This window comes from Nothobranchius furzeri, chromosome 11 (genome assembly GCF_043380555.1).
Source record: "Nothobranchius furzeri strain GRZ-AD chromosome 11, NfurGRZ-RIMD1, whole genome shotgun sequence".
Taxonomy (NCBI): domain Eukaryota; kingdom Metazoa; phylum Chordata; class Actinopteri; order Cyprinodontiformes; family Nothobranchiidae; genus Nothobranchius; species Nothobranchius furzeri.
This window is the reverse complement of record NC_091751.1, coordinates 22,908,562-23,052,740: the sequence shown is the minus strand read 5'-3', so window position 1 is coordinate 23,052,740 and position 144,179 is coordinate 22,908,562. Positions and strand designations below refer to the sequence as shown.

Sequence of the window (144,179 nt, the reverse complement as noted above, 5' to 3'; positions counted from 1 at the left end):
GAGTTAGTAGAGCTGGTATGCCTGGTTCTGCAGCCTTAAGGTGCTTTTCCAGGAACTCTACTCAGGGCAACTCGGACCGATGCAGTTCAGCCCGACCACGGTTTCCAAGGGCACGCTTTGGTATTTTCTCCCCTATTTTTAGTCCCTGCTCCATTGAGGTACCTGGCAAGGCTGAGGTGGGCCGGTATCGTGATTCTGGCCGCTGATTGGCTAGGGGCTTCATGGAGCTGGCGTGGGAACAAACCTGCTTTCAGATGGGCTGACTCAAGCCACGCTGTACAGAGCTGTTTTAGGCTGAGTAGTGCTCCTGGAAACCACCTTCAGTGTCTACATGAGTGATTCATCACTAAACTGAACTGAACAGCAGCAGCAGCTCCTAGATGTTAGTACTGGGTATGGAATGGAATATGATTTAAAATTTAACTCGAGCAAAAGTGTTGTTCTAATCTACAGAACCACCCAGGATAAAAGGCTTAATTTTCCTGTGTTTAAGTTGTCCAGCAACAGTCTGGCAGTCTGTGAGAAGATGAAATATGTTGGACACTTTATCACAGCCGATATGAGCGGCGATGATGATATTTACAGGCAGCGCTGCAAGCTATATGTGCAAGCAGACACCATTGCACGGACATCCAGCTGTTGTTCCACACCTGTTAAAGTGGCATTATTTAAAGCATACTGCACATCTGTGGTCATTCTATAACAAGTCTAGCTTGCACATGTTACAAGTGGCATACCATGATGCAATGCAATTCAATTCAAAAATACTTAAATAATCCCAGAGGGAAATTGATTGCTGTAGTAGCTCAGAATAATAATAATAATCAAGTCATCAAAGAGTTGTTGTATATTACAATGGCTGTTGGCAGGAAGGATCTCCAGTAGCGGTCAGTGTTGCAGCGAAACTGAAGAAGCCTCTGACTGATGACACTCTTCCATTGTTGGACAGTCTTGTGAAGAGAATGCTCAGGGTTGTCCATCATTTTCCATAATGCAACGAGAATCCTCCTCAAAATTCCCAGGGGAGGCAGTGCTAGTCAAACGTGTGTTTCTGTGAGCGTGTGCACATTTAAGGCACTTGTAAGAAATTTAATGTTCAAGTTTATGAGACGGCTGCAAGAGTCTTCCAATAGTATTATAGCTGCACTCTCAAATCCCACTGTGAGCTGCTCTCATTGTATGTCTAGGCTGAGAATGCACTGGTTAAAATGTTTGGGTGGATTTATCTCAACTAGTTAGTTTTGTTGTCCCTTACCTCCACTGCAGTTATATCCTGTGATTTTAACAGGCTTTTATTGGTATTAATGTTAATTGGTATCCTTTCTTTTCTTGTGTTTTTCTTGTATCTTTTTCTTTTATCTGTACGTTTCTTTTAAAATGGACTTTAAGTCTGGCAATAAACATGTTATAAATCAGCTGCGTTCATGATTTAAAACATGCAGGAAATGTGCTGGAAGCAGACTGCAGCTCCAGGTATGTCAGCTCAATATTTGTTTGAGTCCCAACAGAGCCAACTGCCAGTCTGGAGTTGAAAGTGGAACATTCTGGCCAAAGGGGTGCGATGTGTGCTGGGTGGCTGTTCATTAACCCTCTAAAACAGGAGTATTCGATTCCGGTCCTGGAGGGCCGGTATCCAGCAAGTTTTAGTGGTTTCTCTGCTCCAATATGCTTGATTCAGTGGTTCAAGCACCTGTGCAGCAGTCCAGGCTCTAGAGAAGCTTAACTCCGTAAATTTCCAGGGCAATGGGGTTTTGTCCCTCGGGCGGGACGCTGGAATGCTAAGGAGTTAATCACCTGCTGGTTGAAATCAGGTGCGTCGAAACGGAGTTAAAACTAAAACGTGCTTGATACCGGCCCTCCAGGCTGGGAACTTCATACCACTGCTGTTAACGGTCACTTTAGCACACACTGGCTCAAGAAAATGTTTTAAATATGAAAAAATTTCATATCATGGCTTTAAAATGTGTGCAGGACTCCGACATAGGGTTCAGATGTTTTGCTGCAACTGTAAACACAATTTTCTGTAATTATTGAATATGAAGTTGATTAAAATACAGCTAAACACGACGTACTAGCGGCATGAGCTGCCCCAGGCGAATGACACGCCTTTGTTTGACCCTTAACCAATCACAGTGAGCAATATATTAGTGCCCCGCTTGTTTTCACTTGTGTGTGAACAAACATGGCTTCGCCGCGGCTGAGCGACAACGAGGTTTTCGTTCCGAAGAGGAACGCAGGGTTTCCTTAGCGCGCGACGCTAACTACTTAGTGACGTGACATGTCTCGGAGAAAGCGTAAAAACACGTTGGACGCTTCTTCTGAAGCAGGAAAATAACACTTCTTAAGCAGAGCACGACGCCGCCTCGGCTCGTCCACCCTCTGCCGAGCCGGTGTCGGTAACGGACTGAGCTCGGTCACTGGGTCGTTTGAGCTGCCCCGTGACTGCCTGATGGAAAACCGTTGGTTACGTATTGTAACCCCAGATTCTATGAGTCTAGTCGCAGCCCTTAAGCTAGCTGCTATTGGAAGGATGATCTCCGCATCAGCCAATCATGAAGAGCTTAAATGTACGCCCACCAATAGTGGGCCCCCTCGTGGTATATAACCGCAGTGACCCCACTGCTCACCTCCAATGGCTCTTATTCCCATCAAAACCAGTGGGGCCAGTGGCTTAAGGGCTGCGACTAGACTCATAGAATCTGGGGTTACAATACGTAACCAACGTTCTATTATCGTCTAGTCTTAGCCCTTAAGCTAGCTGCTATTGGAATAAAGCGCAGCTGGATGGGTTTACGCCCCACTGGTTAACACAGCCAACGGACACACCCAATCAAATCTCCTCTAGTGGGGGACGTTCAGCCTCAGACCAGGCTTAAAGACTGAGGCAGGCACGATAAGAGAGGGGCCCCCACCAAAAAACATCATCCACAAGAGGATGAAATCCATCTCAGCAAGGCCAATGAGGTGCCATAAGCATTCATTTAGCCTGCTGGGGTCCAAGCACTGAACGAGTGATGGATCCTGAAGACACATCTCGTAAATAATAACGAGTAAAGGAACAGGGTGAAGCCCATGAAGCAGCCTGACAAATGACTTCCATTGACACACCACTGAGGAGCGCCATCGAAGAGGAAATCCCTCTGGCTGAGTGAGCCCTGAGTGCCTCAGGGGGATGCTGCCCTGATGATGTGTAAGCGAGGGAAATGGCGTCACACAGCCAGCGTGAAAGGCGCTGGGCCGACAGCGCCTGACCAAGGGAAGACTCCCTGTAGTGCACAAACAGGTTTTGTGAGCGACGAATCCCTGAAGTGCGTGACACATATCGTGCAAGCGCGCGCACCGGGCAGAGAAGGTGAGAAGCCGCCTCCTCCTCAGAATTATGGGGAGGAGGAAAAAGTCCAGCCAATGAAATTGACCTGGATTTGAAGGAAGCATTAATGCTTTTGGGCACAAAGGCTGGGTTGGGGCATAAAACAGCAGACCCGCCATCCTCCCGGATCCTGAGGCATGCGGGAGCCACTGAGAGGGCGGTTAGGTCACTCACTCTCTTAACTGATGCTAGCGCCAGCAGCAATGCAGTTTTAAGCGACAGGAACTTGAGTGAGACTTGGTCCAAGGGTTCAAATGGAGCTTCAGATAAGCCACGCAGAACCACCGTTAGATCCCATTGGGGAAAAAGCGGGCGGGACACAGGTCTGTTCCTCCTGACACCTTTTAGAAAACGTTTTGTGAGGGGATGATTGAAAACAGATCTATCTCCAAAACCCTGATGACATGATGAGATAGCTGCAGCATATGTCTTAACAGTGCTGAATGCGAGGCCCCTGTCCATCAGTATCTGCAGAAACGATAGGACATCCGCCAGCTGGCAGGAGAGCGCTTGAACATTCCGTTCTGCGCACCAGTTCTGGAAAGCTGCCCATTAAAGCCCCATTCCCACCTGTACCGGGTCGGCCCGGGCCGGGTAGCGTAGGTTGTTTACATATCTGGGTGGCCTGGAATTTTCCCGGGCCAACCAAGGCTCATTCTCGGCCCTCTTCCCGAGGGGTAATGCTTCAGGCCGACCAGGGCCAACACGCCCACTGCTGACAGCAAATTCACACCTTCCATTAGAGCAAGCCTCTGATTGGTGGGTAGAATCAGCCTATTCACACCTTCCATTAGAGCAAGCCTCTGATTGGTGGGTAGAATCAGCCCACATGGGCTTAAGGCACGGATGTGTGGAATCAACCGGGCCAGGCTGGGGCCGACTGGGGCTACCCGGCCCGGGCCGACCCGGTACAGGTGGGAATGGGGCTTTAGCAGCGTAAGACGCAATGGTAGAGGGCGCCCGCGCACTCTGAATCGTGGCGACCACATCATGCGGCAGCCCAGAAGCCTCTAAGCGTGACCGCTCAGCGGCCAGACCCACAGCCGTTGGCCTATTTGAGGATGTTTGATTATCCCATCCGCCTGGAGAAGGGCGTCCGCCCTCCGCGGGAGCCTCCACGGGGAGCCGGACACTAGCGCTTGCAGGTCCGGAAACCATGACGCGGACACGCGTCTGGGAGCCACCAGAATCACCGAGAGCTGTTCCGACCGAATTCGGTCCAGGAGACGGGGAATCAGAGGGACTGGTGGAAACGCATAAAGGAGCGTTCGAGGCCAGGGCTGGTGTGAGAAGGCGTCCGCCCCGAGCGGGGGTCCGTCCCGGGGACTCAGGGAAAACCACAGGCGACACTGAGCATTTTCGCGAGCCGCGAACAGATCCACAGACGGTTCCCCGAACCTGATCCAGATCTGTGATATCAGTGCAGGATGTAGACGCCAGTCGGAGTCGCGGGGTCCCCCTCTCGACAGGATGTCTGCCGCTACATTCACTACCCCCGGAATGTAGATGGCTCTGATGGACAGCAGGTGGACATGTGTCCAACACAGTAAATCTGTGGCGACACGCAACAGTGGGAGGGATCGAACTCCCCCTTGGCGATTTATGTAGGCTGCCGCTACCCGGTTGTCTGTGTGAACTTCGACATGACGGCCTTCTAGAAGGGCAGCGAAGTGTCTGATCACATTCCTCACTGTCATAAGCTCCAACACATTTATGTGCTCGTGCGTGTGGGAGGGCCAGCGATCTGCCACCGTATGGGACAAGCACGTGCCCCCCCACCCCGACAGTGACGCATCCGTAAACACAGATACGTGTGACGCAGGATGTCCGATGGGAACCCCGCGTGAGAGGATGCAGGGGTTCCCCCAGTGAGCGAGGTCCCCGCCCACTGAAGGGGGAATCCTCAACATACGTCTCTTCTGACGTATCGGGTGTACCCGGAGGCGGACGAACCAGCGTTGCAAGCGCCTCGTGCGCAGCAAACCTAGCGGCACCACTGAATGGGCTGCGGACATCATGCCCAGGAGTTTCATGACTAACCGGGCTCTCACGATCTTGTGGGGTTGAACACGGGAGATCACCGTGGAGAGATCTGCCGCTCTTGCAGGCGACAAACGTGCTCTCATTAGGGAGGCGTCCAACTCCACCCCGAGATACACAATCGACTGGGATGGAAGGATGGAGCTCTTTTCCCAGTTTATAGAAAACCCTAGGGTTGACAGATGCCCTGTCAACCTCCTGGTTTGCTGTGATGCCTCGTCCTTGGACCGAGCGCACAGGAGAAGATCGTCCAGGTAAAATAAGACCCTCATTCCCTCCGTGCGCAGTGGCTGCAACGCGGTCTCCAGACATTTGGAGAATGTGCGCGGGGCTAGCGAGTAGCCGAAAGGGAGGCGATTGAACTGATATTGAACTCCCTTGAACGAAAAACGCAGAAACTTCCGGTGGTTTGGAACTACTGGTATGTGGAAGTATGCGTCTTTCAGGTCGATTGACGTGAACCAATCCCCGGGGCGCACATATTCCAGGACTTGTCTCATCGTTAACATGCGGAAATGCATTACTGCTATGGAGCAGTTGAACAGGGACAGGTCGAGAATCGGCCTCATTCCTCCCGACTTCTTCGGTACTACGAAGTAGCGGGAGTAGAAACCCGAGAGTTCTTGTCCGCGAGGGACTCGGGAAATAGCGTCTTTGGACAGAAGTTCCCACAGCTCCAGCTCTAGCGCCTGAGACTGCACTTGCGATGTGAACGTCGTCTCCACGATCCCGTTGAAGGGAGGTGGAGTGGCCTGAAAATGAAGTGTGTGACCGCAATGAATGGTGTCCGAAATCCATTTGCTCATGATGCAAAGGCGGCGCCACTCGTGCGCGCGTTCCGACAGTGGACGCGTGTGCGCGGTCACGTGAACAACGTCTGAGGGTTGTGCATGCGCCCTTACCGCCGTCGCCCGTACCAGAGAACTGGGGGCGACCCATGGAGGGCTGCGCTCGAAAGGGCGAGAGTGAAACAGCTGGAACAGGCTAGTCCACACCGCGGAGCGTGGAGTCCGAGAGTGAAGGACGAGTGGGAGCCGGGCCTGTGCACGGGGGCGACAGAGTGCTAGCGGATGGAGCCGCACACTGTGCCGCCGCGCGTGGTCGAGACAGCGACATGACATCCCGCCCCACCCAACGGCGTGGGGAGAGCGGGAAGAGTTGGGCCTGGCCAGATGCTGGGGCCGGAGCGCAAATGGAGCGCACCCTTACGGCTGGCCGTGTATTATGACTACCTGCAGGAACATGTGTGCGTGCAGCAGTGCTTGGTGTGGGGAACGTGTGTGAAAACTCGGCAGAGGATTCTGCGGAGGACTGTAGGATTGTGCTCTTTGAGTGACGTTTTTTGGGTTTTATTTCAAAACCAACAACATCAGAACAATCAGTAACACACACATTCCCCCCAAAGAGTCACTTCCGTGGCTGCTTTCGGCGAGGCTCCTGCACCTGGGACTGCCAAGACGGCGTCTGCTGGCCCCGCCGGAACCGTTGTCCGCCATCTCGCTGGTCCCGCTGATGTGGAGCCGAAGCGGGAGGCCGGCTCCGTGGAGCGGGAGGTGCAGCTGGACGTCTGAAGCTTTCGCGCCGTTCGTCCCATCCTCTGGCTGAACGGCCGGAGTGCGAGGCTGACCGAGGGTGGACCAGGTCTCGCACCGTAGCCGATAGTTCGGCCGTCTTCTGAGCCCTCTCAATGACGCCCCTAAGATGGGGACCAAACAGAACATCGGTGGTGATGGGGCCATCCAGCATCTTCCTTTGCAGATGTTCCGGAATGGAGGGCAGGGCCTTCAGCCAGATCGCTCGCTGGATGAGGGTCTGCCAGGCAGCGATGCGAGCAGAACCGGTGAGCACAGCAGCACACAGATTGAGGATAGCATCAGCAGTCTTAGTTATGACGGCTTTCGACTCCTCGGGAGCTTCCAGCTCCTCCATCATCTTGGAGACGCCGAAGGCAAGAAGGGCGATGTTATTCCCTGCAGCGCCGGTCTGAAAGGCACACTGATGTGCGCGGTCGGTGAGCCGCGTCAGCAGCTGGTCATGTTTTGAAGCGGGAACAGCTCGCGGGCCAGCGAGGTGGTTCTTGGCGCCGAACAGCGAGGCCAAATCCGGCTCTAGTGGAGGAACGGACGGCCAGCCTTGGTCGGAAAACCCCTCGACCTTGGTGATGGGCGCATACGTGGATACTGGCGCCTTGAGCTTGGCAGGCTCGGAGAAGGCGGCAGACCAGCAGCTCATAGCAGCGGGGAAGCGCGGCCAGACAGGGTCTGGACAGCGTGTCTGAGTTGCCCCGAAAATTCCCGCCAAATCATCCGCTTCAGGCAGGGCCGGTTCTGGCACAGCTAGCCCCTTGCGGGCTGCTGCCGCAGAAATGATGGCGGGCAGCTCCTGGAGCAGTGCTCTTACTGCTGGCAGGGAGGAGCGAGAAGCCACTGGGGCAGAAGGACCCGCTGAGCGAAGCTCGTCGAACTCCATTATGTCTAGGAGGGATGCCGCCTCATCGTAGTTTTCGCTGTCGATGACGTCATCCAGCCGGTTGAAGCCAGCCGGCTCCTGACCGGCGTCAAAGAAAACCAAAGCCTTGTCCAGCGGGTAGGAGTCAGCCACCGGAAATTCTTCGTCGGCGGCGGGAGTGAAGTACTCGACCCGGCGAATCTTCTCCGCCACGGGCAGAGCGGCACAGAACGGGCACGAGGCCTGCGGGGTCAAGGCCAGGCCAGCGTGGTGAGCCCCGAGACAGACATCACACTTAGCGTGCAGGTCGCCGCTGGAAATGGAGCCCGTCTGGCAGGTCGGGCAGGGACTGGCGTCGCTGGACATGGCTGGTAAGTCGTCTTCGGATAATTTTGCTCTTTTGGGATAATATTTGCTCTTTAATAAAGCTCTCAAGCTTGGCATGAAGAGAAAAAGGAGGTGAGCAGTGGGGTCACTGCGGTTATATACCACGAGGGGGCCCACTATTGGTGGGCGTACATTTAAGCTCTTCATGATTGGCTGATGCGGAGATCATCCTTCCAATAGCAGCTAGCTTAAGGGCTAAGACTAGACGAAATAGAACAGCGGGTTTCATCAGACTCGTAGTTTCTTGTTTTTGCTGGGACCCCCTGTATTTTACCGCTCCCTCCTGCAGGCTTCCCCTATTAACATTTAAAATGATTCTGTAAACTCCGTGTATCAATAGAAACAATCTCTGCCTCTGCCAGCTGCAGTAAATGTAGTTCTAATAAATCTCCAAATAATTCAACTGTGGATCTCCTGTGATCCGCATTAGTGATGTTTTCAGCACCAGAACAGTGAAGCAAAGAAAGATTCCTCAGTTTGTTATAATTTTATTTATTAGGTGCATCTAACCTGTTCTATTTTTCTCTGAAATGAGATCAAATCAGTGCTTCTATGGGTTGTCTCTACTCTGCACTGGAAATTTTTACTTTATTTAGAGACTTGTTGCAGAAAATATTCAGAATGTGCAGTTTTTTCCTACCACAAGCGATCTCTGGTCCAGCCGCACATCAGAGCCGTATTTGAGCTTAACTATCCACTACATGAGCAACTGGGAGCTACATAGTATTTTGAACAAGTTAATGTTTGCACAATACGTTTGCAATTGACATGTTTGCACTTTAAATATGTTTACGATTTTAATTTATGTTAAGTTACTTGAAAAACGAGAAAAACTGATTTTTGTAATTGTTTCTCTCAGGGCTTTTATCATCTCTGGTGTGAGTTTAAAATATAAGTGTGTTAGCACTGTGCTGATTATCCCTAATATGAATAAATGTTTATTTATTCAATGTTTCTCTTCTTTAATACGCAATTGAAGTTATGCTATTCATGGATAAAAAATCGTGATAAAATCGAAATCGTGATAAAATATTGGAAAAATCGTGATATTCTATTTTTGCCATATCGCCCAGCCCTACCTGTAAGACATCTTTTTAGTGACGTATGACAAACAGCTCTTCACTGTTTAGAGGAATTTAGATTTTTATGATGATTTATGACAAAATTCCTTAAAATGAATAACTGAACCTAGTTTATCTTTATGTAGATGGTAAAGTGTAGTGAAACAGCGTTAGACTCAGTCGGCATAAGCAGCAGGGCCCTGCAGGGAATCGAACCCCGTCTCATTACTGAGAGTTCCGTTACCAGAGCCTTTTGCTTTGGGCGACCGGGACGGTAAAGCAAAACCTGCATCAACACAGCATTTAATGTTGGAACATAAATTCTGTCTTGAAGCAGGAAAAAAGAAACCGTCCGACTAAAAAATAATTTCCAATTAAATTCATTTTAGTATTTTATAAACGTTTTACAGATTTAGAGCCTCCTTTGACTTTTATGCTTTTCGTTAACTTCTCGTTCTTTTACGATGTTTATCCGTTCTTTAGCTGCGGTCAAACGCATCGTAATTTTGTTCTGCGGTGAATCTTAAAGTTATGTTGAATGTAAATAATCTGAGCCTTTATTGCTTTAATTTAACAGCACAGTAACTTGTTAAAATATTCAAGTTAAATTTAATCATTTACATGTTTAGACTATATTTTTTTAGTCTTTAATATTTTAGTATTTATTGTTTAACTTTTGTAAAGAGCTATTTTTAAACGCGTGCACATTTAAACACTAAAACCTTTGTTTGCTCCGTCTGTGTCAGAGCTCTGCTGTTCAGCTCCTTCCTGGTTCCTGCAGGACCACAAAGCCCAGAGAAGCTCAGTCCAGCAGGACGTGAGGACACAAGCAGACACGGAGAGCTCCTCCTAAACCTGGAATCAAACACTTCTACACATTATTTAGAACAGTTTCTTGTGACAGAACAGTTAGTGAAACAGAAAGGACATGATGAAGATGATGTTATCGTCCTTGTCTTTCATACGGATCAAAGATCACCATCAGCTTATGCTCATGTCACCAAGTAAACGTCCCATTCCTCACTAAGACCTGCTCTATCTGCTCTACCAGATTATCAGAAGCATCACTGTAGTTGTAGTTTTGCCTCCATCTTCCTGCCCTCCTTGGTCTCTTGTTTATCTTCTACCACCTCTCACCATCCATCTCAGGTGGGATCTTGTTTGCTCCGATGGCCTCTTGTGTTCCAGGCTTACATCTTTTAGTGAACGTTAGAATATCATATACTGATATATATGTATGTATGTGTGTGTGTGTGTGTGACCCTAAACCAGACTGCCTGCTCCATCAGATGAAAGGAAATGCTCTCAGGACCCAAATAAAATAGAAGATTTAGCAACCAGACACAGAAGCTCAGGTGAAACCGTCCACATCAGCATCTCCAGTTCTACCAGCTCTAAAAACACACTTCTTAAATAATAAAACATTAAACTCAGCCAACGGATGAAGACGTCCTGGTGCCAGACGCTACCTAAGACATCACCAGTTCAGCTGACTTGATAAAACACTTGGTGACTAAAACAAACATCTGGTGACCTGGTAAAAAACAGTCCTGGTGCAACAAGCTACCTGAGACAAACGTTTCCAGTCGACCAGTTCAAGAAAGAAAGAAAGAAATGATCTTCAGTGATCCTCAATAGCCAACTCTGCCTCTACTGGAGGAGCCTGACCATGACCCACAAACACCACATCATCATCATCCCTACTCAGACCCTCTGGAAGAAATATATATCTCTAGTCCGAGTCGGAGTCGTCCCATCTTGGTCTCTTCGGTGGGATGTACGGGAAGCGCTCTCCAGTCCTCTTCTGGCTGGATCCAAGGACCGAGGTAGAAGGAGTGGGTTCTTCTACATCCTGGACCTCTTCAGCGCTCCCGTGGGCAGGCCTGGGATCTTCTGGAAGCTCTTCCGGCGGGGCCGGAGGAGCTACCGCCAGCCAGAAGTCTTCTAGTGGTGGAAGCTGCTGGTCTTCATCTCTATCCAGAACTGAGCTACCATAACCAGAGTCCTCACTAGAAGCCATAAAACCTTCTAAAGCTGACCACAGACCCTCAATAGCACGCTCTGCCTCCAACTCCTCATCCCTACTCAGACGCTCAATAGCACGCTCTAACTCCAACTCCTCATCCCTACTCAGACCCTCAATAGCACGCTCTGCCTCCAACTCCAACTCCCTACTCAGACGCTCAATAGTACGCTCTAACTCCAACTCCAAATCCCTACTCACACGCTCAATAGCACGCTCTAACTCCAACTCCTCATCCCTACTCAGACCCTCAATAGCACGCTCCAACTCCAACTCCTCATCCCTACTCAGACGCTCAATAGCACGCTCTAACTCCAACACAAAATCCCTACTCAGACCCTCAATAGCACACTCTGCCTCTACTGGAGGAGCCTGACCATGACCCACAAACACCACATCATCATCATCACTACTCAGACCCTCAAAAGTAAACTCTGCCTCTACTGGAGGAGCCTGACCATGACCCACAAACACCACATCATCATCATCACTACTCAGACCCTCAAAAGTAAACTCTGCCTCTACTGGAGGAGCCTGACCATGACCCACAAACACCACATCATCATCAGGAATGTGAAGGGCTGGGTACCTACCTTCATCTTCATCGAGAATCCGGATGACCTCAGGGGCCCCTGCAGTCACGGGACGCTCCACGATGAAGATGCCTGTGAGGACAAAACAAGACACATTAAATCCACTTGTGTCATAAAACAGTTATGAAAAAGCTACAATGACTTGTTTACAATACAAGAGATGTGTGTCTGCATCTGCATGTGTGCACAAGACACACTTTACTAATCTGGTTGTTTTTGGGGTTTAACAGGTTCAAACCGAGTTCTGCTTTTACTGAAAAAGTTTCCATTTTTAATTTATGTGATTGTTTATTATTTATGTTTATAGCTGATGCATTTCTAAAAAGATGTAATGTTTTACAGCTTGTAGACACAACACTGCTCAAATAAAGTTGTTTTAAAATGGGCTCTATAAAAATAAACAGAAGACTCATTAAACTGGTGAAAAGTGTTTAAAAAAGATTCAAACGGACAGAAATGCATTTATAAACCTGAGAACCAACTCAGAGAACACATCAAACTTTCTACTTGGATAAAACAGATGAAGTCCTTAAAGATCAAAGGTCTCTAGTTCACTCAGATTTATGGAAACAACTCATGTTCACCGATGCTAACAGGCTGAAGCTAAAGCTAGCTGTACCTTCTAGCATGTTCTACGTCATGACGTTTCATACCTGGTTCATGCGTTGCTATGGTCACGAAAACATGTTTTTGTTTGAATAATTCTTTTTTAGAATCCTACATGTCATTTTATTAGTTTTAAAATTTTCGATGTAAATTTGAACTAAACGGGTTTGCTGAAACCAAATTAGTGGTTTTCTTTTAACGCTTCTCTCTAGTCTGATATAGTCATCCCACCGACCTGCTGGGACCCTCAACATGCTGAGGCTGTGTGATGAGGTTGAGTCACAGGCCGGTGCTAATGTGAGAAACCTTTTGTCTCTATCCCGCTAAAAGAACCACATATTCAGCTTTTATTTGGCTTGCCCAGCTGACAAAAACCAACAGGCGCTCCTCGCGCTCACTCACCTCGCTGCTGTCCATCCTCTTTTATATCAATAATACAAAAGAAACCGACATGCCAGAACAAAACTAGTAAAAACATTTGATGTGTTCAGACTGTTCCAGGGGAATTTGAGCCTCAGTGTCCACAGAAAACATGTTTCACCTCCATAAAACACCAAATCTGTCTCGTCTTCTTCCGCCTATCCGTGTCCGGGTCGCGAGGGCAGCATCCCAACTAGGGAGCTCCACACCGTCCTCTCTCCGGCCACCTCCACCAGCTCCTCCGGCAGGACCCCAAGGCGTCCCTGGGCCAGTTCGGATATGTACTTTCTCCAACGTGTCCTGGGTCGTCCAGGGGGGCTCCTGCCAGCAGGACATGCCCAAAACACCTCACCAGGGAGGCGTCCAGGAGGCTTTCTAACAAGATGCCCAAACCACCTCAACTGACTCCTGATTAGGAGGAGCAGCGGCTCTATTCCGAGTCTCTACCGAATGTCCGAGCTCCGCACCCCATCCCTAAGGCTGACCCAGGCTAGCTTCATCAGGCTCCGACCTACAGCTCTTGCTGGGGAGGTTCGCAGCCGAGTGTGAGGAGGCTGGGATGAGGATCAGCACCTCCAAGTCTGAGACCATGGTTCTCGATCAGAAAAGAGCATTTGTCGACTCCAGGTCAGTGGAGAGGTCCTGCCTCAAGTGGAGTTCAAGTATCTCGGGGTCTTGTTCACGAGTAAAACACCAAATGTGATTTTAAACACACATTCGGTCTCTCAAATACACGAATTTAACATTATAATAATGTTTCAGTAGTTTGTCCTTTAGGAAACATGAATTAAGTCAGATGGAGAATTTAACTGATGTTAGCTTACCGTGCTCCTCCCGGAAAGACATCTCCTTGGTAGGTTGGTTCTCCTTGGTAGGTTGGTTCTCGGGTCTTCTTCAGCTAGCCACAAACTTCTTCAGCGATTTCTGCTCTGCAGAGGCTCTCCAAGCTCGTCCAAGGGCTACTATTGAAGCAAATCTCCAGAGGCTCTCTCGACCAAGTGCTGCTCTAGCGCAAGTTCGAAAGAAAGAATGACTTATAAAATTCCATGAGCTTTTATAGACGAGCAACGTTCTAATTCTATGACGTATACACGCACATGCGTGCAACAGATTCCTAACCCGTCTCTTTGCAGCAGGTGCACCCGAGAGGTCTCTCAGCCCTCTGCTGGACAGAAGCTATTACTGCAGCTGTTTTTGAACTGTCTCTTAGCTAATTATGTAATAGCAGTGAGGACTTTTAGTGCCGTTGTGCTTTTGTAATCTCCAGTTTGAATACATCAGATGTTTTGTATTCAAACAAAAACATGTTGTTTTCGTGACCATAGCAACGGAACCAGGTATGAAACGTCATGACGTAGAACATGCTAGAACGTACAGCTAGCTTTAGCTTCAGCCTGTTAGCATCGGTGAACATGAGTTGTTTCTATAAAGCTGAGTGAACTAGAGACCTTTGATCTTTAAGGACTTCATCTGTTTTATCCAAGTAGAAAGTTTGATGTGTTCTCTGAGTTGGTTCTCAGGTTTATAAATGCATTTCTGTTCGTTTGAATCTTTTTTAAACACTTCACCAGTTTAATGAGTCTTCTGTTTATTTTTATAGAGCCCATTTTAAAACAACTTTATTTGAGCAGTGTTGTGTCTACAAGCTGTAAAACATTACATCTTTTTAGAAATACATCAGCTATAAACATGAAACATAAATAATAAACAATCACATAAATTAAAAATGGAAACTTTTTCAGTAAAAGCAGAACTCGGTTTGAACCTGTTAAACCCCAAAAACAACCAGATTAGTAAAGTGTGTCTTGTGCACACATGCAGATGCAGACACACATCTCTTGTATTGTAAACAAGTCATTGTAGCTTTTTCATAACTGTTTTATGACACAAGTGGATTTAATGTGTCTTGTTTTGTCCTCACAGGCATCTTCATCGCGGAGCGTCCCGTGACTGCAGGGGCCCCTGAGGTCATCCGGATTCTCGATGAAGATGAAGGTAGGTACCCAGCCCTTCACATTCCTGATGATGATGTGGTGTTTGTGGGTCATGGTCAGGCTCCTCCAGTAGAGGCAGAGTTTACTTTTGAGGGTCTGTGGTCAGCTTTAGAAGGTTTTATGGCTTCTAGTGAGGACTCTGGTTATGGTAGCTCAGTTCTGGATAGCGATGAAGACCAGCAGCTTCCACCACTAGAAGACTTCTGGCTGGCGGTAGCTCCTCCGACCCCGCCGGAAGAGCTTCCAGAAGATCCCAGGCCTGCCCACGGGAGCGCTGAAGAGGTCCAGGAGGTAGAAGAACCCACTCCTTCTACCTCGGTCCTTGGATCCAGCCAGAAGAGGACTGGAGAGCGCTTCCCGTACATCCCACCGAAGAGACCAAGATGGGACGACTCCGACTCGGACTAGAGATATCTTTTTCTTCCAGTGCAGCGCCACTGAATATCATTTCTTTCTTTCTTTCTTGAACTGGTCGACTGGAAACGTTTGTCTCAGGTAGCTTGTTGCACCAGGACTGTTTTTTACCAGGTCACCAGATGTTTGTTTTAGTCACCAAGTGTTTTATCAAGTCAGCTGAACTGGTGATGTCTTACGTAGCATCTGGCACCAGGACGTCTTCATCCGTTGGCTGAGTTTAAGGTTTTATTATTTAAGAAGTGTGTTTTTAGAGCTGGTAGAACTGGAGATGCTGATGTGGACGTTTCACCTGAGCTTCTGTGTCTGGTTGCTAAATCTTCTATTTTATTTGGGTCCTGAGAGCATTTCCTTTCATCTGATGGAGCAGGCAGTCTGGTTTAGGGTCACACACACACACACACACACACACACACACACACACACACACACACACACACACACACACACACACACACACACACACACACACACACACACACACACACACACACACACACACATACATATATATTAGTATATGATATTCTAACGTTCACTAAAAGATGTAAGCCTGGAACACAAGAGGCCATCGGAGCAAACAAGATCCCACCTGAGATTGATGGTGAGAGGTGGTAGAAGATAAACAAGAGACCAAGGAGGGCAGGAAGATGGAGGCAAAACTACAACTACAGTGATGCTTCTGATAATCTGGTAGAGCAGATAGAGCAGGTCTTAGTGAGGAATGGGACGTTTACTTGGTGACATGAGCATAAGCTGATGGTGATCTTTGATCCGTATGAAAGACAAGGACGATAACATCATCTTCATCATGTCCTTTCTGTTTCACTAACTGTTCTGTCACAAGAAACTGTTCTAAATAATGTGTAGAAGCGTTTGATTCCAGGTTTAGGAGGAGCTCTCCGTGTCTGTTTGTGTCCTCACGTCCTGCTGGACTGAGCTTCTCTGGGCTTTGTGGTCCTGCAGGAACCAGGAAGGAGCTGAACAGCAGAGCTCTGACACAGACGGAGCAAACAAAGGTTTTAGTGTTTAAATGTGCACGCGTTTAAAAATAGCTCTTTACAAAAGTTAAACAATAAATACTAAAATATTAAAGGCTAATAAAATATAGTCTAACCATGTCAATGATTAAATTTAACTTGAATATTTTAACAAGTTACTGTGCTGTTAAACTAAAGCAATAAAGGCTCAGATTATTTACATTCAACATAACTTTAAGATTCACCGCAGAACAAAATTACGATGCGTTTGACCGCGGCTAAAGAACGGATAAACATCGTAAAAGAACGAGAAGTTAACGAAAAGCATAAAAGTCAAAGGAGGCTCTAAATCTGTAAAACGTTTATAAAATACTAAAATGAATTTAATTAGAAATAATTTTTTATTCTGACGGTTTCTTTTTTCCTGCTTCAAGACAGAATTTATGTTCCAACATTAAATGCTGTGTTGATGCAGGTTTTGCTTTACCGTCCCGGTCGCCCAAAGCAAAAGGCTCTGGTAACGGAACTCTCAGTAATGAGACGGGGTTCGATTCCCTGCAGGGCCCTGCTGCTTATGCCGACTGAGACTAACGCTGTTTCACTACACTTTACCATCTACATAAAGATAAACTAGGTTCAGTTATTCAGTTTAAGGAATTTTGTCATAAATCATCATAAAAATCTAAATTCCTCTAAACAGTGAAGAGCTGTTTGTCATACGTCACTAAAAAGATGTCTTACAGGGCAGCTCATGCCGCTAGTACGTCGTGTTTAGCTGTATTTTAATCAACTTCATATTCAATAATTACAGAAAATTGTGTTTACAGTTGCAGCAAAACGTCTGAACCCTATGTCGGAGTCCTACACACATTGTAACTAACGGTTTGACCTAAAATAAAAACCTAAATCTATCTGGAACCGCTACCGGTCCTTCTGCACTCTAGACGAGTCCCGTTAGCATGACTGCAGCAACACAGCTAACTGTGTTAGCAAGGGGAAAAGTAATTTGGAAAGCCACGACACACTCACACAGATAAGATCTAAAAGAAGATCCACATATTTCAACAACGGATCCTCCAGAGACCGGTAGAACCTCAGAACCATCCTGGATTACTACAAACACAAGCTAGCGAGCTACTGCAGCATCCCAGTCAGGAGGAATTATTCTGCTGATCTATCGATTAAATTTGTTCTGGAGTTATTTCAATATAAACACGCAGCGGTTCAACTGGCAGCACATTGTTTTATCTATAGATTAGTGAATTATATTGGGACGGTATGATGGGGCTAATGGTCAGCTAACAACTCGTCAGCTGAGGGCTACAAGCTTACAAATGAAATATTCATCTAAAGTAAACAAACTGAACTGATTTTGGTTCTGAAGATGTTCAGCATTCTCCCTGGAGTCCAGATCAGGCTCACGGGTCTTCTCGCCGTATCCCAGATCTGACCGATCTTGTCATGTTCAAGAAGCCAATGTGAAATGATTTGAGCTTTATGACATGGTGCATTATCCTGCTGTCATGGTCTGCGTCTGCGTCTTCCCTCATGTGTCTCCTGATGTTTCTCCATCCCTCTCTGGATTCTACGGACGCTTCAAACGATGGCTTGGGAGCAGTACTGTTGCAAAAGAATGAAATAAGTGGCAGCCGGGCGGTGGCATATGCATCCAGATCTGACTGAGAAACGCTACGCTCAAATAGAAAAAGCAACTTTAGGCTTGGTCTTTGGATGCAGGAAGTTCCATGGCTAGATGTTTGGTTTACCAACATTCATAGCAGAAACGGATCACAAACCTCTCATCACAAATAGGAAGTTGAATCTCAATGACATGTCACCAAGAATACAATGTATGATAGTGATGCTGCAGCGTTTGAACTGATATACATGCTAGGCAAGTTTGCCAGGCATGCCAGGCAAGTTTATTGTACTGGCTGATGCATTGTCTCATGCACCTGCACCAGGTGGTGACAGCAGTATCAGTATGGTGGTGGAGGAAGTCGAAACCAAGCCCCCACAATTCGGTTCTGAAAGTGAGGCCAATGCGGAAGTGAAATAAATTGCAGTTCCAGCCTCATCCACTAGGGGCTGGTGTCAGAAAATAGCAAATCCTCATTGACTCCCATGTTAAAAATACCATTTCACAGCAGAAACGAACATGTGTACAGCTTGGTTTTTGGTTTAAATGATCTAGTTTACACTCATGACAACTCTGAGGGGGGTGAATTTTATTTCACTCTTCTGTTTAAGTGTATTAAAAGCCTAAAATTCTGTACACTGTAAATCCTCTAATACAGGCCCGGGCCTGTATTTGACTCAAGCTCATCAAGCTCCAGGCCTTTATTGGAAGGAGGACCAGAATTAGAGGCAGGCCTCAATTTCTATTGGAGCAAAATGAACTAATGGTTCGCTGGAGTTTTTGACAATTAAAATTGCGCCCACATTTTCAAAGTTCAACACGTTTCTTTTAACAACGGTAGTTTCTGCTTCAGCCCTCTCCCCCCTCCCCCTGCGCAGCGGCCGCAAACTCACTGATGCGCCTGCAGCCTCTCAGAGTTCCTGCTGCTCTAAACATTAAAATAATGATTTCATTTTCTGTTCCTCACTTCTGATTACCTTCAATGGTGTCTGTTTGTTGCAGCCACCAGGTACAAAAACTAACTTGTTTTTATTTGACTATTTTTCTGTCCTGTATCTGTTTATTATCTTCCTGCATCTCCTCTCAATCCTAAAGAAAAACTGCTACCTGCCTTCATATATATTCACCTCATGAGTTACCTTTGAACTGCAGTTCTAAAAGATCTACCGACCGCAAAAACAGCGGAATGCGCGCTGCTCGCCGGCCGCACCGGTGCGTCACTGGAGGACGAGGTGATGCGCCCCGATCCGCAGCAGTGAAAAGCATCAGGCACAAATAAAAGACAGAAAACATAAAAGGAAATGAGCCGACATGAACGATCGCGTGTTAAATTAGTTTTTGAGGTGGCGACACCTGATTTGATAACGTTACTGTGGCCGTGCTCAGGACGCAGATGTCTGGAGCGCGTCAACAATCAGAGCTTTGCATGCGCAAGCTGGTTAAGGTTAGGATGGGGGTGAGGGGAAGGTTAAATTGCAAGAGGGTAAAGGTCACAATTTGGTTAAATGTCCGTTTTACGGCGGGTGTCAGTACCGACGCTCTGGCACAGCGCGTTGCCCCCCGACGCGCAGGAGCTCCTCACCTTCTGACAGCAGGCTGCTGTCTTTTCCAAGGACTGCATCTTGCCGGTCATTATCACGTGACAGCGACTAGTCGATGACAGGCATAACAAGTCACTATAGAGCGGTGAAGTCGACTAGTGACTAGTTCATACTGCTCCCCAGAGTGTTCTGCAGCATAATCAGCACGTTCTCTTTGAACTTGATATCAAATTTTCGCCTCCCCTTCGTCTCCGCACGGTTAAAGTTACCCTCGCGGTCTATCTCTGGCAAATCAAAAGTGAGACGGATGACACAACCCCCCCCCCCCGTGGTACTTGCTTGTTACCACATTTCACCTGGCCACAATAAAAAAACGGCCATTATTCACCTCCGCCGACTTCGACACCGGCCAAAATGTGATACCCGGCCGTCAATTGAATACAGGCCACTATTAGAGGATTTACAGTAATTAATGAGCATCAGACCCACGTGACCGCAGAGCTAGCTCCGGGGAAAGGCCTCAGTCTGAGCCTCGGCCTCGCCTGATAACTGTTCCGTCAGTTTCAGTCTCTCAACTTAGACCATTAGTTGTAGCGTTTGTGTGTTCTTTTTTGGATATTTTTGTGCAATTGTTGGACAAAATGACTTGCTGTGGTATTAATTGCAATAATAGAGCATCCAAGGAGTCTCCACTTAATTTTTTTCGGTAAGTAAAATTATATTCATGTATTTTAGGTCACTGCCGAGCTGAGCTTGGATTTTAACATGTACTGTTTAACCATGAAATTTAAATGTAATAGGGTGAAACCCAGTGCATTTAACATAATGCTGCACTTTAGAAAATGGGTTGAAATATAACATGTTGGTGGAGCTGGGTTCCGACTATCGGCTTGTGGAGCTCTCGGGAGACCGATGTTTTCCACCAGCTTCTCCCCTCCCCACAGCTCGGCGCATCTCTGTCTGATCGCGGCTTCTGTCTGCTGCGTGGGCTGCCGGCTTGTGGAGCTCTGGGATGGAAACCTTTCCACCCGGTTCTCCCCAGCGGCAGCTCTGCGCATCTCAGATCGCAGCGGCGCTTGTCTGCTGTGCGGCTGCCGGCTTGTGGAGCTCTCGGAGACCTCTGTGTTCCACCCGGTTTTACCCAGCGGTCAGCCCGGCGTATCTCTGACTCAGAAGCTCTGGTGTTGTGCACAGTTAACTCCGGTTGTAGCTAGGTTGCTACCTCCGTTAGCTTAGCTCCCACCTCTGCGTTAGCTTTGGGTTAGCTTCAGGTTAGCTTGTTGTAGCTAGTTCAACTGGGTGTCGTCAGTTGATCCCAGCCTAGGGTGACCAGATTTAAAAAACTGAAAACTGGGACACCAAAGTTTTACACAGAATTAAAGACTGACAAATCCTTGCTGGTGACTTATAACTGCTTTTTATTGTACAAAATGCAACAACATTTGAACATCCTATTAAAAATAAGGACATTCTTGTTTTTAGTGCAATGTTTTGTTATTTTCTTTTTCAAAATAATACTGTATTTGTGAAACACATTGGGCAATATTAAATGTAGCCCTTTTGTGAAAAGATAAACAAAGAATTTAACTGACCTTTATAACAGCTTTTGATTGTAGAATGTGCAAGAACAGAAACATTTGATCTACATTCAACATAAGGACAGTTTTTCTAATATTTTTAGTGCAATCGTTTTTCAAAACAATACAGTATTTTTTAAAACACATTTGTTTGGGCATTATTAAATGTAGCCCTTTTGTGAACAAAAAAGTATTTCACTGACTTCAAGTTTTTTAGAAACAAAAATATTGCACTAAATGAACAGCCCTATTATTCCCTTTATTGTCACAGTAACTCTTTAAGAGTATTTCATGTTTGAGTGAATCTTTTTAAGCAGACTGTGGTTGTCAACAAGTCTGGCATGAAACTCAGAGCAGTCATCAAAGTTCACCCGAGTAATGAGCAGTGCCTTCAGAGTTTCCAGTCCCAGACGATTTCTCTCATTGGTCCAAGTGTTGTTCATGAGAGAAAAAATGCGTTCCACAGATGCGTTTGTGCCAGGTAGGCACATGGCAAACTGGCAGATGACGGCTACATTTTTAAATGGGACATGCTGATGCTTAAAATGTGTAAAGATTTCAGCCCAGCGCTCATCTGCTGGTTTAATGTCTCGGTCCCACAGTCCAATCTTGTCAGATGTGTAAGTTTTGACAGAAGTAACTTCGCCAAAGAGCTCCGTTTCATTGATGTGAATGTTTGGCAGCTTTGAGGAGACACACCTCAGGGAGCGCTCAACCACATCCCAACCTGGTGGATCTTCGAGCAGGGTCCAAGAGAAGCACTTCATGTCAGTAAATGAGGAGCTCCACTCCTGCAGATATGAGATGCAACCTTCATAGAAGGTGTGGACGCTTTGCTTAAACACCTCCACTTGAGGGCGCTCTTGGGTAGCCAGAATGCTCTTCACCTGAAAAAAAAACACCAATAATAATTCAAGAAGCATTAATATAAGAGCCTTGTTTTTACATTACTTTTAATTTGAATATGTTTAAACTCACCTTTAATCCCATGAAGAGGGCGGCCTTCCTCTCCAAAAGTTTCTCCTGTAGATCACACAGGTGTGTGCAGCGTGGACAGCTGTGCTCTTCTCTTTCTCCATCTTTTTGATGGTGTCATTAAACAGTGACAGTTGGTTGTAATGTGTGTAAACCACAGCCAGGCCTCACACACTTGGTTTTCTAGGAACTTGATGATTTTTTTTTATTTTTTTTTTTACCGTGTCCTGTCTGGCTGTGAAGCAAGCAGAATTGATCTCTGAATGCTGGTGACAAGCCTTACAGATTTATTCTCAGGTGGAGCATCAAAGCGTTTGCTTTTAATGTCACGCCTGATACTTAAAACTTTTTTGTTATTGTTGTTGAATGCTTTGTAATTCCGACCAGACACGGAGTCAGAGGTGAAAGAGAAAGGAAGAGAAAAGGTGGAGAGAGGGGGGGGGGGGGGGGGGTCCACAAAAATAAACAATGAACAAGAGTCTGCTTCTAGACCTGCAGAAAAAGACAAAAAAAGGACACAAAAAAAGGACACAACAACAATACAACAAGATCTACCTATCACTGCGTCAACTTGATGAAAAAAAAACAAAAAAACAATATATATATATATATATATATATATATATATATATATATATATATATAATCAACATTGCTTTTGAAGAATCACGATAATAAATCTGTTGTGTGACGGGGTGAGTACTCCCTCTTCTCCACAACATCTTTGTAAGACTGTCATTCCAGGAGAGGGCACTCAGCAGCTGCGGGGCATTACCGATCAGCGGCAGCTGCAGATCCTCTAATCAACCGCAGCAGAGCTCTATTTAAGAGGAGAGGGAACCACTTCACATCGCTGGATGACTAACTACTCACGGTAGAATCTTGCCACTCAGTACTAGGTTTTACTTGGTCTCTGCTCAGACATTTGTGCTGTCACAGTTTTTGGATTTATCTGGTTTTATGTGCTTGGATTTTTTGGTGTTTGGACTCAAGTCTGTTTCATCTTCAGGATACTTGGAATCGCTGAACCACAGATGGATGTACCTACCTGGAAGTCACCATAACCCGCCTGGATTACACACTCAAGGTTCACCTCTCCTCCTTCTTCACTTGCCCTCTGCCGCCATCATCTGGCTCCCTCTCCTGGACGCACCCCGTCACACCGTCTGCCCTCCCTGCTGGCTTTTGGACTCTTGCCGACTACTTCACACTAGGATATCTCCAGGACACTTAGTTAGGGTTAATAAATCATTGTTTGAACTTTCTGCCTTTGTCCTGTGATGGTTCTTCATGTCGTGGGTTAAACACCTTCCCAGGAACATGACAAAATCACAGTGCATTAAGTGCCTCCCATAGTCTTAAGACCTGTGTTTAACGTGCTCAAGCCCATACTTTTGAGAGCACCATGTGAGCACCTGTGTGTTTACACGCGCTTGTTTATTTAAGGTTTCTCTATAGGAGCGTCCAACAGAGTGTGAGGGATCACAGATCCGCCCCCCAAAGATGCGCAGGAGACGGGGGGGGGGGGGGGAGCTCCAAGTCCCAGAGATCCAGGCGCTGCCCCAGAATGCAGGAACCCCAAGGAGACTGCAACCAGAAAGGCCCCCGCCCCCCTCGAGAGGCACAGAGGATCGCCCCGGGGGGCCACAACCAGCAGCCGGCAGAGTCCCTAGAGATATCAGCGGCAAGCCCACAGGCCCACCCGCAGCCTCCCACCCCCTAGCCGGCCGAGCCCGGGACCCAGCAACCTGGGACCCAGGGGCGACCACCCCCGCCGGGGACCCAGCAGAGCCCAGGGACCCAGACCCCACCAGGCAGCCACCGGGATCTATCAGGCAGATGCCAAAATCTTAAACCCCCAGACCCGGTTGCCACAAACACTCAGGCAGACCATGGCACAAGCCCTCACACCAGGTGTGGCAGGGGGAGGGGGGACAAAGATCTATATCATCAAGAGAAGTTCCAGGAGAGGGGAGGACCCAAAGTCCCCACCTGACATATACAGTCATACACAAACACAGTCACACACTCCCTCCCTCATGCTCACACATGCACATACAACCCAAGACTTCCAAAAATGCACGCCGGAAACTCATTCATGCTCCCCATACACACCCTATTAACTCTGGTCCCAGTACTGCTGCACATGGGGTACAACCATCACCGGTAACCAGAGTTTGACCCTTTCTGCTGGGGTGCTGATGAGCAGGCTCCCCCGCCTAACGCTGAGCACAGCAACCCACCACCCCAGACCCCAACCAGACGGCCAGATCTCCCTCCTAGCCTCCAGCCCCAGGAAGCCTAGCAACAACAGAGGTGGCTAAGACCCCTAGTCTCCCTCCGCCTGCTCCAATATAGTGTTGTGTGATCATGAGGTGTATTCCATGGCTGTGGTGAGTGGAAAGTGCGGGCATCATCCGGCATATGCCAGCTGATGCCACCGCACCACCCCACTTACACCCTCAGCCATCAGTGTCTAAGTGTGGTTTAAAATTGGAAGTGGGCACCGGCACTCGGGAGGAGGCTGAAATATCCCCCTGCCAAATGCCGTTGAATGTGCTCACTCCCAAGGCCCTAAGTGTGTGTTTGTGTGGAATGTCGTCAGTGGAAGTGTATAAGGTGCAAATAAAATTGGGGGGCAGGTTGCCACAGGAATGCGGAAAGGGGTCCATACCCGCACTCCCTGACTTGCCCACCCCCCAAGGTCCTATGTGTATGTTTGTGTGATGATGTGAGGGAGCAGGAGGAGAGAAATATGCGGGGATGGGGAGGAATGGCTGGTTGGGCTTAGCCCTCCAGCGAGCCAGCTCCCCTACTGGCCCCAATAGGCACCTCTGTTGTCAAACTGCCACCCAGGGCATGGAGACCCCAGCCCATCCTGCCAGGGCCCAAAACAGCAGCATTACAGAGCCTCACGAAGTCCGAGGGCACCAACCCAGCCCCATCCCAGCAGAATATCTATGCCCACCCCTGCATTTGCACAACTTCCAGAATATATCAGACATGGGACATCCAGGTAAGGTTGGGTCCTCCCCCTCCCCTGTGATGGAACGGCAGAGGAGCCAAGGTCTACCTGATGCCCCCGAACCCGGGCCAGGCACTGCTGCGTGTTCCTGCCTTCTACCTGGCAGCATACATGTCAGGACCCGACCCCCAAGGCCCCGCCCAGATCCCCACACGGGGCCGGCCACCCCCAAACCCCGAGCCCCCAGGTCCCCACCCAGACCTGCCTAGGGGCATTGCAGCCGCCAGGCAGTGATCCATGGCCGCCGCCAAGATCCCCAAGGGGCCCCACTCACAACCGCCAGTAGTCCACCCCCCGAGGCAACCCAAGCACCTCCAGAGGGGGGCAACGGCCCCCCAGTCCCAGACAACCCCAGTGAACCCACCTCCAGGGAACATCCGGATACTCCAAACTCAAACCCCACACCCCCCCACCCACACCATCCCGCAGGACAACATCAACGGCCCCCCACCCTCGCTATGTGATGGAACCGATCAAAGGAGCCCAGAGAGATTCATCTGAAGTGGAAGCAGAGGCTATATCAAGTGCAATATGATCTAACAAAAGATTTCTATACTGGTTAATGCAGAGAGTTTCTCTATTTTTCCAATTCAAGAGGATAGTTTTCTTAGCGATGCATATGGCAGTCAGAACCACGTGAACCAAAGATGTTGCAATCGGGACATCGTCCAGCTTTCCCAGTAAACAAAGAGAGGGAGAAGTTGGGATATGACATTTCAGACATTTTGACAGATCCTCACATACTCTACCCCAAAATTCCTGGACAGGTGGGCAGGACCACAGTGCATGAATGTAATTGTCAGAAATGTTGTTTGTGCAGTGTGTACAGGTGTCAGACGACACAAACCCCATCTTGAACATCCGATGACCTGTATAGTGTAGGAACTTGATGATTAAATTTGGTGCTTTTTCCTGAGACCTGAAGTAGGACTGAAGTGCTGGATAAAGCTTCAGAACCCTCAACTGCAGGTCCCAGTGAGAGCTAATGGGTTCTGCTGGTCCCAAGGAGAGTGGCATGTTCAACATCAACAAATGAACAGAAGTCTTTCAGCTCCTCAGTTCGGACAGTGTAGATGGGAAAATATCCAAAAACCTTGACAACAAAGTTCTCAATGTCACATTAGCTCAACTTTATGTCACATGTCTGTGTAACCTAATGCTCATTGGTTGATGACAATGCCGTTGACGCAAGACGGCTCTTAAGTCCTGCGTAAAGACGATTCACCAAGTCACTCGTTGTTCAGCATGCCTAAAAGATGGTAAAGACTAACAAAAGAGCTACTGGAACGACAGCTTTCTCAGGAAGGTGCCAGGAAATGAATATGCTGCGTTTTGCATCTTATGTAAGTGTGAATTCTCCGTTGCTCATGGTGGAAATGCGGACGTGCAGAACCATGTTAAAACTAGCAAACATAAGCGGTGGTAACAGGCGGGAAGTTCGGTTAGCATGTTTTTTAGTGCTACTGCTGCTGGAGACAAAGACCTTAAACGCGCTGCTCAGGAAGCAACATTTGCCTACCACCTTGTTAAGCACAATCACAACTTTCGTTCAATGGACTGGACTGCTGGACTACTTCGAAAATGTTATGACCAGCGTTTTACGAGTGCTCGGACCAAAGCTGAGGCAGTGGTGACAAGTGTAATTGCCCCGCATGCTATGGATTTGCTAAAAGAAGACACTACGGATACTACTCTGGTCTCTGTCGCAGTTGACACATCAAACCACAAGGCAGTGAAGCTTGTTCCTGTTGTTGTGCGCTACTTCAAAATAACCGAGGGGGTCAGAGTGAACATACTCGACTTTACATCACTACCAGGTGAGACCTCAACCCTGCTGTGTGATGAGGTTTACAGGTGCCTATCTGCATTCGGTTTGGTGGATAAAGTGGTCGGCTTTTGTGCAGACAACACCAATACAAATTTTGGAGGAAAAGCAAGACGAGGACAAAACAATGTTTTTCATAAACTTGATCAGGCCACCCCCAACAGTCTGGTTGGTGTAGGATGTGCAGCGCACATAGTGCACAATGCAGTTCAGTCTGCAGCAGGCTGCACCTGGCACCTTCCCGAGAAAGCTGTGTCGTTCCAGTCGCTCTTTTGTTATTCTTGACCATCTTTTAGGCATGCTGAACAACGAGTGACTTGGTGAATCGTCTTTACGCAGGACTTTGGAGCCGTCTTGCGTCAACGGCGTTGTCATCAACCAATGAGCATTAGGTTACACAGACATGTGACATAAAGTTGAGCTAATGTCACTATGACAACTTTCTGATTGACATACAAACAACCCAGTGACAATTAGTTCTGTGAACTATGAGCAATTAGTTCAAAATCGGGACTGTCCCGGGTAAACTGGGACACCTGGTCACCCTAGTTTAATCCCTGGGATTGTATCAGCAAGGGCAACAACCAGAGTTTCAGTTTAGTCTGCGTTTAGCTGCAGGGAATTGTCATTTAGCCATTTCTTTATCTCCACTAAACACTGGAGTAAATAATCTAACTTGTTCATATCAGACTGTTTAAAAGAGCAATACAGCTTTGGGAGATTTCCCTGCAGCAACTTTTACACAAATGAATTTCTACAAGGCTCGCCTTCTGCACCATATGGAGTTTACTCAGGCCCTGTAACAACAAGGACATCTCCAGCTGGGATGATGAAGATGTTGAGAGGAAGTCACTATGCCTCCTCAGCATTTACACAACAGCAGCTGGGTCTATTTATACACCACATTCTTGAATGTCTCAACGACACGATGAGCAACCGGGAGGAAATATTTTAGCAGGAGCGAAGGTCAAAAAGCAGCTTTATCAGAACCCACCTCTGTAATCATGCCGTGATGCAGTCGTCCACACACTTACAGCTGGCTGAAATTCAGCAGTGAATGTTGCAGAGGTGTGTATTTTTCATGCGTGTGTGTGTGTTTGGGTGCACTAGTCTGTTTCTAACTGTTGTAACCATACACGACAGTTAGAAACAGACTAGTACACCCAAAAGACAAGATACCAGCTGGACTTAAATGTGGAGTCGTTTACGAAATCCCATGAAAACTCTGCAATAAAACATACATAGGAGAAACCGGACGCCAACTCAACACACGAACAATCAAAGCTTTATTTATAAAGCGCCTTCCGCAACCCTGTCAGGAAGCCCAAGGCGCTGAACATGGTACAGTAGAAGTACAAATATAGTGAATAAATCAAAAATAAAAGCAATTCAGAAATAAAAGCAATTCAAATTACAAAATACAAATGACAAAAAAAGGTGAAACATTCGAGTACAGGACAGATGGGTAAAACAAGGGATAGAGTGAACCAGTGAAAACTGTGAAAGAAATTCAAACAATCAACACGAACAATAGAACATAGAAAGGAGTGTGAGAGAGAAACAAGTCGAAGACACACAAGAGCAGCAAAAGAAGAAGCAGAAAGTACAATGAAGAAGTCAGCTGTAACAGATCACTGCACAAGAGAAAACCATGTAATGGACTGGGACAACACAAGGATCATAAACACCGAACAACAGAAATACAAAAGATAGATAAAAGAAGCTATCGAGATATGGAGACGTGGATGTGGGACCATGAACAGAAACGATGGAGTTTACACATTGGACCGCGCATGGGACTGCATCATCGGAGAGGGGAGAGCGGGCAGCAGAGGGCGACAACGTCCTCTGCTGCCCGTGGATAAACGGAGTAGGAAGTGACGCCACCATCAGCGTCAGCTCTGAAGATTTTTTATTTATTTATTTTTTTAATTGAACAAAATCTAGTACAAACACCTCGTAGAGGTACAGAAACACTGCATGGTGGCGCAGTTGCCTCGCAGCACGAAGGTCGCAGGTTCGAAAACTCAGCTGTTGCCTGAATGCGTGGAGTTGCGTGTTCTCCCCATGCATGCGTGGGTTTCCTCCGGGTACTCCGGTTTCCCCCCACAGATCACAACATGCCCTATAGGTTATAAATTGTAAGTCGCTTTGGATAAAAGCGTCTGCCAAATAAATAAACATAAATAAACATAAACACTGTGCAAAGAACAGGATAACAGCAGAAGGGAACAGAATAAGGGGCATTCACAAACTTAAATAAAATGTAAGGCTAAAGGCAGATGAGATTCAATTCAAAATACAAGACACATAGACATGTTAGAACACATTTTTTGATCACGTTCAGATTTCAGAAGTCTCAATGAGGAGTAGTAAAGTTTAAATTTGTTCATAAAATGATCAAAACAAGGGGCAGCATTTCTCCGCTTACAACAATGGATATGGTATTTGGCAAGCAAGAAAACAATATTCCAAACGTCGGATACTTTTTTCCCCCAGATTGTTAAAGTAATATAAAACATGGGTAATGTTGAGATCGGGAATGTTAGCAATTTTAACAGACAACCAATCTATAATATCACTCCAAAATTGAAATGAAACGGGACACATAAAAAATAAATGATCTAATGATTCTTCAGGACAATCGCAAAAGACACAATGGGATAATTCAAACTTTAATCGTTTGTGCAGAAAAACAGCCACTGGGTAAATTTTGTGACAGATTTTAAAGTGCATCTCTTTGACTCTGGAAGAGAATGGCCATTTTAGAAATTTCGAATGCGCCTTCTCTACTGTCTCTGGGTCTACTACTGATGGCATTCTACTTAAGTAATCACCAAACAGCTTCGATTTAAAAGCAGTTGTAAGAACCAAATTACTGCAGTTTCTGTCAGTGAGTTTACAATCTCCTATTCTTAAGTTGGGAGGAGTTGGTCTGACGTTAGAGTATCTTAGTGTGTTTTGAATAAGAAAGGACAAGGCAGCCGGGATAGCTTTTCGTATTTTCAAGAATTCACCAAAGGGGCAATTAAAATTATACTTTTTGACAAATTCTTGGTAGTTTAGTAGAATACCATCATTGTCCATTAAGTCAGATACAAACAGAACACCTTTGTCATACCATTCAGCTTTGAAAAAAGACTTCTTATTAATAAGTATTGACCTGTAGTTCCATAACAAAGAATAATGTGGATTGAAATTGTGGGTGAAAACCATCGTCCACAAATGTAATACTTGTCCATGAAATCTGGATAGCTTAATAGGAATCTTGGATGAGTCTAAATCACACCTATGTAAAAGGTTTAAGCCACCAAGTTTGTCAAATAAAGCTCTAGGAACATGAAACTATATAGAGTTTGGATTTGTCAAAAAGGTTTTCAGCCACTTAACTCTAAGTGAACCTAATGAAACACCTGATGAAACAACTGGGACAACAGCATTTGAGGAGGTACTAGAACTGGAACTGAAATGACGGATTGGGGCTCCTCTCTGACCGCACACCTACATGACAACGTAACCTGCATCCACCTCGGCTGAAAACCCCCTGGACGCAACTACGACAGGACACAGCGACGAAGAGACGCTGGAAAAGGATACCTGCTTCAATCACCTGCACCCAATCTCCAACCTGGTTTCACGGCCAAAGGGTCAGAAGGACTTTTCGGGGACAAGATCAGCTCCCTGACAATTGGACAACCACCTCAACACGCCATGGAAGGACCCTGACGTCTTCCTATCGAGAAGTTGGACTGTGCGCTCCTACATCACGAACTCCATTATTGCCATCCGGACCTGGACTGCAAGGTCCTCATCAACGTGAGACTGAAACCATCCTGATCAACTGAAGAGGACTCTGACCTTCCAAACTATTCTCCAACCGAGACTCCCAGCCCACGGACAAGCCCTTGATGAAGAACGCTTGATTTGCCTCAGCTCTGCCATAGTTAGAGCTGCATAAGGGGTATGGAACTAGGATTGGGACAATATTCAGCGTTATTCAGTTACGCTGAATATTGTCCCAATCCTAGTTCCATACATAAATTAATATTACATGTTCATTTTCCCTCATCCACAGAAAGAGATGTCTGCAACTTGAAGGTTTAAATTATATTCACCTGATGTTTCAATAAACTCTACTGAAGATTTTTTTGTATATTATATGGTTTTGCTAACCCTTCCCAACCTCTTTATAGGGACTGCTATAAATTGTAGAACTGTTGCATTACAGTAAATTCACTTAAATATGTATGAAATAGCTTTTCTTAAGTTCATGTTGGTGTTGATTTAACTGATTCCCATTATCTCACTTATATCTCTGTGAACTGCTGTTTGATGTTATCGTGTTTTACTATTTTATTTGTTCTTTATTACTTTACCTTTTTGTTCTTCGTGTGTTAATTTCTTTTTGTTTGGTTATCCTTTTCGGGTAAACAGGAGGGATTATGTTATGGAAATTTTATATTTCATTACTTTAGTCCTATTAACAGATCTATTAATTGAATGTCCTGAAAACATTCACACACACACACACACACACACACACACACACACACACACACACACACACACACACACACACACACACACTCACTCTCTCTCACACATGATCCACTCCCATTCCATTCTTATCTCTTATGTATAAATAAACTCTGTGACCAGATGTTCGGAGCACTTGCCACTAAATCATGATGTGGTTGTATGTCTGCCTCATTGTTTCTTGTCCCTTTTCTCTTCGACTCCAGGAAATGGGCTTATTGATAAACATATTGATAAAATCTCTCTCTCTCTCTCTCTCTCTCTCTCTCTCTCTCTCTCTCTCTCTCTCTCTCTCTCTCTCTCTCTCTCTCTCTCGTTTAATTCTATGATGAGAAATCATGTTCGTATAATTGTGTTTTACAGGATTTGGTGTGAGTTTAGCTGTCAGTTGTTTTTTTTTTTTCAAAACAAACCAGCTGGTCTGCTGGCAGGTGCTCCTACAGTCTACCGTGGTCTTCAGACCTCTCCGCCTATTCTGTGGGTCGTTGTTGTTAAAATGCTCCTTTGTGCATGGCCTGTACCTAGATTTGGCCAGACATGTTCCTCTTTTCAGATATCTTTGAGCGTTGCTATACAACAGCCCTGAATGTGGCATCTCACTCTTGAAGACGTCCCAGTGAGCAAGCTCAAAACGATTCTCAAGTGCTGTGGAGGCCTCCTTAGTCCAGACCTGGCCCCATTCATCTGTCTACTGATCGGGCAGAGGAGCTCCTCCAGAGCTTTTTCAGAATACCTTGCCCAACACCACAGTTGAGGTGATTCACAATTAGATTAAGGTTATTTGTATTTAAATAAAAACATATTACTTTCTATATTAAATTATTTATGAATAAAACCCACAAATTATCCGTTTTTTGTAAAACCACTAGATGGCAGTGTTGACCATTTCAATGGATGCTTTGTGGCTGTGGAAACTAACTCCTCATCCCATGAACTCCATGTGGCATCTTGTCTGAGGAATATTTTAATTGGGTACCAAAAACAGAGATGATGTTTTTCATTAATTTTACTAAACCCATGTTTATAGTCTCAAGTTTGCTAAATAAGCTGCTACTTTTCTTATCCTTTCTGCCATAGGCGTCATTTTAACCGGGGACCCCGGGGACATGTGCCCGGCAAAATTTGTGATTGGCAGCTGTGTCCCCCCCACTTTCAAAAAAGCCTGCTGATGAGGATTTTTGTTTTACCAGCTCAGATCTTATACCAGGGGTCGGCAACCTTTTCCCATCAAAGAGCCATTATTACCCGTTTCCCACAGTAAAGAAAACACCGCAGTAGCCGCGGCGTTGTGGGCGGGGCCTACCCTCAGACAGCAGAGCGCTGCTCACAACCAGGTGACAGCAGCCGGTACCGGTCGCTCGCATGGGCGTCTTACCCGTGGGGGATTCAACACCCACACTTTTCCTTCTGTTTTGCTCACCTCCACACCAGTCTGGTTTCTTTACATCGCACTCACTCTGTTTGCCTCATCTCCTTCTTCACCTCCCGCTTCTGACAGCCGATGTCGGGTTTCCAGGAGAGCAGGAGAGGGAGGGACGGAAGAGCTCGACTGAATTCATAATTTTACATCTTGACATTAGATGTACAAAGTCTGAGTTTGATAACGTGAAGAACAACAATTTGCAGAGGTTTATAACTGGCGTGGCGCCAGGTTTTCATTTTTGGGTGGGCCACGGTAATTCTGGACGGACCTTAATAAGCAGTGACTTAAGTGAAGCAGGCAGGTCGCGCTAGAAAATTTCGTTTAAAAAGACGTCATAAATGTGTTCCCCCGTCATTTTAATTTCTAAAATATGAAGTAAAAACTCCCAATTTAATTTTCATTCATTTGTCATTAATATTTAGTCTACACCCGTGCGTTAAGTGGACCATCTTCCAGTAAAAGCAAAGCATCCAGCCCACCTCTCCAAATGCGTAAAATGTGCATCAGCCGCTAGGCGCGCCGCGCGCACCGTCAGCTACGTCAGCCCAGACAAGAGCAGAGCAAATAGAGAAAGAATAGAGGATAATTGTGTCTGGATGTGGATGGAGATTACATTTTACAGCAGCCTGATCATCATTTAAATACGTAAACCATCACCTGGCTTCTAGTCCACGCTATCAGCATTATTTTAATTGGTGTGTGTGTGTGTGTGTGTGTGTGTGTGTGTGTGTGTGTGTGTGTGTGTGTGTGTGTGTGTGTTTTCCACTTCAAACACTGGTCTAACCAATCAGACCTGCGTGTCCAGTAACATATTAATGTTACAATTAAACCTGATTAACCCCAGAGCCATGCGCACTGCACTGTACTCCTGACTGTAAATGAGGGGGAAACGATTTAATCGGATCCTTTTCTTTTCAACATGGTTTAATGTAAAGTTTCATTCAGTACAAACTTTAGTTACACCAATCTAACGAGACAGAGCCTGGATTTGTATTCTGAACAGTTTAAACATGTTTAAAACGGAGACGTGCGTGACGCGTCTAAAATTTGCACCTGCTCCGCTATTATGGAAATTAAACTAACAAGATGAATAACATGAAATTATTTTAGGCACAGACAACATCCCCCACACTTTTGAAAATCTTGCAACGCGCCTGGTCGCTCGTGTACGTCAAAGTTATCTTTCATAAGACGATAATCAATAAAACGATTTATATAAAGTGGATCCAGAAGTTGTAGCCCGTCTCTGCCTACAATGTTTAGATATTTTTCACCCTGTTGGTGGTTTTACTGAGCAGGTGCCACTTTTGTCACACGTTTCTTTTTAAAACATGTTTAGACTGTTCAGAATACAAATCCAGGCTCTGTCACGTTAGATTGGGGTAATTAAACTTTGTAGGTGGGGAAGGTCAGAAAGCAGCTCAGAAGCGCCTATATGATTACGCACAAGCGTGACGCGTCAACCCGGTCTCACAGTAAGACCGGGTTGGAACTGTTCAGGTTTACGCAGACAATCTTTACATTTAGAATTGGCATACAGATGTATAATTAATGCAGTAAAATATAAAGCATTTTATTTAAATATCCATTCATTATTTTACAAGCACAGAGAGCCGCATCAGATGGATGGAGGAGCCGCATGCGGCTCCAGAGCCGCGGGTTGCCGACCCCTGTGCTAGCCTACTTTATTGTCCCCAGCAATTTTTAAACCCCACTCAAGTGTATGGTTATTGTCCCCAGCAATTCTGAAAACAAACTGACGCCCTTGTTTGAATCGATCCGGTACTAATTCCCGGTACCTACGAATCGATACCGGTACTTAACGGTACCAATTTTCGATACTTTTGAGTGTTTATTATTAATTCTCTTTCATAATTAAATATATATTTTTCTCAACATATAACAATATTTGATAAATATCACGATAAATAACATTCAACTGTTTGTATTTTAACATCGTCCTTGTAGTTTTATAAGTTGATAATTAAACTGAAGCAAACATCTTTACTGTGAACTATTTTACTGTGTATCTTAATTCCTTTTGCCGTCATTTTTCATTTGATTTTTCCTACTGGGAAGTTAGAATTTCCGAGGAGAAAACGAATGCACCATCAGATGATAACAACGGTGGCAATGGAAGCTAACATATCAAGCTAACGTTATCTTAAACAGTTTATTTAACTGCTGGAGCAGATTAAAACGATGATGCCTCACACTTAGATCGTTGTCGCTGGTTTCATCTTCACCCAATCACCCGTCGCATTTAGTAAAGTGAAGCCAAACTTTAGAGCGCGTTCATGTTCTTCTAGTCGGAAATTCGGAGTTCTGAGGAGAAAGCGAACGCACCATTAGCGAAACGGAAGCTAACATATCAAGCTAACGTTATCTTAAACATTTTATTTGCCTACCGGAGCAGATTAAGATGAGGATGTCTCACTTAGATCGTTGTCTGTCGCTGGTTTCATCATCACCCAGTTACCCATCCCATTTAGTGAAGTGGACCCAAGCGTTAGCGTGAGTTCTTTCTACCATGCTGCTCTGTTTACAACACGCACGCAGGGACCGACGACATAACGCTCTTGCACATGCACAGCTGTCTTGACAAGTTCTCGTTATGAAGGACGGGTACTGAAACGAGGCACCGTTTGAAATGACGTGAATCGGTGCTCGGTCGGTACTATGGAATTCGATCGGTACCATTCGCCTGAGGTAAGTTCCCTTTTCATTCAGAGGCAGAATTTCAACAGCAGAGCTGTGAATTGTGATAAAAAGGTCTCTCAAAAATGACAGACCGTCAGATGTGTAGATCGTAAAACGGTCTAAAATCGTCATATCGCCCAGCCGTACTTCAGCTGCTTCTAAAGTGTTTAGCCAATCAACATCAACCAACTTATTTCATCAAATGAATAAAAAGTAATTAAACAATGGAATGCTAATGTAAAACAATCTGAGGTGGTTGAACCAAATGGAGGTAGTTGAAACAAAATGGCTGACTCCCTTTGTCTGAGGGAGCAAGGACCCAACCGGTTATGTGGGATGTGTGTGTTCTCCCAAACACTGAAAACCAAAATGTGTGTGTGTGTGTCCTCCCAAACACGGAAAACCAAAATGTGTTTGTGTGTCCCTAAACACGGAAAACCAAAATGTGTGTGTGTGTCCCTAAACACGGAAAACCAAAATGTGTGTGTGTGTGTGTGTGTGTGTGGGCAACTTTCACTTTAAACTTCCGAAGCACATTCAATCACAGTAAAACTTAACAGACTTCAAAACCGCTTCACAAAGATCAATAAACCAAACAAAAGATCAACCATAAATGAAATATCTGATAGTTTGTCAGCCTGGCCACAACATAAAACTTAAGATATTATAATGAAAGAAACAAACGGCTTACTCTTAAGATGACCCGATGGCGTTTTTGGTACGGAAGATAGATAAAGCCGTTGGTACTTTAAAGCAAATCGCGCGGTTTGATTGCTTATTCGGAACTTATTAGAGAGAAACGGAAGGAAGAGAAAGAGGAGAGAAACTCTTGTTTATCGAACCCGAAGCGTCCCCTGGAGTTCAAACGACCCAGATGGCGGTTCCGTTGCTTTTCAGCGACTCAGTGTTCCGTCCACTTCAGCAGCCAGGCCCGTGCACATGCCGTCCGGAGCGGCAACAAACGAGCGCTTCCTCACACTGTCATGTCCCTGGGAAGGTGTTTAACCCACGACATGAAGAATCATCACAAAACAACGGCAGAAAGTTCAAACAATGATTTATTAAACCTAACTAAAAGTGTCCTGGAGATATCCAAGTTCAATGAAGCCAGAAAGAGCCCAGAAGACAGTAGGGAGGGCAGATGGTGTGACGGGGTGCGTCCAGGAGAGGGAGCCAGACGATGGCGGCAGAGGATAGGAGAAACAGGAGGAGAGGCGAACCGTGAGAGTTGTTGTCCAGGCGGGTCATGGTGAGTTCCAGGTAGGTATATTCCATCAATGGTTCAGCGTTTCCAAGTATCCTGAAGAGGAATACAAACTTGAGTCCAAAATGGTCCAAACACAAGAATCCAAGAAAAAAATCCAAATACATCCAAATACTGCGACAGCAAAAATGTCTGAGCAGAGACCAAGCATAACCTAAGACTTGAGAGAGGCAAGATACTACCGTGAGTAGCTAATCATCCAGCCATGTGAAGTAGTTCCCTCTCCTCTTAAATAGAGCTCTGCTGCGGTTGATCTGAGGAGCAGCAGCTGCCGCTGATTGGTAATGCCCCGCAGCTGGTGAGTGCCCTCTCCTGGAATGAAGATCTCACAAAGATGTTGTAGAGAAGGAGGAGTACTCACCCCGACACACAACAATGCACCCCCCCCCCCCCCTCAACGGACGCCACCTGGCGTCCTAGCAACCGTCTCCTCGTAATCCCGAATGAGGGAATGATCCATTATGAAGGAGCGCGGGACCCATGAGCGCTCCTCTGGGCCGTACCCCTCCCAGTCGACCAGGTACTGGACCCCACGACCACGGGGTCTGGAGTCGAGGATCCTCCGGACTGAGTAGACCAGTCCCCCCTTGTAGAGCCGGGCCGGCGGCGGAGGCGCAGGAGCAGGACAAAGAGGACTGGAACCAACGGGTTTAACCAAGGAGATGTGAAAAACAGGGTGTACCTTCATGTTCCTGGGGAGGTCCAGCCGAACCGTGGTGGGAGTAGGCGTGTCCAGGACCCTGAAGGGGCCGATGAACCTCGGAGTGAGCTTCCTAGAGGAGGCCTTTAGCGGGATGTCCTGAGAAGACAGCCAAACGTCCTGACCAGGAGAGTACAGCGGGGCGGGGCGCCGGTGTCGGTCTGCCAGCTGCTTGTTCCTGGCGGCAGTGCGCTCCAAAGCCGCCCGGGTAGAGGCCATTGCCCGTCTGGCGCCCCTGAGAAATTGCGGGATGGAGACTGAAACTGAGGCTTGCTGTGGAAACAGTGAGGGTTGGTAACCCAGAGATGCCTCGAATGGTGACTGACAGTGGCGGCTGGCCAGTAGAGGGCGATAGGGTGCCGCCCTCCCAGTTTTCCCCAGTGTTTTTAATTTTTATTTAAAAAAAAAAAAAAAATAAAATTAACAATAATCACATATTCTAAGTTAATTGTGTGTTTTGTAACAATGACAAATCATATATATATATACATATATATATATATATATATATATATATATATACATATATATATATATATATATATATATATATATATATATATATATATATATATATATATATATATATTGGTCAGAAGCTCTCTGCCAAGCTGTGGAGCTGACAGAAAGGCTGTGGGCTGTTTCAATCGCCCAAACAGCACGAAAGCAGTCCGCCAATTGCTGACAAGAAAATCAAACGGTAGGAATGGGAATGTATCCAATCAGCGTCGATGTTGTTTCAGAAGCATGATGGGCGATAGAGCTACCGCCAAAGGCTTTCGTTGCTGTTCGGTAGAACTCGGAGAGTCTCGACTACTCCAGCACGTTTTTGGTCGTGACTGTCGTGGTCTTGACGCAGATGGACGCCAATAGTCAGACACACGTGGATTAATCCCTTTGTCCAATAATGTAAGACAGGAAATAAAAGAGCTGTGCTTAATTCAGGAAATTGTGAAGTTGTGCACAAAGCTCAGAAAGCACAAGTTTGTTTAAAAAAAAAAGCACAGCCCCACCAAAAATATTTTTCACCAGCCGCCACTGTTACTTACATACTAAAATGAAATAGGTGCAGTTACAGCAAACAGCCACCGGAGGGCAGCATTTTCCCTCCGTCTCTTTATTCCTTACTGCTGTTTGTGGCCAGCAGAGGGCGCAAAATTCCCATTCTTTTAAGGAAAAAAACTGGAAGAAATTAGTGTTTCTACTAAGGATGTCTTTTACCTTTACTAATACAGGTTCATCCCCTTCCTCCTCCTTCTCCTTCATAATATTATAATTCCCAAAATGTTTATTAAAAAGATTAAGATTTTTTTAAGCTCCTTTAAGACCAGGAGGCCAAAATGTTCTATTCTAATTGGCTAAAATTGAACATGTGTAGGCTTCCCGGTGGTGCAGTGGTTAGAGCTGTTGCCTTGCATCAAGAAGGTCCTGGGTTTGCTTCCCGGCTTGGGATCTTTCTGCATGGAGTTTGCATTTTCTCCCTGTGCATGCGTGGATTCTCTCCGACTTCCTAACCACCGTCCAAAAACATGACTGCTTTTGGTTGATTGGTCTGTCTAAATTGTCCTTAGGTGTGAGTGTGTGCATGGTTGTTTGTCCAGTGTGTCTCTGTGTTAACCTGCGATGGACTGGTCTGGCTCTCATCCATGCCTTTGTGTCATCACGCTTAGACTACTGTAACGCTCTTTTTACTGGTCTCAGCAAAACCTCACTCTCACGCCTTCAAGCCATCCAAAATGCAGCAGCCAGACTCCTAACCAAATCCAGCAGACGAGTCTGAAAGGACCTGTCCCCTTTGGTTTTCAGTCTGGTTCAAGGAACAGCCAGGAGGTTTTCAGATGTGGATCTAAGATTCCGAGAGGTGATGTGTGGGGATAAAAGCTCAGATAGGTAGCTTGGAGCCTGGTTGTTAAGAGCTCTATAGGTCAGCACTAAAACTTTAAACTGAATTCTATATTCTATCGGGAGCCAGTGGAGGGACTGTAAAACTGTAGTGATGTGAGCTTGTCTGCTGGATTTGGTTAGGAGTCTGGCTGCTGCATTTTGGATGGCTTGAAGGCGTGAGAGTGAGGTTTTGCTGAGACCAGTAAAAAGAGTGTTACAGTAGTCTAATGGGCCATTCCCATCTGTACCGGGCCGGGTAGCGTAGGTTGTTTACATATCTGGGTGGCCTGGTATTTTTCCGGGCCAACCAAGGCTCATTCTCAGCCCTCTTCTCGAGGGGGTCTGCTTCAGGCCGACCAGGGCCAACACACCCACTGCTGACAGCAAATTCACACCTTCCATTAGAGCAAGCCTCTGATTGGTGGGTAGAATCAGCCCACATGGGCTTAAGACAAGGATGTGTGGAATCAACCGGGCCAGGCTGGGGCCGACTGGGGCTACCCGGCCCGGGCCGACCCGGTACAGATGGGAATGGCCCAAAAGCGTGATGACACAAAGGCATGGATGAGAGCCAGTCCATCGCAGGTTAACACGGAGACACACAACCATGCACACACACACACACACACACACACACACACACACACACACACACACACACACACACACACACACACACACACACACACACACACACACACACACACACACACACACACACACACACACACACACACACACACACACACACACACACACACACACTCACACCTAAGGACAATTTAGACAGCCCAATCAACCAAAAGCAGTCATAGACTTGGCGATGAAGGCGAATAACACACAAACAAACCTAACCACTAACGCTGACAGGGAACACAGGCCGACGTTGTGTATTTCATGACAACCCATGAATCCAAAGGTTGGTTGGTGGAACCACGCCCACCTGTTTAAGTGTAACTCCGAGGTTAAAGGAGCAAAAAAGTAGTAATGATGTGAACGCTGACTTGACTTTATTGCAGAGTGTGTGTACACGGCAATTCAAGTGAAAGCAACTCACAGAGGAAGATAAAGCGGAGGAGTGAGTACCACTCCACTTCCTGTTCAAGTTCAAAGTGACCATGGAATTTCAGATTAAAAGTCCCCATTCTGATCCTGACTCTCAGCAGAAAGCAACATTTAAAAAATATTCCTGCATGAATTTATGCTTTGAGTTTAAACTTTGATTACACAGAAAAAAAATGTTTCTCTTTGCTTATAATACAAGTTTCTACAAAAATAATACACAACCTCATCACACGCACACCAGAGACCTACGGGGGTTCGTACCAGACAGCTGAGGAGGACATTTACACGTCTGATGCAGAATTTTCTGCTTGACCATTAACACAAATTATTACATTTTTAAAATCTTCAATACCTTGTTGTCTTCATTACATTCACAAAAAGTTCTTCTGAGAAAAAAAATTCTCTGTGTTTTCATCCATATTAGCATTAGAGACGTCAGTTAAGGTGCAAGATGTCAGAGCTTTGCAAATAAATACTGAGAAAAGGTTTTGCTGAGACAGCAATCTGCTCCTGCAGATGTGATCCTCGAGTCACCGGAGCAATGATCATATGGTGAAAAGGTACAGCACTGTTCCTTTAAAAAGAAAGGCACTCGTCATCACTGAAAACCTTTCACGTTCCTACAGAAACACTCTAAATGTGCAGCTTGTATTTTCACAAAACAATACTTCCTAAAAGTGTCAGCGTCTTTGCTACAGAGGAGATCACGAGTCTTCTGGAACGGATTACACACAAAGTCCAATTTCTTTTTCACTCGTTACAACAACAATTCACAGCTTCAATAAATCACTAAATACATCCCTTTGGAATCGTGTCAAGAATCTCTCTCAGGATTTCTGAAAGAGAATTTCAGATTCATCTACCTTCAAAAGATGTTTCAAACCTTTAACCTCACTGTTCTTTCGAGTGTTTTTAAGTGTCTGACACAAAACAAAGCAATAAAAACTCTGTCACGTCTTCAACATCTTCACTCAGAAACGGTCAGGGCTGGGACAAAACCTGAGGAAGCTTGAAGTGTGGCGAAGACAAAAGGAGGCGCCACACTGTTGCTTTTCCACAGCGATGGCGACAGGTGGGAGGCAGGTGATCATGTTTATGTGTCCGGAGAATCAGTGAGGCCTAAAGCAAGAGCTTCTTCTGGGGTCAGGCCGTTTTTCAGAGTCCGTCTCACTGTGAGAAGACAGGAGAGGATAAAGTCATGCACCCATCTGGAGTTTAAATGACTCTTATTGGAATTTTCTAGTTTAATCACATGACATCCTATAGATTAAAGTCCCGTTTACACAGAATACAGAACAGATGCGGTCTGGTTTTTATGTGGCTTCCACATGGACCAAAATCATTTCGTCCAATCAGAGCATTCGCACCGGCTCTAGATGCAAAGCTCCAGAAAGTTTCCACATGGAGACTGGGACTGGTGATAGAACGACAGCAATATGAAAAATTTTTTCCTTGATACAGATGTGAGAACGGGTCAACAGAGCTTTGATATAAAGAACAGAGCCACACAGCTCAGGAGCTAGACCGACGTGCCACTAACATGTTTATTTAGCCTCTTGCTGCAGGTAACAGGTTACATGGGTGGTAAAAAGTAAATTATTAAATAAATTATTTAAAATACCAAAATAACCTTCTGATATCTTCAAATCTCACATAAAAGTATCAGAACATTAAAAATAGTGATATATTTTATATTGTGAGATTGATGTCGACCGATATGAAAATTCCTTTAGTGGTAGAAATGATTTTCTATATTGTCCAGCCCAAGTGAAGACTGGTTATTCTGGATGCCACGTGTCGATTGTTATGAAGTTAAAGAAATTACCTGAGCAAAACAGGAAGTGGAACGTGTTTCTGTAAAGGTGCATACGGTGTGTTTCAAAATAAAACTAGTGTTGCATAATTGTTGCTGGCATTTGTTTTATTATTGACGACGCGGATGTCAGTTCCCAGCGTACGATCGTTCCTGTTATTTTTACAGGTATCATTTTAAACGTATTGTATCAAATTTGGTATCAGCTGGTGCTCTTGTAAGAGAAGATGCCCAGCACAGGAGCCGTATGGAAACCAGACCACCTCCAAACCCACTCTATGAACATGGGGTCAAATGTGGTGTTCATCAGGTCATACGGGATTTCCGGTTGGCCCTGGACCTCCTCCGCTCTCTGGGCTGAGCTCTGGTTCCTGGACCCTGAGTGGCCGACCTCACTATCCGCTCCATGATTTCATCTGCAGCATCATCTCCACAGGTCTGAGTGTCCTCCACAGCTGTAGTCGGCACCTGCATGGTCCGACCTGCAGAAACCAAAAATTAAAACTAGGAGGCTTTACAGATTTCATCATAAATCCACAGATTCTCCACTGAACTTTACTAACCTCCTCGCCCAGGTCGTGATCTGGTCCGAGTCCGGAGACCTGGCACCGTACCGGCCTCCTTGTCGCTGCAGCTCAGACCGGTCCTCAGTACAGCCTTCATCTGCTCATGCTCTGCAGCATCCTCAGCGTGACCCAGACCCTGGGGCGGCTCGCTGTCCTGGCTGCCACTAGGGGCGCTGTTGTTGCTGCAGCTTGAGCCGAAGTGGCCAGACTGCTGTGAAGCAACAGGTGAAGTTGATCAGGATTCGGTCGCTGGTCTGATTTTATTCTAATTAAAAGCATGGCAAAGATAAATGATCCTGTAGAGCTTTTAAAATCGTCTGTGTTGTGTTGCTTGTTTCACTCAGATGTTGGGTTAAAAGTGTAGTATCACACACACGCAGACAGGCAGGCAAACATCTTATACCTCACGCTCTTCGTCATCATCAGACTACATCAGACAGAAGGATTTCCATCACAGAACACACAAAGGAGAAGGAGGAAAAATGAAAAGCAGAGCTACATTTAGAAGAGAAGAAGAAGAGGAGGTGTTTGTGAGGAAATGTGGGTTTGAGGAGCTCACAGGAGAGTTCATGTCCATGATCATCTTTCCTCGAGTCTTGTTGCGTTCGCGGTGGTCGGCCCGTTTCTGCTTCTGTTGCAGCACTCGCTCCCGGGTGGTTCGGTACTCCAGAGCGAACTCGCTGAGGATTTTACTGAACCTGTTGACGCTGATCTCTCTCACGCTGTAGGCCGGATGGCCCAAGTACAACAGGAACGAATGAAACCTGGGGGAGGATTACAGGAGCTGATAGTCAAATATTTGTTTAAATAAACAGCATATTTGACCACAAATAATATTGAAGATAAATGTTTAGAATCAAATTTCAGCATGCAGAGTAAATCCAAACACTTTGGATTAATTAGGTTCAGAATCAAACCTATAAAGAAAAATAGAAATTCATATTTGTCACTAATAAAAAGGGATGGTTTGAAGCCAAATATTTAGATAACATGCATTCATTAACTGATCTGTTTCACAAACGACATTCCATACAAACACATTTACAGTAATGAGTGGCTGTAAATGCAAGCCAGATGCTATTTAAACTCATCATCAATGTAAATTAGACTGAAAGTATAGAATATTAGGAGTTACGTACCTGTTGATTAACCTGCGGTGAACAATCTTGAGGATGATGATTCTTTCTGCACAGTCTTTGAGGAAGTCAGACATCTTCTGCTTCAGCTGAGGCTTCATCTCATGCTTAGCGATCACCTTCAGGTGGTCCCATGAGGCTTTGCAGCGCCGCTCCATCTGGCACAAGGTCTCCTGCAGCTGATCAAAATCCACCTGATGGGAAATTGGCAAGAAAAACATGTTTACCAATTAAACCAACTAGAAATAGTCATTTTTTATGTTTTGAATAATAATTTCTAGTATATTTATGACAAAAAAATTGTAACTTTTGTGAGTAAAATGCATTGTTTTAATTCTCTTGAGACAGATCAAGCTGATATGGAAACCTCTGTGACTGACGTGGTCCAGAGGGGGTTTATTGGTCCTTTTCGCTTCATTTATGGACATTTTACAGCATATTGATGAGGAGGAGAGCAGCGTACTTTTGCAGAGCGTGTGATGGCTCCTATCTCAGAGTAGAGGTCGGTGCTCTCAGGGAAGTTTTCCACCACTGCAGAACAGGTGTGATGGAGCAGGGACTGCTTATGGACTGTGTCCTTCACTTCAGGAACCTTCTCCAAATATGTCAGCTCAAAGCCTTTGGCCTGAAAATGTTATCATATTTATTTAGTTGTGTGACCTCTACCTTTTACTCCAGCTCAGCGTGAGTAAACCTGTTCTAGTTGTAACTCACATTGGCGCCATTGAGGAAATTTCCAATGGAGAGCAGCGTAGAGAGGATGTATCTGAGAGTTTTGTTCTTAACCAGTTGCTCCATTCCTTCCTTCAGATCCTGCAGAGGCTCTGCCACTTCCTGGGAGGAGGACGTGAAGGAAAACACACAATGCATCATCACTCCATCACATTTCATTAGTCTGCAGGTATGCACGCCGTAGCGGGTACACCTCATCGCCACACACCATCTGCTCTTGTTTAAAGTTGCTTTTAGCTTTAAAATATGCTTCCAAATAGGAGAACTTTTTTTGTTAATAGTTTTAGTGGTTTCCTGTGGTTTCACTCTCCCTGGGCTGCCACCTTACCATGGTGGAGGGTTTTGAGTGTCTCAATTATCCTAGGAGCTAAGTTGTCTGAGGCTTGCTGCCTCTGGTAGGGTCACCCATGGCAAACAGGTCCTAGGTGAGGTATCAGCAGCCTGAAGACCTCTTATTGGTATGAGGATTGCTGTATAGTCACTGACACCAGTCAGTGACTTGATGCAATTTGCTGGGTTCCTTATATAGGAAACATTATTTCTGATTGGCTTAATGAACTGACCTGAATTGGAATTTTTATTATGTGAAGTGCCTTGAGACGACTCTTGTCGTGATTTGGCGCTATATAAATAAACTTGAATTGAATTATGATGAACTATATAAATGGAAACCGTGTTCCCTCGCCCGGACGTGGGTCACCGGGGTCCCCCTCTGGAGCCAGACCTGGAGGTGGGGAATGTTGGCGAGCGCCTGGTGGCCGGGCTTTCACCCATGCAGCCCGGCCGGGCACAGTCTGAAGAGGAAATGTGGGTCCCCCTTCCCATGGGCTCACCACTCGTGGGAGGGGCCAAAGGGGTCGGGTGCAGTGTGTGACGGGTGGTAGTCGAGGGCAGGGACCTTGGCGGTCTGATCCTCGGCTACAGAAGCTGGCTCTTGGCACATGGAATGTCACCTCTCTGCTGGAGAAGGAGACTGAGTTGGTGTGTGAGGTTGAGAGATTTCGACTAGATATAGTCGGACTCACCTCAACGCATGGCTCTGGCTCTGGAACCAGTTTCCTTGAGAGGGGTTGGACTTTCTACCACCCTGGAGTTAATCCAACTGAGAGGCACCGAGCAGGGGTGGGCATACTAGTTGCCCCCCATCTTAGTGCCTGTATGTTGGGGTTTACCCTGGTGAATGAGAGGGTAGCCTCCCTCCGCCTACGTGTGGGGGGACGGGTTCTGACTGTGGTCTGTGCTTATGCACCAAACTACAGTTCAGACTACCCACCCTTTTTGGAGACCTTGGAGGGGGTGCTGGAAAGCGCTCCTTCCAGTGACTCCCTCGTTCTGCTGGGGGACTTTAACGCTCACGTGGGCAACGACAGTGAGACCTGGAGAGGTGTGGTTGGGAGGAACAGCCCCCCGATCTGAATTTGAGTGGTGTTTTGTTACTGGACTTCTGTGCCAGTCATGGATTGTCCATAATGAACACCATGTTCAGACATAAAGGTGTCCATATGTTCTCTTGGCACCAGGATACCTTAGGCCGCAGCTCGATGATCGACTTTGTTGTTGTTTCATCTGACCTGCGGCCGTATGTCTTGGACACTCGGGTGAAGAGAGAGGCGGAGCTGTTAACTGACCACTACCTGGTGGTGAGTTGGCTCAGATGGTGGGGGAGGATGCCGGTCAGACCAGGCAGGCCCAAACGTATCGCGAGGGTCTGCTGGGAATGTCTGACAGAGTCTCCCGTCAGAAGGAGCTTCAATTCCCACCTCCGACAGAACTTCCAAAATGTTCTGGGGGAGGCAGGAGACATTGAGTCTGAATGGACCCTGTTCCGTGCCTCCATTGTTGAGGCGGCTGACCAGAGCTGTGGTCACAGGATCGTTGGTGCCTGTCATGGTGGCAACCCCCGAACCCGCTGGTGGACACCGGTGGTTAGGGATGCTGTCAAGTTGAAGAAAGAGTCCTATCAGGTCTTTTTGGCCTGTGGGACTCCAGAGGCAACTGACTGGCAGTCCAAGCGGAAAGCGGCTCGGGTGGTCGCCAAGGCAAAAACCCGGGCATGGGAGGAGTTCGGTGAGACCATGGAGCAAGACTTCGGTACGGCTTCGAGGAGATTCTGGTCCACCATCCGGCGCCTCAGGGGGGCAAAGCAGGGTGCTACCAACACTATCTATAGTGGGGACGGTGTGCTGCTGACCTCTACTCAGGACGTTGTTGATCGGTGGGCAGAATACTTCGAAGACCTCCTCAATCCCACCGAGACGTCTTCCAGTGAGGAAGCAGAGTCTGGGGACTTTGGGTTGGCCTCTCAAATCTCTGGTGCTGAGGTCTCTGAGGTGGTTTAAAAGTTCCTCTGTGGCAAGGCTCCAGGGGTGGATGAGATCTGCCCGGAGTTCCTTAAGGCTCTGGATGTTGTGGGGCTGTGTTGGCTGACGCGGCTCTGCAATATAGCGTGGACATTGGGGGCAGTCCAACTGGACTGGCAGACCAGGGTGGTGGTCCCCTTATTTAGAAAGGAGGACCGCAGGGTGTGTTCCAACTACAGGGGATCACACTCCTGAGCCTTCCTGGTAAGGTCTATTCAGGGGTTCTGGAGAGGAGGGTCTGTCGGATTGTTGAGCCTCAGATTCAGGAGGAGTAATGTGGTTTTCGTTCTGGCTGTGGAATACTGGACCAGCTCTATACCCTTAGGGGGATCCTGGAGGGTGCGTGGGAATTTGCCCAACCAGTCTACATGTGTTTTGTGGATTTGGAGAAGGCGTTTGACCGCATCCCTTGGGGGGGGCCTGTGGGGGTTACTCCAGGAGTATGAGGTACCAGGCCCTCTGATACGGGCTGTTAGGTCCCTGTATGACCGGTGTCAGAGCTTGATCCGCATTGCCCGCAGTCAGTTGGGCTCGTTCCCAGTGAGAGTTGGACTCCACCAAGGCTGCCCTTTGTCACCGATTCTGTTCATAAGCTTTATGGACAGGAATTCTAGGCGCAGCCAAGGTGTGGAGGGCATCCGTTTTGGTGGCCTGAGGATCAGGTCTCTGCTTTTTGCAGATGATGTGGTCCTGTTGGCTTCATCAGAACGTGATCTTCAGCTTTCGCTGGAGCGGTTCGCAGCTGAGTGTGAAGCAGCTGGGATGAGAATCAGCTCCTCTAAATCTGAGACCATGGTCTTGATTCAGAAAAGGGTAGAATGCCTTCTCCGGGTCAGGGATGAGGTCCTGCCCCAAGTGGAGGGGTTTAAGTGTCTCGGGGTCTTGTTCATGAGTGAGGGAAAACTGGAGCATGAGATCGATAGGCGGATTGGCGCTGCATCTGCAGTGATGCGGGCGTTGTACCAGTCTGTCGTGGTGAAGAGAGAGCTGAGTCAGAAGGTGAAGCTCTCAATTTACCGGTCGATCGTTCCTACCCTCACCTATGGTCATGAGCTTTGGGTAGTGACCGAAAGAACGAGATCGCGGATAGAAGCGGCCAAAATGAGTTTTCTCCGAAGAGTGGCTGGGTTCTCCCTTAGAGATAGGGTGAGAAGCTCGGTCATTCTGTAGGGGCTCAGAGCAGACCCGCTGCTCCTCCACATCGAGAGGAGCCAGTTAAGGTGGCTCGGGCATCTGGTCAGGATGCCTCCTGGACACCTCCCTGGTGAGGTTTTCTGGGCACGTCCAATCGGGAGGAGCCCTAAAGGTAGACCCAGGACACGGTGGAGGGACTATGTCTCTCACCTGGCCAGGGAACATCTTGGGATTCCCCCGGAGGAGCTGGCCCAAGTGGCTGGGAAGAGGGAAGTCTGGGCCACTCGCCTAAGGCTACTGCCCCCGCGACCCGACTCCGGATAAGCGGATGAAAAAGGATAGATGGATGGATGGTTTCCTGTGAGGTATGTTGCCCTGCAATAAAGCTTCACGAGCAAATTGTCACACAAGTTCAAATCAGGAGCACTGCTCTGGCGAACACACTGTCCTGGAGAGATAAAAGACAGTATTCTGCCGATTGTGAAGTTTACAGTACAATAAAAAGCATGTTTTTCATTCTCATAGCCCTCTGACTTTGAATGTTTTCTTCCTGGCTGCATTCATTGTTTGACAGGGTAATAATGGAGCTCCAGCAGTTATGTTCTGATGTAACTGATGTTTCATCAATTTTATTTGCACTTCCTGCCAGAAGTACCTCACACACACGCACGCGCACGCGCACGCACACACACACACACACACACACACACACACACACACACACACACACACACACACACACACACACACACACACACACACACACACACACACAAGACACAATATTTTACACTTTTATCCTGCTATAAAGGTTCAATAGAGAGTTGTTTATTTACAGTTGGGAACTGAATCTCTATTTAGCTTTGTTGGGGCTCACAATGAACCAGGAGCTCTGATAAATTGCCCACACACCTCCATAAATCAGACATGTGATAAAAAGATTGGTTTTCCTCGCCCTCTTGGCCAGAACATGAATAAGAAATTAGCTACATGCTGATTGGCTGGTTCGCCCTGATGACTTCATGATGCTGTCTGAAGCTATAAGCTGTGTGTGTGTGTGTGTGTGTGTGTGTGTGTGTGTGTCCAGTACATCCTGGAACAAGACTGTTGCTCATCAACTTTCTTCTTTGTTGTTTTCCTCTCATCCAACAAGTGCGTTAGCAGCTCCGGTTTGCGTTAACTGTATTTCTAGTGTTAGCATTAGCTCAGGCTAGCGTTGTTTTGTGGTTAGCATTACCACAACCACTTTCTACCATTTGTGGGAAACATGTTGAAACATGAAAAAGTATTTTAAAAAATATGTATTTAATCTATTGTTAAAAAATAAAATGCCTCACCTTTTCAAGATGACTAATTTACACAAAGAGCTGGTTCAATACGGCTCTGACTTCTTGTCATGCTACATTAGACCAGCCAACACACCTTTATTCAACAACAGCAAGGTAAATGTAGTTTTAAATTCTTCTTAAAAAGAGAAAACACCATGTGATGTATTTAAGTACTTCATTTTTGTTATTCACTGAAATAAACTCAAAGGTTGTTTTTTTTACACAAAAAAAGTACTTTCAGTTAAAGCTGACCTTCTCCGTTGCTTCATAGTCCATCTTGAAGGCCCAGAGCTGAAGTCTGGCAGAGAGCTCACTGATGGAGGACAGAGTAATAAGAAACTGTTCAGCAGAACCCAGCGGGACATCTGGGTTTACCATCTGGGCCTCCTGGATCTTCTGCTTCTCCTCCTCTGTCGGGATCATCGTCAGGAGTTTCTAAGAGCAGAGACAGAGGCGTGGCTGTTAGAACAGTGGACTGATTTGGGAATTTTTTTACTTTTCAGCTCTGTCAGAATCTTTCACCTCGATGCCTTCTTTGTTGAGTGCGTACTCATCAAAGTTAAGGATGGCCGTCTTGATGGTGCGAGGGGGAGGCAGGACTGTCAGGCCGATGTTGATGGCATTACTTCTCTTTGAATCCAAAACAATGATCTCCTGGCGTTTGCCATCTGCTGCTGTTTTCTGGGATTCAAAAAGATCATGATGGGTCAGCGCAGGACCAGCATGTCCCTCGTCCCAAATGTCTAAACCTCAAAAGACAATAATTGTTTTTTAAAAGGTTTCACAAGAACTAGAGTAATGAAAAGCTGTCTTTTGGTTGGAATCAAAACATGTAAACATGAAAAGATGAGCTTAAACTACAGTTCTGAAATTATAATGCATGAAAACTATTTGAAAGGATCTTTCGGATGTGATGTTAAATGTTTGACATTTTAAATCTCATAAAAACACTTTCTTATTTTTGCACAACAATCCGATGAATCTCTGACACATACAGAGACAGATACACAACATAACAAACACATCTTGCGTGTTTGTAGTTACACTCCTGTTAGTCTTGGCTAGTAGTCTTAAACTGGCACAACTAACATATATAACTGTTTTCATACTTCACTTTTATATTGACTTTTGCATAAATGTTAAAATGTTCTGAAGGGACCTCAAATGGATTTTGATATTTTACAAAGTTTTTGGTAGCAGAGCTTGCTTGGGATTGGCTACTGGCACATGTGAGAGCATTTTAACACAACGCGAGGAGAAGACCTTTGGAGGAAGGCCTGGAGTCAAGAAGGGCAATAAAGAAGTCAATTATCTCCACGAAAAACATCAAAGACTGAGGTTCTGCCTAAGATTCTGATCAGCCCCTTTTCTGATTTTTGGGCTTTCAGAAGAATTGTGAGCAGAAGAAAAGCTGAGGCTCCCATCTGTCTTGTGTACAGATAAAGCCTCTTGAGGCCATTCATATGTGGAGGTTGTTTCTCAGCAAGAAAGTGGACTCACTTAGAGTTTAGCCCCAGAACATGGAAATGAATAAAGAATGGTACCTAAACATCCTCCTAGAGGAACTCCTCTAACCAAGCGGCATAAAGCTAAAGTCATTTTGGGTCAATTACTAGAAAACTCCCCAGACTTTAATACTGTCGGAAACTTGGGAAAATATTGAAAAAGAAGCATCAAAACATTGATAGAGGTATTTACCTTTTTGTACTTGTACTTGTCTCATGTGTAGAAATGTTCCTAAATATAAGAACAGAGCTGACCATGCACACGAACAGGACCCCAGTGGTGGAATGAATACTGCAATACTGAATGTCTCAGTCATCCACAAATTAATGTAACCCATTAAGTAATCCTGTCTGTGGAGAAACAGCTTCATCACTGAACTGGTGTTAGAAGCTACAAAAGACCTATAACCGACGAGAATCTGACATTGTAACGTGGCTGATCTTGAGCATGCACTTTGGAGGGAACACGTCTTTCATGAGCGCACTGATCTGAATCCAGAGTGGTTCCTGAGCAGATACCACGTCCTGAAGGAGATGCTTCTGGAGCTACGCTGTGATTTGGAACCCTTTGTGGAGCGACAGACAAACATCACAAATCCGATTCATGTTCATGTTCAACTATTGAAAACTTCAGGGTTTCTTCACAAGAATCCCCTCCAGAACCTTCCCCAACTTTGCTCCCCAAACATTCCAATTCTGACGCTAACCCTAACCCCTGCACTCAGACAACAAACATTTCCAAACCTGGACAAAACTACAAAGTTATTTCGTATTCAGTTTTAAGTCTCACCGCATTTACCACCTCTGCAACTTTCTCCCAGGCAGCATTCTTTCTTTCACTGCTTAGAGAACTTTCGCTTTGACAGTCAGCGACTCAATCGCTGTCACTGGAGTTCTTTTGAGTGGAACACAGGAAGTTCCTTCATGAGCTCAGGATGTGCTGTGACCAAATGTGACAAGAGTTTGTTTCTGTATGTAAATAACTGAACGGACACAAGCACAAGTAAGCATGTGTAGGATTTATCAACAGTCGACTGCAGAGGAACATGCACCGCATGTTTCATGAATCAGGATTTGGGCCGTTCGAACAAACTTTCTAAATTCAGGTCATAGAATGGAAAATAGGACAGTTCCCTCGAATGTTTGAGAGATGAGGGCCCACAGTGTTTGTGTCATTCTCTGAACATTTAATGACAGGTGTACCTTTGTAACCGGTATTTCCTTTGACCTGGACTCAAACAGATGCTCTAGTTTCCCGGTGTCCAACTTTACAGGTTCCACTTTGGACCAGAGCGAGTCTCCGCTCCACTTGTAGTGCTGGTACTGAGAGTCTGTCGGGCGAACCTGGTGATAAACACATCCCGTCACATGGACACAAATGTTAGCTTCCAGTTGATTATTTAATATTATCTGATCAATGGAAAATTTTCATCTGGGTTTGTAAGATCCTCTAGGAAAGTAGACGTCGTGGTTAAGGTGAATGGAGTTGGAGATTCAGGATTATGATGAAAAGGGGAGAAAACTAAACTTTAATAAGACAAATATCATTTTTATCAACATGCACTTACAGAAACACATCTCTTCTGAATAAATGTAAATTGGTAAAGATGTGGTGACGTACCTCACTCCAGAACAGCCTGATTGTCTTCTTCTTTTTACTGAAAAGCGGCGGCTCTGGTGGCGGAGGCACAGGTGCCGGAGTGCTAAAGGACGGAGGCGGAGGAGGCCTCATGACGCCAATTACGGGAGGGGGAGGAGGGCAGCTACCTAGCATGGATGGGGGTGGAGGGAATCTTGGAATGAAGGGTGGAGGAGGCGGAGGCGGTGGGAGGTCACCACATACTCCCATCAAAACTGCATCCAGGAGGTCCTTATCGTCCTCCTCCGTCAGGTCGGTGAAGTTGATGTCCCTGATGCGCAGCTCTCGAGGGCTGGCCAGGAGCTGGTCCCAGATTGTGTCAGACTCCTTCTTGGGTGGGGGAGGAGGGGGCTCATTGGCAGGGATGTCCAGGTGAGGGTGAGGCAACCCCAGGTCCCTAACCAAGTCCCCAAACCGCTCAGCCAGAACACGTATGCTCCCCCGATGCTCCGACTTGTCATCCTTATTGTCGCTCGTGTTATCACTCTGCTCCCCATTAGCCTCCTGGTTTGTCTCTCTGTCTTCTCCCTCCCCCTTCTCTTTTCTCTTCTCTCCATCCTCCTCTTCTTCCTCTTCACTAGGCTTTGTGTTCTGAGAGTACAGCATGTCCAGCATGAACAGTTTGCTGTTGAGGAGCTTGCTGCAATTTTCACTCACTTCTGCTTCCTTTAAGCCTGAGAAGGTAGAGAAAGTGGGTTTACACACCTGAGTCTGGAGCTGGGTCAGAAAACGCGCGTGTGTGTGTGTGTGTGTGTGTGTGTGTGTGTGTGTGTGTGTCCAAATAAATTAAAACAACTAACAACATTAAAAACAACTTTTCTTTTTGTTTTGTTTTGTATTTTTATGAAGGGTGAGGCGTACCACATAACAAATACCTCATTAAATAATCCTTTAAATGTGTCGCTGCGGTTGTGTCATGACTACACAAATAAGTAAAGCTGTAATGGCAATGATGTAAGAGGTGAGTCTCTGCTTTGTTTTGGTAGATTTGGCGTCAACATCATCCTAGCGCGCAACGTTCTGAGTCTTAAAAACACATAAAATGCTGAAAAACGCTGGCAGCGAAGGGCTTCTCTGATCAGGAAATGACCGGCAGTGAATGAGTTAATTATGCACTCATTTATTTAGCAACAGAACACCACTGGTGTGTGAGGTTCTCCGCTTACTATTATCAGAGTAGGAGAAACAGCCGGCTGCTACCACTTCAACTTTAGGACAAACTACCAGAGTTCCAAAAAGAAAAACACCATTTGAAGCCACGGACAACAAAAGACATTTGGACCTAGAAAACTGTGACTGGTGATTAGCGCTAGCTCGTTGCCTCTGACAATGTGGGTTTCTGCTTCTGGCAGAAGTGTTTCAGGGAAGATAGGAAGATGGAAGATAACCGAGGGGAGGGGTGTTCTGTGACCGTGTTTGTAATTCAAAGCCAAACTCGTTCTGTAGATTCACTATAACAGCTTTAATTAAATTCTTAATTCATTAGACAGCAGTAGCTCGGGAGGTAGAGCGGGTTGTCCATTAATCGGAAGGTTGCAGGTTTGATCCCGGCTCCGGACAGAGAACTCTGCTCTCCCGCTCTCACGGAGGAGCGCTGCGGGACGGAGTGCGTGACACACACACACACACACACACACACACACACACACACACACACACACACACACACACACACACACACACACACACACACACACACACACACACACACACCAGACGGCCGAATCCGCCAGAATTAACTCTTTTTCTGGGGGAAACCCTGGAATGATACACTTTAGTGTAAAGTGCTTTGGAGTACTCTGACTCTGAAAGGTGCTATACGAGTACGAGTCATTTATCATTACATGAGCCACAAAGAACAAAAGACATTTATCAATTCACTATTAAATTATTTCATGTTCCTGTGCTGCACATCATGAATTTATTCTATCCATCACTCATCTATCAAAGTCAGGGGGTGGGGCTAAGGCCAATCGAGTACGGACGATTGCTCTGGTCTGAATGGGAAAAATGGAAGCTGACCAATCAGATATTAGGGCATATTGGCGGGTCCAAGTGGCAGTTTCAATGAATTCATGATGAGCTATAGCACCAGGGGACTAAGATACCAAAACACATATGCATTATTTTAACATGTGACTGACTCTGTTTCAAATCAACAGGTTTGATTTTATTTCTTTAATTATATACTTCTTGAATTAATGCCACAATTAATTCATTCAATATAAATATATTCATTGAATGGACATTATTCCAGTTTCATTTATTTAATGACACATTTAAATAACTATGTTATAAGGCATTCATTAATTGTTAATTAAATTGGAAAAGGGTAGAATGCCTTCTCCGGGTCAGGGATGAGGTCCTGCCCCAAGTGGAGGAGTTTAAGTATCTCGGGGTCTTGTTCACGAGTGAGGGAAAGCTGGAGCATGAGATCGATAGGCAGATTGATGCTGCATCTGCAGTGATGCGGGCTTTGTACCGATCTATCGTGGTGAAGAGAGAGCTGAGTCAGAAGATCAAGCTCTCGATTTACCGGTCGATCTACGTTCCTACCCTCACCTATGGTCATGAGCTTTGGGTAGTGACCAAAAGAACGAGACTGCGGATACAAGCAGCCGAAATGACTTTTCTCCGCAGAGTGGCTGGGCTCTCCCTTAGAGATAAGGCGACATGCTTGTTCATCCGGGAGGGGCTCAGAGTAAACCCGCTGCTCCTCCACGTCGAGAGGTGCCAGTTAAGGTGGGTTGGTTATTTGATTAAGATGCCTCCTGGACGCCTCCCTGGTGAGGTTTTTTGGACACGTCCATCTAGGAGGAGACCCAAGGGGATACCCAGGACACGCTGGAGGGACTATGTCTCTCGGCTGGCCAGCGTACTCCTTAGGATTCCCCCAGAAGAGTTGGCCCAAGTACCTGGGGAGAGGGAAGTCTGGGCGTCTCGGCTTAGGCTGCTGCCCCTGCAACCCGACTCCGGATAAGCGGTTGGAAATGGGTGGATGGATTATTTATTGTTATTTGTCACCGGTCAGCCTCCATAAGTCATGTGATAAAAACATGATGGTCAGTTCAGGTCTGTTTTAAAAGCATGCCAACTTCAATATTGTCATTCATAATGGGTAACAGGTAGAGTGATCATTTCCATGTGAATCTTTGGATTAGAATCCTGAAAATAAACTAAAACTTCCGTTCCGTAAATGATCCTCTAGTAAAAACTACCCACCATTCTCACTGCTGCCCCTCTCCTCTCGCTCCAGGGTGCTGCTAGCAGACGAGATGCTGGAGGCGGAGCAGTTGTCCTTCTCGTTCACCTCCTCATTCTGTCGCTCCTTGTCACTCAGGATACCAGTGTCGTTCTCTGCTCCCTCGTCTCTTTGCTTCTCAGGTTCCTGCTCAGGCTCCTCAACGTCCTTCTCCTTGTCTGATGCCTCCTCCTCCTCCTCCTGGACTTCCTCTTCCTTCTGTTCTTCCTCTTCCTCTGCAGTGGCTTCTGCCTCCTTCTCCTCTGTTACTACGCTAGCGCTGGAGTCATCAGCCTCTCCTGCCACATGAAAATGTTAGTTCATACCAAACATGTCTCGCTGTAGCTCCACTCAGTAAAAAAAATCATCACACAGATCCCTACGATGTGGTTCTCTGTATGCTAACTGTCAATCACTGATTGGGTCACACACAGGACAAACTCTGCATTCATGGGCAAAAAAGCAAAAACGCACAAGCAGGTTGTTGCTGGACCAGGATATGAGCAGGAAATGAAGAACTGAGTTCCTGTTTACATCAAATCACACCCGTGTGCACATTACACACACGTAAGTGAGCAGCACAGTCCGCGCAGTGATGCAGGCAGGGCTAGAAAAACACAACTCCTCCACCCGCCTGTGGGAGCTACAGTACCTGCACTCGGGGCTGGACTTCCACTCCACAACAAGGCTGTTTTCTTACACAAGACGTTTGGCATCGCTCCCAAAAAGGGTTCTTTCAGAAACGTGTTTGACCCTTTGCACCCCGTTGTGTGTGTGTGTGTGTGTGTGTGTGTGTGTGTTCATTTTAACCTCTCTGCTGACCTCTCCTTTTCCCCTACAGGTTGCAACAATCTGCCATTTTTCCTCCTCCGTTGCTCACAGATGCATGCTCATTTAAACCGAAAGCTGCAAAACAAAACTGTTTCAGGTTAAGAACGATTGCTAAAGGCCACGCGATTGGGAATTTAACAGACGACCCGCTGGTTTTCATTACGACTCCACAAGTTCAAAGTCATAAAAGCTCACAGAAAAACAAGAACAAAACTAAACTTGAAAGGTTTTGAATTTATCCTCACTTTAAATGCAACATCTTGTTTGTATTTTGTTTATCTTTAGAGTTTAGTACGAATTCTGCAAAAACAGTGCTTTGCTGGTCGGTCTAGCCACGCTCCATTGTAGCCTCAGCAGGTCCACCATTGGTTCAGCTAAATGTAGATTAAGGCCTAGTCCACACGTAGCCGGGTTTTTTAAAAACGAAGATCCGCCCCTCCAAAAACTTGCATCCACACCACCTCGTTTAAAAAAAACTCTGTCCACACGTACCCGGATAAATACGTTGTTAAGGACATGCCAGACCTGTAGGCGGCAGTACTTCCCCCGTTCTTAACCTCGTCCTTCGTCTGTGGTCTTCCGCAAGGAGCAGTAATTCCGCTTGCACAAACACATAAGCAGAAAGCGCTTGGACAATTGATAAAGCGAGCGCAGCTCTGAGGGCATCCATGCTGTCGGCTAGTGTAAACACAGGTCGCACACGTGATGTCAGCATTTTTTTGTTGCGGAAAGTGACGTTGCGGACCTTAAAACTCCGGTTTTGTCCGTCCACACGCAGACACCTAAAACGGAGAAAACGCAGATCTTCACTTTGGCCGGAGTTTTTAAAAAGATCCGTTTTCGTGTGAAAAAACTCCATTTTCGTGTGGATGACAGGCCAAAACGTAGAAAAATATCAACGTTTTGGCAGATCCCCAGCTACGTGTGGACAGAGCCTGAGCCAGTCACAGCGCTCTATGTTTGTAGAGCGACGTTGGGCAGGCTTAGAGCTGTGATGGAGAAAAACTACAAAGATGGCGTTGGCCCAGGAACAGCGCTCTTCTAAAGTGGCTTTAGCATCAACTTATGATGATTTACTACGTTCACACTGCAGGCTAAAGTGCGCCAAATCTGATTTTTTTTCCCCACATGCGATCCATATCTGGCATCAATCAGACATTGCATGCGCTTTCTAGAGCCAGAGAGCTGAAAGGGGGCGGAGCTAAAAGGATTTGAACCAACAACCGCATCAATGTGTTTGGTGCAGTCACGTGATGACACAAGCCAAGTACAATGCCATTATGACCATGTCTTTGGAAGTTAAGAAAAGTTTGAACCTATCTGGGGGGCACTGTGACCATTTACAACTAAATCCCATAGAGGTCATCTTTGGTCATCAAAGATGGTTTTCTGTTAATTTGATATCAATCAAACGTTGCATTGGTCATCTAGAGCCAAAAGGCTGTAAGTGCGTGGAGTTAAAGTGATTTGAACGAGTAAACACATACATGTGTTGATTGCAGTTGCGTGATGACTCTCACCATGTTTGATATAGTTTGGAGCATTTTTGTAGAAGTTACAAAGGTTTTATTGTATCTAGGGGGCGCTGTCCCAAATTTAGGAAAATATCCCAAGGAGCAGTTTGTAGGTTGACAACAATCATTTCCATGTAGTTTGGTGTGAATTGCATTATGCATGTGTTATTCAATTCAATTCAATTCAAGTTTATTTATAAAGCGCCAAATCACGACAAGAGTCGTCTCAAGGCACTTCACATAATAAACATTCCAATTCAGGTCAGTTCATTAAGCCAATCATAAATAATGTTTCCTATATAAGGAACCCAGTAAATTGCATCAAGTCACTGACTAGTGTCAGTGACTATACAGCAATCATCATACTCAGCAAGCATGCAGCGACAGTGGAGAGGAAAACTCCCTTTTAACAGGAAGAAACCTCCAGAGAATCCCGGCTCAGTATAAGCAGCCATCCTCCACGACTCACTGGTTATGTCAGTCTGAACAGCACAAATTCTATATTTTCACATATTTCTAATCCGAACCATGTCACGTTCATTTGTGGTACTGATTCCGATACATACCGTAAATCCTCTAATACAGGCCCGGGCCTGTATTAGAGGATTTACGGTATCTGGTGTTTTTGAAAGCGACTGCAGTCTGAACGGTCATGTAGGATCAAATCGGTTTCCTACGTCACTGAGTCAGCGGAGGTGTGCGTCATGTGTTGTTGTGAAGTGTCGGTCTGGACATCCTGTCAACTTTTGGAATGACAAGGAGAACATGAGAACGGGAGCGGGAGGTGCTGCTGGAGCGAAGCGTCTCCCCGGTCCCAGTCTCCGTGAGTAAGTGTGTGTGTGTGTGTGTGTGTGTGGTGGGGGCAGGCTTTCCGTGAATGAACTTAATAACAGAACATTTTCGGTGAATTATAATTTGAGAAGACCGCTGGAATAAGGAGTAAAACAGTTGGACCGTTTTGAAAACTGTTTCCAGCCCAAAAGGAGAGACTTTACAGTGTGAGCCTGATCCTGTGGATGAACTGTCAGTGAAGGCTTTCACATCACAACTCCGCTTCTCCTGGCTCTGACTCCAGTGTGTGACTTGTTGTCTTCTGCACATGCGGGTCGCTTCGGGGCCATGAAGCGTTCACACTGGAGAGAGTTTGATGTTGCATTTCAGTCGTGATTTGAACAGCCACATAAAAGAAATCAGATTTACTCAAAAAAATCGGAATTGAGCATCAAGGCCTGCAGCGTGAACGTAGCCTTAGTCAAGGGCAGATAGAATCCTCCATTTAGAAAAATGATTTATTTGTTTCTTCTTCTTCTTCTTTGATGGTGTCAGGCAGACTGCCTTGTTGACTGAATTCCATAGACATGAATATGTCACATTGTTCCTTGCTCTGATTGGTCCTAGTGCTGTCCAATTGCGTGCAGAGGCTGAAAGCCAATCGTAGACTCCGTCCCAGGATGGAGCTCTGTCTGGTCGTGGCAGGACTACACATTTAAATATCTAGGATGGTTTGCCAGGCGAGTCCTTTTTATGTGTAAAGGAGGACTTTGACAACGTGTCGATTTAGTATTTAACATCAGTGTGACACATGATGTCATCTGTGTTCATAAGAGTGTGGTGAAATGAAGAAGTTAACCAGGAATCAAGATCAAAAGGCCTCTTTGGCCTTCCTGTGTGTGCATGGTGGAGAGGTTGTGTTGAAGTGACCCTACCGTTTTCAGTGGTGGGTGGCTCTGCTTCAGCGTCAGCTTCTGCATCAGCTTCTGCATCCTCATGAGAAGCAAATGAAGACGGCGTGCTGCTGCGTGACGAAGAAGCCCAAGCCTCTGAGGGTTCAAAGGGAGGGCCGAGGTCCGGACGAGTCCTTGGCACCCGAACACGGTCCCGCTCGTATTCCTCTGCTGCCAGCCGCTCCACGTTCTTGTACCTGAAGAAGATCAAGAGAGGTGAGGGGTGGAAGAATCGTCTAATCAGAGACAATGCATCCTCTGTCTGTGCTTTCTCAGCGGTCATGTTGCCAAATTGCCCAAAACAAAAGCACCTGTTTCTAATCTGTGCCAAGAGCACTGAACTCATTTGGTCTCCCTTTAACCCCTTTTCTCCCATTCTAATCCCACCATGCTCCTTCAGCTGTCTGCAGGTCCACGGCTGCTTTCATCACTCACTTCTTGTGGGAAACAAACTTCATCTCTCCCTCCTGTCTGCTCCATTCATCTCATATCAACAGCTCATAGATTACACACAAAGGGTTAAAATAAAAGGAGATAAATGGGTAAAAGAGGGGAGAGGTGATTACTAAGTGAGGACAGATAAAGCAAACCTGCTCAGCTTTTGTGTCCTTTCCCCTTCTCCGTCCTTCTCCTCCTCCCCCTCACTTTCTCCTTCTGCTAAACTTCACCATGCAACCTAGACAGATTAGGAGGTCTGAGTTAACCCCCCACCCCTCTCTCTCTCTCTCTCTCTCTCTCTCTCTCTCTCTCTCTCTCTCTCTCTCTCTCTCTCTCTCTCTCTCTCTCTCTCTCTCTCTCTCTCTCTCTCTCTCTCTCTCTCTCTCTCTCTCTCTCTCTCTCTCTCTCTCTCTCTCTCTCTCTCTCTCTCTCTCTCTCTCTCTCTCTCTCTCTCTCTCTCTCTCTCTCTCTCTCTCTCTCTCTCTCTCTCATCTTTCAGGCTTTTCTCTGACCCCTCCTCTTTCCCACCGTGCTCTGAATGTGTGGGGCTTCTGTTCAGGCTTCATTAGCATCAGGACACTTCAAAAGTCTGAAGAAACCAGACACTGATACACTTGTGTGTGTGTGTGTGTGTGTCTCCATATAGTTAAGAATGAAAGAATCAGACAATAGCCTGTCTGCTGAATTATTTTTAACCAGGCATCTTTTAAATAAAATAAAAATAGTAAATTTTCCGATTTATTTTGATTTCTCTTCCATCAGAACCAATTCGACAAATACAAATCTGTAGGCGTGCATCTTCAGTTGGCTTCTTTGTTTTGGGTTTGCAGTTCAGGAAGGACAATAGGAAACAAATGCAATGTGCCAATTTTCCTACCCGTGGGATGCTATAAAAAATGCCTGGTGGTATACTTATCACCATTAGTCACCAGAGTGTTTCAAAACTCAAGAATTATGACCCCTTTGGCTTTCCATTTCATCCACCTCTTGCCGCCACGGATCTCCGGGGCCGTAAAACCTTTACACACTGCTGATGCAAAAGTAACAAGCAGGTCTTCAATCTGAACAAGTCATTCATGTTTTACTTTGGCGGTTAGATTGTCGTTTCCCAAAGTTGGGTTGAAGTCCCATTTTTGGGTCGAAAACGTTTAGTTTCAATAAAATTAGTTCTAATAGATTCTTGTTTTATTATCTGCGTGTTGGTTTGTTCTCTACAGCTGCCCTTATTAACTACAGGTTCAGCCTGCTTTGTTTCCTCTCCTTGAACCAGATTGTTTCCCACTTTGCTAAAGAAGCCGAGCTGAAACTCAACAGTGTGTGTCGGAGAGGAAAAACACAGTTCAGTCTGCCAAATCAGACTCGAGCACAGACAGGAGGACGAAGAAGTAACAGTTACTGATGAGTTAACAAGTCAGCTCATGATGGTGACCTGCCAAAAAACTAACTTCTAGACCCAAAAAGAGCTAATCCTCTAACACAGAGCAGGTTCCGTTTTCTGGAATGTGTTGGGAATTAGAAATAAGGAGCAGCAGAGGGGAGGTAAGGATAATCTGTGTATTCACAGATCCCAGAGTACTAACAGAGTTTTCCTAGCCTAGACATCTAGACGGAGAGTAGCTGAAGCTAAATGATTTTGCTCTGTGTGTCGGTCTAGCCATGCTCCACTAGAACGTCTGCAGGCACGGCCAGTTTGGTGGCGTTCCAATCACAGCGCTCTATCGGTTTGGTGGGCGGGATGTTACTGTGACTGAGCAAAACCAAGATGGCGACAGCTTGCTCGGCTGCTCTCAACCAGTTTGAGCCTGTGACTTTATCTTCTCTCTGTGAGACTGATGGTCATCTGAAGCCCTCAGGTTCCCCTACTGAAACTATTCCACCTCGATTTTTCTTTTCTAGGTCCATCTGTTCTGTCTATTATTAATAGCAGTCTAACTTCCGGTGTGGTTCCTAGAACTCTTAAACATGCAATAGTGCAGCCCCTGATCAAAAGGCCTGGTTTGGATCCCACTGTGCTCTCAAATTTTAGGCCCATTTCCAAGCTTCCATTTTGATCAAAAATCCTTGAGAAAGTTGTTTACAGCCAGTTAAAATCTTTTTTAGATGATAACAATGTTTTGGAGATTTTCAGTCAGGTTTTAAGTCTCTTCACAGCATGGAATCTGCTCTGTTGAGAGTTTTTAACGACATCCTCCTTGCAACAGATTCGGAAGATTCTGTGATTTTAGTTCTCTTAGATTTGACTGCTGCTTTCGACAAAGTGGACCATAATATTTTAATATCATGCTTGGAGCAATGTGTCCGGATTCGTGGCACTGCCCTGGAGTGGTTCAGATCATATCTGGCACAGAGAAGTTTCTGTGTCAGCTGAAACAGTTTCCACTCTGCTACATTGTCATGTGGGGTTCCTCAGGGCTCAATACTTGGTCCTCTACTTTTTAGTTTATATCTGCTGCCTCTAGGATCCATTTTTAGAAAGCACAAAATTGCCTTCCATTGCTATGCAGATGGTGCACAGATGTATCTCCCACTAAAACAAAATGATGGCTGCAGTCTAAAATCTCTAGCGGTTTGTTTGGATGAGGTAAAATCTTGGATGGCTTTTAACTTTTTAAATTTTAATGAGAAAAAGACAGAGATAATTGTCTTTGGTACTGGTACCTCCAGCAAGCCCACTCCTATGGACTTAGACCCCGTGGCTCTGCACAGAAAGCCAACAGTGACCAACTTGGGTTTTAAAATGGACAGTGATTTTAGGTTGGACAGTCAGATCAGTGAAGTTGTCAAATCCAGCTTCTTCCATTTGAGACAGTTGGCAAAGGTAAGGCATATTTTGACTAAAGAGGATTTTAAAACTGTAATCCATGCTTTTATTACAACTCGTCTGGATTACTGTAATTCTTTGTATTTTTGTATGAGTCAGTCCTCACTGTCTCGACTTCAGAGTGTGCAAAATGCTGCTGCTCGACTTTTAACTGGTACAGGAAGGAGTGAACGCATCACTCCTGTTTTATCGTCACTGCACTGGCTTCCTGTCCATTTTAGGGTTCATTTTAAAATTATTTTATTTGTTTTTAAGTCTCTAAACGGTCTTACCCCGCCCTACCTCTCTGAGCTATTTCACGTTCACTCCTCCTCTCGGTCGCTCAGGTCATCTGATCAGTTGCTCCTGGACGTTCGTTCCAAGGGCACAGCGTAAGCTCAGAGGGGATAGGGCCTTCGCTGTTGCTGCTGCCAGACTATGGAACTGTTTGCCAGCACATGTTAGAAAGGCCTCCTCACTGGAAACTTTTAAATCATCTTTAAAGACCCACCTTTTTAGCTTGGTTTTTAACACTGTATAAAGTTTGGATTTCTATTTGATTTTAGTATTTTTGTCTTAGTGTGCTTCTAATTTTATACTGTATTCCAAGTTATTCTGTTTTATGCTTTTATGTTCAGCACTTTGGCCAGCAAGGGCTGTTTTTGAAGTGCTTTATAAATAAAGTTGGCTTGGCTTGTTTGAAACAGTTTTGGCATCAACTTTGGACTTTTTACAATTGGGCTTTTCATTGAGTCATTGAGTCGAGAGCAGATAAAGGTTATTGTGTCTTTTTGATGGTGTGAGGTAGACATCCTGACATCCGTAGTGGTGAGTACATCATCTTGTTGGTTAACCAATACAAAGCCTAAGTCTCCGTTCTTTTCAGTCGGCTCATGTGTCCCCAGAAGAACGAAAACAGTAATGTACGTGAACGCAGCAAAAAGAGCAATTTTCTAATCCGCTTTGCCTTACGTCCTGAATCGCACATATCTAAATGAAAAGTAACGATGTGCGTTTCGACCACAGCTATGTGTTTAATTTGCTTGTAAAAGTTCGTAATTAGCATGACTAAAACTCAGACATCGACACGTCATCACAAAATCTCCTCTCCCCTAGCATAGCTGCTACTTACCACATGGCCAGATTTATGGTGGTACTTTCCTCCTGAAGGAAGGATTCGAAGTTTGCTGAACTTAAAGCCATTTTTCTTGCTTTTCTCCGTGTCTGGGTCAATTAAGTCAATTTGGTGATGCACATTTGTAGTCCTGGACATATTTTCACACAAAACCTAAAGTAACTTCCTACTGTTAAAAAAAAGTGCATTCTTGGTGGCAAGATGCATCTTTAAAATTCACGGACATCATATGTGAAATCCATGGCACACAACAAACGGAATCAGAAAATAGCGTTTTCAGCCCCGTTGACTTGCATTTATTTTTTCGTTCTTCTGAGGACCCGTGGACCGGAAGTAGATGGGCGTGACTTAGGCTCCCTAAAGCACGTGGATCCCGCCCCATGACTGAGATTCATCAACGGGTCATGGCCAGACTTAATAACCATATATATACGATAGCTCTCCAGGTCCATTCAGGAAAAATGTATGAAAAAATGTTTAGAAAACACGTCAATTTTCTTCATTTTTTTGCTAAGCCTGTCCCCTGCCTTGTAGTACAAAATGCAATTTGAATCGAGCACGACTCAGCATTAGCTAAGTGCGTTAGACATCCGCTTACGTACAGATGCCACTCACAGAGTGTGCACGAGTGTTTGAAGACATACCTAGACAGATATGAAGTTGACAACTTTCTTATGGACAATAAGTTTACAAAGAATACACATATAGATAAACAGCCTAACATGTGAATAAACATGTGTTTTAGCTCTGTTGGACGGCTAGAAATGCGCGTTCCGTAACAATCCGGCCGTAATCATGGAAGTAGGGAGAGGGGCTGTCGCCTCTAGGTGGTGCCCTCTAACCGAAAACTCCAGATTTCTTCTTCACTTGAGTTATTGAGTAAATGAGATCAAAGGCATCATAATTAGTCATAAGCATCATGCTAACCTAACAGGATGTCATTTGCACTGGATGTTTTCTTTAATCTTATTTAAATTTCTAGTCGTGGTTCATTTTCTCACCCTCTTCTCATTTTAATTTACTTTGTACAGCCCAGCGTATGTTTAACTGTTTTAAACTGTAAACGTTTGTCTAAAAAGCAACACAAAGATGTTCAGTAAGACTAAGGATAAAGAGAGGCATGGGCAGAATAGCAATGAAGGGTTTAGCATAATTTGAAGCCCTGGATTTGGCTCTTCCGTCTCACTAATGACACGTTGCTCTGGCTAAGATCAGTCCTAAATGTCAGCGTGACCTCACATAACCTGCTGACTAAATCACTTGCTTCCTGTGATTTCCACCTGCACTCCATATTTATGGAGTCTCGTGAAAGTTCTCCCTGTATGTGTGTTTGAAGAGCTCACGTGCATTCAGCGTGAAAGGAAACAAATCCTGAAGTCTGGTTTTCTCAGGGCGCGCGGCCAAAACAATCAAAGACACGGCAGAGAGGAGTGCAGCTCCTTAACGGAGGAGAAAACAGGCAGAAGGAGGAAAAATCTGCTCAGCATCCCAGAGTAGAAGCAGCCAAAGGCGCTGCTTCAACCTGAAAACAATTAGACCACTACCAAGCTTCCTAAAGCTCCGGCTAGAGCGGATTCCCAGCGGGTTCAGCTGGTGTGTTGTCTCAATCTAGTGAACACACACTCACCTCTCCTCCCGTTCAAGCCTGGCCCCCTCCATTTTATCCATATAGTTGCGGCTGTGGGACACACACACACACACACACACACACACACACACACACACACACACACACACACACACACACACACACACACACACACACAGAGAGAGATTTAAAAGATGGGATAATTAATTTAGTTCTCACGTCCTGCCAAGGTGAATAGAATGTGTGTATGAATCACACACTTAGGATATGTCATGGCTACTTTAATATTTATATAAATTCCATTAGGGACAAAAACACTTGTGGATTATCTTTTTGTTTTTGTTTGGATTAACAGTTATTATGAACGTAATAACAGTTAACCTATGGGAGGACCTGTAAAAGACTTGTGTCTAAACTAAATGACTGTAACTGTTTGCTCATATACGATCTTTACTTATTTGCAGTAGATTTATGATTGAAATTAATACACAAATTTGACATATTAAATCGATTGTAAACAGAATTTTGGTTGCTTTTGCTGCAAATGTAAACTCTGAATCGGGTTTGTTGTTAAAAATGTAGATTTAATCGGATAATGTGGACTAAGGAGTGAGGGGTAAAAAAGTACTGGAGAAGTTCCTGATCACATTCATCATATAGGTAGACGCCCCATAGCCTGGCACTGCCTACTGGAGCTGGCGTAGCAGCCGGCCGCCATCTTGGATGGGTTCCCAGTGCATTTATTTCTACTGAGAAAGGTGCTTACTTTACCCAACTAAGTCTAAAATCTCAACAACTTTTTTATTCATCAATAAAGTTCAGACCTGTGCTTGTTCCTCTCCTCTCGCTCTATCCTCTGCAGCCTCTCCTCTCTCTCCACACGGCGGCGCTCTCGTTCAGCAGCCAGAGACTCCTGGTGCTGTCGGTAGGAGGAGGACAGGAGTCCACCTAAAGCTGGTCTGAAGGAGAAAAAAACATCTTTTTTCAATTGGATCTGCTTTTGTTTTTAACATGGACTATTTTTCACGAATCACTGAAACTAATCTGTGTCTTACAATGATCAGAAATCGCTAATGAATAATGAACCTTTCACATTTTATTTCCTGCATGTTTAATAAAAACATAGTTAACTCTAATCTAATCCTACAAGTGATGGAGTGACAAAAAACAAGCAGCTTGCACCTATTATATGTGTTAAAATGTAGTTGATGTTTTATTTTTCAGGGAGGAAACAGGAAGAGCTGTGTGACTCAGATAGCGACGACAGCAACAGCCTGCATTAACAGTGTGTGAGGGTTGTGTCACTTTGCTGCTGTAAACACCAGCGAAAGTGTTCTTTATGTGAGCGTGTTCATAGTCCAGTCGTGTGTGTGTACATGCATGTGTGAGCATGCATGTGTGTGTGTATACATGTGTGTATGTGTGTGTGTGTGTGTATACATGTGTGCATGTGTGTGTGTGTGTGTGTTTGCATGTGTGCGTGTGAGCATGCACATGTGTGCGTATGTGTGTGTGTGTGTACGTGCATGTGTGCATACCTGTGTGTGTGTATAAGTGCAATTGTGTATGCGCCTATGTGTGTGCATGCATTTGTTATGTGAGTGTGTGTATGTGTTTTGGGGCTTTTTCTAACAGCTTGTGTGTGTGTGTGTGTGTGTGTGTGTGTGTGTGTGTGTGTGTGTGTGTGTGTGTGTGTGTGTGTGTTTTGGGGCTTTTTGTAACAGCTTGTGTGTGTGTGTGTGTGTGTGTGTGTGTGTGTCTGCTTGTGTGTATCTCTGTGTGTGTGTCTTGCGTGTGTTTACATCTGTATGTGTGTGTGTGTGTGTGTGTGTGTGTGTGTGTGTGTGTGTGTGTGTGTGTGTGTGTGTCTTGCGTGTGTGTACATCTGTATGTGTGTGTGTGTGTGTGTCTTGCGTGTGTGTATCTCTGTATGTGTGTGTACATCTGTATGTGTGTGTGTGTGTGTGTCTTGCGTGTGTGTATCTCTGTATGTGTGTGTACATCTGTATGTGTGTGTGTGTGTGTCTTGCGTGTGTGTACATCTGTATGTGTGTGTGTGTGTGTGTGTGTGTGTGTTGTGGGGCTGTTTCTAACAGTGTGTGTGGAGGTAAATGTTGCAGTCCTCTCACCTTGAGCTGGTGGGCGTACTGGGGGTGCTGAGAGAGAAGGGGGTCAGACCTCCGTTCCTGAAAGAGAACATGCCGGTGAGGATATGCAAAAGGAACCCACTGGTTACTCGACTCCACACTGACGACCCAAGAGCCGTCACCAGTGGTAACTGGGGAATCACTTTAGCGATCCAAATCACAAACTAGCGTGCGTTTATTCTGTTGGAAAATCCCTAAAAAGGTGCTTGACTCCATGTCTGAAAATGTGCACAACCCTAAAAAAGTATTCAACAGCCACTGTCTAGGGGCAAATGCAGGTGACAATGTTTTGGAGACAGATTTATTGACTCCTCCACAAATCTACATTTGAACTGATGGACCAGCCTGCAAACTGCCCGTACCGTTTTAGTCAGCAAGAAAATAAATACGTTGAACAACAACAAAAAAAAAAAAAAAAATTGGAAACTGAGATGAATACATTTTATTAAGGAGTAAGAAAGAAGGGAAGACTGCAAAGCTCGGAGAGGTTGTGATGCTCCAGAAAAGAGGTGAAGAGTTGGTGCTGAGGAGAAAAGCAGAAGCTGCTAACGACCGAGTGGGAGGACTAAAAGTAGACATGTGAAGAAGTGATGGGTGGCAGCAAAAGAAAGGTGGGAAGCATGGGAAGTGAAAGGAAGTGCTAACAAAAAAGGTGACGGACAAGGAAACTGGTGCAGAAAGAAACTGAAGCTGGAGTTGGAGACAGGAGTAAAAATTAAAAGATGAAGAAACTCCTGAAGTCGTGAGGGAAGGGGTTATGCTGTCCGTCTGACCTGGGAGATGGCGTTTTAGGAGAATCCTCGCTGGGCTTAGTTTGAGCTGAAGGTGACGGCTCGTCATCGAGATCGTACGAGAAGAGGTGAAAGGGGGAGTGGGGCAGGTAGGGGAGCCGGTCGGGGGAAGGGCGGGAGCTGCCCCGCAGTGGCGCGCTGATCTCTTTGGTGGCTGGGACGGTGACAGTCGACCTTCTCCTGGCCAGCAGGGTGGCCAGGAGGGAGGGCTGGGGCGGGGGAGGAGGAGGGGAGGTCGGTGGTGGTGATTCTGTCTGCTTCCTCCTCTCATCCTCTTTTAAATTCAGCTTTCTGGATGTGATGGTGATGGACTGAAGGGCTGTCCTGTGAGCGGTGGGTGTAGGGGGTGTGGCCGGGCTAGGGACAGAGGAATAGGTTGAGAGGAATATGTGATTAAAAAAGTACTGATCTGAAAAATAAACACAAAGTAAGGGTCACAGAGGTAAACAAACTGCCTTTAAAACACAAAACAACTACGGTCAGGACAATACTCCACTTCCACAAAACCACCAAGTCCTAAAGTACCTGGAGGTGGTCTGATTAGCCCCCTCCTCATCCGAGTCAGACTCAGTCACAGGAGTCTCCTCCTCCTCCTCCTCCTCTTTGCCATCCTCACTTTCCTCCTCTCTATGGAGGTGGGTGGATGGTCGAGGGGGTGAAATGCACAAACAACAGGGGAGGATTTGAGGGAGAGATGATGAGAAACAGAGTAGCATGCAGATGGAAACCACCAAAGAAATGTTGGAAGAGAGAGAAAGGAAAAGATTTAGATGAGATAGATGAGACTGAGACATGCAAATAAAACCCTAAAAAACCTTAGAAACCTGTCATAACAATAAAGCACTATTCTATAGGTTATATCAGGATTAACAATAATAATCTGCTCTTTACCAGGCTTTACTAGGTGTATAAAAAAGGATCAACAAGTCCCACTATGACCAACATTTAGTCTGCTGCCAAATTCCCAGAGTTAGATAAGTGGGAAAAAGCATTTTGTAACCAGCCCAGTCATTTTCCTACTCAGGTAGTATTTTCTTAGCATTAGCTTAGCATAAACAATGTATTTGAATGGTAACAGCTAGCATTTTGTGAGAAAAAGTCATAAAGATTAGTCAATAATTATCCTAATTTTTCTTGGTGACTTTAAAAATTAGCTGAAAATTAAACTAATAAGTAACGCAAAGGAATTACTGGAATTGATTTGGGCTTGGGACTAAAGGATTCCCAAGTCACGCCCATCTACCAACCAGACAATGGGTCCAGGAAGAATGAAAAAATGAATGCAAGCCAACGGGGCTAAAAACGCTATTTTGTAATTCCGCTTATTTTGTGCCATGGATTTCACGTATGATGTCCGTGAATTTTAAAGACGTATTTTGATACCAAGAACGCATTTATTTTTGAACGAGGGAAATGTTATTTTAGGTTTTTGTGTGAAAATAAGTCCATGACTACAAATGCGCATCACGAAAGTGAGGTCATCAAACCAGACACGGAGAAAAACAGAGGGAAAATGGAAGTCAGTTCAATTAACTTTATATCCTTCCTTCAGGAGAAAATAACTACCATAAACCAGGCCATATGGTAAGTAGCAGCTACGCTAGGGGATTTGAGAAACTGTGGTGACGTCATAAATGTGACATGTCAACATCTGAATTGTAGTCATGTTAATTACAAACTTTTACAAGCTAATAAATCTCAAAGTACGTGACTGGCGTGGTTGAAACATTACTAGTTTTAATTTAAATTGAAGTACAACAAATGTGTGATCCAGGAAGTATGGCAAGGCAGATTAGAAAATAGCTTTTTTGGTCCCATTAACTTGCATTCATTTTTCGTTCTTCTGGGGACCCATGAGCTGGCTGGAAAGGGAGGACACTTCTCAATGCCAAGGAACCTTGCCTTGATATCTTGGCCCCGCCCCGGTTGCCTAGGAGATATGTTATCAGGAGCCGCCAAGACATGTTCTAATGTTCATGTTCTACCGAGGCGTGTGTTCTCCGTTTGTTAGCCATTAAGCTAGCTGAGCAAGGATACACGGGAGGTGTCTTGTAGCCTAGCCTTGGTAAAAAAACAAAACAAAACAGAATACACCGTGGTATTTTCAAAAGGATGGTGCATCAGAAGCTGGCAACTACTTCGGGGGCAAATTTCAAGTTTAAAAGGAAGGCAACAAATTGAAAATGTTTATTTTATTTTTTTAAATCCAAAACAGTTAGCTACGGATGGTTAGTTGCTTAGTAGTTGCAGCTTCGGTGGCTAGCGGGTTGTAACTCCCTTATTTATTTAATTTAACAAATATACACAATTTAAAAAGTTAAAGTCTCGTTATATATTTATATTGAAACTAATACATATAAAATATAAAGTCATCTCCCGTGTCACGTGACGCTACGTGACCAACACGGAAGCTGTGGTCACGTGATGTAAGTCTGTTCCATTTAACCGTTTCTTTTGACTAAGGAAGGACAGTGTCCTCGTAAGCAAGGTGCCTGGCCTCGCAAGGCATTGCCTCGCGAGGCCAGGCGCCTTGACACTGAGAAACACCCTTACACTCCCTATACATTACCACAACTGCTGCAAGCTGTCGGTGCAAGGTGCAAAAACATGAAGCAGCAGCCCCTAAACTAGCCCGTAACTCACCGTTTACTGTCATTAGGGTGAAATGTTATATAGTAAACTTAATGGAAGTCCTTCTAACACCAAGCTTAAAAGAAGAATGAGCTGTGTGCTAAAGTGATGCATTATGGGTAAGCATCTCTACTTTGGTCCCATTTTTCCAAAGGATGTTGTTCTAGAAGTAAAACTTTACCTCAACTGACACACACCCAGGGCGATCCAGAGAAATGATCCGGTCCCCCCTGGAGACACCACCACCACCACCCCACCTCTTCAGAATCATCACTGAGCTAACTGGAAGCCTGTGTGTAATTGCAGCCCTGGATGAGTTTTCTACTGGGAATGTTGGTGTCTTAACCTGGTAAAGATACTAGCTCTTTTATTTAGTCCTGATTAACCCTCCCTCTGACTTCATGGGTGACCCTGCAAGGAAATTTGACCACTGAGCAGGACTGATGGTTTATCCCTTGAGGTGCACGTGGCAGGGGTGAGGTAGAGCTCACTCCTCACCCCTGCCACGTGGACCTCAAGGGATAAACCATCAATCCTGCTCAGTGGTCAACTTTCCTCGCAGGGTCACCCAAGAAGACAGTGGGAGGGTTAAATAATTAAACTAAAATGTATAACTTTATTATACTGTGACTGTACAGAGACAATAAACAAGAGCATAAAAAAATCATCTCAAGTTGGCAAAGAAAAAATGAGACAGCACTAAAATGAAACGGGATTGCTGGTAGATGAATGGTTCGGATTAGACACTCGATGGGATGCAAGGATACATGCAAGTGAAGAGAATATTATGATGACAGGGAAGAAGGGAAGAAATGCCTAAAGGAAGCTGAAATAACTGACTCGAGATCAGTGGCACCAATTTGGTCTAATAAAACCTGTGTGTGTGTGTGTGCGTGTGTGTGTGTGTGTGTGTGTTACAATTGCCGTAGTCAACAGATTATGTGTGTCACACTTCACTTAGTTTAATAAAAACAGACAAATAAGCTGATATTTACTACGTTTCCTACATCCACATGATCGCTAGGGTTTTAATCTGCTGAGGTCGTCGACGATGGCAGAGATGCAGATACTGGGAGAAAGGCACAAGTAATACTATGTAGAAACAACTGCAAGTTCATTAAATTCCCTTTTTTGGGTACAACACTAGTCTGACTGGCTGTTCTTGGATTAGAGTCATGAAGTAACCCCATAGCTGTAGCCACGCTGTGAGTACTGGGAACACACTGGAAGCTGTTACAGTGTGTATTTGAGGAGATGCGGATGTGTTTTTCACTGATGTCTGAACTTACATGATTGGAAGACAGCCTGACAAAGTTCTGGAGCAGAAAGTGGTACAAAAGTCAGATCTTGACTTTGAAATTCAACCTGTACGTCTCATAATGGATGTACATTGTGCACCACAACTAATTTTAAACCTAAAATCATTATGTCGATGTTTTCATTACAACCATAGCTAGATATTTAAACCCGGGACTGGATCGTGGTCCCATCTCCCTCACCTCTCACTCAAGTCCTCTGCTCTGTGTCCACTGAAAGACTGGAAGCCAGCTCTCTGTGGGGACGCAGGACTGCACGGGGACGCGTGTCCAGATCGCCCCAAAGAGGCCCGGCGGCTACGTCGCCTCTCCAGGCCGCGCTGCTTATCCAGGACACCAAGGCTGGAACGTCGACGATCTCGACATCCCGTTGGTGGTGGCTGGCTGTTGTCACCGTCTTCATGCAGTAGGTTTGTCTGACAGAAAAGCAGGGGTAAAAACCGTCATCGAATTTGACTACATCATCATTACATGATGCAGAAAAACACTTTCTATCTAAAATGTGATAGACCTGTAGTATCATTGTTCGGTTTCTAACCTCATAGATGTTGAGCTGCTCAACCAGGTCGAGGTCAGTGCCTTTTCGACCCAGATGTCTTTGCGAGACTGTCTCCATGTCCTGTTCCTCCAGCCTGTCCACCATGTCATAAAAGGAGTCCTGGTCTGGCAGAGCTGCAAGCGTCTGTACCAACAAAATAAAAGACTTTTTTCAAAATGTTTTTTTTCTCTTAAACTGGAATCTCCGTGAACTGAGAGAAGTTCTAGCTCCAAAAGTGACAACTTGAAGCTCAACCAAATGTTGCAGCTGCCCATGTGGACGAGCCAAATCCAGTGTTGGGAAAGTTACTTTAAAAAAGTAATTAGTTACTAATTACTTTGTCAAAAAAGTAACTCAGTTACTAACTGAGTTACGAGATTATAAAAGTAACTAATTACCAAGAAAAATAACTACTTAGTTACTTTTTTCATTAAAGAATGCAAGAAAAATGGTTAATTGAACTTACTTAATTTACTATAAATTACTACAATAGTGAAATATAAATGACTAATGACTGGAACAAAATAAAATGTATGTCAAAATGTTTTTTATAAACCTGAATAATTTAAATAAATATGCACTCAACAGGAGGAACTACTAACAGGAGCATTACACTAATCTAGACTATTAAAAGGTCACTGTGTGATATTTAACAAGACCCCAATCAGCTACAATTTAAAATTACAAATTGAAACACCTGTAAAGGTTCCCAAGCCTTTAAATGGTCTCTCAGTCTAGTTAAATTACAGAAATGAATGTAATTTTGTACAGTATTTTAATTTTTCCAGCTTCACATAATTATGTGTTTTTAGTAGCATTTCTGTTGCTGCTAATCTAGTAATGGTTAAATAAATAAATAAATATCCTTTAAAATGACACTAGAAGAGGCACAAGCCTGATGGAGGACTCACATTTACTAACTTGGGTCAGACCCAACCACAGAAGAGCTGAAGCTGGGTGGTAAACACACACAGGTAGTTCTAATAACACCTGAGCTCCATGACGTCTGAGACTGATGCATCAGTGTTACAGCGGGACTGAAGACATGATCAGAAACAGGTTCCAGCTGGATGATCGAGGAAGGTAGAAGATCAGGACGTCTGAGCGGTGAACAGGTGAGCGGACCTTCGGGACGTCCCGCTGTCACGCTAAGAAGGGCGCGGCTCTAGATCCACACCTGCAGCCGTAGATATTCATCACGTCTTCCTCGTTCTTCACGGGCCGTGATGCTCTTGGATGAAAACATCTGCCTCTTTAGCTCCTGATCAGCTGATGACAGCTTCAACACACCGCGCTGCTTAACGCACGCATTTCCTTATCAGTAACAGAAACGACGTTTTGTTAAAAGAAGACGGTAATTAATTAGTTTGCTCGTTACTGAAAGAAATATTTTTTTATTAACGCGGTTATTTTAAACGGTGTTATTCCCATCACTGCTCTGTTGTGTCTACAGCATGCAGCGACTGAGACAGTGAGAACACTGAGGGTCTCCGCCCACCCGGCCAATCATCATCGTGTTTGTAAGTGCGTTACCGACACCTCTCTCTCCCTGGCTGCAGCTGAAGTGTGGCGGTCAGAAAGCCTCACACTGTTGCTCAACGTTCGACAAGCACATAGTAACGCACAACCTTCCGTCCCCAGTAACGGTAACGACGTTGCAACAGTGGGAAAAGTAATTAGATTATTCCGTTACCTAAAAAAGAACGCCGTTAGTAACGCCGCTATTTTGAACGGCGTTATTCCCATTACTGTAAATTACTTCTGTAGAGTTTTTAATGGTCAAATGAGACCAAGGTTGTTACCTAGCTACAAAAACTAGAAGCTTGTTTGAAGGAATCAATATCAGGCTTTTAAATCTGGTTTACGGCTTTTAAGAACATTGTACCAGCTGCCAAGCATGGCGGTGGTAGCATCATGCTGTGGTACAGTGGATGGATGAAATGATTTAAAATATGGGGCGACGGTGGTACAAGAGTTAAGTGCTCTCCCCGTAAACGGAAGGTTGCAGGTTCGAGACCCGCTCAGCCTTGCCTGCTGGTGGTGGTTAGGGTTAGGGGGACTGGTGGCACCAGTGTTTGGCAGCCTCGCCTCTGTCTGTGCACCCCAGGGCAGCTGGGGCTACTCTGTAGCTCATCTCCACCAGTGTGTGAATGGGTGAATGTCTCATTGTGTTGTAAAGTGCCTTGGGGGGGTTCCAGGACTCTAGATGGTGCCATATCAAATATTGACCATTAATGATTTATTTGTGTGTTCTAAAAAAACATCAACCCCAAACACATCAGACCATCTGTCTACATGAACATTCCAAGAGGTTTTGGATGAACGGCCTTCCAAGGCCGACATGTAGAGGCCAAATTCAGATAACAATTGTTTTGCTTTGGCTAGAGTGAGTGTCTGCCTCAGTTCTGTCAGTGATCTCTGGTACACTTTGTCTTTATTTGAACGTGGCGTCTTAAATATGGCCTGGATTATCCCGCTAATGGTTATCCTTGGCAGGTCCTGCAATGATCGCTTAAAAAACGCAATAGAGAATACAAATGTTACTGCAACCCGGATCCAAAGAAAAGTTCAAACTTAGGTTTGAGCCCATATTGACCATACAGAAATTACACATTTACATATAGATGGTTGATATAATTCCCTAAGGTAAACAGACCTTGTTTATGAGGGTCATGGCATAAACAAGCAGCTCTGTGTCCACCCCGTCCTTCTCCTGTAAGATCTCCATAGCGTTGAACCACGGCTTGGAACCTGATAAAAATCAGTCAGAATTAGAAGTTTCCTTTCCATAAAATCAAACTTGTTTAATAAGACTGATGTGGTAAAAAGAACTAGATCATGTAGTGATATTAGGATATTTGTACTTTTCTTCGTGTCCACGGAGGTGATGGCTTCTATCAGCAGTGGGGCGTTGGATTCAGAGTACTCCACAAACACAAGCAGAAGTTTCAGAGATGTTTTCACCACCAGACGAAACTAATGAGGTAAAAAAGAAAACAAAACACAGGCGAACTTTATACAGAAGGTAAAATGAGGTTTTCCTCTAGCTAAAACCGGATGCTTGATTTTATTTTGTCCGACATTTGTTTTTTTTATCGATTGGTCTTATTCCAATATCTCTTATCTGTAATGCTGTTTGCTTGCTATTTTACGATTTTATGTTTTTATCCTGCTTTTATGCCCATGTATTGGGAATGTTTTTCTTTTAATGATGTTGTTCAGCACCTTGGGCTTCGGATAATGTTGTAGAAGGTGCTATACAAATAAAATTTGATTGATTGATTTGGTAAAACAAAACTAGGACATTAGTTAAAAGCCTTCATGGTGTAAATGAAACCATTCCAGAGAGGAGTTGGTGTCATTACAATGTTAGGTTTGGGGCTAACTCCAGTAGTTTTAATTTACAGCATCTTTAACAAACCATTACATGAATGCATGTCACACGTTCTTTTATATAGGCTGGTTAGGATGTGTGTTTTCTTACACTACATAAATAAAAACCTCAGCGCAAGATAATGTAAAAGGTGTGTTTTCACTTGTGCTTGGTCATGTGACCGTAACTGGAGGGTTGCTGGTTCGCATCCCGCTCAGCCTGTTAAAGTCGTTGGCCTTGGGCAAGACACTTCTCATGACACCTTTCTTGCTTACTGGAAGTGGTCAGAAGTACTGGTCGCACTTGTACAGCAGCCCTGCCACCACCAGTGTGCCTCAGGGCACCTGTGGCTGCGCTGTAACTTATCATCACCAGTGTGTGTATGTGTGAATGTGTGTGTGTGCGCTCTGACTCCTCGATCCCCAGTGAGTCGTGGAGGATGGCTGCTCACACTGAGCCAGGATCCTCTGGAGGATTCTTTCTGTTAAAAGGGAGTTTTCCTCTCCACTGTCGCGACATGCTTGCCTTAGTATGAGGATTGCTGTAGAGTTTCTGACTTGATGCAATCTGCTGGGTTGCACTGATTGGCATAATGAACTGAACTCAACAGGAATGGTTTTTTTTCGTGAAGTGCCACGACATGACTCTTGTTGTGATTTGATGTTTTATAAATAAACTCAGTTGAATTGAATTGTGTTGTAAAGTGCCTTGGGGAGTTGCAGGACTCTAGAAGGTGCTAAACAAACACAGGTCATTTGCCTTTTTACCATTTCCCATACCTTTGAGCCAACCAGACTGTAGAGCCACTGAATTGTCTCTGGGTGGCTGATGACTCCATTCATCCCATCTACGTACAGCATGATCTGCCCCAGAGCTGACAAAAGAAAAGAATAGAAAGTCTGAAATAATTCACTAATAGAGTGATAGGAGGAGGGTCCGTCGGATTGTCGAACCTCGGATTCATGAGGAACAATGTGGTTTTCGTCCTGGGGCGTGGAATACAGCTCTATACTCTTAATCTTGGAGGGTGTGTGGGAGTGTGCCCAACCAATCTACATGTGTTTTGTGGATTTGGAGAAGGCTTTCGATCACGGCCCTGGGGGGTGGGGGTGTACTTCAGGAGTATAGGGTACCAGCCCCTCTGATACAGGCTGTTATTAGGGTCCCTGTATGATTGGTGTCAGAGCTTGGCCCGCATTGCCGGAAGTAAGTCGAGCTTATTTCTGGTGAGAGTTGGACTCCGCCAAGGCTGCTCTTTGTCACCGATTCTGTTCATAACTTTTATGAACAGGCTTTCTAGACACACCCCAAGGTGTTGAGGGGATCTGTTTTGGTGGCCTGAGGATCAGGTCTCTGCTTTTTGCAGATGACGTGGTCCTGTTGCCGTTATTGGACAGTGATCTCCAGTTGGAGTGGTTCGCAGCCGAGTGTGATGCGGCTGGGATGAGAATCAGATCCCCTCGATCCGAGATCATGGTCATGTGTGGAAAAGGGTAGAATCCGGGCACGTCCAACTGGAAGGAGACCCAATGGAAGACCCAGGATACGCTGGAGGGACTATGTTTCTCAGCTGGCCAGGGAACGCCTTGGGATTCCCCCGGAGGAGCTGGCCTAAGTAGCTGGGGAGAGAGGTCTGGGCATCCCAGGTTAGGCTGCTGCCCCGCAACCCGACTCCGCATAAGCAGCTGAAAATGGATGGATGGATGGATGGATGGATGGAGTGATAGGGACTACTGAAAAGTTAAGCTAAGCTAAGAAGGGCTTCGGTAGCAACAGTAATAGGCATCATGTGCGTGTTATCAGCCTATGTTTGCTTGTCTGGAGCATACAGATGCGTGTTAGCAAAATACCGAGATGCGGGGCATCAACGTTGACCTCAGTCTTATAAAGACATTCTAGTGAGTCATTGTACATAAAATCCACCCCAATGTCAGTCTGTGAAATGTTTTTCATAAAAATAAATATGTATCAATAGCCCCATCTCAGACTGTGCATGCCTAAGTTAACAAGGTGAAGATAAGTCAAGGACAGCACAACGACTTCTGGCAGCCCTGTCTTCATAATCAACTATGTTTATTTTCATGGCAAAGACATATGTTGCAATTATTTGCAAATCAGCTGATCACAAAGGAATTGTATACAAACTGAAATCATAAAAACAGAAGTACCATGCAAAATATTTGTAAGTGACAAAACTTTGGCCAAAGCTGTACCTGGCATGTTGTTTGGAGAATAATGAAGTCTAAGTATATTTGTGAAAAACTGATGCAACTCACAGTCATAGTTGTGCTGTGTCCCTACTGGTCGGTGAGATGGAGTAGTTTCTGCGACACCCCCTCCTCCCACACCCGTTTTTCAGCGGACGGGGCAAAGAAGCGAAATTTCCTCGGGCCAAAAATCCCGATTGTTTTTGTGACGTTTATATTTGAACCCATGTTTGTGTTTGTTCAGATGTTCAATAAAGGAATCCTACCTCTTAATATGTAGTTCTGGTAGTTTTGGTCCGCTTCTTCTCCCACTTTGATCAGACACGTGAGACCTTCAGCCATCACAAACTCGTGGACCAGGTCTTTGTCATCCTGCAGCAATGGACAGGCAGAAAAAAGTGCAAAAATGGGTTCACACAACCAAAACCACACATAAGGCCTTTTAAGAGTTTTGTGTTTTTGAGTTGTAATCCCACAAACTACCACATGATGCCAGTAGAGTGCAGGAAAAGGACTGAACGTTTACTTTCCAAACCAGAACATCTAGAGAATAAATAGCTGGGCTTTGCAAATGACTCATCAGACTTTTGTTTTGCATACTTGAACATAAGCACATGAAAAATGCTAAACACATCTGTCATAACGGTGCTTTCTCATACACATTCTGATTTCACATATCTCCTCCAAGAAACGACAAGCAGAAATGGAAATAAAATCCCTGTTGACGTTACAACAGATGAGACTAATGAACAAAAGTAGAGAATTTACTTCTAAAAAGTGTATTTAAATAGCAGAAACAAGGATGCTTGGTGCAGCTTCTGCAACACCAGGACAAAAGAAAGCCCAAATATGACGATCTGTCATCGCGCAAGGATTGACAGCTACAATCTCTGCTTTGCAGCAACACAGTGACAGTAACTGCATGTGAAATATGTGTGTTACCTGAAATATTTGCTTCAAGGAGAACAGCGCCCTCCTCAAGTCGCGTCCATTGGAGTTATAGAGTCTTTCTGCAGAGAGACACACAAACACACATGCATGAATCAAGATGTCCAGATGAACTTTTGTACATGTTTTCTCTCTCGGCAGGGCTCATAGTTTTCATCCTGATGAGTGGATCAATAAAATCTGTGTGTAAAATTGGTATCAGCTGTGAAGACGTTGCTGAGATGTGAGATTAGCAGCAATCTGATGGAGCTGCAGTAGCTCAACAGGTCGAGCGGGTTGTCCAGTAATCAGAAGGTTGCAGGTTCGATCCCAGCTCCGGACAGAGAATTCTGCTGTTGTGTCCTTGGGCAAGACACTTAACCCACCTTGCCTGCCGGTGGTGGTCGGAGGGACCGGTGGCGCCTGTGCTCGGCAGCCTCGCCTCTATCAGTGTGCCCCAGGGCAGCTGTGGCTACATCGTAGCTTATCACCATCAGTGTGTGAATGTGTGTGTGAATGGATGAATGATACGCTGTAGTGTAAAGCGCTTTGGAGTCCTTACTCTGAGAGGCGTTATACAAGTGCGGGTCATTTATCATTAATTGCCTGAGGCAGGAACTTATTAACACACTCTCACCATGTTTTTAGGTGTGGATTAGACTGTTACACACACACACACACACACACACACACACACACACACACACACACACACACACACACACACACACACACACACACACACACTCGATAAGAAATTTACTGGAATGTTAATGAGTTGCTGGCTGGCGTTCAGCAATGAGCTTTGCAGGTCACATCATGGAAACACTTCTATAGCATGACACTGATATTTCCTTCATTATTTGTGTCCCTTAACACATCACCAGTGTCCTTCTGTAAGGGTCTAACAGGGCTTTGAAATGGTTTCTTATCAGCAAATTTGATCATCTCCTTTACATAAATTCTTCTAAATGTTGGCTATTCTGAATGGCCTCAGCTCATGAGCTAGCGGCTAGTGTGAGTGTAGCCGTATTGTCTTTTAGAGTTCTGTGATGATCTGAAAGAGTATTATTTACATCAGCAGCAAAATGTTGCCCTTCTGATGCTTCAAGTGTTCAAGTCTGGCAGTGGACCACTTTGGTCTCGGCTGTGCTTGGACAAGCCAGATGTACACTCCATTTCTCCAGATAGAGGCTGTTCAGGAAGATACTTCCAACAGATAAGATAGTAATCACTTTTACACAAAATATTCCTTTAATGCCTCCCTAATGGCAAGGATTCATCACACTATTAACATTGTAACGGCAAATACTTGTTTGTGAATGACTGTAATGGCAGAGGTCTAACATGAGTTTGGCTTTAAGCTGAAGGACTGCCCATGCTGTCAGCTGGTGAACGTTTACAAAGGAAGGAAGGCAGGTTGATGTACTCTAAGGATATGGAAATAAAGGACACACACACACACACCCTGATGTGCATCCAGACCTAGGCAGGCCTGGCTCCATGGTAATGGTTGCAACGCTACGTGAGGCTAACCCAACTCCAGGGTCAAAATCATTATCATTCCACACCGAGACAATGAATTACAGGCCTGTCTGTCTCTTTCCTTCTGCAGGACAATTTCTGTGAGCTCAGCAGAAACATTTGTGGCATGAATCTGTGACGATCTACTGTAGAGACACTCTGACTCATGAAAAGCCTTGAAATCATCCATGTGATTAGCCTTAATGAGCTGCACTACAAAAAACATGCATGGAAGAGTGAAGGTGGAGAGCAAAACACACAAACACAATGTCACAAACTGTCTGGGAGAAAGGGAAAGTGGAAATTGAACATGAAAGTCTGCTTTTATCGTAGTTCCTGGCTGCTCTCAAGGCTTCCCTGGAAATCAAATGGCTACTTGAAGCATCTGGCTCTGGGGTGTCATGATTTAATACGGACACTCGTGACTTTTGTTTGTGTTCTCCATCAGAGCATGAGCGGTGCTGTCAGGGTAACCTTTACAGAGTCAGCTGCATCTGGAGCGTGTCAGCAGCAGCAGCAGCGATAAGACTCGCACCTCGCATCATCCATTAGCAAAGCCATCAGATCTGAAAGTAGCAGCTTGCTTATTTTATATGACAGAATTGAGCTGAATAATACAAAGGGCAACAATGGAGCTGCTGCGGTGGGAAAATGATAATGTGTGGACTTACGATCACCTTTTAACTGACTGTGATATTCTCTGTTCGCAAGAGACATTTTTAGTGCAGCAAGACCTCTCAAAGCTGAACTCTTAATAATTTCCTTTTTGGGGCGGGTGCATCTACTACAGATTTTTCCAGCAGTATTGTTAGAGGGAGGATATCTAGAGGTGTTGCAGTACCGTGGAAAAAAACAACGGATAATTGCGTCAAAATTATTAGAATGGGAGTAGATTTGTGTATCGGAATACATTTGTCCAGTGGAAATAAGGATTTTCTGGCCTAATGTGTATATTTACCTTATGAATGCCGACAGAATGAAGGAGATTATCTTAATAAGCTTGCTTTTTTAAACTCTTTTATGGAAAGTTGCAATTTTACTAGTATATAAGTCGTGGGAGATATGAATGTGAATTCCAAATTCGGCAAACATCTGAGTCAGTTTTGTTTAGAGCACAAATACATTGTGTCAAGTAAGCTCATGCTGCCACATTACAGTTATAATAATAATAATAATAATGCATTGAACTTATACATCGCTTTTCTAGACACCGAAAGACGCTTTCACACATTCACACACTGCCAGTGATGGTAAGCTACTTGTAGCCACAGCCACCCTGGGGAGGTCTGACAGAGGCGAAGCTGCCATTTGGCGCCGTCGGCCCCTCTGACCACCACTAACACAGGCAAGTTGGGTGAAGTGTCTTGCCCAAGGACACAACAGCAGGATACCCCTGGCAGGAGCTGGAATCGAACCCGTGACCCTCCGATCATGAGTCAAACCGCTCTACCACCTGAGCTACTGCTGCCCCGAGTTATACATACATTAGTGAAGCCTGGCATTCTACTCCATGGCTAGATCATTGTTTTAGCTCATCAGATGCTCATGGGTCTCTTAGTTCAGTGGATATTCTGTATAACCTGGCCGTCAGTGATCATAATCCGATTTCATTCTCAGTCAAAGTTGAGCGTCTGCATGAGGTGTTTGTAGGGAATGAAGGAGTGTGTCAAAGTAATTTGAACCGGTCTAATGTTACAAAACGTGAGTTGAGGTCATACTCTATAAAAACAGAAGAATTATTGAGAAATGTTGTTTTACCCAATCAGGCCATTAGGTGTACTGATCCAAATTGTGCAAATATGAAACATAAAATTGCCATCTGCAAATTTTATGATCGAACAATAGGAGTTCTTATTAAAAGCGGTAAATCACTTTATAAAGTGGTCCGCAGCTCTAATATTAAGTTGCCTGGGTGGAACATGTATGCCGCTGGATTCCATGAGCAGGCCCAAGTAGCAACAAGGGAATGGGCCCAAGCGGGTAGACCCAGACAAGGTCTCCTATATGAAAAAAAAAAAAAGCTTACAGATGCTAGATATAAGTATGCCATTAGGTTCATTAAGAAGAGCGATCAAGCAATGAGGTTTGGTTCCTTGGCTGGGAAACTGCTATCAAAAAATGTTTTGGATTTTTGGAAAGAGATACGAGTTCTTGATAGAAACAAAACTGTTTTGCCTCGCTGTGTTGAAGGTATGTCTGGACCAGACTGTATTGTTGAGCATTGGAAACAGCATTATGATGCTCTATTTAACTGCATATGTAGTGAACAAATGAGTGTAACAGTGATAAACAGCACTGAGTCCATTAGTGTTACAGCTTGTGAGGCGTGTCAAGCCGTGATTGAGCTTCCAGATAGTAAATCTTGTGGACTGGACGGAATATACGCGGAACATCTGAAATATGCTAACGTTAGGTTATTACCTCTACTGGCAATCTGCTTTACTAGTTGTTTGATACACGGCATTCTGCCTGATGCACTTATGCCTATTATTCTAGTCGCCGTCATAAAAGACAAAGCAGGTAGAGCAGGTAGCATGGACAACTATAGGCCCATTGCATTGGCAAGCATTGTAACCAAGGTTATTGAAAAAGTGCTACTAAGTAGGCTAAAGGATTTTATCTACTCTACAGATAATTTGTTTGGGTTCAAGTCTAAGCTCAGCACAGATTTGTGCATATTTGGTTTAAAAGAAATAATTAGGAAGTTTCAAAGAGGCAACTCTGTGTTATTATCCTTTATTGATGTGTCTAAAGCCTTTGACCGTGTAAATCATCTGAAACTGTTTGTTAAAATGCGACAATGTGGGGTTCCTAAGTACATTCTGAGAATCCTAGTCTACTGGTATGCTAATCAGGATATGCAGGTGAGATGGGGTAGTAGATTTTCTGCTCCTTTTGGTGCTGCTAATGGAGTAAAGCAAGACGGGGTACTCTCTCCTGTGCTTTTCAACTTGTACATGGATGAACTGTCACAGCAGTTAAATAACTGCAGAACTGGTTGTATGATTGGATCAACCCTAGTCAACCATCTTATGTATGCTGACGATCTTGTCGCCGTGAGTCCTAGTAGTATGGGATTACAGGAAGTGCTGGATATTTGCTCAAAGTATGGCGCGGATTTAGACATCAATTACAATTCTAGTAAGAGTGTCATCATGACCTGTAGAACAAAAGAAGAGAAAGGGTTACGGATTCCCAAATTTGAATTATGCGGTAATGTTTTGCCTGTGACGGACAAATATAAATATTTGGGGCACTTTATTAATGATGAATTAGCTGATGATGATGATATCGATCGGCAATGTCGTACAATGTATGCACAGGCCAAAATGTTAGTGCGTAGGTTTAGTATGTGCACTAATGCAGTTAAAAAGACACTCTTTAAAGTAAACTGTACTCAACTGTATACAGCTCGTTTGTGGTCTTCCTATAAGCAAACAAGTCTTAGGCGTCTTAATGTAGCATATAATGATTGTCTGAGAATATTACTAAAGAGGCCTCGTTGGGAAAGTGTGAGTTGCTTGTCTCTTCTGGTGTCAATACATTCCATGCTATGTTGAGGAACTTGATGTTTAAGTTTATTTGTCGAGTTAATCGATGTGAAAATGTTATTATTAAGTGCTTGGTTAATGTTGACTGTAGTGCCACACGCTATCAGTCTGATTTATGGCATTTTTGGTATAGGTGTTTATATCGACGTCCTTGTATCTTAGTCTTTTTTTGTGGAGTTTTTTTATCTTATGTTTGTTTTTATTGTCTCTGGGCCTTGAGTCTGTTAATAAAGTTGATTGATATGGTATAGCTGATAAAACTACAATTTAGTTCTGGAATCACATTTTTCAGGTGTTTCTGAAGGGATCAACAGGTGAAACTACGGCCTCAGTAATAGCATGTACTCACCTGAAAGCTGCTAACAAAGGCTTGTCAACATAAAAGCCTCTTTGCTCCAGAGTAAAAAGCATTTGGCAGGCTAAATAATTAATAGTCCATTCCCTGTTTACACTAAGCGCTCCAGCTGTGCTAACACAGCCGAAACACGCTGAAAACCATTCAGACACAAATCACTCTCACGTCCAACCTCCTTAGCTGAACAACCACTGCTCAGTGGCATGTCTAGACAATGTTTTTGGGGTGGCCAGGTACAAATTTGGACAAGGGTGGCACATGTAAACAGCTCATAACTTAGACATTTATTTTATTGTTTTTAGAAAATGACAACGCTTTAGTGACTTCATCATGTCACTGGAGTTGTTTTGTCTCTGCATTTGCGTTCAATTCAAACTGGATCTTTCTGGTGAAACACTTGTAAACGTGTCTGAAGGCAGAAATGAAGACAACTTTAATTACAGTGACGCTTTGCAGATTTAACCAACGGAAAAGTTTGCATGTCCACGTGTCCTCCACTGGTCATTCCTCTTTTTCCTGGCGCTCAGTTTTATTATTGTCACAAGAGAAGCTGAGATGTGTCATTGTGGCCTGTGTGTGTGTGTGTGTGTGTGTGTGTGTATGCGTGTGCATGTGTGTGCGTGTGCGTGCGTGTGTGCGTGTGCATGTGTGTGCGTGCGTGTGTGCGTGTGCATGAGTGTGTGTGTGTGTGTGTGTGTGTGTGTGTGTGTTTGGTTGCCAACATGGCCACATGTGTCAGCACAGACAGACAGATGAAGAGAGATCCTTTTCAACTCTCATGGAGTTTTATTGTTTTGTTTTGGAGGACTTCCATCTCTCTTCCACTTGGTTTTAACCATCGACACACAAGTTGGCATCATTTTGTCCCAAACTGTCTAAAATCCACAGTTCACACTGAAATAACAAATTTGGATAACAAATAGCTTAAAATGTTTTTAATGCCATTTAACAACATCCTAACATGGTATAGCTATTAGTATATTGTGGGAAATAAATAAATAAATAACTAACTAAATAGCTTTTCTGGTATTAGTCTAAAACCTTCCACCAATAATAATAATAATAATAATAATAATAATAATAATGATAATAACATGAAACAAAAGCAACTATTGGACCGTCCAGTTGTCGGTCTTGCCGAACCAGCGCACTTCCCTGGATCCTCCACTCATAACGCACCGTATATATGTCGATGTAACGCACTCACGCATTTAGCAACAGAACACCACCAGTTTGAGAGGTTCTCCGCTCAATAATAGAGCCCCAATAATAAGTCCCAAAAAGATAAACATCCTTGGAATTCACGGACTACAAATGATGTTTAGATCTAGAAAATGGTGACTGGTGTTAAGCACTATCTTGTTTCCTCAAGCAGCATGGGTTTCCGATTCCGGGAGAAGCATCTCAAGGAAGAAACCCGAGGGGAGGGGTGAGTGTTCTGTTACTGTGTTTGAGTTAAAAGCTTAGTTTGTTTACAGATTTGCTTTAGCAGCTTTAAGAATAAAGTTAACCAGGAGAAAGTTATTATATATACCCTTTTCACCTCCACAGTTTCATGGACCATCACTATTATTAGAGCTTTGACAGCAGATGAGATACCAGAGATGAGATGCCGTAGGATTGTAGTTCGTAAAAAGTTTCATACCAGAGGACCCAAAGTGCAGCCTGAGGGCCATTTTACAGTTTTAGTCCATTGCTTGAACACACTTTGCAAAACTTGGCTCATGGTGCCAAAACTCCACACACAAGGAAGTACGGAAGAACACTGGGAAATAAACCATTCACATCTATGCCAGATACAAACTCTGCCATCAAAACTGAACAATCCTTTGTCAAAACCTCACTTTGATGACTAAATGATGCCCACTTCCATATGTCAATACACTCTCATATCTGCGGCAACACACTAGTCTACTTTAAATAAAACACGGAAGTCTTTCACTAGTACTGAATTTATTCAGTTACAATTCCAGATGTTTCTCATAATTCCAAAAATAAAATACTGAAATCAACATTACTGCAATTACATTACAGTAGTGAAATTCATATGACAGGAAATTCAGTTACTGTAAAGCAAAAATAAAACAAACTGAACTTCACACAAAAGAAGTTACATGTATGGATCCTGCCGTCTGCCGGGGTCGGGCCACAGGACCTCGTCCACATCGCAAGCAATATCTTCTCCGGCTAAACATCGGGGAAAAAATCCCCTTGTGTGTCTAATCCATCCCTGAATTGACCTGATTTCAATATCTCCGCAGGCCTGTTCCATTGCTTGTGAAAGTGGCATTCGGGCGTGGGGTTGGCGGTCATATACGCGCCATCTCCATGCTGAAAAGAACTCCTCTATAGGATTCAAAAATGGGGAGTAAGGGGGCAAGTACACCACTTCAAATCCTTCATGATGAGTAAACCAGTCTTGGACCAGAGCAGCCCGGTGGAAACTAACATTATCCCACACAACAACAAACCTGGGCTGCTCTGGTCTATTCTGTATGACGATGTCATGTAGACCATCAAGAAATGCGAGTATTTCCTGTGAATTGTAGGGCCCCAATTTGGCATGACGGTGCAGTAGTCCTTGAAGGCTAATGGCAGCACACAATGTAATATTTCCTCCACGTTGCCCAGGGACGTGCACAATTGCCCTTCGGCCAATAAGATTACGCCCCCGTCGTCTGTTTTTTGTCAGACTGAATCCAGCCTCATCGATGTAAATACGCTCATGAGGCTGAGCATCTCCATCCATGGCGAGCATTCTCTGCAAGAAAAAGTACATATTACTGTACTGTACAGTACTGTATGGATGGCATTACTCAAAGTACACAACTACACTGATACAGAATTGAACCACTTCATCACACAGGGGCCGGTTTAGCTTTCTGAATATACACTGTCAATGTGGTACTGATCCATTGGTACAGACTCAGCTATTTGACTGCTCCTCTTTTGTACAGAGCTCCGGGAGTTGACGTCACTTCTCCCGGCATGCAACAGTTCAAATCGAAACGGCGCCATTTGGCAGGCAGAAGCCGGCAGCTGGACTATTTGTTATTGTCAGAAAACTCAATCAAACGGGAAATATGGTCGATTCCTGTTGTGCCCCAGGATGCAGAACAGATGCGGACGACATAAGGAATGAGCCATCTACAGGATTCCCCAAGATCCGGAGCGCCGCAAACGTTGGATCATTATAATAAAACGCGCTAGTGACCGGGCGAAAATGAAGTTGTGGGATCCCGAGAGTAAAGGTTTTCGCTTATGCAGCGACCACTTCATATCAGGTACTTAAACCAACGTTTCCTCAACTGTGTATGGTGTTTATTTTAAAGAGCAAGTCAACCCCTACCAGAGTCTAACTCCACTCCCACTTCATGTTTGAAAAATGCAACACATGCTGTTGCCTGGCAGACCGAGGGGGCGGAGCCGCTAACAAATACACACACACTGGCTGTGTCTCAATTCAGGGTCTGCATCCTACCTCGGCCGGATTCGTCGGCCGGTTACGTCACAGCGCCGCGACTCAGCCTGTCCCAATTCGAAGACTCCTTCAAATGCGGTCGATGAATGCGGCCTTCTTTTCGCCTGAATGAAGGATGGGTCGGGTGTATCCTTCGATAGGTAGCATTTCCCAAGATGCCTTGCGGGCCGGCCGGCAGAAAAACTTAAAAACAATGGCGGACAGTGAAGCGGGAGCTGTCGGAGAGGATTGCGCATATAAATGTAAGTATAAACTTGAAAACTGTCAGTTTAAGGACTTTTTGTGATACATGAACGTTATTTTAGTTAGAAATGTTACAGTAAAAGTGCTTGTATTGCGGTCTCGGCTCGTATGTTCGGCCGCGCTCGGTGTCGTACTTCTCCCGCTACGTTTCCCCCTGATTTTTAATAGAAGTTTGTATTTTAGGACCAAAAGAGAAAACCAGGGAATTTATTAAGCTTAGGGCGGAGATGGACCACATGATCACCGGAGCAAAGTATTCGGCGGCTGTGGCATGGAGGTACAATAACATCTCATATTTTAAAAACTCGTTTATTTTTTTCTGCGAAAACATGAAAGGAATAACCCGTTGTCCTCTTTTCTCTTCCTGTTTCTTTTCTTACATGTTTGTTAAGACTATTCTGGAGAAAATGGGCATCCAGGGGAAGGTGCCAGCGATGAGCTTCTGGGGCTGATCTGGGAGGACATGAGGCTGCAGAGGGAGGCAGAGCAGCAGAGAGCACAGGAGAGAAGGAAGAACTTTGACAGCTTTTTACTTTGCTAGAAAAAATGGTTAAGGAAGATTAAACATGTACATGTAAAAGAAATATCTAAATAAAATCTGTTCTGCATTAAACTCTTGAATTTTATTTTTGTTTACAAATGAGAATTGTTTACTAGAGGGTATCCCGCTGGGTCTTGAAAAGTCTTAAATGGTGATAAATCGGTTGTGGTCAAATGAAGACCCTTAGAAAGTATTAAAAACTATTATCACATCTTTGCTCAGGCTCAGCTAGTCTAAAGTATTTTCTCTGAATTAGCTCTCCAACAGTCAAGGAAATGATTAACCCCCAGAGACCCACGGTTGTAATATTACAACATCAGATTTAAGTCCACAAAAATAAACCTTCCCCATTTTTTTTCTTTTTAAAACCACATTTACATTGCTAATAGGTCCTATTGTTCAGTTCTGCAACACTATTGGCTGTTAAAATGTGTAAATAGGCCCGTTTATCTGGCCTCCTAGAACAACATGTGAAAGGTTAAAAAAATATTTTGCAGTTGTTTTCTAAATTTGGGTTTCTGGGGGTTAAAAAGCTAAATAAAACGTCGAGCTCCATCGTTTAAGGCTCCTTCTGCCCAGCGGTTCCACGGTTGCTAGGCGACGGAACGTTCGCCGAGGGAGTTCATGAAGGCTAGGCCTGTCCAAATTCACAGCCGTTAACATCCGGTCTACCCGGCCGACGGAGGACGCAGCCCACGTCGGCCGGGTGGGCTGGGTCCTTCGAAGGATGCAGACCCTGAATTGAGACACAGCCACTCAGGCTCACGACAGCATTGTGACATCATAATGTACCAGTTTACATCATAGCATACCTCTTAGCCAATAGCGGTGGCAGATTTAAATTAAAAAACAGTGCAGAGTTTTTACCTGACAATGGCACAACACTGACAGTTTTAGGCAGAACATTTAAATTTTAACTAAGATGCACTGAAGTGCCAAATTATTGATGATACGTGTCTGCAGCACGATTAGACACTCGTTTATTTAGTTTATCAGCAAAAAAAAGTTTATTTGGGGGTGACTTGCTCTTTAAATGCTTTTATTATGATTCTTAGTGGGCTTCCTAAACTTATTTTGGCGTGGCTTTTTCTGTCTTATTACTCATAGCAGCAAGTAAACATCACGTAAAACGTTGCCTCGTGAGTTCTGCATGCTGCCGTTTACGTGTTTTATGATCACAGCAATTAACCGGCTAAGCTGTATTTAATTTTTAAGCAATGGTTGATCAATTGTCAGATCACACATAAAAAGCACTTTGGATTGCTATTATCTGTCTCACCGAGACTACTTACGTGTAAATCTGTTATTTGTCCGTCCATCCATCCATTTTCATCCGCGTATCCGGAGTCGGGTTGCGGGGGCAGTAGCGTGACTTCCCTCTCCCCAGCCGCCGGAGCCAGCTCCTCCGGGTAAATCCCAAGGGGTTCCCCGGTCAGGTCCGGTGTTGTGCCGGTAAGAAGTCCGCTCCGACAGCTTCTGGCGTTTTTAAAAAGTATCCCAGGGGCACGGTAAGGGTCGGAGATGTTTAGTCTATTTAATTTCTTACTATATAAAACAATTTCTTCTGTTTTAAACTGTGAAGTAAACTCAGACGAAGTAAAATCCAAGCGGATCCCGTTCATGTTCATGGTTACATCCGTGTTTGTTTACCTTTTTTGCATGCCAAAATGGCGTCCACTAACTGAGAGTCACGTGGGATCCGGAGCTCTATTGTAAATGTAGAGGACTGAAACACTTACCTGTACGTATTCACGTCGAAGTTCCTTCACTCTGGCATTATTCCTTTGAAATGGAACCCTGTACAGTTGTTTCATTGTAATATGGTGCTTTGTCAAGATGCGTCTAATGGTGGTAATGCATACTGTATTTATATTGCCAAAACTCTGTCTATCTGCAATTATGTGACTCTGTAGCTGGTGGAGACAGATCGCATTATTTGCCCTGACCATGTCCACTAATGCAAGTTCTTGTTGTTCAGTAAATAGGCGTTGACGTCCACCGCCAGTAGGTCTTCTGATCATTCTGTAGAAAACAATGCAACCAGTATTTTGGAATCGTTTTGTTCTATTTTTCAGTACTATACAAACTGTATTGTACTGTATTTACTGTACTTGTATTACAGTACTGTAAAACATATCAAGACATGATTATATGTGTCACAACACAAGGAGCCACCCTTCAGTACAGTACTGGTGTAACAGTACATGTACGTTACATATACATGTAAGATGAGACAGTACTGTAAATACTCAAGCTACATTACTGTAGTAGAGGAATTGAAGACATACCTGTTTTCCTGTCTGAATGTCCTTATGATGGATGCGACCGTGAAACGGCTAAGATTGGGGTGGACTCTCTGTCCAGCTTACCTCATGGTCAGACCATGGTTTATGACATGGTCCACCACAGTTGCCCTAATGTCATCAGAAATTATGGTCCTTGCACGGCCTCTTCGTCCACGTCCTCCTCTTGCTCTGCCTCTAGCTCTCCCCCCTCCATGCTGGCAAGTTCTCCAAAATGGCTTAGCTAAGGCCTTTTTGTAGCTGACTGATTGGTGTTCAGTTTTGTTAGTAATTGTTTTCAGGTGTGTGTCTAATTGTTTTCAGTGACAGACTGTGTTTTGTATTTTGAATAGCTGTGTTTTCCCAATGGTACTGCGAGATTTACTTTTTGAACAAAGTGTCTTATGTATGAAATAGTGTGTTGTGAGCAGGAGCAAGTGTGTTGTAGAAAGGAGCTAGTGTTTTGCAAAATTGCAACCAAAGTGCAAAGCAGCACTTTTGTCTAAGGTTTGGTTACACTTTGTTTAAGGCAGAGCCACAACAACTTCAAGTTAGGTTCCTTTGGTTTTAGCATCTGTCAATCGTGTTTAAGCAAATGGCTAAAACTGTAAACAGATTTCAACAAATATTCATCGTATGTACCCATAATTCCTTGACCATGCACTTGGGAATACCCTCTTGGACTACTATCAGAATACAGCAACATGCCAGCATAGTGCTGATGGTGAGATGGGATCATAGTCTAAGCATGAGACCACTGTGGTCAGTCCTGATTCAAATTCTTGATAACCAAAACATGATGGTACACAATGGACCCACATCATGAAGTCACTGCCACCATGCTCCACCCAGGACCCTGATTACTTGCTCCCACCATGAAAAACCACCATGATGCAGAAGGTATGGCCCATGTTTTTCTACTCTGAAAATTGTGTGTGTGTGTGTGTGTGTGTGTGTGTGTGTGTGTGTGTGTGTGTGTGTGTGTGTGTGTGTGTGTGTGTGTGTGTGTGTGTGTGTGAGAGTCATCAGAAGAAACAGACATTCCCCGAGTGCCCGGTCTGTCTGCTTTGTCGCTCAGGACTGGTCAGATCCTTCCTCATCTTCCTCCCATAATGAGATTAATGCTGTGACCCTTCAGCTTTGACTAATCCCTCAACAGTTACTGCTTCTTCTACACACTCTCCCAAAAGAAACACACAAGTCAAAAAACTCAAGAACCTGGTCCACTGTACGTGTAGATTCTCAGTCGTCCAGGGCATGATGACAGAAGGTTTAGTTGGAAACAACTGGACTTTTCCTGTTTTCCTAGCACTGAACTGGACGAGGGGCAAAATGTCTTCAAGGAAAACAAGCAAAAGCTCTTCAAGACTGGTCCACAGTAGATTCAGTTGGTGAAAGTTGTTGCATCAAGATCTGAGTGAAGAAAGCTCGTGAGCAACTGAAGTCTTTTTATTCTGCTAACAAACGTTTTCCTACCAACCACGAAACTAGATCCTTGGGTGGTCAGTGCAACAGATGTTTGTTTGTAGGTAGCAGGCTTGTTAAATAGTGTAAAACTATAAAAATGAGGTAGAGCAGGTGAGCACATTATGGATTTAGAATCTTTAAAGAAACACTCAAAACCAAAGTGAGCGGTCTGCTGAGAACAGACTGGTTATTTGACAAAGCAGATAGGATCAAAGTTGCTAAAATCTGATTTTTTTCCCCATCCATTTGCTTTCCCAAGGTCAGGTGACAAAGGTAGCCCCGGCATTCCACGAAATGCATAAGTGACGTATAACATAATAGATGTGCTTTCCCTGCAAGCTCCCTTCTCACTGGGAGCATTTCAGATGCAAAACAGCTGCAAAGGCGTTTCACGCAGCTGGTCACGCGAGGTCACAACGTGACAGGAGGATGGCTAGACTACGTGTGATTTTCTTATTTCGCATGATAACAAGCAAAATAAAAGATGGCAGCATGCATCCAAAAAGATCAGTGCTTTATTTACTGTTCTGTTCACCCCGGCTACGGAGGCTTTACAGGTAATTAAGCACCTTTTAAAAATCAGAATCAGAATCAAAATTGCTGTGATACTTGGTGCAAAAACAGATCGGGTAGGCAAACATAGGAAGTAAGAATATCATCATGATGAAATAATATTATAAAGGGGTGATAATTAGATAAATGGCTACTATGTTCAGGTCAGTGTAGGTGCTGATCAGAGCGGAACAGGTCAGGTACAAACACAACACAGGGTCATGTGACTGAAACTAAGTGATTGGAGTGGGCAGTCCTATAAAGTCCAACAGCAGAGGGGGAGAAACTGTTCTTGTGGGGAGAGGTTCTGGTCCGAATGGATCTGAGACTCCTCCAAGATGGGAGCAAGTCAAAAAGACTGTCCAGGATGACACAGGTCAGCTGTTTTCTGACCAGCACACCTCAGAGTCTTGGAGGTGTGCTGGTCCTGTACGGAGGGAAGTTTGCACCCAATGACTTTCTCAGCAGAGCGCACAACATGCTGCAGCCTCTTCTTGTCCTGGTGGTGGCTCCAGCGTACCACACTGAAGAGGTGAGGATGGACTCGATGACTGCGGTGTAGAACTGCCTCATCGACTGTACTGATAGGTTGAATTTCTTCAGCTGCCTCAGGAAGTTCATCCTCTGCTGGTCCTTTTTATGACTGAGGTGATGGTGGGCTCCCACTGGAGGTATTGAGTGATGGTGGTGTGCAGAAATGAGTCCACCATCGTCATGGGAGTGTCAGACATGGCTTTGGGGGGAGTGGGGCTGTCTGCTTCCTAAAGTCCACAAGAACCTCTTCTGTCTTCTGGGTATTTAGCACCAGGTTGTTGTGGCTGCACCAGGACACCAGCTGTTCGACCTCCATTTTTGTAGGCAGACTCATCCCGTCCGAGATGAGTCCAATGATGATGGTAAGCAACATAGAAACATAGAAATAGAAGCACACTGTTCAGTCGGGCAACAGCACCTTTTGTTTGGAGCACCACGGCAACCTTGAAACACCAAAGCCAATATCAATGATCTACTTCTTTGAAAAAGCCGTCTGTGTTTCATGTGAAAGAGAACTACAATCCCAAGCAGATCTGACTGTCTGAGCACAATTTGTGTTAACGTAACTCTCGCACGTTCTCCAGACCAACCAAATTCTTCTATTTCAACATACCAATGTCCAGCCAATCACGTAGTGCGACGACGTTGGTAGGCGCAGGGCCTTGAGCAGATCTGGTAACTATGTGTAAGTATAGTAGGTATGCCACTTGGCTCCTACTTAGAAAGTTAGAAGGTTTAAACATTTTTATGAGGGGATCTGGGTTTCTCCACTATCCTCAAGTTGTTAATAGCCTATTGCTGGAATGAATGATAGTTCACTTCACACATGAATGAACTTCATTTATTCCTAAAAATATATCATGCTGACATCTAGTGTTTGGGTCATTTTATATTTCCGAAGATTTTCGCCAGGAAGACTTGTTCAGATGGATCCGATCTTAATCAGGGCTCCAGATCAGGCTGGACTGACCAAAGGTAATATTTTTCAGCTTGATACTGTGTGCCAGATTAAAGAGGGGCAGGTCACAAATGGTAGCCCCACATTTAAGCCCTGCTATAACTGCTGACTCGTGTTTCTGAAGGATTTCCTTGCAGCCCTTAAAAATAAAAATCCTCACACGGCTGTCTGGGCCTATCAGTCGGCTAATGTTTAAAGCTGGCCATCAGTCGGATCTAAAATAAAAGACTGAGAGGAGGGTAAAGTGTGTTGGCCTGGTGGAGAGCTCCATTAAATCCTCGGAAGTCTTTCCCTCTTTGTGCTATCATGCTAAATATAGGAGGTATTAGATGTCAGGTGTGCTGTAACAACCCGAGGTCCGAGGGTCAGGCTTTCCTCGGGCCATGCATGGAGCTGTGTTGCCTTGCTGAGTTTACTTAGTCATTTAAAAATGTCTTTCTTACCATCGTAGAATAGCCCCTGTTTAGTCTTGCAGGACTGATGAGCTGATGGTTAGTCTGAAACCACCATGACCAAACTGTATTGCTGCCATCTTAAAACGAGCCTGGCCTGCCAGACTCGTCCTCTGTTTAATGAGAACTACCCATTGCTTGCAATAAGGAAGAAGCATGGGGCTGGCTGGTCAGCCTATCTTAAAACAGCACCAAGCTCCAAAATGGAGGTCATTTAAAAGGTTTTATAGAGCTATTTATTTTGCATTACACTGTAAATGTTGGCAGCAATAATGAGAAATCGTCCCAGGACGTTACCCTAGATACCCAAGAAGAGTTACAATTGGCTGCTGCTGGTTCTTGCATGTAACCATGAAATTCTTTGGAAAAGTAAAAAACAAAAATATTTTAAAACATAATCAGAAGAAAATATTTATATGTCAAATACACTAAAGTGCATTCATTGTTCCAGTGCTTGCAGAACTCAGTCAAGCACACAGAAACAATCATGTCTGCAGCAGGTCAACATTCCTGCAGAAAATTAGGGTTTGAACAGAAATTCTACTCATAAAAATCCATTTATAACTGTTATTTAGTTTTTTTAGTTTTTTATTCAGACAACATCTTAAAACTAGGAATGCAGCGATACCACTTTTGTCCAAACCGATACCGATACTTGGATCTGAGTACTCGCCAATACCGATTACTGATACTTCTACCACACAAAAAAATGCTATGAATTGCAATACAGGTTTTATTTTCTTCTCTGCTTTCAACAGGAAAAGATTGTGAGGTAGATAAAAAGTTAAATATGTTAATAGAAATGATCACAAAACTAAAATATTAGGTGAACAAAAATGACAAGTTACAGTGAAGCCACTGTCAAGCAACTGCATTGGTACCGGTTAACTTTTACCGATATCGATACTGGTGCCGATATCTGTATCGGCACCGCTACTTTAAACTGTTTATTGGTCATTTTAGGTGAGAAGCACTTGAATCAACATTCTCAGCAGGTGCAGAGATGTAAAATAACTCCCACAAAACCAACCCTGATTACTGAGTTTTGACTTGCAAATTAAATTATTGCTCAGAGTTTATTCTCTCCAGTTTTACACATGTTGTTATTGAATATGTTAAAGTGGACACCAGCAGTTAGGGATGCTGTCAAGCTTAAGAAAGGGTCCTGTCAGGTCTTTTTGGCCTGTGGGACTCCAGAGGCAGCTGACGGGTACCGGCAGTCCAAGCAGAAAGCAGCTCGGGTGGTCGATAAGGCAAAAACCCGGGCATGGGAGGAGTTCGGTGAGACCATGGAGCAAGACTTCCGTACGGCTTCGAGGAGATTCTGGTCCGTCATCCGGTGCCTCGTGGGGGGGGGGGGGGGGGTGCTACTAACACTATCTATAGTGGGGACGGTGTGCTGCTGACCTCTTCTCAGGACGTTGTTTATCGGTGGGCAGAATACTTCAAAGACCTCCTCAGTCCCACTGACACGTCTTCCATTGAGGAAGCAGAGTCTGGGGACTTTGGGTTGGCCTCTCAAATCTCTGGTGATGAGGTCACTGAGGTGGTTTAAAAGTTCCTCTGTGGCAAGGCTCCAGGGGTGGATGAGATATGCCTGGAGTTCCTTGAGGCTCTGGATGCTGTGGGGCTGCGTTGGCTGACGCGGCTCTGCAATATAGCATGGACATCGGGGGCAGTCCCACTGGACTGGCAGACCGAGGTGGTGGTCCCTTTATTTAAAAAGGGGGACCGCAGGGTGTGTTCCAACTACAGGGGATCACACTCCTCAGCCTTCCTGGTAAGGTCTATTCAGGGGTTCTGGAGAGGAGGGTCCGTCGGATTGTTGAACCTCAGATTCAGGAGGAGCAATGTGGTTTTCGTCCTGGCCGTCAGAGCCGTGTCCAGGACTTTTAAAATGGGGTGGCTATGTGGGGCACTTGTTTATTCATGGGTGGCACCAATGGTTATGCTTATTTATTTACACAAATCATTTATTTATTTACTTTCTATTGAAATTTTGAGTTTCACATTGCACAATCACCATTTTTTCCCCGCTCTTCATCTTCTAGTTTTGTGGTGGTTAGCAAGTCACTTCTTGTTGCATTACTGCCACCAACTGGAATTGCGTGGGACTCTAAATACTATGTATGTGAATATGAAAAAATATTAAATAATATTAATACTACATGCCTGGGCTAGAAAACAAGGTGAAAGGTGCATGCAACCACACACTATTCTGGAGCCTATTCTGGAGCCTTTTGTCGTCAATGTAAAGTCAATTTAAACTGGAACTTAGTGGGGTGGCACCTGGGGTGGCCGATCAGATTCTAAGGGTGGCATGTGCTACCCCAGGCCACTCCCTGGGCACTCCCCTGCTGGTCCTGGAACACTTGACCAGCTCTATACCCTTAGGAGGATCCTGGAGGGTGCGTGGGAATTTGCCCAACCAGTCTACCTGTGTTTTGTGGGTTTGGAGAAGGCGTTTGACCGCATCCCTCGGGGGGCCCTGTGGGGGGTACTCCAGGAGTATGAGGTACCAGGCCCTCTGATACAGGATGTTAGGTCCCTGTATGACCGGTGTCAGAGCTTGGTCTGCAAGTCGGGCTCGTTCCCAGTGAGAGTTGGACTCTGCCAAGGCTGCCCTTTGTCACCGATTCTGTTCATAAGCTTTATGGACAGGATTTCTAGGTGCAGCCAAGGTGTGGAGGGCATCCGTTTTGGTGGTCTGAGTATCAGGTCTCTGCTTTTTGCAGATGATGTGGTCCTATTGGCTTCATCAGAACGTGATCTTCAGCTTTCGCTGGAGCGGTTCGCAGCCGAGTGTGAAGCAGCTGGGATGAGAATCAGCTCCTCTAAATCTGAGACCATGGTCTTGATTTGGAAAAGGATAGAATGCCTTCTCCGGGTCAGGGATGAGGTCCTGCCCCAAGTGGAGGAGTTTAAGTGTCTCGGGGTCTTGTTCATGAGTGAGGGAAAACTGGAGCGTGAGATCGATAGGTGGATTGGTGCTGCATCTGCAGTGATGCGGGCGTTATACCGGTCTGTCGTGGTGAAGAGAGAGCTGAGTCAGAAGGCGAAGCTCTCGATTTACCGGTCGATCTACGTTCCTACCCTCACCTATGGTCATAAGCTTTGGGTAGTGACCAAAAGAACGAGATCGCGGATACAAGCGGCCGAAATGAGTTTTCTCCGAAGAGTGGCTGGGCTCTCCCTTAGAGATAGGGTGAGAAGCTCGGTCATTCGGGACGGGCTTGGAGTAGAACCGCTGCTCCTCCACATCGAGAGGAGCCAGTTGAGGTGACTTGGGCATCTGGTCAGGATGTCTCCTGGACGCCTCCCTGGTGAGATTTTCCGAGCACGTCCAACTGGGAGGAGAGCTAAAGGCAGACCCAGTGGAGTGACTATGTCTCTCACCTGGCCAGGGAACGCCTTGGGATTTCTCCGGAGGTGCTGGCCCAAGTGGCTGGGGAGGGGGAAGTCTGGGCCTGTCGCCTTAGGCTACTGCCCCCGCGACCTGACTCCGGATAAGCGGATGAAAATGGTTGGATGGATGGATGGATAAGTTAAAGTTTAACAGTCCAGCTTCAAAAAAGAAGATGCAGTAAATAATCAAGTAAATTTATTTATATAGCACTTATCAGACAGAATCACAAAGTGCTTCACATAGATCAAAACTAAATTAAACAAAGTCATGAAATTATGTCAAAACAGAAATAGATGAACATCAGAATTAAATAGTCATAAAATTATAACATTTCATAAACAAATGAAAGATGATTACAGATTTGAGTTAAAAATAAGAAAATCAAAGATTTAGGTAACAGCAGCTTTAAATAAAAGGGTCTTTAGCTGTTTTTTAAAAGTGTCCAGACTGTCGATGCTACATAAGGATAAAGGAAGATCATTCCAAAGTCGGGGTGCAACAGTCTGGATGAGGCGATCACCTCAACTTTTGTATCTGGTCTTTGAAACTTCTAGAAGGTTCTGGCGTGTGGACCTGAGGGCTCGGGTTGGAGCAAAAGGCTTCAACAGTTCAGTAATATAGGAAGGAGCTTGACCACATAGAGCATTGATGGTTATAGTCAGGATCCTAAAGTTAATGGGTAACCAGTGCAGAGACATTAGAATAGGAGTGATGTGAGCTCTTGTTTGTTCAAGTTAGGAGCCTCGCTGCAGAATTCTGGACCAACTGAAGGTGGTCAAGGGCTTTTGTTGCATAGAAAGCACTATTAGTACAAGCCATATAAAGTACAATCTTGTACTGCAAATATGTGGTTCCAGTTTATAGTACAACAGCAAGAGCCCACACGCCAGCCTTAGGGTGATTTACATTTTACGTGCAGATGTTCCAATATTTTATCAAAATTTGCTTTGTAGAGATGATGTTTTCCCATCGAGATGAAACCTCAGTCTCAATATGTAATGACCAGAACTTCAGGACCCGTGAAGACATCAAACACAGTTAGACGATTTAACAGTGTTTATTAGCCTGAAGCTAAGAGGAGGTGTTACCGGAGTAAAGCTCAGGTAAAGGCAGAGTCGAAGGCAGGCGTGGGTCGGAACCAGGTAGAGACGAAGCAGGTACAAGGAGCAGGCAAGAGATGTGGTCGAAGACAGGCGAGGGTCGTGGAGGGGTAGGCAGAGTTCTTGGCGAGGGTCAGGCATGAAAACGAGGTCAGGAGGCTATGATCAGGCAGGATGAAAAAGGCTGGAAATTTTACAAGCAGGAGCGTTCAATAATCTGGCCGAGTGCTGGTGGTTGACTGTGAAATATATAGCTGGTGAGGCAGGTGTGTTGCATGAGCTTGATGAGGGGACCAGGTGTGATGCATGAGGGCTGATGAGATGAATGATGGTGCATGGAGGTCAGGGCATGGCAGGATCATGACACTCTAAAGTGATGACATCCAGGATTATCGATCTCCATAGTTAAGGTGATGGTGGTTGTCCTCTGATCCATTTAGTCTATATATAGTTTTCCTGGCCGCCATGAGAAGAAATCCTCGTCTTTTAATGAGTAGGGTAGTATCCCCAACAGACACAATAAAGGACAGGGCTCTGTCTGCTTTCCAGTCACTTATAAGTGTTTTGTAGTGAATGTCAAGAAATGTCCTAGTCCTTGCAGGATTGGTCCCTTTTTTATGCTGGTAATGCTCCCATGGATCAATTCTGCATTTGGGTAAAAGATGATTCTAGCAAAGGCTTTGTCATCTGGACAATCAATGATCAGATCAGTTGAAAACAAACAATAAACAATCTTTAACGAGATTTGTATTTTATTATTGCATACCCGTTGTTAACGTAGGCACTGATAGAGGCCCATTTATGCTCCTGCAGGTTTTTCAGCCAGTTGAGTCATTTTAGTAACTGAGTTGCAGTTCCTTTTATGCAAGCACAGATCTGTGGAGAGGCATGAGAAAATAAGCACTCCATCAAGTAGCTGCAAGCTCATATTTCTAATATTTCAGCCTGATGTCAAACGGAGTGAAAAGTAAAAGTTGGCAGGCAGCGACGGTGAGACCAGTAAGGACAGCGTGGTTGTTTTGTGACTCTATTTTTTTTTGTCTGTTGGTCTTGGCCAACAGCGTGACCGCTGGAGGCTGCAGATGACGGCACGGACCTCATGAGCTCAGTGTGTGTGTGTGTGTGTGTGTGTGTGTGTGTGTGTGTGTGTGTGTGTGTGTGTGTGTGTGTGTGTGTGTGTGTGAGAGAGAGACTGATGAATCTAAATAATAGGAACCTACGGCCTTTAAATTTAATGGAGGACAAAAGGAAATTGACAACGTTTAAAAAATCCATCCACAATGCTAAAGACATAACAAAACAGGTTTTATATTAATAACTGAAAGGTTGAGAAGGTTGGTCTCAAGTGGTTTACATTCTCCGAAAATATAAATGAATAAATGAAACAATTCCTTACAGAAATCACCAGCTGTCTCCTTGAGCTTAAAAAGAAGGTGTACGGCTGTGAATGTAGCTCAAAAAGCAGATGTCCTCAGGACGCAGGCTACCGTCAGCGTAAACATGCAAACACATACAAATGCATATGGCTAAAAATCCAGAACATCCGCACACTGTGTGAGACCAGAATGTGACCTTTGACCCTGCCATGTACTCCCTGGCATCTCGGTACCCGTCCAAAAGCCTCCAAACAGAAATAGTCCTGCTTTATTACAGGCACCATGTGTCTCCGCAGAGCGGAGCCCCACCGCTCAACACAAACACATAGATGTCAACAAAGCCACGCTAAGACTTCGGACTACAGTTAAAACATTTTCATCAAAACAGAAACAGACGAAGGGTAAACTTGTTTCTGCCATAGATGTTGAATCATGCAAAAACTAAATGATTAACATTTACATCACAATCAGTTTTGCATTGCACTGTTTAGCCATCATTGTCATTTCCTGGTGTATTTCCTCCTCTTTTATTATTGAAGCAGATTCATTTTGGATCCGTTTTTAAACTCAACTGACTTGCTGTCTGTTCCTGCTTTGTGTCTGAAGCTACATCAGTGCATCATTAGACAGGGAACCTGAGTGCCACCAGGCATAAACACAACCTGTGTTGCTCCGTCCCACATTTAAATGTGCACGTGTGAAACAATTCCCCACTGTTCTCCCTCACACTCCCCCACTCTCTTTGTCGTTTAGGCTTACTTACATCTCGTCTGTCCTTGTCACTTCTCACGCTCGGCACTGGTGTCATTGTGAACTAATTGGGTTCACTGAGCATGTGCAGTGATGGCGTGTTGCAGACTGCAGGAAAAATGGCCAACAAATAAAGTAATCACTGACAACAGGTGTGTGTTAGCTGTGTGTGAGTCTGTCCTCCTTTACAATGAGAGCTGATGAATATATAATGTGAAGTAATAAAGTTGTTTGACCTCACAGATGAGAGGAATCTAAGAATCAGATGAGTTAGACACACAAACACAGCAGAGACAGAAGGTGAAACCAGAGCAGAGGAAACAAAGAGGCTACTGGAGGATATGTGCTGCTCGCTGAGTGGATTACCTGAGTCAAATCCCTCCCTGACTCATTCTCTGATCACACACTCTCTCTCTCTCTCTCTCTCTCTCGTGTGTGTGTGTGTGTGTGTGTGTGTGTGTGTGTGTGTGTGTGTGTGTGTGTGTGACTCAGTGATTTATGACATAAGTATAAGTGGGTTATGTTTGAGTCAGAGCATTTGCAGCTAGCAAAGAAATCTGAAACTGTTTGTTTGGGGGGGAGTGAGAGAAAGAGGGAAAGGGGAGGGGAGAGAGGGAGAGCGTGAGAGAGAGGGAGAGAGAGAGGGGGGAGAAGGAGAGAGAGAGGCGAGAGAGAGGGAGAGTGGGAGAGAGCGAGAGAAGGAGAGAGAGAAAGGGAGAGAAAGGGAGAGAGAGGGAGAGAGAGAGAGAGCGAGAGCGTGAGAGAGGGAGGGGGGAGAGAGAGAGAGGGAGAAAAAGGGAGATAGAGTGAGAGAGAGACAGAGAGAGAGAGAGAGAGAGAGAGCGTGAGAGAGAGGGAGAGAGGGGGGAGGGAGGGAGAGAAAGGGAGAAAAGGGAGATAGAGTGAGAGAGAGAGACAGAGAGAGAGAGAGAGAGTGTGAGAGAGAGGGGGGGGAGAGGGAGAGAAAGGGAGAAAAAGGGAGATAGAATGAGAGAGAGACAGAGCAAGAGGTGAGAGAGAGGGAGAGGGGGGGGAGGGAGAGAGAGAAAGGGAGAAAAGGGGAGAGAGAGTGAGAGAGAGACAGAGCAAGAGGTGAGAGAGAGGGAGAGAGAGAGAGACAGAGAGAGAGAGACAGAGCAAGAGGTGAGAGAGAGGGAGAGAGAGAGAGAGACAGAGAGAGAGAGAGAGTGTGAGAGAGGGGGGAGAGAGGGAGAAAAAGGGAGATAGAGTGAGAGAGAGACAGAGAGAGAGGTGAGAGAGAGGGAGAGAGAGAGAGACAGAGAGAGAGAGACAGAGCAAGAGGTGAGAGAGAGGGAGAGAGAGAGAGAGACAGAGAGAGAGAGACAGAGCAAGAGGTGAGAGAGGGAGAGAAAGGGAGAAAAAGGGAGATAGAATGAGAGAGAGACAGAGCAAGAGGTGAGAGAGAGGGAGAGAGGGGGGGAGGGAGAGAGAGAAAGGGAGAAAAAGGGAGATAGAGTGAGAGAGAGACAGAGCAAGAGGTGAGAGAGAGGGAGAGAGAGAGAGAGACAGAGAGAGAGAGAGAGTGTGAGAGAGGGGGGAGAGAGGGAGAAAAAGGGAGATAGAGTGAGAGAGAGACAGAGCAAGAGGTGAAAGAGAGGGAGAGGGGGGGAGGGAGAGAGAGAAAGGGAGAAAAAGGAAGAGAGAGTGAGACAGAGAGAGAGAGAGAGAGAGAGAGAGAGAGAGAGAGAGAGAGAGAGAGAGAGAGAGAGAGAAGGAGAGGGAAATCAAGACTGATAAAGCCTTTCTAAGCTAATAAATGCAGAAAATGTCAGAAAATTAAATGACCATGAAAGTTTCATTAGAATTTTCTGTAACTAATTCTTGGAGTATTTTTTGACGAACAGACAGTCAGACAGACAGACAGTCAGACAGACAGACAGACAGTCAGACAGACAGACAGTCAGGCAGACAGACAGACAGTCAGGCAGACAGACAGACGGGGCTGATTTTAAACCAGGTTCTTGTGTGATCACACATACTCTGTGACTGAGCTAAAACTGTAAAACAGCCATTTTTTGTGGTTGCTAATGTTGATTTGTCGTGGAAACCGCGTTACATTCATTCGACTCCAAACGCTAATCAGCATCTTAAGGGTCTGTCTGAGATTTAGCTCGAGATATTTGCTAAGAAATGAGCTCATGCACAAACAGGAACAGACAGAACTTTATCAAACACCTTTTGTTTTCAAACAAATTTAACAATTAAAATTTGTCCCTGGGCTTCTGCTTTGGAATTTCATCATCTCCTCACCTGTAAGTGACAAAACCTCTGACGTATCTCCCGGAGCAGCTGACCCACTTCTTCAGCCTGGTCTGGCAGGTGCATTTCCTCCTTGCTTTGTTTTTCCCTTGTGTCCCCTCCCTAAGTGATTTACCATTTCCCTGGAAACCCTTCCTCTCCCCGTTCCTTTCCACACGTCCCCTTAAACCCATCATCTCTACAACCCCACGGCCAAATAAGAAGCCAAGTGTGCGTTCTGCATGTTTAGCTTGTGGTAACTGTAATGTTTTATTGCATTATATAATAGCTCCAAAATGATTAAAACAGACCAGCCAGAGGTTTGTGGCAGCACACTCTGGTGCGTATGTGAACGAGCCCAGACGGAACGCTCAGATGCTCGTATGATGGTGTATTTCTTATTTTCTTACAGTAATCCCACACAGGCTCAGGAGAGCAACCTCAAACAGCGACGTGCTGAGCCACAGCGCAACAGTTGGACTTCTTATGTTTGTCAGCATAACCGGAGCCTGGGGAAAACCCTGCCATGTCCACAAATAGCACCCACCACAGAGCAGAAACCAACCAATAGAGAAAATAAATACCCGATGGAAAGAAAGGGGTTGCAATGATTGGTCGGATTTGAATAAGAACAAAACGTAATGATAAAGTTTTAGTAAAAAAACTGTGAAACATATTTATTTTGAATGTGAAATCTTTATCAGCTGATGCAACAAATCAAAGAAACAGCAGCCTCTTTATTGTGCCAACCACACTCGTCTTTGTTGTGTGTGGCTTTAGCCTAAAGAACCGGCAATGTTAGCCCAGTTTTAGGTGCTCTTTGAGAACGAGTCCATGTGGCCATCACATGATGATTTATCTCAGAATAATCTAGTAATTATTTTATTTCAGTAGAGATCAAGCCTTCAGGTCCATCTATTTGCCTCATTTTCTCAGAATGGACACAGGTGCTCGCTTCATTTTAGCTAACATTACGTTATGACTACAAAAATCTCTAATCAGAGCAAAGATTAGCAAAATCTCAAAAATTGATTGTGATATCAGGAGCAACTGTAGTATCAACACTAGGTGATTAGTTGTATCTACACCTCAAATTCAACTGTACAAAAACAATGTATTAGCAAAGAGTGCATTCGGTTTGGATGATAATCTCGATCGTGGTGGTATTTCGTCGTTGTCTTCTTCCACCTATCCGGGTCGGGTCGCGAGGGCAGCATCCCAACTAGGGAGTTCCAGACCGTCCTCTCTCCGGCCTTCTCCACCAGCACCTCTGGTAGGACCCCAAGGTGTTCCTGGGCCATTACGGTGATGTACTTTCTCCAATGTGTCCTGGGTCGACCAGGGGGCCTCCTGCCGGCAGGACATGCCTGAAACACCTGCCTGGGGAGTTGTCCAGGAGGCATCCTAACAAGATGCCCAGACCACCTCAAATAACTCCTTTCAATATGGAGGAGCAGCGGCTCAACTCTGAGTTTCTCCCAAATGTCCGAGCTCCTCACCCTGTCCCTAAGGCTGAGCCCAGCCACCTCGCGGAGAAAACTCATTTCAGCCGCTTGTATCAGCGATCTTGTTCTTTCGGTCATTACCCAAAGCTCGGAAATTAATAACAATAAATATTTTATTCTGTCAAAGTTCGCCATAATTTGATCCATTTAGGGGACCAGGAGAGCTGCTGTGTGACATAAAAAGCGGTATTCAATCGCCAGAAGAAGTGCGTTTTTTTTTACAGTGCTCTGTGTGAAAATAAAGTGCTGTGAATTATGCCGTTGTGGGGGATTTCCACAGCATTTTTCAACATTGACAGTTTAGAACCGATTCATCAGCAACTCTTCCAATTTCACTAATGTCAGTTATTTTGGCGACATCTGCCAGTGCCATTTCCTACTGAGTTACCGGTCTACCAGGCCTTTCCAAGTACCTGGGCATCAGTAGCTCAACAGGTTGAGCGGGTTGTCCAGTAATCAGAAGGTTGCAGGTTCAATCCCAGCTCTGGATAGAGAATTCTGCTGATGTGTCTTTGGGCAAGACACTTAACCTGGTGGTTGGAGGGACCGGTGGCACCTGTGCTCGGCAGCCTCGCCTCTGTCAGTGCGCCCCAGGGCAGCTGTGGCTACATCATAGCTCATCACCATCAGTGTGTGAATGGATGAATGATACACTGTAGTGTAAAGCGCTTTGGAGTCCTTACTCTGAGAGGCGCTATACAAGTGCGGGTCGTTTATCATTTACCTTCCCCTGTTAAGGTACTCCGTTGGTTCGTGAGATGTCCAGGAAAATGGTCCTTTAGGGCCAGTCCAGTGAAAATAGAGATGCACGTGCAGCATAATTTCGATAAAATTACCTGAAATTCTGATAATGGAAATAGGTGTATTGTGTCTTGAGACGTAGAACTCCAACACCTAAGGGGAAAATGAGCAAAACTCTGTGGACAGCTGATTGGATGTTGTAAAAACTTTTTCCTAGTTCATAAAGTTGGCAGAAATACACTGTTTGGCAAAAAAAAAAAAAGTCGCTACCAAAAAAAAAAATTAAATAGGTCACACACTAATATTTCGCTGGAACGCCTTTAGGTTTACATACAACACACATTTGATGTGGTGTTGTTTCGGTAAGCTTCCGCAGTGTCACCAGAGTTATTTCCATCCAGTGTTGCATTAATGTTTCACCAAGATCTCGTATTGATGATGGTAGAGTCTGACCTCTGCACAAAGGCTTCTCCAGCACATTCCAAATATTTTCAGTGGGTTACGATCTGGACTCTGTGGTGATGTCATGGTCTGTGTCTGCATCTCCCCTCATGTGTCTCCTTGTGTCCTCTATTCGTTCTCTAGGTGCTCCTTTTGTGTCCTAGCGCCCTCATGTGTCATGTCTGCGTCTTCCTCATGTGTCTTCTGGTTTTCCCATTTTGCCCCTAGATCTCTAGCCCTCCAGGTGTCTCCAGTCTTTTCCTTTAGTTACAGCCTTTCATGATTTAGTATGTGTTTTCCCATCAGTGTTTATTATTTTTCTCCCCCCTCCCTTTGAATTGTAGTTATGTTTCCTGCTCTTTTGTATTAGGTTTATTCTTAGGTCAAGTTAGTTTCTCCCCTGATTAGTCATTGCCTTCACCTGGTCCTCCTCCCACACCCCACACACCTGCAGCTCATCTCCCTCTCATCCTCCCCGTGTATTTAAGCCCTTTCTTGTCTCAGTGTCTTGTCGGTCCATTGTTTGTATTCTGTCTGCGTTTGTTCGTGCTCTTTATGAGCTTTTTGTCTCATCCCCAGACTTTGTGCTCTAGGTGAGCAAAGTCTTTGGTCTTCGTGCTCTTGGAGAGCTTTGGGTGTCCTGTGCTCCAGGTCTTTGGACTTTAGGCTCGTTGTCTTGGATTTATTTTTGTTCATCCTCTAATAAAAGGATTTTTCCTTATATCTACTCCTGCCTCGTGTCCTCCTGGGTATCTGCATATTTGGGTCCTAAACGTACTTGAAACGTGACAGGTGACCAATCCATGTGTAAAATGATGTCTCATGCTTCCTGAACCACTCTTTCACTATTTGAGCTCGATGAATCCTGGCATTGTCATCTTGGAATATGCCTGTGTCATCAGGGAAGATGGAACAACCTGGTCATTCAGTATATTCAAGTAGTCAGCTGACATCATTCTTGGAGCACATCCTGTTGCTGAACCTAGATCTGACCACCTGCAGCAAGCCCAGATCATAGCACTGCCCCCACAGGCTTGTAGACACTAGGCATGATGGGTGCATCTCTTCATCTGCCTTCTCAAACAGACTAACATCTTTTCCACAACCACCAGATGGGTCTTTCCACATGATTGTTTAAGAAATGAGAAGCAACTCTTCTTCTTCTTCTTCTTCTTTTGCTTAGGCAGACTAGACTCCTAGGTGGTGTATTGCTGCCACAGCAACCGTCAGTTCACTCTCAAAGATGTTCACACCTTCATTTAAACACCGGCACAATGTAAAAAAGTCAGCAGTGCGCCCACACACCGACCATCCTCCACCCGCAACAAGGTCCATAGACTAAACACCCTAACTCCTAACCCAATAACCCGAACAGGGCCCTCCTCTCGTCCAAGTAATCGGGACAATGTAGCAATACATGTCCCACCATTTCCAGCTCCCCACAGTGGCACAGACTGTCAGGGTGCTTCCCCACCAACAGGAGAACCCCCGCCCCCCGAAGACAGCTATGACAACGGAGTCTCTCCTCCTGCTAGGAAGGGCTGACCTGACTCTGCAGGTCATAAAAAGTCCTCCCAGTAACCCCAACGTTCCAAGAGGCCTGCCACAGGTCGTATGCCACCCGACCCACCGCCAAGCAGCATTCGTGCACACTCAACCCCACCTCCACATCCACCTCACACCAGAAGCAACTCATTGCACTAGTTGGGTTAAATAACCTGTTGCAGCTGAAAGATAATTACCCATGCTGTAATTATCCAATAGGAGGCTCCTACATGTTTGCTCGGTTAAATCCAGGTGGCGACTTTTGTTTTTTTGGCCAGGAGGCGTATAACAGCACCTCCTTAAATAAACTTCTGATTAGCTTTTTAACTAAGAGTTTGCAGGAGGCTGTCCCCTGTGGGCTTGAAACTGTCAGATTCCTGGAAGGCAGCTGAGCTACAGTAAAGATCCGTTTCGGTGAGTTCCTCTAACGCAGCTTCTATTGTCATGAGTTCTATCAGCACTTTCATATTTAATATCTCATCCACTCCTCTCTCCATCTCCCACAGTAGCAAGTAAAGCATGACACCTGTGGCCTCTTGAATGGACCTTAGCTGGTGATAAGGGTAGAAGAAAAACTGCATTCCTTCTCTCTGTGTTGAACAGATTAAGGCCTAGTCCACACGTAGCCGGGTTTTTTTTAAAAACGAGTATCCGCCCCTCCAAAAAGTTGCATCCACACCACCGCGTTTTAAAACAAACCTCTGTCCACACGTACCCGGATAAATACGTTGTTAAGGACATGCCAGACCTGTAGGCGGCAGTACTTCCCTCGTTCTTAACCTCGTCCTTCGTCTGTGGTCTTCTGCAAGGAGCAGTAATTCCGCTTGCAAAAACAAACAAGCGGAAAGCGCTTGGACAATTGATGGATCGGGTAGTGACAGAGCGCAGCTCTGAGGGTTTCCATGCTGTCGGCTAGTGTAAACACAGGTCGCACATGTGATGTCATCATTTTTTTGTCGCGGAAAGTGACGTTGTGGACCTTAAAACTCCGGTTTTGTCTGTCTACACACAGACACCCAAAACAGAGAAAACGCAGATCTTCAATTTGGCCGGAGTTTTTAAAAAGATCCGTTTTCGTGTGAAAAAACTCCATTTTTGTGTGGATGACAGGCCAAAACGTAGAAAAATATCTGCGTTTTGGCAGATCCCCGGCTACGTGTGGACAGGGTATAAATGACCGGTGGGAAACGTGTATTACAGGTAAATCTGTTATTTTTGTTGTTAATTTGATGCAAAATGTAAAAAATATTAACACAAATGCTGTATTTCTACAGAAGGTGTTTTAGTTAGTTGTGCAAAGATAAAAAATAGCAAACACTGAAAAAATATCTGGTTTAGTTAACTGAAAGAAATTAAAGCACAACTCTGAGCCAAACAAAATGTGTGAAGTTACAGAAAAAGCTGGACTAAAGTAGTAGATTGTAGGAAACGTCCATTCAGACAAAGACTAAAACAGTAGATTGAAAAGTAAATACTATCTGCAGGCCATAACTTGGTAGGGCTCATCTATTTCAATTATTTTTCTTAAGCATGCACTGAAATTATCTTTATTGTGGCCTGTCTTGGACACACATGCTGTATAATCAGCACCTTGATATGCCACACCTGTGAGGTGGGATGGATTACCTCAGTAAAGGAGAAGTGATCACTAGCACAGATTTAGACAGATTTGTGAATAATACTTTGGAGTAATGGGTCTTTGTGTTCAGCTCATGAAGATCGGAAGAAAAACCAAACGTGTTTTTGTTCAGTGTAAAGAGTATATGAAGATGTTTCATAAAAGGTGTGTGTGTGTGTGTCCAAATAAATTAAATCTTTGTGTGTGTGTGTATTTTAGAGACTTTGCTAGACAATCACAGATGTCTTTTACAGCTACTCCCTCTCTACTCATTCATTACCAAGCTTTATCTCCCAGACCCATAATGTTCTAACCAGGTCTTATCTCCCACCTCAGAGGGAACACCAGCACAGTCAGCTGATGTTAGAAACAGCTGTTTCTAACTCATTCTGCAGCATCTCAGCAACACACTACCATCACCACCACAGTGAGGCTATGGCTGCTTCTCAGCAACCCTGATTATGGTTACTTCTGTTGTACTGTCTAAAACCACCCTGCAGGAGCTAACGCTAGCATGAGCTAGCTAAGTCACAAAAAGATCCACGCTCTTAGACAAATATTATCACTAACAAGTCTAGCCGCAACAAAGGCAGGTCACCATCAGTCTGTGATTTCATAGCCTCTATTAGCTCCTTTAAACTAGCGTAGGCCACTTTGATGATCACTCTGGTATTAGCGCTTTTCTTTACCTCCAAAGGCATCACTCTCTTACTTTACTTCCTGGCTCCACCATGATGGCAACTAAAAAAGCAAAATTCTTCTTCTTCTGCTTTTTATTGATGGTCGGTGAACTTTAAAAAGTAACTGCTAGCCCTTAATTGGCTACCGGCACAGAAGTTTCTGGTCAGCAAAGGGCTACAGTGCTGTCCAATGAGAACTTGGTCAAGAACCAATGAAACCAGTTTGAAAGCAGTAGCTTATTGTGGTAAAAAAAATATTATAGCTGTCGTGTCCAGATTTAAATGTTAGGAACGCTCCTGAGATGAAAAAATGACATTGAGTTGGCTCTTCAGCGAACGGCTTCTTTATTTAGAACAAGAGCAGTGCACAACCACTTGGGTAAGCCTTTTCCTCTTCTAGAACAGTCCTCCCGGGGCCTCTCATGCCCTCTATAGGAATGACGGTGCCATTGCACCCAAATGTAAACACATCAGAGCATTTAATTTTCCCAGACACCACAGTAGCATTGCTTTAAGACCACCCTGCCTGTATGCCTTTATTTATAAAGATTCAGATTTGTTTAACACTCTGATGCCATCAAATCCTTAAGTAATGCTTCATAATGTTTCAATTCACTCAGTGAAATCCTTGTAGCTGCAGAGCTAACCTCCCCTTCTTCAAGTGAAATCAAAAGGAGAGCTAGAATGTGAATGAGTGGTTTGATGTGATGACAAGTGTGTTTGCAAACAGGGAATCTTTTAATGAACCAGCCAGTAGACCAGAGACAGACAGGTGCAGAGCATTATTTGACTTGGAGTTTTCAGCAAGCCGGCTCCTCGTTGTGAAACAGTCCAGCTAGAGGAAATCAAAGTAAGTTAGACTTGTCTCCGGCTCAACCTCTGCCCCCCCCCCCCCCCCCCCCCCCCCCTCCCACCCCCCACCGCCCCGTTACAATCCTGTGGGGGGTGATTAGAGATGGATAATTGGGGAGCAGAAATCCAAGAGCCGAAGCCAAATTATGAGAAGAGGGCTTAATCCCAAAGCTCTGTTCCGAGGGACTGAACAAGCTCCAAAACACATGCAAGGCCTTTTGTTCTGTAGTGGGGATCTTTTGTTTCCCCTGCTGCACCTCTCATTACAGGGAGCTTTACCTGTCAGACAGCATCACCTCTCCTTATTTATTACTTGAATTACAGCATGTCCATTCCCTTGAGGTGAGGCTGTGTAATGAGAGTCCATGGGAAGCAAAAGCTTGGGGAACCTGAAACACGCTAATATTTAATGTAATGACTATAAAGTAGTTCTAAACAAAAATGATTAGTACTCGCTCAGTGTTCCTTTGTTGTACAAACAGTTCTGTTTCTCAGCAAAAAATGAGTGTTTTCATTAAAATGTCAAATTTTCACTAAATAATTTCAATTGCAGACTAGTTTTACAACAACAGCAATATTAAAACTCTCCTTCACTTGGCATTATGATAAATTAGCAGTGATCTCTATTATAAATGAATGCCTTGTCAGTTGATGTCAGTGGAAAAATAGCTCTGGCGCTTCTGTTACAGGAACTAGACGTTAGCCGGAGGAGAGGTGGGCAGAAACACCTGGATTTGGAGAGTTTCTCATTAACTTTATTCAGCAGCACAACTCTTCCACTGCCTCTGGTCGCTCTGCAACTTTGACTTTTAATCTCCACAAATAACGAGTCTGAAAGAATTCTGCCATGTTATGCTGTTGTTAATGCTAACCGTTAGCTTGTACTAGCTGAAACATGCTCTGCTCCCTCCTGGACACGAAACCAACAACAACCTTCCCCAATCGCAAACCGAGGTGGGTGAGTCCATGGTTGCTATTTTAAAGTATGATGGCTTTTTCTGACCTGAGTGTTTCACTGTCCATTTTTCTTTTGGTAGCTAGTGCAGGAAATTGAGGTAGAAGACAGTTTTACTTAAAATATCTGTGAAACATGAAGGGTGAAAAGTTATGCCAATCATCTGCCCACTGTTTCAATACTGCTAATAGTCAGCGAGTACAGGGGAAACTCAAAACATTTGAATATGTTGCAAAAGTTCATCTATGTCAGTAATCCAGCTTAGACTGAGAGACCATCTAAAGGTTCAGGAACCATTTGCAGGTGATTTGGATTCATTAGCTGATCAGAGTGTGACACATTGAGTCTAGTATAATACTAACAATATTCTAATTGTCTGTGATATTGAATGTGGGATTTTCATCAGCTATAAGCCATAATCCTCACAGTCATAACATATTAAGGCTTGGTATGTCTGGCTTTGCATGGAACAAGTATTTGTCATATATTATATAACTGACATAAATAAACTTTTGCATGATATACTATTTTATATATTTTTTGAGTTTCACATTGTAGCCTCCAGAAATGGTCAGTTTTTCATCTACAGTGTGACCTCTTCAGTATCTGGTCATATGGAGACATAAGTCTTAACTGGTGCCTTTAATCTGCAAGAAAGATAATGCTGATTGACTAAGGTATCTCTCCAGCTTCCTCTTATATAAGACTGCTTTGTTTCATAGAACAAGAAGGATGAACTTTCATAATTAGATCATTTAATGAAATGAAATTTTATAAGATTGAACTGTTAAAATAATGATGAAATGGAATGAACAATATGGTTAAGTGGAATACTTAAATAATCATATAATGAATGAACAATATGGTTAAATGACATTTTTTGATTAATCTGTGCTTAGATTAATAAGGATGTAATGAAATATGTGACCCATATATTTAATCAGCATACGTGACTGGACAAGACACACTCACCATATCTCCAAGACGCAAGTTAAAGTTAACGTCACTGCACATAGATATTTTCTTATCCACAAAATCAGCAATCTTTGTATCTGAGGGAGGTGTGTATCTGAGGTTGGTTGGCAAAACCCCTTTACATGGCAAGTTCTGATTTGTCAGTAAACCAATATATGGCCATTATTAAAACAGAATAATTTCCTGAGTGATTCAGTTGAGCCTAACTCTAACTGGCCATCGGAGGAAGCCTCTTCTCCCATCGCATCTTTTGACAAGCTGTCAAAACCTGTTGCACGCTACAGCTGACTGCAAACAGTTCCTTCAGAATAAAGCTGAGCCAGCTATGACTCCTGAAGAGTCCTCCATAGACGCAAATAACTACCTGTTGTGACCTGGAGACATCTCGAAACCGGTCTAGTGGCACTGCGGTTTCTTCTACGGACTTTGGTACCTTTGGGGTCCACCGACTTCAACACATTCCGGATCTACCATGAGGGTCTTCGAAAAGGTATGTAGACTCAACAGGTTGCGTCTGATGTGGTTTTATAAACCATCACTTATAGTTTATAGCAGACCAAATTCTCTCCCACTCAAAACTCCGTTTCTCCAGATACGAGGGCTCTGATAACATCACATCCACACATCATCACACCTCACATTCCATCCACTTAGATTCATCCATCAATGTTCCTAGTTGTCATGTTTTGAATTGTTTAGAAAATAAATTTCTTACTTTTTATAAATGACTCTCTCTGAATTAATACGAAGTGTCTTACGATCCCCGAATAAACAAAGAACTCTAATTCTTCTGGTTAAACATTCAAAGACCAATCAGTTAGAATTTCCATATTTATATTGAAATTCACATCTTATTGGTCAAATGTAGTGTAGTATATTGAGCTTAAAAAGCACCCAAAATAAATACATATGGTAACTCTACAACATGCAGAAGCTTCAACACAGCAAGCTGCTGCCATGAGAGTTGGATTGTGTTCAAAACTCATGAGCAGTCTACTAATTAACTAATTAACGACAGCCAGATTATGTTCCCGTTAGAAACATTTGACCCATTCAAAGCCGTTATTATATTCATGTATGTAAAAAATCAGAGCAGCATTCTATTTTCTTCATCAATCCAAACTGACTTTGTTTGTCTACACCAGTAGCATTCAATTCCGGTCCTGGAGGGCTGGTATCCAGCACGTTTTAGTGGTTTCTCTGCTCCAACACACTTGACTCAGTGGTTGATTCACCTGTGCAGCAGCTCATCAGGCTCTTTTAAACAGAGTTTAAGCTAAAACGTGCTGGATACCAGCCCTCCAGGCCCGGAATTGATTACCCCGATCTACACCCATATCACATTATACTCATTAAAACCAGTGTGTACTTGGCTAACACCATATATGACCCAAAATGCTGCCAAAGTTAGAGTTAGGGTGAATCCCTGTGTGTCCCATTGTGGTTAAACTCAGATGCCCCAATAAGCCTCAAATCCAATCATGTTTTACACATTGTATGGCCTAGGGCTGGGACAATAATCAATCAATCAATTAATCGTACGATAAATGAAAATTAAATCAATTATTTTTCCAGCCTCAATTTATTGAGGTAAAAAAATGTACAACTCTATAATTATTTTTTATTATCATTATTGAAGTGCAGTTTTGGTTGTTGACAGTTGGTAGGCCTTTGCAGGGGTTTTCCTGCATTCAAATTTGCGTGGTGGCCACCTGCAGCTAATTTTGTGCCGCCCCAGCCTGATTTCACTCTGCCCCCAGCTTTATGGATGTTATTTTAACTGCAGTTACAGCATTGCGCCTCTACATGGGCGCTGTATCAGCAGCTGTGCACCGAAAAGTGCTAAAACCGCTAAAGAAAAAGATCAAAAATAGCTTTTCTCGCTAGTTGGTACATATCTATGGTTGACGTCCTGATTTTCCCCCAGGCTCTTCCATATCAGAGCAGGGCTGTACAGTGAGACTGAAAAAACTGTCTGTGCGTGTCTGTCTATTTTTAAACGTAGCACTGTTGAAACGTCTTTGAATTACTATTTTCTCCACAACTTTATTGAACAAAAGTAAGTTATGTACGGTGGCCCTGAAGTGCAAACCACAAAAACAAATCACTTAACGCAACAACAAATTGAAACACGCAACAACAAATCACTTAATGCAAAAACAAATCACAAAACGCACAACAAATTGAAAAGCGCAACAACAAATTCACTAAATGCAACAAAAAATCACTAAGCGCAAAAACAAATCACTAAACGCACAACAAATTGAAAAGCGCAACAACAAATTCACTAAACGCAAAACCAAATTGAAAACCACAAAAACAAAAAACAAACCGGAAAAGGTAGGTACCAATGCTGCAACAACAGGCATCACTGATTGGATGATGGATCCGTTGGCCTTTTGAACAGGAAGTTGTTCTGCCGAACGTGGTTATGTGAAAGAGCAGTCAGCGGGTGTGTCCGAATCTAGAGGCAGGATGCTTACGAGTACGGGTCCTCCAGACCGCTAAAACTGGAACCCAGCGGCTCTGAATTCGGACAGTCTAGCCTTCACCTCTACGGTGGCCCGTAGGTCCCGTCACAGCCGCGGCGGCAGCTACACGCAAAGGAAAAATGCTAAAGCTAGCGAAAATCGAGCAGGAATATTAAGGAGCTACAGCAGCTTCACGTCCATCAGCAGCGTTTGTTCACAAACGTTTTCAGGTAAAGTAACTTTGTTTATTCTAGAAGCTTTCAGGACTTACATGTTAACTTGCCTCAAACTTTGACCTGTCGCGACGCCACTCTTTTTTTCACAGATCCCTATTGGACTCCTTTCGTCCAATCACCAGCAATCTAGACAAGTAGACAAGTTGAGGTCACTTGGTCTCCAGTACTGGCAGGTTTCGAAGAAAGGTGGGGCTTTGGGAGCATGGCGAAATTCGCCATCACGCCATGGAAATACGTTTGCCTCTCATTTCCTCAGTTATCTTGATATTGCTACAAATTCTCTGGTGAGTAATCCTAGTCTAACCACCAATAGAAATGGACATGATAGGTTTGTGGGCGTGGCTTATTTTCTGAAATAACGCCCCCTAGGACCATTAAAACTGTCAGCCCCAAACCATGCTTTGACTGAGGATTACAAAATTTGGTACACTAATGTAGTGTCTCAAGATCTACAAAAAACTTTCTTGGAGCCAAGCGCAAAGTTCCACAGGAGGTCGGCCATTTTGGTCCAAGTACTCAATTTAGTGGTTTTCGCACACGTAGTTTGGAGAGTGATGCCACATCGCCCTTTTCACCAATCGCCTTCAGACTTCTGCTATATACTCTTAAGCTATAGGGGAAACAATTCAACTGTCGGATTTTTCAAAAGTTGAAAGGTGTGGGCGTGGCTAAGCCTCAAACTTTGACCTTTCGCCATTACACTACTTGACGTAATAACTCCCATGTGCATGATCAGATCTATATCAAACTTTGTGTGATCACTGACCACATCTCAAGACAATGACAATGTGGACAGCTGACATCACCTAAGCCCTGCCATCTGACAACAGGAAGTCTATTGTTTTATGGTGAAATGCCCATATTTGTCCCCTCTAATTTAGTCAACATGGCACTAAGGTCATGCACTGTCTTCATGATGCTGTAATGACCATTCAGATCTGATAGCTTTCCAGATAGGGAGGGACTTTGATGCCATGGTGAATTCTGGTGTGACGCCGTGACCTTACGTTTGTAACTTCCACAAGCAGCCTCCGATCTGCATGAGACTGAACACGGCAGTCAACAATCATGCCCTTAAGCCAATGAGCAAAAAATGGTTGGTGAACAATGTATGATATCACTACAGTGCCTGCTACATACCTTTAAAACTGTAATAACTCCCATAGACGAGGTCGCAACTGCACCAAACTTGCTATGCGTCATCACACAAAGGCACGCAACACAATCCTGTGGTCAATGGTTAATATTGCTTTAGCTCCACCCCCTGAAAGATATTAGGCCCTGAATAACACATGCACAATGCAATTCACACCAAACTACATGGAAATGATTGTTGTCAACCTAAAAACTGCTCCTTGGGTTATTTTCCTAAATTTGGGACAGCGCCCCCTAGATACAATAAAACCTTTGTAACTTCTACAAAAATGCTCCAAACTATATAAAACATGGTGGGAGTCATTACGCAATTGCAATCAACACATGTATGTGTTTACTCGTTCAAATCACTTTAACTCCACGCACTTACAGCCTTTTGGCTCTAGATGACCAATGCAATGTTTGATTGATGCCAAATTAGCAGAAAACCATCTTTGATGACCAAAGATGACCTCTATGGGATTTAGTTGTAAATGGTCACAGTGCCCCCTAGATAGGTTCAAACTTTTTTAACTTCCAAAGACATGGTCATAATGGCATTGTACTTGGCTTGTGTCATCACGTGACTGCACCAAACACATTGATGCGGTTGTTGGTTCAAATCATTTTAGCTCCGCCCCCTTTCAGCTCTCTGGCTCTAGAAAGCGCATGCAATGTCTGATTGATGCCAAACTAACACAAAACCATATTTTACTCCTTAAGAGGACCTCAATGGTATTTTATGTAAATGGTCACAGCTTCCCCTAGATAAGAATAAAAGTTAATTACTTCCTAATACAAGGTCAGAATGGCATTAAACTTGGCTTGTGTCATCACGTGATTGCACCAAACACATTGATGTGGTTGTTGGTTCAAACCCCTTTTGGCTCTCTGGCTCTAGATAACACACACAATGACTGATCAATGCCAAAATATCAGAAAGCCATCTTTGTCAACCAAAGCTGACCTCAATGGGGTTTTTCTGTAGTTGGTCACAGCCCCCCTAGATAACTTTAACCTTCATTAACTTCAAAAAAACATGGTCAGAATAGCATTAAACTTGGACTGTGTCATCACACATACAGTGTGGTAAAGATACAGTATCCCCTAGTGGTGAGATGTATAATTTAATGGTGGGCTCAAAGGAGATGCTGAGTCAGGGTAAGGTGCAGACGAGGAGACCATTCACGATTTCTGGTGTCGGGGTGGTCGGCGTTTCTGTTACGCGGACATGCCCGGGTGCCCCAGGCTGCTGGGCAGGCCGGAGCGGCACGGAGCTGCGAAGGCCGAACTACGCTGCTTGCAGCTTTAATTCTGATTAATTTATTTTTACTCATTCATTGGATTATTTTTATTTTGCTTTACAATTAAGTCTTGAATAAATAAGATCAATTTATAGCTTGAGTGAACATTAATAGGATTTATTAACACTGGCTTTGCTGGGGGGGGGTTGCCATTGATCAAGAGTGAAGACGAGTCATACACAGTAAGTTACGTTTCACTATAATATCAAGCTGTTGGTAATCGAAGACGTAGCTGGAGGAATTTTTAGAGTTTATCTGATTCACAATTAGCATTGTTAGCTCATCGTTAGCTCAACATTACGTTCTAGCCTTCCTCGCCCCACATTAGAGTAAAACAAAAAGGTGCTGTGGCTTCTTAGGGGTACAAGAACTAACTTCTGGGTTGCTCCTTTTACTGGCTAACTTTCCTTCTACAACGCTACAGCTCTTTGCAGGCACTGCAGCATTTGCTGCTCAACCTTGAGGACTCAAATATGACTGGCTGTGGATCCAGGAAGTATGGAGGCGAGACAGATCTGACAAAATCTGTTTCAACGTAACTTTCCTTCAACATGGCTGAGACATTAGACTGTGATTATTTGACAGTAAAATTCTTACTTATTGTACCTTTAAATTACACAAGAAAGCAACGAGCATAGGTTTTGACACACTTCTTCATTTAGTCTTTGCTGTTTAACAAATAATAACATGGTGCATTGTGCTTGTGTATGGTGTGTGTTTTGTACTCTGGGTTACATTTGACTAAATGGTAAAAATTATATTATTTATTTATATCCTGATATGTAAAACTCTAAAACTGAAGGAGGGTTGGGTTGCTCTTTAACTGTGATTTCATTACAATACCACAGAACAAGCAGTTATTGTTAGGCCAGCATGGAGTCTGGATGTAATAAGTGGTGCCCTGTGGGTCTCATTGATGCTGATGCATGTAGTTTGGCTACAAACTTTCATTCGTGTTACTGTTTAAAGTCAGATCTTGTCAATAAAATCAAGAAAAGAAAAGATTTTCTAGCCCATCCGATGTCATTTATCCTTCCTGCTTTACAGTCTGTAAACTTTAGCAAGCAGGGGTTGTTTGCGGAGCAGTGCCACCTTCGCATGTTTCTGTGCTGTCGACACTTTCTAAAGATAACACCCCCACTTCAGCGCACACCTCTGCACCCTCCAGCCAGAATCCATAAGTCCGCTCTCACAGAAACAACTAAAACTAACCCTCAAACAAGCGTTTTTCATTATTATGGGATAAAGAGAAAATGGCAAGCTTCAGACCGCACCTTGTTAAGCAAAATCTAACACTAAAAATGTCGTTTATCTGACCTGCATAAAAAAAACAGCCAGATTCCCCGGTGGGCATCAGTCGAGTCCTCATTGGCCAGACTTGAATCATTAAAGCACCTTAAAACACTAGCTGACTGGGCCAATATGTCCTCCTTTTCATCTAGGACAGAAAAACTCATTAAATCACAAACACCGTCACACCCTCACACACAGTTACATGCATCAAAGAACTTCTTTAATCCCAAACTGCAAAGCCTGCATGTAATTTGATCTTTCTACAGCAGTGGTAAGAAATACCCAGGAGAGGTCTAGTTTCCATACTCATGCTGGATTTTTTTTTCTTTCTCACACTTGTGGCCTTGAAATATGATAAGCGAACAAATAAAGGAGGCTCAGCATTTTCCTAATGTGTGACTGACTCAACAAAAATCTAAAGGAAACCAGAAAACTTAAAAATATGATGAAAATATGAGCAGAATTAATGTTTCCCTTTATTTGAATCAGAAAATGAGTCTCTTTAAGCAGGACAAACAATCTGGATCCCTGGATGTGACAGGTTTTTGATTTAGTGGAAAGTCTTCTGGCCACTACCTGGGGGATTTGCAGGTGAAGACCCGGTGGGATTAAAGGAAGTCAAATGAGTTGACAGCAGAGGAGGTTTGTGTCCATCAGATCTCTGAAGATCACGCCCACTCGTTTAAGCTGTACAGAAGGTCAGTTTAATACACGCTGCTGTTTCAGTGTAGAGCTCCAGTAAACGTGATTCCTGCAGAGCATCTGTTCCACGCTGCAGGAAATCTGGATTGTAATAAACAAACCTACTGCTGTCACCATGTTTATACACCAGTCGAATGTCTTTTCAAAGAAAACACGTTGCATGTGTTAATGATGAAGCAGTTCTTTCTCTTCTCTTGCCTTTAATTAAAATGTTTTTTTTTTAGATTACTGAATGAAAACAAGTAAATATAGCCTCATACTGGTTTGCTTTAAAGCCAGGGGAAATCCGTGACTGCATTTCTGAGTGTGAAAGTCAGTTTACACCACATCACAACGGCAAGGACGAACATCAGAAATCATCAAATTATCCAATATTTCACCGTCATTTGTTATCTTATGATTTACATTTACATTTGAGGTGAGTTTATAACAGGAAAAATTCGGAATGTACTGCTTCTAAGACTAATGATGCAACCTGACACACTAAATATTTGAATAAAGAAAGAGAATGACGGGAATATAGAATAATCCAGATAATTTTTTTCATCCTGGGCACGTTTTCTCTCAGGAAAACCCACTATGTTCTCATACAATCAAAGGCCGCGCTTCCCCTGATCCAGTTTTAGCACGGCTATTGATGGCATGAAGAATGTCGACTGTGCAGGTGGGTCATGGAGGAAATGAGGCAAAGGCATTGGAGTGAAAATTTATGTGAGACGTCCTATAGCTTGTGCAATTGTAGCCGGGTATCCCACAAAATGAAGGTATTTTTCTACAAAATGAAGATAAACAACTTTTTAAAATTTTGACTAAAGTGGAGATTTGCAAATTCTCCATTGTCAGCATTTGCTTGTGGATGTAAATGACTGGGATTCTAAGTTTTGCAACGTCCGCTAACATCACTCCCTTGTTTTTACAACCTCAATTTCTGATCTATGCAGATCACCACAGGCAAATGGTGACATTATGGACAGTTATTGTCCATCATCTAGTTATTCTGACACCTACAGGCTTGGCATGCCTCTGTGCTTCACAGTGCCCTGGATTTATGCAGAAAACAAGGTGGACCCAAGTTTTTTCCTGGGAGGGATTAAATCTGTGAGCCGGTGATGTTGCTGAGTCTACGCCGAGCTAACGTTACAGCACTGGTACATGTGGTTCAACACTGGCAGGCAAAAAGCTCCAGAGTTATTCAATGAACAGAAGCAAGCAAACAGGAGTGACCCAGAAGTTTTTTTCTTTTTTAAGTTCTTCTAAAAACCCATGGCATCTTTTTCTTTTACTCTGATATCAGGAGAAGCACGCTAGATGCTAACGTTGAGCTAACATAAAGCTAACAATGCTTAAGTTGACTTAAAAGCAAATAGTTGACTCTAAAAACTTCACAAGCTACTTTTTCAATTATGAACCAATCAATATTACTGTGAAATGTATGTGTGAAGTGAATAATGGGACAATCATGGCATTGCTTCCTTTAATGAGTCGTTGAACTATAACAGCATGCCAACAGCAAGACGGCAAACAACAACAATCCCTCTAATTCTGGAGAAATTTTACCATAATAAGTGTAGTAAGTACTCCCTACCGTAAAACATGTAAGAGTGCTAACACCAGATATAACAATGTTTTTTGACTTGTCATTGCTTATCACCTAGAATCCTTTGGCACTGATATTTTGGCAACAACCATAAAACTCAAAGAAAGGCAGTGAGAAAGTGACAGTTTGCTTAAAAAATAGACTGGAGGGACTAAATTTGATCACAAGATGTCATTCATACATACAGTATTGCATCTTTAAATCAAATTATTGATCAGTCATTCTAAAAATATTTCCAATAAACTGAAATATCTGACCTATCTAAGTTCCCTTCCTGAGTGAACCAAGTAGTCCTGCACATCTGACCACCTATTTATTTTTAGGATTTAAGTTAGCATGTTGGCTATGGTAAATGTTCACCTTCTGTCATGCTAGAGTTTTGAACTATGATGCTGAGAAGTGGTGGAGTCTTTTGGTCAGATGTTAAAAGTACCAGATGTGAAATCACACCATCGACACATAAAAAACCTATTTAAATAAATAAGAGCCATTTTTATGTTGGTTTAGGTTGACTACAGATGCTAATTAGTTAAACATTCACTAATAATCCTAAAGTTATTGCTGTCATAAGGATGTAGACTTAACTAGAGGGATTGTTTTATATTGTAATTTCCATGTTTTGAATTAAAAGTGCGATAAATAAAAATCTTTTGAAACATTCTACAAAACAATTAGTTAACTTTTAGCAAATATATAAAACAACATGTAGACATATAATACATGTAACAGATAATTGGGTTGCGATGACTGCCAGACTGGTCTGTTAAGAAAATATATATTAGCTGAAATTGTGTCAAACAGGAAAGAATGATGAGAAATCCCCTTTATGATTACACGTCTTGTCATTTTCTTCTTGATTCCATCTGTTTTTACTCTCTTTTCTAATTCCTAACATAGCTCCAGGAATTTTTTTTGGTAACACCTCTCTGCTTCTAAACTACAGATTGGCTCGCAGCAAGGTGCAAGCAGAGCTAAACTGTGACATCACATTCACACCTGAATTATTTCTCGGATTTTAACTAATAAAAAAATCACAGTGTTGTATTTAGAAACACAGCAGTCACATGTGTACCACACATGAACAGCTGACAGCGCTCAGGCTGTGACATATACTGTAATGCATTCCCAAGAATTTGTTGTTTCTGATGATTTAAATGTCTGTATTTCATGTCAAGACAAACTGTACTCACCAATGCAGGCGTGCACACGCACAGTCAGCTGGGTCCGTAAAATAACGCTGTGCTTCTTCCCTCTGGACCTGAGAGGCAAGAAAAATGAATAATTATGCATTAAAAGAGTTTCTATTTGGGAAATGTGGAAACCAAAACTGATTTTCCTTGTTCAGTTTCAAAAAATGAAATAGTTATTGCGATGAAATTTCTCTAGTTTGAAACTTTCCCGGCGTTTTAAATTGAAGGCATTTAGAAGGATAACGATGGAGAACAGCACCCCTATGACGATACACATCTCAACCTCTATGGATAGGGACAGCAGAGCTGCAGACACAACACACACTCAAACAAAAACACATCCACATGCAATTATCTCACTGTGCACACATCCAAACACCACATTCCAAGCATAAAAATATCCAAGTATGAAAGCATTTTAGGAGCAAAAACTCTTATTTGTCAATCTTAAGGAGCTAAGTAGCGACTTCAATCCCTGACAAGCTGATAGCATCAGACCAAACAGGAAAATCACTCATCTGATAGCACACGCTGCCCATAACTAGCACAGAGGGAAACCATGCAGGGGAGAGCAGCTGGCTTCTTATCCTCGTATTATGTCCTTATCATCTTTGCTGGCAAACAGAGCAAAATGTTAACACAATCTGTCAAAACGCTGATGGAACAAATCCATTTGTCTTCTGATAATTTGTTGTGTGAGAATGAGAGCCAAGGCAATGAGTCAGAGCATATTTGGTGAGAGAACTGATTGAGAAAAGTGGTAAAAAATGAACAAATGAGGATTTGGAGTTACAGACGTTGTTTTTGCTAATATACAGGTAGGTAAAAGTGGACTAAAGAGAGGTTTTTCTGACTCTGTGGACACTGAGCTTTCACTGGTGTCACTAAAGGACTTTGTTTACTGTCAGCTGTGGTGAGCTGTGTCCCACAGCTGGAGTCACAACACATTTTTCATGTGTGGGAAACATTCTCAGATACATTTACACAAATGAGTTATTGTACATAAAGCGCTGGAGATGCTCGGTGAGAGGATTGTTTTAGTTTTCAGGAGGAAATTACAAAAAGTGTGTGGTGGTGCTATGGATGTATCATAGTGTTGTTTGATTTTGTATGGAAAAAGTTTATTTTGATTAAATAGATTTTTGCCCTGGCTGTGGAAGACTAGGCCAGCTTTATACTCTAGGGGGGCTTCTGGAGGGTGTGTGGGAGTTCACCCAACCAATCTATATGTGTTTTGTGGATTTGTATAAGCCTTATACAAATCCACAAAACACATATAGATTATACTATAAGGCATTCAACCGCCATCCTCAAGGGGGGGCCTGTGGGGGGTACTCTGGGAGTATGAGGTACCCTTGAATTCGGCTGTTACGTCCCTGTATGACCAGTGTTAGAGCTTGGTCCGCATTGCCAGCAGTAAGTCGGGTTCGTTCCCAGTGAGAGTTGGACTCCGCTAAGGCTGCTCTTTGTCACCGATTCTGTTCATAACTTTTATGGACAGGATTTCTAGGTGCAACCAAGGTGTTGAGGGCATCTGTTTTGGTGGCCTAATGATTGAGTCTCTAATTTTTGCAGATGATGTGTTCCTGTTGCCTTCATCAGACAGTGATTTCCAGCTTCGTTGGAGTTGTTCACAGCCAAGTGTGAAGCAGCTGTGATGAGAATCAGATCCTCTAAATCCGAGACCATGGTCTTGAATCGGATAAAGGTACGATACCTTCTCCAGTCAAGCGGTGAGGTCCTGCCTCAAGAGGAAGAGTTTAAGTATCTCGAGGTCTTGTTCACGAGTGAGGGAAAGATGGATTGGGAAAGCGATAGGTGGATTGGTGCTGCGTCTGCAGTGATGCAGGTGTTGTACCGGTCTGTTGTGATGAAAAGAGAGCTGAGCCGGAAGGCAAAGCTCTTGATCTACCAGTTGATCTACGTTCCAACCCTCACATATGGTCACAAGCTTTGGGTAGTGACCAAAGGAATGAGATTGTGGATACAAGTGGCCAAAAGGAGTTTTCTCCGCAGGGTGGCTGGGCTCTCCCTTAGCGATAAGGTGAGAAGCTTGTTCATCCTGGAGGGGCTCGGAGTAGACCTGCTGCTCCTCCACATTGCAAGGAGCCATTTGAGGTGTCTCGGGCATCTGGTTAGACATATACCGAGGTAAGAGTGAGAATAAATCTAAAGATCAAACCGTCCAGTTTCTCAGCAGCTAACTTCCAATCGTATGTGGTCCACAAAGGACCCAGACCCATTTCCATTGAGTTGTCTTTAGAAGGAAGCAGCCTCTGATTTTGGACAGTAACAGTTAGCTAGATCGTTTTTTTATGTGGCAACCAGGTAAGCATGTAGCTTACTGAGATTCTTTCAGGAACATTTTTGCCATAGTATTTGAAATGTTCTTCATATACCGTAGGATACCAAAAATTTTAAATGTTTTGTCAAAAAAAAAAGAATTATTTCAATCACTTCTGAAGCGTACAATCCTAGATACGCCACATCCAATCAAGCACTGGTACCCCTTCTAAGTGATTGGGTCATAACCCATCCATCAAACTGCTCCTCTGAACGTCTCCCACCCTGCTGCACACAACGCTCATTCTCTGTGGAGCAGCCAAACAGAAAGCTAGCTTAGCCACCTAGTGTCCTGGAGGGAATGTCCTGTTCTGTTTGCGATTCTGATTTAAGTAGTTGTTTTAGAGTCTTCTTCTGATCTTATTGAGAAACGTTTAGGGGACAGAGTTGTTGTCTAGGAACATAGCTAAGTCCCAACGCTGTTGTGCGTGCGTGCCCGTGAGCATGCATAAAGGCGAGTTCAGTATTTTTCTGCAAGTTTTCTTGTTTGAGGAATTTCTCCATTTTGTCAGTGGCACTGAACTCTTGTCATTTAAGATAAACTAAGAAAGCTAAAACTGCCTTTTTTTCACCATAAAAACAACACACACTATATGCTAGCATAACGAGGTGGGGTGGGGTTTGGGGACATGAAGGAAGGAGGTTCGATAGCGCTAGCTTTAACAAATAGCCTATGATATAAAGCTTATTTAAACTGCTTAAAGGGATTTCACAGGAAGCTGCGCTGGAGACCAAGCTTGCTAATGCCTGCAGCTTGTTTTAGAGCTTATTTTACCAGAGAATGCCCTGAGCACAATAACTCCTCAGAAACCTGCATTCTCACTGCTCTTTAGCTGCATTTGTTCACATTACTTAGTCTAAATAACTTACATTTAAAATAATTATGTGTATCTAACTGTGATCATGCATAATCAGTGTCACAAACACAACTGTAGTTTCATTGTACCGACACAGCATTTCTAACTATTTTTTTCTTTTAGGGAATCCTGAACTCCGGTGACCTCACAGACAAACTCAACAGAGACAGAAAGTATTATAAACACTTTTATTTTAAGTATTTTATTTCTACTCTCAAACTAAATAGTTGTGACATTGTACTATTTGAACTAGTGTATCACTAAAAACCTGAAAGAAGAGCTGTTCCTGTGGAAAGGAAGGGCACATCTGACCTGATTTCCAGAGCGCTTCATACTTTCCACAAACTTGCGCTTCCAAGAAATCCACATCCAGCAGTTTGTGAACCTCCTCATTTTATAAGAACGAGGGAACTCAGAAAGGTCGAGCCAATGAAAGGTGTCCAATCCCTTTATCTCATTATGTGCTTTTGATTTGATAAGAAGTGTAGGAGTCTGGTTATTATGAGGGTTTAAATGTAAAGTGAGCCTCACCCCGTGTCATCCGGCTGAAATCCCTCCAGCTCATCTCTTTGCTCCGCCAGAGAGGACTCCAGATCCAGATAGGTCCCATTGTGGGAGAGCTGAAGCGCACAATCATCAAGCTGAAAAACAAAAGAAAACATTATTTAGACTGTATTCAAACTTTACTGAAGGAAATGTTCAGTCACACCTATTAAACCATACTTTACACAAACATTTAGAAATGAAACTGCTTGTAAAACTTCTTCGATGATTTATGCGCATGAGTAAAACACTCACAGGAAGGGGCTTGCTCCTTTAAAGCGTGCTTACAATGTCTGCTCATGTTTCACACCCTTCTTAAAAACAATTTGAGCCTTTAAAATAAAACCAGTTTATAGGCAAGGCGTTTTCACATGCATGTGTACAGTGGTCTGTACAGGAGCAAGAGCCGTTTGCAGTGGCTGCCTGCTTTTGGCATTACAGAGCTGTTAAGGGAATTAAGTAGTAATAAAGCTGCAGGACATGAAACCAAAACCAGAGTGGAACATCAAATGAGCGACAGATTTTAGTGCATTGAAATACCAGCTGTGAAAAATATGACACTGAAATATTGCTTAGGTTGAGAACAGTGGCGGATTTAGCAATTTAGGGGCCCAAGGCAAACACAGACATGGGGCCCCTTACACTAAATTTTCAACAGTCTTACCTTTAACTGGATTTGCGAAACTCTCCCCTCTTCTGACAAGAGTTATTTTCCCTTTTTATTTGTCCTCCTCTTTTATCCTGTATTTCCCTCCTTTTGAGCGCCTTCAATATTTGCTCTGCTTTCTTTTTCCTGCCAGTGCACCTGGCAAACAACCATTTGGTGCATTACCGCCACCAGCTGGAGTGGAGTGGAATGACTACCAATCACTTCCTGTTTTTGCATTGCTATCTTAATAACCCTCTTATGACCATAATTATAATCATAACAGGGCCGCCAGGTATTTTGTTAACATTATAATAAAAAGTGCAAAGTGTGTGTAACTCTTCTTTTTTCAGAACAACCTCAGCTTTTAGTGTATGGTTTGTATTTATAATTTATTCCGATTAAAGCCTTTAAAAAAAATCAGCTTAAAAGTGAAAAAAGCAAAAAGGGGATTTGATTTTTTTCCCCTTTATTAACTGAACAGGAACTTTAAAATTACTGGGCAAACAATTTGGAATGAACAATTTAAACTTTGAACTGAAATGCATCTATTCTTAAAAAAGTTTGAAACTTGGTATCTTTTTTAGCAGTTTTTAAGACCATTTATTTTTGTAAACTTTCAGACGTTTTTATTTGATGTGGTAGACCTTGAAGCAGTTTCTCTCCAGTTGCAGGCAGAGTCCTGCACACCTCACACTGCCATGGGGTGCTTCTCTGGCACACCGTGCACTTCTATACCAAAAACTATTGTTTTAGCAAAAATAATTATTTATTGTAAAAAGATAAATAATGCTGGAATGAAGCTGAATCTTACAATAAGCAAATAGCTGAGGGTTGTTCAAATAAAAAAATTAAAAACAAAGACAGAACAAACGTTCATATCCTGGTTCACTGGAGATCTGTCCTTCTTCGTGGTCACTGTCTTCAGATATAAGCCTTCTGGGACACCTAATAGATCGTGTTGATGTTCTTTGAGGCATTTCCATAATTTCATGCTGGTTTTTATGCTGATTAGCTTCCCCGTTCCGTTATCCGCTTTCACTGCAGCGCTGCGCTCCGTTTCAATCAGGCTGTACAGCAGGATTTCCCCTCGTAGCGATATTTTCTCTAACTCTGATTGCTTCATGCTATAGATCGTTGGAAAGCTGCCTTTATGTACTTTTATTAACCGTTGGAATTTTTTGAATTTGATCAGCCATTCAAAAGTTATAAAACGGAGCATTTTGGATGACAAACTCGGCACGTCTGAATCTGTGTTGTGATTCGTTGCGCTCAAGACAGGGAATCCCGGTGGCTACCGTAATGTATTGTAGCACGAAAAGCCCCATGTTTAATCTTTTCAGCACTTTTGGAATTTTATTATCTTGAACGGTTCAGGAATTATGGTCATGAGAAGCATGTCCAATCCGTCTGCAGCGACAGGTTGGTAATAAGAATATTGTGGCATTAACAGAGGGGTGCCGGCGGTCAGGGCTAGGGGGCCCCCCAACACAAGGGGGCCCCAGGCGGCTGCCGACCTATGCCTAATGGTAAAACCGCCTCTGGTTGAGAAGAAAAGTGAAGCTTCAGCATATCTAGGTGTCAGTGTTTGTGCACGGGGCTTTAGGTCATCTGTATGTTTTATACATTTTTATTTCTCAACAGCAGACCTTGGCATCTGTGATTGCACAATCTTTGGAGCCCATACCCTTGTGCCGAGTGCAACAGAAAACCAGGTGCACAGCAATAAATCTGCTCTTAGCTTGCATTGATACTTTTGAGTGAAGTCTCAAGTCAAAAGCAGGTGTAAGCAGTCGGATAAAAGTCATAAAAAGTAACTTACATCATTGTGTTGCAGCAATCAGCTGTGAGTTCTGCAGCTTCTGGTATGAGTGGGTAAATAAGATCAGAAGAGTCATGCACTGGCATTTAGCAGCTAAGTGGCATTATCTGTGTGGAAAATGCTGCCAAGTTGCCCTCCTTGGCCAATGCAATCAAATTCAAGTGGGTCAACATCACTTTTTCACTGGGACAGACCACAGATCACAAGGCCTGCAACTGGTTCCTGTCTGTCCCTCCCATTAGGTCAGAAACAGAGACGGACTGGCCGATGAACTCACAGCATAAATATATCCTGGCTATATTTACTCTGCTCTGAGGCAGCATGGACATGAGGACCTCAACAGTGGGCGTGTAGGTGGGGACCTCGAGTCGAACTTAGAAATGTCTCATCCAACTTGAATTGTGTTTCTGTGTAAACATTATAAACAATGACCAGCTTCCTGCAGGAGAAATGATCTTGAATGGCCTCTGTTTAGAGAAATTTAGATATCTGACAGGACTAATAAGCTAACAGTTAATCTGAAGATAACCAAGACCAAAGTGGTGCTTTTTAGGGATGTAAGAAAATATCAATACACTGTAGTATCAAGATATTTCATGTTATGATACTGAACTGACGTTTAAAAGCAATGTATCGATTTTTATTGAGAATTTACATGTAAATATTTACTGTATTTATTGTATGTGGTGCAGTTTAACCTTCGACAGCTAGATGGCAGCAGTCTTTACTGCCTTCCCTCTGACGGAACAAGACCTCACGATACCAAAGGGAGTGTCTGAAGTGTCTGGCCTGAGTATTCTAATTAAATTCCATTTAAAAATTTTAATATTTTGGTTCACCTCCCCTGTAATATGATAACGTATATATTGTATCGCCACACTGTTTTCAATACACAACCCTAGAGATACTAGGTAGTTTGGCTTGCTTTTAGCACCCCCTAGTGTCCGTTTAGTAGAAGCAAAAGTGAAACCTATCTCCTCGCTGTGCTTTTGAACACCTTAATCGAACAGCTGAAATGTCTCCTCAGCCTTCATTAGTCTCTACATGAGTGGTTCATCTCTAAATAAAACAAATCACATGTGTTCATGATCTAAATCATGTGCCTTTGGTCACATTGTTTTCAATATTTCTATGGGCACCATCTTTTTTGTCCAAGTCTGTTCCATGAGTACATTTATATTTATTAATTCCACTGAAGCATGGTTGAAAAGCAATGTCTGACTTTCACTGGTTAAATTCATAGAATTTTGATTTATTATGACTTTTGTCAGATTCAGTGTGACCATTGTGGGGGTTTCCTTCATCGACCGAAAGGTACCAACAATTTTGTCTACGTCTGTATTAAGAGTCTCATCGCCCCTCTAAGGTCTATTGAATCCTCTGGTTGTTTTAGTGGCTGCACCCGTTGCATACAGAATTATGATTTCAAAACAGACAAATTAATTTGGATTAATTGCATTTAGCTGAGAAAATCAAAGTTGTATTTTAAATAATAAATATCTACAGTTTACAACCTAGGAAGCTTCAATCCATTCACTATTTTGATTCATTCCCAGAAGCTGGACTCATATCCGTACACAACAACCATGATGGATTTGGGTTCTCCTCCAGTTTGTCCTGATCTGTTCACAAAAACATGAATCCATCAGCACCAAATGGCTAATCCATTTAGCCAAACACATAAAGCCAAATGCATCGATGTTTTGGTCAATTAAAACCCAGTTATTTCTGTTTATTTCTCAAGCATGACATGAAATCAACTCAAACAATGAACAGGTGAAGATTGTTGCTTAACAACAGATAACAGTTCTTTAGTTTTGCTTTGAAACAACTTCAAATGTCTCCAGCGTGTGCAACCAGCTGCACAAGTTATTTTTAACTTACTGCCAACTGGAATGACTGGGGCTTAACCCTATTTGAGTGGAATTGTCTAAAACGGTGCAGAATTTTTTTTTCTGCTTTTTCACAAGATCCACTGTAGTATGTAGCATCCCATCAGGTATTAGGTCACCAATGACTGATTGTTTCCATGCAGCTGTGCTAACTTGAGTGAACGACCAGTGACTGATAGAAGGCCATCCACCCAGTGTGTTTATTACTAAATGTTCGTCCTGTTTCCCATTCCCTCTCTAGCTGACCCACCTCTCGTTCAGCTGCCAAACTACAAATAAAGCTGGTGGAACTGACCAATCCATCAAACAGGAAAAAGCCACCAGAGGTCATGTCCTTCAGGGAATCTACCTGCTGTAAAACACAAGACTGTGGCCATTGTTGTTCACACTTTTCATGTGTGTGAGATTTGTTAATCACACACAAAGCCAAAGGGAGTGGAGACGGTGGGTGGGGTGTTAATCGTGCCCTGTCCCACTGCCCTAGTTTTTTATTCATGTAGGAATAAGACAAAAGCATTCTTGAGCTCCGTCTGCAAGCGTTTTTAACACTTTTAAGATTTCCTCTCACAAGTTTGGTCCTTTAGGTTACCCTTTCCGGACTGGGAGTGGGAGTGTCACCACCTGTCCTTTATACCACTTGCAACAAGGTGTTGGCAGCGTTCCATAAAAGCAGTTTCTTTTTCCTAAAACACTCGCTTCAGGAGGAACGTGGAGGTTTAAACCAGAACACACTTCCAGTTGCTTGTAGAATATCGGAAGCAGATCAAAAAACGGTCCTCGGAGCTCCGGGATTTGGTCAGGGAAACACTTAGCGGTGTTTTTTACACCCACTTAATCAAACTCTCACAGAAGAGGAAAGCGAAAAAAGAGGGGGTTGGGATGTAATTACTTCCATGTTAAAATAACACCCAGCCTGCCGGCGATCAGGGTGAGTCGACAGTTATAGATGCCCTTACGTAATTTAGACGGCGAGCACGAGTCCACGGTTGCAGAGGGTCGGTTTCTTTATAAAGTGGGGGAGGGGGGGGGGGGGGGGGTCCATGTGGTGATTAAATCCCTCTGTGATGCTTTAACAGGAACTCTTTGGTAATCAAATAAAAGCTCAGCTCTGAAGTTTGTGGTTTATTGTCATTTTTAGAATGATGGGAGTTTTTAATACAAATTAATAGCTGCTTCAATGATGTTAAAACCCTCGCATGGCGCTCGATGTAAGAGTTAATCGTTACAAGGTGAATTTTCATTAATTGCAATATTTTTCACCTTTTGACAGTTTAGGTTTAGACAGAGGCTGAGGTGTGTGCTCACTATCACACATTTAGACTGATTTGTGAACAATGTTTGAGAGAAATGGTAATATTGTGTATCTGGAATTAATTTTAGATCTTTAAGTCCATCTCATGAAAAATCGGAGCAGAAACAAAGGTGTTGTGTTTATATTTTTGTTGAGTGTAGATATCATCAATATCACATGATTTACAGAACACATGTGACCAACTAACATTTCACATTCTACCACCAGATGTTTGGATCAAAATGTGAACCAATCAGGTCTTAGATCAGGTGAGGGCCTGGCGTTCCCTGTCATGCCCTAGGGTTTGCAGCCGGTGGAGAGCAACTGCAGCGCCTTGCTCCAAAATCTGCGGCCACCTTGATCTCACGAGGTTATCGTTGCCTACGTATGCATGACGTCAGAGCAAGTCAGCGTCAAGTCGGACACAAATCTAACCGGCATGCACTGCTCGCCGATCACCGCTGGTCTAATCTGCGCAGAACTGGCTCGTCTCGAACACGGCCCCAGACACAGTGCATTTTTCAAACAGGAAATGGGAGTGGAGTTAGACTCTGGTAGGGAGTGACTCGTTCTTTAATCTGAATTTTTTTAATTGTTTTCTCTTGATACCGTTCTGTCAGATAAATTAGAATCAGCAGGTCAGAGCTACACAAGAATCAGAAATCAGTATCAGCCCCCGCAAATCTAGAATTTGTGCATCTTAATGAAACACTTGATCTAATTTTAATACCAAATTAAAACAGGCTAAATAGAATTAATGTTTTGACATTTTTTGTTAAAATCTTTTATTTGGGTTAAAAATTAACTAATGTGAACATTTTGATATTAAGTCCAAATGAAGGCTTTTGACTGGTGAAGGGGTAATTAGAGAATAAAGCTCTTTTTGATGCTGAACGTGAAATGAAACAAAATCTATCAGCAGGTTTTCAATAAATGTGGATAGAAAATAATAACAAGAAGTGTGTGTGTGTGTGGGGGGGGGGGGGGGGGGCTGTTTAGCCATGCTTCACCTTGAGCCTCAAAATAACTAGAACTGCCTCTGAGTTTAGCAAAGAAAACTGTGAGAATCTAAGTGAAGCGTCTTTGTCGGGCAGCCTTTTGGACAAAATGACACATCCCGTGAAGTCCGATTTAGATCTGGCAGCCCATCCTATGTGTTTGTGTGTGCACGTGGTCAGAGAGGTGGAAGACGAGGTAGAGGAAGAGGTCAGGAAAACCACGGCACCCAAAGTGAGGAGAACAAAGCTTTGCAAGGATCCAGGCCATGGCCACAGGAATTCTGGGACAAGTGACCTATACTTTAGCTGCAGCCCAGCAGGCCTTGCACAGAGATCTCGCATCGCAGCATAATAACACCGCAGGCTTTTCTGAGAGAAAATCGTAGGAAGCTGAAGCATCACGAGAGAACGGCCGCTTCAGCTGACTGAAACTTCCCTCATGGCGCTAAAATCCTGTTGTTTCGTCACTTTCCAAGCAAAACGTAAGAATCATCGAGGTTCAGAAGTGGACAACGACGGGCGCATTCACAACCGTTCCATTCCATCCCTATAATCTACGCTCAAGTCTTCCTCTTGATGGGGAAAAAATTGCAATACAGACTGTACCATCTGTCCATGTATAGGTTGTAATCATGAGCTTTTCTCTCGCCGTGGGCCACTTTTCATTTGTTTTGTGGCTTTTAAGGAGTTGGGCAGCAGAAAGAGCTGCAGGGTTTGGAAAAACTGCTGACTGGGCCCTGTGGCAACACCAAATCTCCCAGTGTCTCATTTTTACTCAAGTTCAATCCCTTAAGCATCTGTATACAACTAATATGTAAAAATAAAGTCAGATCGTTTGTGACTGAGCTGGTGTGCTTGGGAATCAGGGAGGCTTTAGCCCTTTTTAGAAGACACACCGTGCCGGCAAATCAGCGTAAAACTGGTGTGTCCTATGAAAGCGGCATGGCGTTGTGGGAATTTTGCATCATTTGTGCTGCCACGCTTGGTAGTAATATTACCACAGTGCCAGACTTGTGAATACATAATTACGCCCTGGCACAACAGAGGGCGGTGTTATGATCACATGGGGAGTTACTGCCGACAACTATATATAAAATTTAAGAAATAACAGACGTAAGTTTATCTTTTTGAACAGAATCAGCTGAGATGATAAACTGGAGCGATGAAGAGCTCTAGGTGCTTCGCTCCATTAGAGCTGGAGATCAGATCAGCTGACAATTCACGAGGCTGTAAGTGACAGCCATCTTTAGGAGTGACTTGTTAAAAAAACTTAATGAGCATGGCTTCGATTGCAATAAAAGCAAGTTATGTCCAAGTTAAACAGAAGTCATCAGCGGCGCTGAGACCGCTCCCATACCCCTTTATACAGCCATCGTGTAATCTTTGTTAAAAGGACACAGCTGTGCATCATTACCGCCATGGTCTGACCACTTTTAAACGACCTAAGGCTCCCTGATGCTGCATCAGTGTTGCGGTAAATTTGCGGCATTGTTTTCTAAGAGGCTGATTGATTCTTCTGATGCATACTTGTAGCCTAGAAATCTAGACGAACTGTAGCTGTACTAAAAGATTTTGTTCTGCAGTTTGGTCTAGCCATGCTCCTTAGAAGCCTCATTGACCCAAACAATTTTAGGTTGGGCCAATCACAGCGCTCTATGCTTTAAGTGAGTGGTGGGCTCAGCAAATCAACAAAGATTCCGTCAGCTCAGGAACAGCGATCGTTTGAAACGGCTTTGCATTGACTTTGGACGATTTAGACTTGAGCCTTTCTTTGACGTATGAGCAGATAGAGGCACTTAGGTTATTCATGCTGGTGAAGGTTCTCAGTTATCCAGGCCATGGTAATCCAAAGGGGTTCAAATGAAGGCAACTGGATTTCTTTGGTTTCTTGAAACTTGCAAGAAACCAAAGAAGTCAAATTAGGTTCTATATCTCCTAAAAGGATGTATTTGCCTCGTCTTCTTCTTCAATGGCATGTGGTGGACTGCCCCACTGACTTTTTTCTGTAGCAAGGAATATGTCATGTTCTCCATTGCTCTGATTGGTCCTAGTGCTGTCCAAGCATGTAGAGACAGTTTGAAAGACAATCACAGATTCCGCCCCATGACCGAGCTCTGTCTATGGGCCGTGGGCCAGACTATGTTTCTTCATAGAATGACTTGCTAGGCTGACATTTGCACATTTTCTGGGATTTATGTTTCTGATTGCCTGAGTGGTGTGTGACTCTCCCTTGTACATGAGTGAGGCTGGAGATGTCTGGTTGCACTGAGCCACCTGTTACGCAGAGACCAAAATGAAAAACTGAGAATTCCCAAAAGTAATAAATATAAAAGTAGTAAATATGATGGGATGGTGTTAAATATAAAACAACTGAAGCTGATGTTTGATGTTGCTGCTGAGAGGCATCACCATCATTTGCAGCCTTAAGTAATTCCAGGCTGGAGTCACTTGTGTCTGAAATAGCCTCTGAATGGCGGTGATGGGAATTTGTTAGAGGACTGAAGAGGAAAAACAAACTAAACACCTTATGTTTTTTTGTTTCCATAAGGAAAGTGAATTCGAGAGCAGGGACAATCCTACCTTGTGTGGGGCTTTGAGGAGCCGGTGGACGCCTGCTAACTGGTTGATGAGGGGGATATCCTCTCTGAAAGTGTACACCGGGGGTCTCGTCGGTTCTGGAAAGTTGGTGCTGTTGAACGGATCGGTGTCGTCTAAGAACTGAACCCTGCAGACGAACGTGGCCATGGTGCATCCATGCAAAAGTGGCTCCTCTGAACCAGCCCGGTCCAGCGGGTGAGAGTCAGCTGGTAGCGACAACAAATCCCAGGCTGGAAGGAGAGGGGTGATGGCTCTGAGAGCGATCCTTGCTGCGGGATTTTATTTTAGGAAGCCGCTGGGTTATTCTCGGAGAGGCAGGTGGTCGGTGATAAAGAAGAGAGCTGAGAGTGAAGGATCAGCGCAGCTTGGGACAGCCGGTCTGCTGTCTGTCTGAGCCGAAATCCTCCCCCTTCCTCCCCCTCTATATCCCCCCCGTCATATGTGCCTTCCCATATGAAATGAGCGGCTCTAATCCCTCGTATTGTGACAAACACAAACATTTAATCAACAAAGAAAACGCAAAATTACAATAGTCTCAAAATCAGATAAAATGGGTCAAATTTGTTTTCTGTCTGAAACGAACTAACTGCTGTTTTACAGTTTAAAAAAGTTTTAAATAATTTAGTGCTGATTAATCCTTATAACTATTTTAAACAACAGGCATTATAAAATAATCACTTGTTGAAAAGCGATTGTTGGTGAAGCCCAATCTTGATAAATAGCGACATCTCATGGTTGGAAATAGGAAACGCACGTGAAAGGTCATTTATAAACTATGGAAAATAATTTTACAGATAAAGAATCCCAAAACAGTCTAATGTCTCAGTCATGTTGGAAGAGTTACACCGGAACAGATTTATTTTTCAGCCAGCTGAGGGTGTGTCAATTTTCCTCCTTTTAAAAGGCCGAAGAGGGACAATCACTGTTTAAAGCTGTGAGTCTGTGAGGTTGCTGAGTCTACTCCAACTAGAGCAGCAGTGCCGGTATTTGTAATCCAACACTGGCAGGCAAAAAGCTCCTGGGTTGTTTAAAGAACTGAAGCCGATGAAGTAGAGCGACCCTGGAGTTATTTCTTGGACCTTGTTTTATTCTAATGGTGCAATCACATCTGGACAAAAGACGTGCAGAGAAGTTGCGGCGTCCTCCTTAAAATGTTTACTCCACGGCATCCAGACTGATATGATAAGGACTCTTGTATGCAGGAAGCCATCAGTGGTTGACTCTACCTGCCAATTAGAGGCTCCCTTTATAGGCAGGTGTGAATTTCAGCCAGCCAATCAGTCGGGGTGTGCTGGGTCGGCTCTACACCAAGCTGACCACTGGGAAGCAGGTCCGAAAAAACTGTCGGCTGAGCACAGAAAACACACAGATTACTCAGATATGAATGTGTCATAATTTCGGGTGAAGCAGTGTTGAGACTAATGTTAAGCTAACTATACTGTGTTGAATTAGAAGCAAATAGTCTGCTCTAAAAAAATCACTTAACTACTTTTTCAACAGGGCTTGTGTTCGTGGCGTCTTCACAGACGCGGCCGCCCCGTTGGAGGCGTGCGAGTCCTTACTTGTTGCTTGTTATTACTGTAAACAGCACATTTAGTCTCGTTCTTGCAGCTTAAATTAATCTAGTATTCAGGTGATTGGTTATATCACACAAGTCTATCAATACTGTGTTGTGGGGTGACACACGTGATCACCCGGGGAGTAAGAGTGGAAAACAGGCTAAATTTTCACTGTTTGCCTACGTAGAGGCAAAACCACGGAGACCAAGTATCTAGCATAAGAAAGTGTTGTTGGCTTGCTTGGATCGCAGCTGTAAGGCCTTACATACATTACTAGATCACAGAATGTCGCTCTAACTTATTTCTTACATATTGCACCTTTAAACAGATATAAAGTGCCAAAAAGATTCAGAGTGGCTATAAATACATACAGAAGATACATCACCTTCTGGACTATTTTCATTCTGGTAAGTTACAGATGGTGTACGTTTTTTATACATTGTTTCTTTCCTTCAGCCGCGACAGGCACACACACACACACACACACACACACACACACACACACACACACACACACACACACACACACACACACACACACACATATACCTGTAAGCTAATGTGGGCGCTGACACAGAACACAACTTCTCCTGCTACACTTATTCTGTGGGATGACAAATCTGATTGTTTGTCTAGAAAAACCAATAAATAAAATGTTTACATCTGCTCACACCACAAACAAGATAGTTGAAAATGTCCCTTATGCAGAACTGTGGCGGCAACAATATGTCATCGGTGCTCCAATCTTGGGTATTTCATATGGATAAAAATAATTTAGGATGCTGATTTTGTCCACATAACGGTCCCCGGCGTCTTTATTTAGCATATTCCTTGTATATTCCACATCCTTGTTGGGATTTTATAATGTTGTTTAACACTTTCTTTCACCCAAGTCCGCTTCTTCTCTGCGACAGTACCGTTTGTTTCACGGTTTGCTCACACTCTTCAAGCTTTCAACTTGTCCGCGCACATCCCAGAATGCTATGCGTAATCACGTGTGATCACAAGCCCTATTAGCAACAACTCAACAACAACCTCAAATGTGCCCCAATCCTAGTGTTGTATTAATCAGAACTAAAAGCCCTAATATACCGTTACTCATCAGCATTTTAAAAGCATTGTTTCTTATGTTGCGTTATCTCCAACTTTGTCTTCTCCTTTAGCTCTAAACTATAATTCTATCTGTGTGTATTTTCATTTGTGTATTTATGTGTTTTCATGTCATGTCCTGATAATTGTAAAGTGCATTGAATTGCCTCTGTGTTTGAAATGTGCTCCATAAATAAAGCTGCCTTGCATTTAACACTGAAATGTGTGTGTGTGTGAAGTGAATTAACGAGTCGTGGTGTTTTACTTCCTTTAATGAGTCGTTCAGAACTATACAGCCAATGCCGGAGGCACACTCCCATAATAAGTGGAGTAAGTGCTCCTACCACAAAACTCCCAAGAGTGCTAACACCAGTATGACAAAGTATTTATCTACTTATCAACTTACTGTGTATGTCTTGTTTTTGCTTGTCATCTAGAATCTTCTGGCGCTGATTCGTAACTAGAAATAGCCATGAAACTGACGGGACGGGAGTGAGAAAGTGACCTTTGGTTTAAAAAACTAGACTGCAGTAACCAAATTAGATCACAGAATGTCGCTCTAACTTATTTCTTACATATTGCACCTTTAAACGGATATAAAGCTCCAAAAAGATTCAGGGTGGCTATAAATACATCTACGGGACGCATTAATTCTTACTGTAAAACATAAAGCTGTATTTTTAGCTCCTGCTCAGCTTGGTGGTATAGAAAACATAGATAATAGATCACGTGAATGTTCGATGAGCCTCTCCAAAAGCCTCTCTTCATTATTTACTATAATATTCTGTTTGTGTTTGCTTCATCTGGATTAACCTAGTTCAAGCTGCCTGGTTCTTGTGTTTCCCAGTAAACTCAGTGTTTATCTTTGTGATGGAACCACTGGCTATTACCCCGTTCATACCATCGGAGGGCAGAAAGCTTCTATTTTTACCACCTATGAGTCAAGAGCAAACAACTGTGCAACTCATCATGTCAAAGACTAAAGCTTGTGTGTCCAGAAACAGTTACCACCACACACGGGTCCTGTTAGGATCTCATTCGTCAGGTATGTGGCATCTGTCTCCCAACAGACACAAAACGCTTCTCAAGGTGAATACGTTTTGGATTCGCTCTGTCACAGCTGGGAGGAGTCATAGACCCTCATTCTGTTGAGCTCTGCTGACTGAACGCACTCCTCCATCTGATGACGTAGTTGTTTACAGGCCGTTGGGATTTGGCCAAGAGCTCTTCTCCAGCCTTGCCCAGTCCCTCTTCTTGCTGTTTTCCAGGTTCAGCTCGGGATCCCACTGTGGCTTTTCACACAGGAAATCCTGAGATGATTTCCAGAGGCTGAAGTAAAGTTGAAATATTATTGCTGAAGCTATATTTCAAGCAAAGCTGTCACAAAAACAACTCATTTGCCAAAATAAGTCAAAGCAGTTTCCTTTATGCCCTGAATTATTAAGCCTTTTAAGCAAATTTGTATCAAATCAGAAACATCTGGGGTCAAATGTCCTGATGATTGCTCTTTTTTTGTGGGTTTGAAGCTGAAGCTGACAAGTTTGGCAACCATTGCTTTAGAGAACAGCACACAGGAGGACACTGACCACCACAGACAGAAAACATTAACAGCTCTTTCCTGCAGAGTTGCACCAAAAACTCAGCAGATGGTCACAATCAACCAAAGTTTAGGAGAATCAGCAGAATCATTGATTGGCAGATGTCAAAATCAAAATTCTGATTTCTTTAAGTCTGTGAATGTAGCAAATAAAAAATATAACATTCCTGGTCTGTGAACTCACCAGCAATAAATGCTAACTCACTCCTGCAATCACAGGAAGCTTTTGTTTTAGTTAATCAGATTTATAAATATAATGCATTCAGACCCAGCAGGTCAGAGCAACACGGTGCACGGTTTTCTCACGTCGATACAGTTCTCCAGCTTTTTCTTGTGTAGCAGGCCTGTGCAAACCTTATCAAGACACGGGCCAACAGTTGTAATTACTCATGGGCCACAAATAGCTTGGCCATAATATTTTTATGCTTGAATGCATTTTTAAATTAAATCTGTGTTTTGGAATATGATTAGGTTATGTTTTATGTGCATTTAACTCAAGTGAGTGACAAAGTCCAGCGGTCGTGAACTGGCTGAGGATTTGCAGGTTTAGTTAACCTTTGGACATGCTGCTTGAGAGGTGTAGCTCTTCTGTGTGGTTATTTGGATGTAACTTTTATCTTGTGACAGGATTATTTAGGTATTTTTAACAAATGTGCCTAAAAGTAAACCAAAGCGAGTCCCAAACACCAACCACACCCACCCAAAGAAGGATTTGACCATGGAGGTAAATGATTCTCCACCACCTTAATAACTAAAGTCACACTAAATGGCTGTTTGTCTTTTAGAGCCCATCTACTCTGTCATCTACTTTGATTTTGTTACATTTGTTAACAGACACGTCATCATAAAAGGAACACAAAGGTGAATTAAAACTCACCTACAGCACACTGTTTTGCTTGTTAAAGCTGGTATAGCAGATTTGGGGGAAAAACATTGAAAACAATATTCTAACATGGTATATCTACAAGTATTTTGTGGAAAAAATAAAAATAATTATTTAAGTGGTTCTCTCACATTTGCCGAAAATCTCTGCCAATAATGGTTCAGGCCGCAATAAACTACTAAACCATCCGGTTGTCGGTCTTGCCAAACCTTCACACTTGCGCACTTGATGAAGACGAGATCCAGAGTTCCTGTTTGGTGAGCTTAAAAGGGTTAGGCGGTAGGGGTGTGGTGGAGAGCGTACAGCCAGGAGTTGGAGCTGCATGAAGCGGAGCGGATGAGAAGTTCTTGGAGATGGCTGGAGGAGATGGTTCCTTGAAGGGATGAGAGGAAGGATTATTCTTGGTCCTAGTCTGTTAGAAATATGCATCACAAAACATTTCTTAGTTTACGTCTTAGTCTTAGCTTGACAATAAATTTTTTAATCTGGCTCGAACTACCCAGGTTGAGTAATCATCGGGCAAGAGTGTTGAGGAAGTCAGCTCCTTAAATACACCCAAGAGGATGATTGGAGATGAGCTGCAGCTGGCCGTTGCTCCTGCTCTCCGTACACGCCCACCTGCAGACTCTTAGACCTAAAAACATGGTGAGAATAAAAACAGCTCGTGACAGTACCCCCCGTCAAGGGACACCTCCTGGCGTCCTGGCAGAGGCAATGGCGGAGGCCCAGGAGGCCTCAAAGTCCCTAATCAGGGAAGAATTCTCAGTAAAGGAGCGGGGTATCCAGGACCGCTCTTCAGGTCCATAGCCCTCCCAGTCAACCAGGTGTTGGTATCCACGGCCGCCGTGGCGCACATCCAGCAAGCGCCTAACCTGGTAGACGAGACCCCCGCCGACAAGCCTGGCCGGAGGGGGAGGAGTAGGAGGGGGACACAGCGGACTGGAGGATACTGGCTTAATGTGGGAGACATGGAAGACGGGGTGTGTCTTCATGGATGTTGGGAGGTCGAGGCGGACCGATGAAGGGTTAATGATTGCTGAGATCTTGAATGGACCAATAAAACGAGGGGACAACTTCTTACAGGAGTTGTTGAGATTGATGTTGCATGTTGAGAGCCAAACAGATTGCCCAGGGGCATAGGAAGGGGCGGGCCGTCGATGGCGGTCAGCCAAGCGGTGATTGCGTTCCGCCGTTCTACGAAGAGCCGCTGAGGTGAGGGACCAGGTGCGTCGGGCTTGGCGTATGAACTGTGACACAGAGGTGGAAGACAAGTGGTCCAAGGGAAATAGAGGTGGTTGAAACCCAAGGGAAGCCTCGAAAGGGGAGAGACCAGTGGAGGAAGAGGTATGGGCGTTGTGGGCATACTCAATCCACGCCAGCTGGGAGCTCCACCCAGAGGGGATGGATGAACACAGGCAACGTAACACCACCTCCAGTTCCTAGTTCATCCGTTCACAGAGACCATTGGTCTGGGGATGGAAACCTGAGGAGAGGGTGACACGAGCCCCCAGTTGGGCAGCAAACTCCATCCAAACTCCAGAGACTAACTGGGGGCCTCGGTCGGAGAGGATCTCAGTGGGGGTCCCATGAAGGCGGAAGACATGTTTAACTAGGAGGGTAGCCGTTTCTGTAGAGGAAGGGAGAGACTTAAGAGGGATGAGGTGACAGGCCTTAGAAAAGCGATATATAACTGTAAGGATAACATTGAAACCACGGGATGGGGGAGGCCTGTGACGAAATCCAGAGCGATATGGGACCATGGTAGTGAAGGGATAGGGAGAGGGTTGAGAAGGCCGTAAGGGGGCTGGTTGCCGCTCTTGTTTCGGGCACAGACATGACATGCATTTATGTAACTCTTGACATCATTAAATAGAGAAGGCGACCAGAAGAAACGTCTGATCAGGCTTATAGTTCTTCCAACCCCCGGGTGTAGGGAAAACTTGGCTGTGTGAGCCCACTGGCTGACAGAGGCCCGTACTGTGGAGGGAATGAAAATCCGGTTAGGAGGTCCGTTACCTGGATCAGGCTCGGTCTTCTGAGCCTCCAGGACTTTGTCCTTGATGTCCCATGTGATGGATCCAATTATG

The 144,179-nt window shown here is 44.2% G+C and overlaps 2 protein-coding genes across 11 annotated transcripts; both read right to left on the bottom strand.

Annotated features, from left to right (window-relative positions):
* Positions 1 to 21,371: 21,371 nt before the first annotated feature.
* Positions 21,372 to 22,470, bottom strand: LOC129164921 (uncharacterized). The gene is made up of 2 exons (XM_070541864.1): positions 22,072 to 22,470; positions 21,372 to 21,980 (listed from the first exon to the last, which is right to left on the bottom strand). Exons 1-2 carry the CDS (start codon positions 22,081 to 22,083, stop codon positions 21,372 to 21,374), a joined length of 621 nt encoding a protein of 206 aa, XP_070397965.1. The 5' UTR covers positions 22,084 to 22,470.
* Positions 22,471 to 41,247: 18,777 nt separating this feature from the next.
* Positions 41,248 to 137,343, bottom strand: fhod3a (formin homology 2 domain containing 3a). Of its 10 annotated transcripts, none has more exons than XM_070556223.1 (30): positions 136,947 to 137,343; positions 127,706 to 127,815; positions 123,975 to 124,042; positions 79,920 to 79,987; positions 79,244 to 79,349; positions 77,550 to 77,644; positions 76,262 to 76,373; positions 76,054 to 76,148; positions 73,398 to 73,541; positions 73,043 to 73,275; positions 72,833 to 72,859; positions 69,438 to 69,539; positions 68,895 to 69,269; positions 68,104 to 68,160; positions 66,799 to 66,933; positions 66,014 to 66,064; positions 59,996 to 60,210; positions 55,926 to 56,243; positions 52,686 to 53,377; positions 52,268 to 52,408; positions 50,082 to 50,240; positions 49,812 to 49,994; positions 44,720 to 44,839; positions 44,469 to 44,630; positions 44,009 to 44,199; positions 43,429 to 43,633; positions 43,273 to 43,296; positions 42,867 to 43,080; positions 42,621 to 42,785; positions 41,248 to 41,660 (listed from the first exon to the last, which is right to left on the bottom strand). In XM_070556223.1, the coding sequence occupies exons 1-30, from the start codon at positions 137,109 to 137,111 to the stop codon at positions 41,584 to 41,586; spliced, it is 4,809 nt and encodes a 1,602-aa protein (XP_070412324.1). In that variant the 5' UTR covers positions 137,112 to 137,343; the 3' UTR covers positions 41,248 to 41,583. The 10 variants fall into 10 exon arrangements, with proteins under 10 accessions (XP_070412324.1, XP_070412325.1, XP_070412326.1 ...); XM_070556224.1 differs by having other exon boundaries at positions 42,867 to 43,077; XM_070556225.1 differs by lacking the exon at positions 43,273 to 43,296.
* Positions 137,344 to 144,179: the final 6,836 nt, after the last annotated feature.

Coding starts and splice junctions, on each gene's coding strand:
- fhod3a (XM_070556223.1), bottom strand. CDS start 137,111: ATGGCCACGTTCGTCTGCAGGGTTCAGTTCTTAGACGACACCGATCCG. Junction 77,645..79,243: donor CCAGAACTACATATTAAGAG/GTAGGATTCCTT, acceptor TTCTTTTGTCAG/CTCTGGGGCAGATCATGCTG. Junction 50,241..52,267: donor AGGAAATACCGGTTACAAAG/GTACACCTGTCA, acceptor TTTGAATCCCAG/AAAACAGCAGCAGATGGCAA.